This window comes from Phyllobates terribilis, unplaced genomic scaffold (assembly GCF_046119375.1).
Source record: "Phyllobates terribilis strain yellow unplaced genomic scaffold, ASM4611937v1 Scaffold_4__5_contigs__length_816908805, whole genome shotgun sequence".
NCBI lineage: Eukaryota > Metazoa > Chordata > Amphibia > Anura > Dendrobatidae > Phyllobates > Phyllobates terribilis.
Genome location: NW_027362764.1, coordinates 789836289 through 789980467, shown reverse-complemented (window position 1 = coordinate 789980467; position 144179 = coordinate 789836289).

Below are 144179 nucleotides of genomic sequence, written 5' to 3'. Positions count from 1 at the left end.
CTCATCATGGTTCCCCGCCGGTGCTGCGATCAGCACGGGCATGGGATAATGTTGACAGTTATATTTAGCCCCCGTTGTGTTCAGCAAGTGTAAAGGTAAGAATAAAATTTAAAAAATCCTTATACTCACCTATCTTAAATTGGAAAAATCCAGTGTCCAACGCTGTAATCCATCTGGCCGACAGGCGACCGCACACACCAAAGAGCAGAGCAGAATGACTTGCTGCAGCGAGCGGGACTCTGATCTGCCCTGAGCTCACTGAGTGACAGAGCAGGTTAGGGGTCCGCTCTCTGCAGCGAGTCATTCTGCTCTGCTCCTCTGTGTATACGGTTGCCTGTCGGTCAGATGGATTACAGCGTGATACCGGTGAGTATAAGGATTTTTTTATTTTATTCTTATTTTAACACTTGCTGGACGCAACGGTGGCACAATACAACTCTCAATATTGTCCTCTGCTGGTGCTGATTGCAGCGCAAGCAGAGGACAATGATGAGTGATGCCTCTAGCACCCCATGCTTGGGAACAGCACTAACTGTACCGCTAATTCCCAGGCGTTGGTACGTGTGATCCTGATGCGGCACACGGGCAGCACACGGTTTCCACACATATTCCACACAGGTACTCACTTACTCGGATATCTCTAGTACTGTTTTTTCCAATACTGGTAATATCCGGACATGTGAAAGAGCCTTAATGCTGAACAGCTGTCAATGTCGGGGCACAGTTACAGCCTGGATCTGTATCTCACAGTCGTGGGTGGAACTGAGCTACGCCAGCTGCTGTTAACTCCTTAAAGGGGTTTTCCACAACCCCATTTTAGGCCTCTGTCAGACGTCAGTGTGTCCGGTACGAATGGTGACAGTTTCCACACATACCATAGACACTGACACACAGACCCATTCACATGCTCCACACGCTGACATGTCTATTTTTGGCCAGCAACACGGATCACATGGACCCATTCAAGTCAATGGGTCCGTGTAAACACGTATCGCACATGGATGACATCCATGTGACACCTACCAGTGCTTGGGAAGTAGCGGTACAGTTAGCGCTGTTCCCAAGCGCCGGGTGCTGAACGCTACCCTCATCAAGATTCCCTGCTGGTGCTGCGATCAGCACCAGCAGGGACAATGATGAGAGTAGTAGTGTCTGCTCCTGCAGTGTCAATCTGTGAAAATAAGAATAAAATAAAAAATCCATATACTCACCTTTCCTAAGTGTCCCTCGCTGTAATCCATGTGACCACTCAGCAGAGGACCTGTAGCGAGTGCCCCCGGAGCTGCGCTCAGTCAGAGCAAGTGGTGTTCTGTCAGCTTTGTGGAGTTATTTGCACTGCTACATGACCGGCCATTTATGATCTGAAGGGTTTGACAAGGACTCATATATGTTTCTTCTTGGACTTTGTTAGGGTTTTTTTTTTCTGGTCAGATTGTTGAAAAATACTGATGATAGATATACATACAGTACAGACCAAAAGTTTGGTCTCATTTAAAGTTCTCATTTAAAGGTTTTTCTGGCTCACATGAGGACCGCCCCAGGAAAGGAAGACCAAGAGTCATCTCTGCTTCTGAGGATAAGTTTATCCGAGTCACCAGCCTCAGAAATCGCAAGTTAACAGCAGCTCAGATTAGAGACCAGGACAATGCCACACAGAGTTCTAGCAGCAGACACATCTCTTCAACAACTGTTAAGAGGAGACTTTGTGCAGCAGGCCTTCATGGTAAAATAGCTGCTAGGAAACCACTGCTAAGGACAGGCAACAAGCAGAAGAGACTTGTTTGGGCTAAAGAATACAAGGAATGGACATTAGACCAGTGGAAATCTGTGCTTTGGTCTGATGAGTACAAATTTGAGATCTTTGGTTCCAACCACCGTGTCTTTGTGCGACGCAGAAAAGGTGAACGGATGGACTCTACATGCCTGGTTCCCACCATCCTGTTTGCGTTTAGTTGGACCATCACTTATTTTTCAACAGGACAATGACCCCAAACACACCTCCAGGCTGTGTAAGAGCTATTTGACCAAGAAGGAGAGTGATGGGGTGCAACGCCAGATGCCCTGGCCTCCACAGTCACCAGACCTGAACCCAATCGAGATGGTTTGGGGTGAGCTGGACCGCAGAGTGAAGGCAAAAGGGCCAACAAGTGCTAAGCATCTCTGGGAACTCTTTCAAGATTGTTGGAAGACCATTTCCGGTGACTACCTCTTGAAGCTCACAAGACAATGCCAAGAGTGTGCAAAGCAGTCATCAAAGCAAAAGGTGGCTACTTTGAAGAACCTAGAATATAAGACATATTTTCAGTTGTTTCACACTTTTTTGTTAAGTATATAATTCCGCATGTGTTAATTCATAGTTTTGATGCCTTCAGTGTGAATGTACAATTTTCATAGTCATGAAAATACAGAAAAATCTTTAAATGAGAAGGTGTGTCCAAACTTTTGGTCTGTACTGTATATATATATATATATATATATATATATATATATATATATATATATACACACACACACACACATGCCCCTCAGTCCACTAGTATCTATATTGTGTGTGTGTATATATATATATATATATATATATATATATATGTTCATTACATTTTATCTGCTCACCTATAGAGGATGCCTGGTCAGGTACAGTAGTGGTCGGGCTTCATAGGGAAGGTCGACATGGAGCGGGGGCGCAACACCGAACCTAGGGTTCCAACCTCCCCTGTCAGGACGGGAATTGTGAAGGGCAAAACTCGTCCCCATCTCCCCTCATTTCTGCTCTTTTTTTAAATCACTGTTTTTCTGTGCAAATGTGTGTGCATTTCTGTCTTTATGTATTGGGGTGTTTAAATTAACTAATTAATGAAATATTTTTTTAAGGTCTTTTTTTGTTATGGTTTACAAGAATAAGAGCCCCCATAGGTTGATTGCTTTGGTTGTTGATTGAGGGGGCTATGTGGGGGCTCATACTGTCTATAGGGGGATGTCAGCATACTTAATTGTGCTCAATATTAAGTCATACAATTGATATAAAAAAAATCATTATAATTAATATTGAGCACAATTAATTTCAGCCTATTCGTTCGGCCTCCACAGCAGTCACGGTCTCTCATTTGGCCGTTTGGGATAATTAATCTCCCACCCCTGCCCTATTATGTATAGCGCTTTGTTATATACAGCACTGTACACTGCGCTATGTGCCATTATCTCTCTATCTCCGTCATTTTCCATCTACATATGTGCACCAGAGCACCTGTGTGTTACATGACCTATCACATGACCTATCAAAGGGGATCATGTGACATGTCACGTGACACATCGGGTACCTGGGGGGATCCACACCTTCTAAACTGCCCGGGGCCCTGGATGCTCTTCATCCACCCCTGACTATCACCATGGACCAAAGTCATTCATGGGATGATCCAGAAAGAACAAATGTGCCTTTCCTTCCTCCAGTGCTCACGTCTGACTTCTCCTTGGATTGCTTTCTAGACGGACTCGCGGCCCCCCGCCCCGACCGTGTTTATTGCTTTCTGTCAGGTTAATGTCTCCTGATCTGAGTCTCCATCTCCGGCTTCTGTCCACGTAACGCAAATATTTGAAATGACTGAACCGTAATGATGGACTACCTGCAGACGTCCTGAAATACTAAGCACGTCCAGCGCTCATCCATCTCCCCGACACTTTTATTGAATCAAATAAAGAGATACTGGATCTTATAATCCTGTTACCGTCCTGGTGTGAAGGCTGCCGCAGGTTCATTGACATCGCAGCACCTGGGTAATCACTCTTACCGGAGAGCCCGGGACAGGTCTCCATCCACAGAGGAAACTTTCCTACTGTCCAGGGAATTGGGACTTATCTGGGAAGGGATGTAAAACTGATAGAGAATCACAATTTCAATGCTGTTAGTATTGGGAGTCTTTTTTTCAACATCTGTGATGTATTGTAGATTTCAGCTCCGGAGGCATTGAAGCAGGTAATACAAGCAGTTTTTTTTAAATGTTTGCTCTACTCTAAACCTATTTGTAATTTTCTGGTCACATCTCCAGTCCCGTGCCCAAAGCCAAGAGATATAATGGATACCTTACATTATTCTTCCCAAATTGTTTCAGAGCTCATAAAATCCATGATAGGGTCACATAGTATCTGCAGTGCCGTCACTGGTGGTACTCAAAAAAGGCAGATCAGTAGAGATGAAGGGATCCGATCAAGGCAAATCAAATTTGCCTCCAAGCTAAAAAAAAAAATGCATTCAGCAATATCTCAATCTTTTGTGATTCACCTCTGGCAAATCCAGAAAAATGGCCATCAGCCATGATTGTGTTGAATAATAGAGAGCTGGGAAGGGGTTAAAATAATGTATTCTCACGTCTTCTGGACCCTCGTCATACCTGTTTTGCTATTGCTGGTTATGATTTGTCTAACTTCTTCCGTCTTTCTTCTGGCCGAGTCTTTCACTCACTGGGCTCTACACCACCGCATCATGCGTTAAGTGACCGCATGTCATGCAAAGCACATCAATGATGTTCATTGCTTCCCACGTGTAGGACCTAGTGGGGCCTAGTGAATGGAAGACACAAACAGAACGAAGGCCTGTGGTAATGGAACAAAATATTTATACTTCTTCCCGGCTGATTCAATTTCTAGCAAATTCCCCCACCTCTAAACTGAGCAATTCTGCCCAAATATTAGGATATTCGCTCAACTTTATTAGTTTCTGGAGGAGCATGGTAGAGTGTGGAAGGGCATTGTGGAGTGTGAAGGGGCATGATAGATTCAGGAGGTGCATGGTATATTCTGGAGGGGCATGGTAGAGTGTGGAAGGGCATTGTGGAATGTGGAGGGGCATAGTAGATTCTGGAGGGGCATGGTAGATTCTGGAGGAGCATGGTAGAGTTTGGAAGGGCATTGTGGAGTGTGAAGGTGCATAGTTGATTCTGGAGGAGCATGATAGATTCTGGAGGAGCATGGTAGAGTGTGGAAGGGCATTGTGGAGTGTGGAGGGGCATGATAGATTCAGGAGGCGCATGGTATATTCTGGAGGGGCATGGTAGAGTGTGGAAGGGCATGGTAGAGTGTGGAAGGGTATTGTGGAATGTGGAGGGGCATAGTAGATTCTGGAGGAGCATGGTAGAGTTTGGAAGGGCATTGTGGAGTGTGAAGGGGCATAGTTGATTCTGGAGGAGCATGATAGATTCTGGAGGAGCATGGTAGAGTGTGGAAGGGCATTGTGGAGTGTGGAGGGGCATGATAGATTCAGGAGGAGCATGGTAGAGTGTGGAAGGGCATTGTGGAGTGTGGAGAGGCATGGTAGATTCTGGAGTGGCATGGTAGAGAGTGGAAGGGCAATGTGACGTGTGAAGGGGCATAGTTGATTCTAGAGGGGCATGGTAGATTCTGGAAGAGCATGGTAGAGTGTGGAATGGCATTGTGGAGTGTGGAGGGGCATGATAGATTCAGGAGGTGCATGGTATATTCTGGAGGGGCATGGTAGAGTGTGGAAGGGCATTGTGGAGTGTGGAAGGGCATTGTGGAATGTGGAAGGGCATAGATTCTGGAGGGGCATGGTAGATTCTGGAGGAGCATGGTAGAGTGTGGAAGGGCATTGTGGAGTGTGAAGGGACATAGTTGATTCTGGAGGAGCATGATAGATTCTGGAGGAGCATGGTAGAGTGTGGAAGGGCATTGTGGAGTGTGGAGGGGCATGATAGATTCAGGAGGAGCATGGTAGAGTGTGGAAGGGCATTGTGGAGTGTGGAGAGGCATGGTAGATTCTGCGGTGGCATGGTAGAGTGTGGAAGGGCAATGTGGAGTGTGAATGGGCATAGTTGATTCTAGAGGGGCATGGTAGATTCTGGAAGAGCATGGTAGAGTGTGGAATGGCATTGTGGAGTGTGGAGGGGCATGATAGATTCAGGAGGCGCATGGTATATTCTGGAGCGGCATGTTAGAGTGTGGAAGGGCATTGTGGAATGTGGAGGGGCATAGTAGATTCTGGAGGGGCATGGTAGATTCTGGAGGGGCATGGTAGAGTGTGGAAGGGCATTGTGGAGTATGAAGGGGCATGGTAGATTCTGGAGGGGCATGGTAGAATCTGGAGTGGCATGGTAGAGTGTGGAAGGGCATTGTGGAGTATGAAGGGGCATGGTAGATTCTGGAGGGGCATGGTAGATTCTGGAGTGGCATGGTAGAGTGTGGAAGGGTATTATGGAGTGTGAAGAAGCATGGTAGATTCTGGAGGGGCATGATAGAGTGTGGAAGGGTATTGTGGAGTGTGGAGGGGCATGGTAGATTCTGGAGGGACATGATAGTGTATGGAATGGCATTGTGGAGTGTGAAGGGGCATGGTAAATTCTGGAGGGGCATGATAGAGTGTGGAAGGGTATTGTGGAGTGTGGAGGGGCATGGTAGATTCTGGAGGGACATGATAGTGTATGGAATGGCATTGTGGAGTGTGAAGGGGCATGGTAGATTCTGGAGGGGCATGATAGAGTGTGGAAGGGTATTGTGGAGTGTGGAGGGGCATGGTACAGTGTGTAGGGACATAGGGGTGTAGTAGAATGTATATAGGGGCAAGAGTGTAGAGGGGCATTGTAGATTGTCGAAGTGTATGGCTTTGCAAACTGGATACACTTTCTTACCAAAGGGACTTGTATACAATCTCCAAATAGCAGTTCTACGATGGTAATACCATGAACCCCCAGCAGAATGGCAATGCCTCCCAAAAATTGTTTCAATTACATTGCAGTGTATGTTTTGCTTGCTGTCCTCACATCCGTTTTGCACAGAAAGAGTAGAGGAAGCCGCTGACAAATACCTTGGAAGCATATTATATCCCAGTAGAACAATATATCTAAGCATTGAATTTTTGCTAAATACAGTCAGTCCTGTTAAGTCAGGAATTCTATTGCCTTCTACAGTTTGCACAATCGTTAACAATCCCGAAAAGTAGGAAGAATGGGAAGCATTTAAGGAAACCAGGATGGATGAACACAGAACTTAAACACATGCTAAAAAGAAAGAAAGAAATGTTTATTAAATGGAAAGAGGGAGGCATATCTAAAGAAGATTATAATGCAGTCTGCAGATCCTGTAGGGCACGTATCAGGTTAGCTAAAGCTGACAATGAATTAAGGCTTGCAAGAGATGTCAAAAGCAATAAAAAAGGATTTTGGGGGTATGTCAAAAGTAAAAGAAAAGTCAAAGATGCTATAGGATTTTTACAGGATGAAAATGGAGAAATGGTAAGAGAGGATGTTAAGAAGGCCGAACTTTTTAACTCCTATTTTGCATCTGTTTTCTCTCAGAAAGAAAATGTAACATCAACTAATCTTCACTGTCCTTTTAAAGGAATAGAGGAATCCAAGTTATCTGTAAACAGAAAGATTGTGAGGGAATATTTAGCTAACATACATGAGTTCAAGTCTCCAGGTCCAGATGAATTACACCCCAGAGTACTGAAGGAGATCGTAGAAGAAATTTTAGAACCACTCTCCATAATCTTTGAAAATTCTTGGAGAACAGGAGAAGTCCCAGAAGACTGGAGAAGAGCAAATGTTGTTCCTATCTTCAAAAAGGGGAAGAAGGTGGACCCAGGGAACTATAGGCCGGTGAGTCTGACTTCTATACCAGGAAAGATCTTTGAACAAATTATTAAACAACATGTATGTAAGTACCTGGATAAGAATGAAGTGATTAACCAGAGTCAGCATGGGTTTGTAACTAACAAGTCATGTCAGACTAACTTAATTTCCTTCTATGACAGAATCACTGACTGGGTGGATCAGGGAAATGCTGTAGATATAGTATATCTTGACTTCAGCAAAGCATTTGACAAAGTATCTCACACCATCCTTATTGAAAAAATGACCAAGTATGCAATGGACCAGGCAACTGTTAGGTGGATTCATAACTGGCTTAGTGATCGGACTCAAAGGGTGGTTGTAAATGGCTTCACATCCAGCTGGATGAATGTCTCAAGTGGGGAACCACAGGCCTCCGTCCTGGGACCTGTATTGTTCAACATCTTTATCAATGATTTAGATGAAGGAATTGAGGGTAAACTGATTAAATTTGCTGATGACACAAAGCTAGCAGGGATAGCTAATACTAGAGAAGAGAGAGGGAAGATTCAAAAAGACCTAAATAAACTGGAGCAGTGGGCAGCAACCAACAGAATGGTTTTTAACAGGGAAAAATGCAAAGTACTACATCTGGGCAATAAAAATGAAAAAAGCATATACAGAATGGGAGGAATAGAGCTAAGCAACAGTACATGTGAAAAAGACTTAGGTATACTAATAGATCATAGACTGAACATGAGTCAACAGTGTGATGCAGCAGCAAAAAAGGCAAATACAATTCTGGGATGTATTAACAGAAGCATACAGTCTAGATCACGTGAAGTCATTATCGGTCTTTACTCCTCTTTGGTCAGACCTCATCTGGAATACTGTGTACAGTTTTGGGCACCACATTTTAAAAAAGACATAGACAAACTGGAGCAAGTTCAGAGAAGAGCGACCAGAATGGTGACTGGTCTGCAAACCATGTCCTATGAGGAACGGTTGCAGGATTTGGGAATGTTTAGCTTGCAAAAAAGAAGACTGAGAGGAGACTTAATAGCTGTCTACAAATATGTCAAGGGCTGTCACATTGTAGAAGGATCATCTTTATTCTCATTTGCACAAGGAAAGACTAGAAGCAATGGGATGAAACTAAATGTGAGGAGACACAGATTAGATATTAGAAAAAACTTTTTGACAGTTAGGGTGATTAATGAGTGGAACAGGCTGCCACGAGAGGTGGTGAGTTCCCCTTCAATGGACGTCTTCAAACAGAGGCTGGACAGAAATCTGTCTGAGATGATTTAGTGAATCCTGCTTTGAGCAGGGGGTTGGACCAGATGACCCAGGAGGTCTCCTCCAACTCTACCATTCTATGATTCTATGATTCTATGACTATTAGTGGCTGCTATTGTTCACATTAATAATTGTGCTGCAGTTTCATTCCTTACCACTGGAGGCTGCTGTTGTGTTCTACAATTGCCCTTTTGCAAGATGGCAGATTCTGAATCTATGGAATCCATCTTGTTTCCTGTTTGAGCCTACTTAAAGCCGCATGGATCTCTCACTCATTGCTTGAGTATTGTGTCTAGCTGTTAGCTTAGCTTCCGGTTCCAGCTCCTGAACATTCTTACCCAGTCTGTTCTAATTTATCTACGGATTGCTTCCTACAACTCCTTGCTATCTCCAAGAACTTTTACTACAGCTTACTGTTCCTGCTTGTGCTCCTTCGGTTACTGGTTTCCAGCAGTATTACTCCAGTATTGTAACATGTTGAAATGGGCAGGTTCAGAAAACTTCATTCTAGTCTCAAACTGGAGTTCGGCATCCTGTTGGGGCGTTCACCATTTCCTCCAATCACAGGAAGTACTTCATGCTATACAAGGTGTTGCTTCTCCATCTCACCCAGGCTTGTTTTACATCTCTTCCACTATGTTGGGACATTCCACCACCCACTTTAGCTATTGGTGGTGGCCCTAGGTGTTAAATTGCCATCAGGCCAGGGGTAAATGTTTTGGCTGGAATGCCCCTTAAAAAAAGAGAAAAATGCAAGAGAAGTGAAAATAGATAGAGGAGCAGCAAATGTTTCTCATGAGAATGATGCTCAAGAAAGACATTGCTGCAGGTTTATCGAGCTAACTGCAACAGAAGTCAATGAAGTAATGGCTTTTACTGTGTTTCTGATGTGTTTTAGACACTTTTTTTTACAATTAGTGGCTGTGACCTCACTTGTCTTAACATGCGACACTGTGTTAAAAAATGCACCACAATTGTAGCGCACATTTATGGCACAAAGTAAATCAACTAATAGATGGAGTAAACTTTAGACTGGGCAATCTTATAGTTAATCAGATTTATCGCCAGCTTTGACAAATTTGTTGCATTTTAGGATTTTCCAGTTTACATTTGCGTTGTTTCAAAACTAGACCACATTGATAAATCTGCCCCGTCGAGCAGCAAACGTCGTTGGTTTCACCATGTTTAAGTGTTCTTTTTGCTGTTTTCAATGTACGTTTCCTCGTCTGTTACTTTTGCCCCCAAATAATCGTCTCTTCTCGTTCCCACTGACAGAATACGCCTCTCTGTTTTGCAACATCCGCAAATGACTCCTTTCGAGACTGAGCGGTCCAGGTCAGCGGCAGCCTCTTGACACGGTCCCGAGCCATCAATAGCTCTAATAAGTATGATCATGTCGTCGTTGTTGACTCCTTGTCTTATTTTAAACGTCTCAGCTGCTTTTCCACTGCATTAAACCGATCAACGTCAGCGTCCTCCTCATGCTGTGCCCTGACCGGCCTGTTATTATGTTGTCACCGGTGCCCGTCATCCCCTGCCGGACTCAGCTGGATAACAACATTTAGCACGTATTTTCATTACTTACTGTGTGATATTGTTTTCCTTTATTTTTTTTTCACCCTTATGACAGGCTCTTTGCACTGAAGCTTCAGATACCTCCGGCATAAGTAGTTGTCCATAATGAGATTTTTCACTGATGAGGTCTAATAGGGCTGAAACATTTGTACTTAATTGGTCATCTATAGAATAATGTTTGTAGTGTTTGACAGTGAATCTCGGTGCAGCATTGGCCATTGAGACGAAAGAGTAAAAAGGTGTCCATCAACCTTCAATAGCTGTCGTTTAAACATTCCTATGGCTGATAGATATTTTTCCTACCCACTCCCCATCAGATGAATGTTCGGTTCAGCAGAGCAGACATGTATCAATGGGAAGAGAAGAGACAAACCACAGCCAGACAACTATGGTGGCAGACGTAAAAGGATCAGGCAATTAAATTCAACATGCCTGTGAGGTATAGCTCTAGTGGGTGTGACGCGCCCCCTGGGCCGTGGGGTACACGGTGCCGGGCCGGTCGTTGCTAGGGGAGATGTCACAGTGGCGGTGACCCGGTCCGTGACCCAGGGCGGTCATTAAAAGGGGGGAATATTTACAGGGGATTTATAGTTTTATATACAGTTCGTGACGCCACCTGTGGTATGCGGCTATATGGAGCCGCCGCTGCTGTGCAGATCCTCTGGAGCTGATGTTAGTGCAGCAGAGTTGGTTTAGCTCTCCACAGGTAGAGCTGAGCTCCAGGGCAGTGTAGAGATGTTGTAGCTATTATAGGTAGTGCTGGGCGTTGTAGTGCAGGGGTGATGGCACAGCAGTAATTCACAGAGACAATGGGGTGCAGTCTTCAGAGTTTACTCACAGTTGTTGCAATCCAAGTTACAGGTACCGGTGTAACTTCCCACGTCGCGCTGCGTTCACCAGGCAGGGGTTCAGCAATCCCTCAGGTAGTTCAACAGTGCCTGACAGGTCCCCTTTCTATGTGCATTCCTCAGTCATCTTCCTGCGCTGGCTCTCACCCTCCTGCCCTGCGCCTCACAATCAGTGTCCCAATCCGGTAGCCTCGGGTCTTGTCGGGCGACCTGCAGTCCCCTGGACCCTCTGTGGCCACCTTTTCGGCGATGTAATTGTGGCTGTGGCCACTGCACCTTGCAAGTACAGCAGCCTCCGGTTTCTAGCTGAGCCTTGTAGTTCTCCACTAGTTTAGGGGCCGGTCCCCTCTGCGGCTTGACCCTTCCACACCAGGTAGATTCGGGTGTACGGGTGGCCTCCAGCACTGCCCGTACCCCTAGGATTCCCTCGTTCCTCTTGGAGCCTTCCTTCCTGCTCTTCTCTCTCTCCCTCTTCTGGGCCTCTCTAACTAGGCCCACTCTGGAGCAGAGCTCGTGCAGAGCCCCTGCTCCCCTCACTTTCCTCCACCAACTGACCACACTTTACAAGATGGCTTCCCATTTTATATACCTACTGAAGTGCTCCCCTGATCTTCGTCCTCCACCCACACCCACTACATGGTTCCCCCCACTTTGGTTCCCCTCCACTCCAGCCAGAGACCAGGGACTGTGCTCTCCCTTAGGAGTAATCTAGCCCTGTCCTACTGAAGTGGATGTGTTGGATGCAGGTGTTAGGGTCCCGGGCAGCACTCTATCCTTACTTGAGAGTGAGATACCACACCTCTGGGTGAGATGCAGTACCTCTGTGGCGACTGAACCCGCAGGGGCACCACAGGTGCAGGGGTTGCAGTCGCAGGGGCTCAAAGGGTCCTCCAGAAGACAAAAGGGTCATAACAGTAGACAAATACTATTAAAGTCCCATGATAGTTGGTGGCCTTGTTGGAAATTTTGCAATGAGTACCATGAGCTTCATGGGTGACCGTGCTTTGGAGAGAGGCAGAGGCATCTTACCTTTTTCCAGAGAAAACAACTTTACAGTGAATAAAGTCTGCGGTGAACAGGTTTGCAGGTGATGTTAATAATTTGTCCTGGCTCAAACTTTAAGCTCTTTGTCCTCCTATTGCCTCTGTTGGCTGTCTCTGCTCTTCTGCAAAGTTGAGTAAACTATGGCACCCAGATGCGCTCCTTTGAAGTTCCATTCACATGCCTAAGGCTATGTTCATAAGTTGAGTTTTTGCTGTGTTTTTTTTCTGCAGACAAAATCTGCTCTCTTAGCAGTAAAGAAGCTGCTTCAAAAAGCAGGTTTTGCTGCATTTTTTTTGCTGCATCTTTCAGGATCCCAAAGTTCAGCTTTGCTTCTGTGTCACCCTGGCCTGGATGCCACAAGTGTAATTAAAGCTGTGTCTGAGAGCAAGGGGGAGGTTCTCTAGTCAGGGGAACATTAGCATGCAATGCCTCCTGTCTCAGGCCAGTAGGGGGAGCAGGCTGCCCCTATAAAAGCTGGTGCTGGGGGCAGGGTTAGAGAGAACTTGAAGGCCTGTCTCAGGACTGAGACTTGTCCCAGAGCAGAGCAGGGACAGAAAGTTGTATTGCACCTAAGAGGAAGTGTGGCAGGAGGAGAGCCACAAGCCAGAGACAAGAGGCGAAGAGAGCCTGTCTTGGCAGATAAAAGACTTACTTTACCAGACTTTGGTGTCTGAGGCTGGGAGGATTCCACATCCTACAGCAGATAACCAGTCCGCAGGGAACTGTATATTCCTTGGCCTAAGAAGCCTGGAGGCCCTGCCACAACAGAAGGGTCCAGCACAGCCGTACCAGGCTGGGAGCAGAAAGGAACCCACGTTGCAGACCATACATGCGAGAATACACTGAGAGCTCGGACCGTGGGCTGTTAGCCTATCAGGAGGAGATAGCCAGAAGGAGCGCAGAAAGCACGGTAGGCTTACACCCTCACCCCGACCAGGGCCAATTTCCCCGTTGCTCTCAGACATCCAGGTCCCCTCCTAGCCGGGAATGTTTGTGGGTCAGTTTACCTGTTTTAGTAAAGACCCTGGACTGCAACCTGTTGTCTGTGTGCTCCTTGCTCCTCCAGCACTATCAGCACTGGGACTCCCACTACCATCACTCCCAACATCCATTATACTGCCCTGGGGCCGCACTCTTCCCGTGGGGAGTCACACTACCCTAGCTGCGCACCTCATCAGCCCCAGCGGTCTGCATGCAGCGGCGGTTCCTAATGACCGCAATCCACGGGTGGCGTAGTCGGACATAAACATCAGCACATAACGGACTACCACTGGCCTGACCACCCTGAGCCACGGAACCGGGTTGCCACTACTACTCCCATCGTTCCCCCTATTGCCCGGATCCGAGTGCCCCACGGCCCAGGGGGCGAGTCAGCCTTGGCGTAGTCAGCAGGATTGAAACCAACCCGCCACAAACGGGTATTGCGCGCCTGAAAAAGACTTTGCACTTACCTGAAAAGAGGTTTCCCGCCATCCGGAGCCGTTTCCCGCCATTTCCAGCCGTCTCCCGCCATCTTCCATCGGTTCCCGCCATCTTCAGCCGTTTTCCCGCCATCGGACGCCATCTTCAGGACGCCGCGCGGGAAGAAGAGGGGCGTGGACGTCCAAACCGCGCGAGATCCGAAGCTCCGCCCCACGCACCGACGCTGCGCAAGGTCCTGGAAGGGAGAGAGAGCGACGCTGACGTCATCAGGACGCGACGCAAGGTCCTCGTCCAGAGCAGCAGCAGCGGAGCCGCGGCCTACAGAAGAGGATCGTCGGAAGGTAGGCCACGCTTAACTAGGGGGGAGGAAGATGTCGGACACAGAGGCGCCCACTACCACCAACGCAGCTGCAGCAGCGGTGATGCCCTTTTCCCTGCCCTACATCCCTGGAGCGGCCTGGCTGCCAAAATACTCAGGGGAGCCCCATGCCCTAACTGACTTTAAGGAAAGGCTGTACAGTTTGTTCCAAGTCTACCCCCTGACAGAGGAACAGAAGGTCAGCATACTAACAGGGCAGTTAACTGGCGCAGCCCAAAGGGAGGTAAAATCATGGCCCACTGAGGAGAAAAGGACTGTGAAGGGTATTCTGGCCCGGCTGCGGGGTACCTTTGACACACGTACCTCCGCTGAGATTAAAATGAGGTTCTATGGATGTAAACAGCGGGCACAGGATAGCATCAGAGACTATGTCCTAAATCTGCAGGAAGCCTTGAGGGCTATTCAACAAACTGACCCTGGCAGTGTGCAGGAAACGGATAAGCTACTAACAGAACAATTCATAGAAGGTCTGCTGTCTAGCGCCCACAGGGCCCGACTGCGCCTCATGTTCTTTCAGAACCCCAACCTGACCTTTGCCCAATTTAAGGACAGGGCCATAAGGGTGCTCCGTGAATCTGCAACCAGTGGCGCTATAAACCCCCGGCGCCCTGCTCTCACCTACCACCAGGAGGTGGCGCCCTCCTCTATGGATCCCGTGGGGGCTGATGCACAGGCCCTGAACCAAGCCCCGTCGAAAGACCTGCACCACCAAGTCCAGGAGCTGACCAGGAGCGTCGCGGCGTTGACCAGGACCGTCCAGGCGTTGCAAGTGGACCCGTCAAGACCCATCGAGCTAGCTGGCTTCAAGTCCGTAGGATATCCCGTGGCGTCGACAGAGGAGGATCCCGTCGTTCCGAGGGAGGCCTACAGACCGCTACACAGAGGATGGACAGCCCATTTGCCGTCGTTGCAACCAGCCCGGACACATTTCCAGGTACTGTAATTTAAACGGGTCCAACCTGGGTCAGAGGGCCAACCTCCAGGCATAAGATCACCAGGCCCTTATAATTGGCGTGATAAGTACGTTGGGGGGCGCCCGGTTTTACCCGTGGTGCTGGACGGTATCCCCATGAGCGCCTTGCTGGATACTGGGTCGCAAGTAACCACTATCCCTTATGTACTTTTTAAGCAGTATTGGACTGATGCTGATATCACACGGTATCCAGACAGTAACTTGAGCATCATCGCCAGTAATGGCTTACCCGTGCCGCAGATGGGGTTCAAGGAGATGACCATTAAAATTGGTAAAGTTGAACTGCTGGCACAGGGAGTGATTATTGTGGACATTGACAGTCGTGAAAGTCACCCTAAAATAACTGTGGGTACTAACGTGATTGAAAATTGTCTTTCAGAGGTAATTGTAATCTTACAACAGGTGGCGGTGAATGCTAGTTCCAGCCAACAGAGAGTCCTCAACAAGGAGATAAAAGCCCTGATGAGACGGCAGCAGGTAGAACTGTCTGGTGGTGAGATCGGTAGCGTAAGACTGAGTGACCCATTCCCCATTTCCATGCCTCCCAAAAGTGAAATGATGATCTGGTGTCGGATTGCAATCGGGTTGAGAGGTAGAGACTACCAAGCCATGGTAGAACCCGTGTACTCAGACAGCAGGCCCACCATTTTGACAGCACGGGGGGTGGTTGATGTCCGTCATGGGAGGGTGCCCGTCCGCATCCTCAACATTGGGGAGAGGGAAGTACACTTACCCAGGTACGCTACACTCGCCAAACTGTTTGTTGTCGAACACCAAGCTATCAGGGCCGTGGAACCCTTGCCTCCATCTCCACAGGCGGAGGGTAATGGCTCCCAGAAACAAAAGGAGGACTGGTGCCAGAAACTCCATGTGGGTGCTGACTCCACTCCCCTGCACCAAAAACAAGGAGTCTACCGGGTGGTACAGGAGTACGAGAGAGTCTTTAGTAAGCACCCGCTAGACTTCGGCAGAGTAAAGGGGATAAAACACCACATCCCCACAGGGAGCCACCCACCAATAAAAGAGAGACACAGGCCTGTACCCCCTGCACATTATCAGAACGCCAAGGGCATGCTAAGAGAAATGAAAGAAGCTGGGGTCATTAGAGACAGCTGTAGCCCCTGGGCAGCCCCCTTGGTTCTGGTGAAAAAGAAAGACGACACCATGAGAATGTGCGTCGACTATAGACAAATCAACCGTATCACCCACAAAGACGCATATCCGCTGCCTAGAATAGAGGAGTCTTTAGCCGCACTAAAATCAGCTAACTTCTTTTCTACTTTGGACCTCACTAGCGGGTACTGGCAGGTTCCTGTGGCAGAGGCTGACAAGGAGAAGACCGCCTTCACCACCCCGATGGGACTGAGCGAGTTCAACTGTATCCCTTTCGGGCTCTGCAACGCACCAGGGACCTTCCAGCAGCTGATGGAATGCTGTCTAGGGCACCGAAACTTCGAGACGGTCCTCCTTTACCTGGATGACGTGATCGTCTATTCGAAGACCTACGAGGACCATCTCAAACACCTGGCTGAGGTGTTCGAAGCCCTGGCAGGCTATGGCCTGAAGGTGAAACCATCGAAGTGTCACCTGCTGAAACCAAAGGTCCAGTACCTAGGGCACGTGGTAAGCGCGGAAGGAGTGGCCCCCGACCCTGACAGGGTCACGGCAATCAAGAGCTGGCCAAGCCCCTCGAACATCAAAGAGGTGAGACAGTTTCTCGGGTTGGTAGGCTACTACCGAAGGTTCATCCCCGGGTTCACCAAGATGGCAACTCCTTTGCAGGACCTCCTGATCAGACAGTCTAAGTCCAGAAGTCAAAAGCCACCCTTCAAGTGGGATAAACCGGAAGAGGAGTCCTTCCGCCAGCTAAAGATGGCCCTCACGGGGGATGAGATCCTGGCCTGCCCTGATTATGGCCAGCCTTTCATTCTCCACACAGACGCCAGTAATGTGGGACTGGGAGCCGTGCTGTCCCAAAACCAACAGGGCAGAGAACGGGTGATCGCATACGCCAGCCGGAAGCTGAGGCCCACCGAGAGGAACCCGGAGAATTACAGCTCCTTCAAGCTAGAATTCTTGGCGGTGGTGTGGGCCATGACGGAACGCTTCAAGCATTACCTGGCCTCCGCAAAGTTCACCGTGTACACAGACAACAACCAGTCGACACACCTGGACAATGCAAGACTGGGTGCCCTGGAACAGCGGTGGATGGCCCGTCTCTCCAACTATGACTTCGTGATCAAGTACCGGGCCGGCAAAACCAATGCCAACGCTGACACCCTATCGAGGATGACTCACTTACCTGAAGGTGACGAAGACCCAGAAGAGCTGGAGGAGGTAGAACTCCCCGCATTTCACCGGTATGGGGCCGCTCAGTACTCCCACCACGTGAAGGAGGAAGATTTGACCACCGTTATGATAAATCCCCTACCTCACCACAGCTGGGCCGAGACCCAAGATAGTGACCCTGCAATCCGCCTGGTGAAAGATCTGCTGACCCGGGAAGACGCCCGCTTGGATCCAAATGCCCCAGAGGAAGCCAAGCAGCTATGGAAAGAGAAGAGCAAGCTGTTCCTCTACGAAGGCAAGTTGTGCAGAAGGATTGTCAACCACCGGACGCACGAGCTGACCTGGCAAGTCGTGGTCCCAAGGCGAGATGCAGCTATGGTCCTGGGGGCTTACCATGACAGAGCAGGACACTTCGGTTGGAAGAAACTGGAGTTCCTACTAAGAGGAAGGTTCTTTTGGGTCGGCATGAGAGGAGCTGTAGAAAAGTGGTGCAGAGACTGTGGCCCTTGTCACCTAAGGAGGAAGGACAGCACCAGCCAGAAGACACCCTTGAGGCCCATCGTCACCACGCAGCCTCTTGAGCTGGTAGCTCTAGACCACGTCAAGTTGGCTCCAAGCCGGTCAGGGTACATCTACGCCCTGACAATCGTGGACCACTATTCCCGTTTTCTCGTGGTGGTCCCGGTAAAATACTTGACAGCCCAAACAGTGGCCAGAGCCTTCCAGCAATACTTCTGTCATCCACACGGGTATCCGAAACAGGTCCTGACAGACCAGGGTCCAGCTTTCGAGGCTGAAATCTTCCAGGAGTTCTGCAACCTCTATGGCTGTAAGAAGATTCGTACAACACCTTACCACCCCCAAACCAACGGGATGTGTGAGAAGATGAACAATATAGTCATTGATCTCCTGAAGACGTTGCCCCTGGAGGAACGCAGCCTGTGGCCAGAAAAACTGCCGGACCTGATAGACCTATACAACAATATCCCGGTGAATGCTACAAACTGCACCCCGGCTTACCTGATGCGAGCCAGACCAGGTAAGCTGCCCGTAGACCTGGAGATGGGAGTCCTAATACCTGAGGACACATCCCCGGATGCGGACTGGGATACGGAAAGGCAACTGCAGTACAAGAAGGTACAGGAGAGTGTGGAGAAGAGCCTGGCCCAGGTGAGAGAAAGGCAAGAAAGACTCTTCAACCAACACGCCCCTGCTGGTCCCCTAGAACCTGGTGAGCAGGTCCTGAAGCGGAAGAGAAGGCTACATAAGTTGGACGACCAGTGGGAAGGGAAAGGGAACCCTACACTGTACTGTCGTCTGATCACGACAACCCGAAGGTGTGCGTGATCACCAAGGACGGAGGAGAAACCACTAGTACCGTCTCCAGAGACCACCTCAAAAGGTGCCCCGAGCAACTCCGTAGTGCAGAAGAGGATCAGAGTGACCTTGAACCCGCAGAGGACAAGGAAGAAATGATCAGCACCGTTCTCGGAGAGTTCCCTCAGTCCTGGACTCGCATAAATGATGCCATAGTGGTACCGGTCCTGCATTTCCTGCAACCGGCACAGCAACAACCAACACCAGAGCTGGAAGGTGAAGAGGAGCAAGCGGTTCCAGAGGCAGAAGAGCCTGTACCAGCAGCCCAGGAGAGTCAACCCTCTGCTGACAGTGAGCCTGCCATGCCTGCGGTAAGCCAAAGGACCCGCAGACAGCTGCCTGCCCTACCTGTACACCCAGCTGGTAGCTGTACCCCTAACGCTAGTGGGGAAAGCCAAGTCAGTCCACCACCAGACAGTGGGTTAAGGAGGTCAACCAGGAGCACAAAGGGACAGATTGTTATGTTCTGCTACCAGAGCTAAGGAAAGAGAGGAGATCTGTCCCTACGATAGAACTCAGCTTAATCCCTACGATGTAACAGGGGACCTGATCCTGCGATCAGACCTGCCAAAGTCCTAAGCCAGTCTGTACGGAGACCCATAGATGTGGGGAAGGAATCCCCACAAGCACTAAGGACTGGGAGGAAAATGGGACACCTCCTAACAGAAATAGTAGCAGACAGACGAACAAACAAAATATATAGAACATAGAGGTCCGTAGACCAAGCAAACTAACAGAGTTAGATACAGGGCACAGGCTAGCTAGAAAGTAGTTAAACAATGAAGTCCAGCAAAGCCAGAAGGGCGGGGCAGGATTAAATAGGCCAACAAGGTCATGTGACCAGCAAAGGAAAAAAAACTAAGAACAAGGTTCTAACAGTACCCCCCCTAGGACCAGGCTTATCAGGAAATCTCCTGTGAAATGCTCTGATAAGTCTGGACGCGGAAACATCATCCGACCTCACCCAAGAGTTATCCTCGGGACCGAAACCTTTCCAGGCCACAAGATACTGCAAACTACCTCTATACTGTCTAGAGTTAAGGATGCGAGAAATTTCATATTCCCCGTCCTCCACCACCGGAGGAACAGAGGCAGAGGCGTCACAATCCGATACAACAGCTTTTTTCAACAGAGAGACATGAAATACCGGATTAATTCTCCAGGAGGTAGGAACCTCCAACCTAACAGCAGATTGGTTGACAACCTGAAGCACCTTAAAGGGCCCTACAAACTTGGGACCCAATTTCTTAGAAGGAATCCTCAACCGCAGATTCCTAGAGGACAACCAAACCATGTCACCAACAGCGAACAAAACCTCCTGTCGTTTCCTATCCACCCGTATAGCTAATTGCATAGCCTGTTGCAAATCTTCAGGTGTAGGATAAGCAATTAGCAGGTCTTTAACCCTTTCACTGAGCCCAGCAAGAAATAGACTTTTCAGAGCAGAATCGTTCCACCCTGTTTGAGTAGACCATCGACGGAAATGAGTACAATATTTTTCCACATTACCTGATCCCTGTCTCAAACGTCTCAACTCAGTCTCAGCTGATGCGACACGGTCAGGATCATCATATAATAGTCCCAAAGCAGAAAAAAAACTATCCACTGATCTGAAGCATGTATCACTAGGTTGCAAAGAAAAGGCCCACTCCTGAGGCTCTTTGCGCAAAAGTGACATTATAAACCCTATGCGCTGGGAATCATCCCCAGAGGACTTGGGTCTCAAACGAAAATACAATAAGCAAGCATTTTTAAATGAAAAAAATTCTCGGTGTTCACCAAAAAATAAATCCGGCAAACGTACCTTAGGCTCCAAGAAATGTGCTCCAGGACAGTTACTCACGTGCTGACGGAGCTCAGTCACCTCCAAAGAGAGTCCCTGCAGGTGTTTAGCCAAATCCAGAACCGACACCATGATGGAACAGAAAAAAAAATCTTTCCTTAGAGCATTTGCTGGGCTGGACTTACTGTTATGTTCTGCTACCAGAGCTAAGGAAAGAGAGGAGATCTGTCCCTACGATAGAACTCAGCTTAATCCCTACAATGTAACAGGGGACCTGATCCTGCGATCAGACCTGCCAAAGTCCTAAGCCAGTCTGTACGGAGACCCATAGATGTGGGGAAGGAATCCCCACAAGCACTAAGGACTGGGAGGAAAATGGGACACCTCCTAACAGAAATAGTAGCAGACAGACGAACAAACAAAATATATAGAACATAGAGGTCCGTAGACCAAGCAAACTAACAGAGTTAGATACAGGGCACAGGCTAGCTAGAAAGTAGTTAAACAATGAAGTCCAGCAAAGCCAGAAGGGCGGGGCAGGATTAAATAGGCCAACAAGGTCATGTGACCAGCAAAGGAAAAAAAACTAAGAACAAGGTTCTAACACAGATACCCGCTCGCTGGAAAATATAGAGTGTACTAAAGATTGTAAATAACCCTGTTGCCAAATGTTGAATTGTTTGCCAAGTTATATGCATGTTTGGTAATTCTGTGTTTCAGTTTCTTGCAGCTACCGTAAGGACTCAAAGGTTATGGACTTTTTATAACCGGGACCTTGTATGGACTGCGTTCGGAGCCTGACCAAGGAATGAACTAAGACTGTGAAGGACTTGGGGTAGGACAGACCCCCACCTGGTTAAGGCTCCCCGTTGTGCTGGTGATATGGACACCCGGTCACAGACCACACTGTGACCTTAAGAACTCAATTTGTGCGTCACTTTCCTGATAATGTTTTATAATTATGCATATTGTCTTTGTTTACTGTTTAGTCCCGGAGTACTAAATTTCACTAGGGGGGAATGTGTCACCCTGGCCTGGATGCCACAAGTGTAATTAAAGCTGTGTCTGAGAGCAAGGGGGAGGTTCTCTAGTCAGGGGAACATTAGCATGCAATGCCTCCTGTCTCAGGCCAGTAGGGGGAGCAGGCTGCCCCTATAAAAGCTGGTGCTGGGGGCAGGGTTAGAGAGAACTTGAAGGCCTGTCTCAGGACTGAGACTTGTCCCAGAGCAGAGCAGGGACAGAAAGTTGTATTGCACCTAAGAGGAAGTGTGGCAGGAGGAGAGCCACAAGCCAGAGACAAGAGGCGAAGAGAGCCTGTCTTGGCAGATAACGGACTTAATTTACCAGACTTTGGTGTCTGAGGCTGGGAGGATTCCACATCCTACAGCAGATAACCAGTCCGCAGGGGACTGTATATTCCTTGGCCTAAGAAGCCTGGAGGCTCTGCCACAACAGAAGGGACCAGCACAGCCGTACCAGGCTGGGAGCAGAAAGGAACCCACGTTGCAGACCATACATGCGAGAATACACGGAGAGCTCGGACCGTGGGCTGTTAGCCTATCAGGAGGAGATAGCCAGAAGGAGCGCAGAAAGCACGGTAGGCTTACACCCTCACCCTGACCAGGGCCAATTTCCCCGTTGCTCTCAGACATCCAGGTCCCCTCCTAGCCGGGAATGTTTGTGGGTCAGTTTACCTGTTTTAGTAAAGACCCTGGACTGCAACCTGTTGTCTGTGTGCTCCTTGCTCCTCCAGCACTATCAGCACTGGGACTCCCACTACCATCACTCCCAACATCCATTATACTGCCCTGGGGCCGCACTCTTCCCGTGGGGAGTCACACTACCCTAGCTGCGCACCTCATCAGCCCCAGCGGTCTGCATGCAGCGGCGGTTCCTAATGACCGCAATCCACGGGTGGCGTAGTCGGACATAAACATCAGCACATAACGGACTACCACTGGCCTGACCACCCTGAGCCACGGAACCGGGTTGACACTACTACTCCCATCGTTCCCCCTATTGCCCGGATGCGAGTGTCCCACGGCCCAGGGGGCGAGTCACTTCCACCACAGAAGCATGAACACAGGTCACCAATGCAAGACATACAGTATGTGAAACCATACAAGCATATTGGAAAAAAGGGCGATTTGATCAAGTTATTTAGTGGAAAAAGATTTCTTCGTCGGAAAAAATAGTGACTATTCTGAGCAAAAAAGTCCATATGAGTTCATGAAAAAATACACAATTCTAAATGTAACAGTGGGGGAGTTGAATTAGTCAGGAATAACTTACCTAAGACATTGTCAGAGCATTGAGTTTTGTAGGACACTGTTTACTTTGGCTGGATGTCTTTAAGGACAAAAATGTCCAGGAAGGATGGGAAATTTTTAAAAATGAGATTCTCAAAGCACAATCGTTAACAATCCCGAAAAGTAGGAAGAATGGGAAGCATTTAAGGAAACCAGGATGGATGAACACAGAACTTAAACACATGCTAAAAAGAAAGAAAGAAATGTTTATTAAATGGAAAGAGGGAGGCATATCTAAAGAAGATTATAATGCAGTCTGCAGATCCTGCAGGGCACGTATCAGGTTAGCTAAATCTGACAATGAATTAAGGCTTGCAAGAGATGTCAAAAGCAATAAAAAAGGATTTTGGGGGTATGTCAAAAGTAAAAGAAAAGTCAAAGATGCTATAGGATTTTTACAGGATGAAAATGGAGAAATGGTAAGAGAGGATGTTGAGAAGGCCGAACTTTTTAATTCCTATTTTGCATCTGTTTTCTCTCAGAAAGAAAATGTAACATCAACTGATCTTCACTGTCCTTTTAAAGGAATAGAGGAATCCAAGTTATCTGTAAACAGAAAGATTGTGAGGGAATATTTAGCTAACATAAATGAGTTCAAGTCTCCAGGTCCAGATGAATTACACCCCAGAGTACTGAAGGAGATCGTAGAAGAAATTTTAGAACCACTCTCCATAATCTTTGAAAATTCTTGGAGAACAGGAGAAGTCCCAGAAGACTGGAGAAGAGCAAATGTTGTTCCTATCTTCAAAAAGGGGAAGAAGGTAGACCCAGGGAACTATAGGCCGGTGAGTCTGACTTCTATACCAGGAAAGATCTTTGAACAAATTATTAAACAACATGTATGTAAGTACCTGGATAAGAATGAAGTGATTAACCAGAGTCAGCATGGGTTTGTAACTAACAAGTCATGTCAGACTAACTTAATTTCCTTCTATGACAGAATCACTGACTGGGTGGATCAGGGAAATGCTGTAGATATAGTATATCTTGACTTCAGCAAAGCATTTGACAAAGTATCTCACACCATCCTTATTGAAAAAATGACCAAGTATGCAATGGACCAGGCAACTGTTAGGTGGATTCATAACTGGCTTAGTGATCGGACTCAAAGGGTGGTTGTAAATGGCTTCACATCCAGCTGGATGAATGTCTCAAGTGGGGTACCACAGGGCTCCGTCCTGGGACCTGTATTGTTCAACATCTTTATCAATGATTTAGATGAAGGAATTGAGGGTAAACTGATTAAATTTGCTGATGACACAAAGCTAGGAGGGATAGCTAATACTAGAGAAGAGAGAGAGAGGATTCAAAAAGACCTAAATAAACTGGAGCAGTGGGCAGCAACCAACAGAATGGTTTTTAACAGGGAAAAATGCAAAGTACTACATCTGGGCAATAAAAATGAAAAAGGCATATACAGAATGGGAGGAGTAGAGCTAAGCAACAGTACATGTGAAAAAGACTTAGGTATACTAATAGATCATAGACTGAACATGAGTCAACAGCGTGATGCAGCAGCAAAAAAGGCAAATACAATTCTGGGATGTATTAACAGAAGCATACAGTCTAGATCACGTGAAGTCATTATCGGTCTTTACTCCTCTTTGGTCAGACCTCATCTGGAATACTGTGTACAGTTTTGGGCACCACATTTTAAAAAAGACATAGACAAACTGGAGCAAGTTCAGAGAAGAGCGACCAGAATGGTGACTGGTCTGCAAACCATGTCCTATGAGGAACGGTTGCAGGATTTGGGAATGTTTAGCTTGCAAAAAAGAAGACTGAGAGGAGACTTAATAGCTGTCTACAAATATGTCAAGGGCTGTCACATTGTAGAAGGATCATCTTTATTCTCATTTGCACAAGGAAAGACTAGAAGCAATGGGATGAAACTAAATGGGAAGAGACACAGATTAGATATTAGAAAAAACTTTTTGACAGTTAGGGTGATTAATGAGTGGAACAGGCTGCCACGAGAGGTGGTGAGTTCCCCTTCAATGGACGTCTTCAAACAGAGGCTGGACAGACATCTGTCTGAGATGATCTAGTGAATCCTGGTTTGAGCAGGGGTTTGGACCAGATGACCCAGGAGGTCCCTTCCAACTCTACCATTCTATGATTCTACTTTCTCACTTTCGTTGGCCCTTGAGTTGATCAGGTATTGTTCCATTTCACACCTTGGTCGGCCAATGTTTACTTTACACACATCACTAATTTAATTAAACTGTATTAATCCTAACTGCCATTCTCAGCGGAGACCACCAAGAGATTATGGCTTAAACTTGGGTGTCAGTTATTCCACAGAGGACACCAGGGAGATCACACAATATCTCGCCATTGCCGTCAGTCTGTCAGGATTTCGTCAGGGAACCGCCAGCACATGGTCCCCACTACTCACTACGTAGGTATCGGCAAGAGACCAGTCGTCACACCCCGGATTTCCCAACGCATGGAATATGTGTATACGCCCCGTACAGTCACTGTCAGCTTCACGATAGCCCAATTATTATTATTCTCTGCCACCACTGGCCAGATTTGAAATATAATACAGGCCTGGTCGGACGTCTGAGTTCTGGTAGCGTATATGGCTTTGGGGGAGGGAACGATTACAGAACAAAAGAAACAGAACTATTAAATTTTATATTTAAGGCAGTGTTTAAGAAAAATATACAAGATTTTACAAATGGACATTTAAATACAGAATAGACAGTTACATAAAATAAACAGGATTACAGAAGAAACTTAGTATAGCGTTCGCAGGGACGAATCAGCATAGCTGGAGGAGGGGCTCCCCAATTTGATTTGAGCGTTATTGTACGCGATCAATTGCTTATAGTATTTATAACCCCCTGGCAAAGAATGATCATCTATCCTCCTTGGACTCTTTTATGCCTAAGGGGAGATCTGCCCACAGACCTGCTGTGCTGACATCACGTGGCTTGGGACTGGACTCAAGCCTGCACCTTTTATTTAAAATATCTGTTTTTTGGGATAACTTATCGCCGGTTGATCCCAGCAGCCCAAAAGTGATACAATATTTTCTATTATGATTTTACCTTCACTTAGAGACCACACATGGCGTAGCTGCAATCCTTCATTCTGGTGCTCTTGCGCTACAGCTCCCCATAGGGGCTTACGGCTACGAAAAAATAAGCATCTTGTTCCTTGGCTGACCCTGCCACTAAAAATATAGGTCCAGTTATTATCGGAATTATGGAACTTGAGCTATTTCATATTTTGTATCCGTGCCGGATGTCCTGGGAACTTGTGGCTGGGAATTGTTCTGATTATTTGAGTGCGTTTTCTCTTAACGAGCTGCGTCCTCCTCTCTGTGTCAGAGGAAAACACACTCTCCTGCTATATGGGTCTGTAGCACCTAATGTGCCAGCATTTGCTTCCAAGGCTCTTCTCAGGTGTGTGTTCATTTGCATAGAGACAGAGCTCCCAGCTCTCCTCTTGTGACAAAGGGTGGATAAGGGAGGGGTGAGAGAGGCTTCAGAGGGAGAAAAGATATTTTAAATATTTCTCAATATTTCCCTGACATTGGGAAAATCACAAAAATGAATAGGCTTCAGAGGGAGAACAGATATTTAAAATATTTCTCAATATTTCCCTGACATTGGGAAAATCACAAAAATGAATGTGTTTCACATACTGCTGTACCTGTTTTTTTTCACTAAAAATTCAGCAAAACCTGATACCTGTGTTTTTACTGCATTTTTGCACTTAGTCATTGCTTTCTATTAGTGAAAAAATGGCTGCAAAAACACTGAAAGAAGTGACATACTGCAGTTCTCTAAAACACAGCAGCTTTCCAATACAGTCAGGAAAAAAAACAATGTGTGTATGAGATTTCTGAAATCTCGTAGCTTTTGCTGATACTGTAAAACGCAGCTTAAAATTTGCAGCAAAAACACAGCGTGTTAACGTAGCCTTAAAGGCTGGCTCATGCTCCAGGATCCTGCCTGAGTATTCAGGTAGTTGGATTCATTACTGTAAAATGCTTTCCAGTTCTACCTGGACTCTGTGACAAACCCAGCTCTGCTGTCTGCTTCTCTGTTGCCTAATTCTGCCTAGACACATTGACAAACCCAGCTCTGCTATATTGCTGGATGACTTTGCTACAACACTGGACAGTATTGCCCAGACAATTTGTCAAACCCTTTCCTCAATATTGCTGGGTAACTCTACTTCTGCTTCCGTTGTCCCAATAGTTTTCCCTGTTTCACCAATGCCATCTGTTCACGCTGAGTACCAATAGGTGTGGTAGCAGAGGTACAATTCCTTCCTGCAAGACTTCCAGGGACAGGTACTGTGAGTGACCATTACAGGTGCAGATAGGAGTGCAGTGAAGGAAGACCACAGACTGAAGACCATGAGAGGCTGCAGGTTGATGCTACTGATTTTTAAAGCAAAGAAGCCACAGAGATCCATAGGATAGCTCCCTGCCACCAGGGTTACCTAGTGCATCAACCTCCACTGAGAAAGATACCACTATCTGGAGATAAAAGAGTCTTAAACGAGTTGTCCGGCCTTAGACTTCAAGTCTGCAGTCACTCTATGTGATTTCAGACATAAGAATCCCCATAGCACATAGTGTGCTCAATGTGAGGATTCTTCAGTGCCAGCTCCAAGAGCGACGGGCGCATTATATACATGCAGTCACTTGCTGACTAGACGTGGTCGGCCTCACTGAATGCAAGTGAGTTGAGTGAGACCGGACACGTCTAGTCGGAATTTGGCGGGAATAATGCAAATCGCATACTTGCAGTCACATGACAGCCCGCACCCAGCGCTGGCACCTCGGCCCATACAGAAGATTCACAAGGCTTGTAGCCTAAGGTCGGAAAACTCCTTTAAGAGAGACCCTTGAGATATTCCTGTGATGGTACAGAGACTGTACACGCAGTAGTCGTGATGACTGTTTGTCCCGTGTGCCCTTAGAACCAATATGACCTGTGTAAGTAGATTGCCTTCACCTTTTTAGCATTCATTTTTTAGACCGGAATAAAAAAAAGTTTTGCATTCTGAACTTTTTCTTACAATCTAAAAATAAATAACAAAAGGAGAACAGGTGGACTCCATGTAGATCAATGAGGTCCCTCTGCTTTACCATGAACAGGAATGCACAGGATAACCTGACATGTAGACAAGGAGCCTAACAATTCACAAAGCCCCATCTGCTGTCCCTCCACAGTATAAGCCTGCAGCTGTTGTATACTATAGCAAAACAAATTGCTAACTGAATGGACAACATGTGTTCCCCACTCCTCCAGTGGATAATTCACAGAGACACCTTACTGATTGGTTGTTCTTAATTCCCTACTCAATAGTCAAAATTTCCATTTCTCACGCTAATAAGGTTAAACAAGGCTGAAACAAATTGCCAGTAAAATTATCATGTACAGTCACTGAGTGGACACATTTTGTTATACTGCTGTTTTTCACACCAAAATTACAATGGGTCATTGTTTATCATTCCCTATTCTATAGAGAGCAATCTTCTACTCCTTACACTGATGAAGTCTAGCAAGGCTGAAACAAGTCAGTAATCAATTAGTAATGTCTACTTCACCATAATTCAGAGGGTACTTCTCATCTTGCATTCTTATTTTTATCACATCACACCAAAATCTTACTGGCTCGTTGTGTCCCTACTTCCTAGTTCACAGTCAGTGTCTCCGTTGCTTGCACTGATGAAGTCTAAAAAGGATGAAACAAATTGCTAAATGAATTGATAACATGTACGGTACTTCACAGTCATTAGAGAAGACCTGTCACTTGCCATAAATATGTAATTTTTGTATTGTTTGAATCTGGAGTTGTTTCTTTTTTTCATTCCCGGGATAATACCCTACAATTTGGTCTTGTCATCCAAGTGGGCATTGTCATCACCTCTTCTCTGTAGGCATTGTCTTGAGGACCACGCTCTCTTGCATAACATGACTAGATTGATAAGAGGGCCGATATCTCAGGAATGTGCTGGTATAAGAGGAAGCAGTGATACCCCTGAAGAGCCCTTGCGTGATGTGACATTAGTGAGAAAAGACTGCCATCTCCTGGCCGGGCTAAACCAGTTGGAACCAATTAGTACTAGAAGAATTGCAGGAGGAGCAAGTTCTTGTGCTGGATCTGGTCAGGTGACTCGCATGACAGAGTTCCTGGATATAAAAGTCCTGCACGTGAAACACAGAAGGATTTGGAGCCAAGAAGGATAGCGGACCAGACGCAGACAAGGGATGGCGCCAATGCCAGCATGACAGGCCTCAGCGAAAAGCTTACGCCACCAAGGTGCCAGTCATCACCTGAAAAGGTCCAGATGACGCCCGGTGAGACCCACCGTTCAGTCTGCACTGGTTAAGATCAGGACTTGTGCCCTATGCCGATCAAGTCCCAGAAAGCAGATGACACCCGTGAAGAGTCAAGACCCAATCCTTCCCGCCCCAGACCCATCAACGGTCAAGGATCGTCGACCCTCAAGGGGATGGTGACCGGAAGACCATACCTGCGGTTACAGAGGGACAGCGCGAGTGAGCAGGGACATCACTTCCAGCTATCGCATACGGTACCGGGGCTGGCCTGGTGTGGGGGAGGCTCAACGAGCCTTAATAGACTTTGTCAGAAAGACTTGCAGCCTAGTGGTAAAACCCAGTGACCCCCTCTAGGGCCAGAATTGCAGGAAGAACTTATGAGATAACTCCCGTGAACAGGTGTATCCTCCTTGTAAAGAGAACATTAGCATTACTGTCACGGGTGTATTAGGTTTGACAGACAATCGTTCTGGATCCGGCTGTAGAAGGTCACTGCGCTTTGCTTTGCAGACACCTTCCTGATCCTTTCATCTCTGTAGTGTAGTGTTATCCTTCTCTCCCTAGGACCCATCGGTGATCTCCACCTTCTGCTGCTAATTGACACACCATTGATATTTAAAAACCCTCAGTGTCCCCAGAGAGTCGCCGGTGATAGAACTATTTTCCCCTGCTCAGGCCTCGAGTACTAGCAGTCGGCTAGTTTCTTCTTGGAGCTTCATGGTAGATTGTTGTCATCTTCTCTCTGGTGTCTTCTCAAGCTAAGTGTATCCCCTTGTCTGTTTTCCTTGTTTGTCTTTAGTTACAGTGGGGGCTGACTAGTGCTCACCCATTCCCCTCCCTACCTAGGGCCTAGTTCTAGGGACAGTTAGGGATTAGGTATCCTGCTTGGCGATAGGTGAGGAACCTATTTATGGACGGTAGGGGAGTCAGGGTGTTGTAAGATATGTCTAGGGGTCTCCACTCTCCCTAGTTGTTGGGCTTCCCCCCTTTTCCCATCCTCATACACTTAGTCCTCCCCTTACCTTGCGTGACAATTACATACTGAAGAGCTTTCTTTGTTATTACAATTGTATCATTATAGGGTTCATTGTTTATTTGTATTGTTTAATAGCTTCAATTGTCTTATAACTATTGTAAATTACCGCTTCATTTGAACAGAATTGCACCATTCTCTGCCTGCTCTTGCCTTGTGTCCTCTGGGCCTTGCATCCGGTCATCTGCATTACATAGGAACAAAAGAAAAACAGCGCCGGATTCAGGAGAACAACGATATTTACACAAGTAAAAAAAAGTACATGTCCATGGCAAGTGGCAGGTACTCTTTAAGTGGATTTATTTGAGCATTCTATTTTTCAGCCTTACTGTTTCTTTGTTTCCAACTCCCTTATTTATACTTCTGTATCTTTAAGTGGATAACTTTTCTATTTCTCTTTTATTTCTCACCATATCCAAACATTTCTGATTCATTGTTCCCCATTACTATTTCTTGCACTGATGAGATCTAACAAGGTAGAAACAATTGTATCCTAGAGGAATAAATGGTGTCAGTGTATCAGCTGTATCCCCGCTCTACACCAACTGGCCATAGGATCGATAAGGAATGATTTACATGGGGATGGGGATCATTTTCCATCTCAACTGGCCATAGGATTGATAAGGAATGATTTACATGGGGATGGGGATCATTTTCCATCTCAACTGGCCATAGGATTGATAAGGAATGATTTACATGGGGATGGGGATCATATTCCATCTCACCACACTTTAACCTTACTCGATGATAGCGGCCATGAACAAAAAGCCCGACGTGGAGTGCCGCGCTCCCTCCGCAATGAGCTCTTTGCCGACTCCAATCCTATTGTGTACACAATCTGAAATCCTAATATTAGCTTAATAAAAGAGAATTGGATTATATATGTATCTGCGGATAAGGACAATATTGCCTGAGCCGCAGATATTATGTTACATTTTATTTCATTTCATTTCTTGCAGCTAATCGTAATGTTAAATATTTGTGACATATGTTCTTAGGCACCAATTAATTAACAAGGTCCCTGGGAGACTTCGGCGGAGGAAGAGATGATGATTGCGGCGCGGCCGTGAATTATAACATATTTTATTTTCTGCTTTTCAGTAGACGGCGGATTCAATTTTAATCGAGCGGTATCTGTGAGTCATAAATGTCTGCTCCTCTGTTTAATATCGCGTCACTTTCTAACATGTCTGGACCAATATCGTACATTTGTTTTCATTTATATATTAAGCTTTCCATCCATCTAGGGCAAAGATTTCTAAAGCACGGCAGTCATTTCAGCCTCAATCAGCCCTTGTAATAATTTATTGTTACAGTGTATAATAAATGCGTCCTGATATAACGGGCAAATATATTTAATATGTGTCAGAGTGTATAACAGTGATACGTGGACAGTTCACATTTACATACTGTACATTTTACATTGCTTTTTTCTTTACCTTTCACAGAATTATCTTGGGTTACAATGTGTGGTACACTATGTTTAACGTCAGAGCTGCATTCACAATTCTGCTGTTTTCCTCTTGGTAGAACTTTGATTGCAGCTCTTGCTGTGGTTTAAGATGACTACAGGATAATACTGGGACTTTCTGAGGTGGAGATCAACGGGGGTTTCTGCTCCCTCTGTTTTTACATTATCGAGTTGTAATACCACATTAAAGAGATACTGTCGTCCACTAGTGGAGAGTCACATGATGAAGTTGACATCACCGTGACTGGAATAAGCAGAAACTCCCAGGATCATCTGAGGGTGTGGCACTATTTAGGAACATCTAAGGATGAATATCGGGACATCTGAGAATGAGGCATTGTATAAGAAAGGACATCTGAGGATGAGGTACTGTATAAGGACATGTGAGGATGAGGCACGGTATAAGGGCATGTGAGGATGAGGCACGGTATAAGGACATGTGAGGATGAGGCACGGTATAAGGATATCTGAGGATGAGGCACGGTATAAGGACATGTGAGGATGAGGCACGGTATAAGGACATGTGAGGATGAGGCACGGTATAAGGACATGTGAGGATGAGGTACTGTATAAGGACATGTGAGGATGAGGCACGGTATAAGGACATGTGAGGATGAGGCACGGTATAAGGACATGTGAGGATGAGGCACGGTATAAGGATATCTGAGGATGAGGCACGGTATAAGGACATGTGAGGATGAGACACGGTATAAGGACATGTGAGGATGAGGCACGGTATAAGGACATGTGAGGATGAGGTACTGTATAAGGACATGTGAGGATGAGGCACGGTATAAGGACATGTGAGGATGAGGCACGGTATAAGGATATCTGAGGATGAGGCACGGTATAAGGACATGTGAGGATGAGGCACGGTATAAGGACATGTGAGGATGAGGTACTGTATAAGGACATGTGAGGATGAGGCACGGTATAAGGACATGTGAGGATGAGGCACGGTATAAGGACATGTGAGGATGAGGCACGGTATAAGGATATCTGAGGATGAGGCACGGTATAAGGACATGTGAGGATGAGACACGGTATAAGGACATGTGAGGATGAGGCACGGTATAAGGACATGTGAGGATGAGGTACTGTATAAGGACATGTGAGGATGAGGCACGGTATAAGGACATGTGAGGATGAGGCATGGTATAAGGACATGTGAGGATGAGGCACGGTATAAGGACATGTGAGGATGAGGCACGGTATAAGGATATCTGAGGATGAGGCACGGTATAAGGACATGTGAGGATGAGGCACGGTATAAGGACATGTGAGGATGAGGCATTATATAAGGACATGTGAGGATGAGGCACTGTATAAGGATATCTGAGGATGAGACACGGTATAAGGACATGTGAGGATGAGGCACGGCATAAGGACATGTGAGGATGAGGCACGGTATAAGGACATGTGAGGATGAGGTACTGTATAAGGACATGTGAGGATGAGGCACGGTATAAGGACATGTGAGGATGAGGCACGGTATAAGGACATGTGAGGATGAGGCACGGTATAAGGATATCTGAGGATGAGGCACGGTATAAGGACATGTGAGGATGAGACACGGTATAAGGACATGTGAGGATGAGGCACGGTATAAGGACATGTGAGGATGAGGTACTGTATAAGGACATGTGAGGATGAGGCACGGTATAAGGACATGTGAGGATGAGGCACGGTATAAGGACATGTGAGGATGAGGCACGGTATAAGGATATCTGAGGATGAGGCACGGTATAAGGACATGTGAGGATGAGGCACGGTATTAGGACATGTGAGGATGAGGCATTATATAAGGACATGTGAGGATGAGGCACTGTATAAGGATATCTGAGGATGAGACACGGTATAAGGACATGTGAGGATGAGGCACGGTATAAGGACATGTGAGGATGAGGCACGGTATAAGGACATGTGAGGATGAGGCACGGTATAAGGACATGTGAGGATGAGGCACGGTATAAGGACATGTGAGGATGAGGCACGGTATAAGGACATGTGAGGATGAGGCACGGTATAAGGACATGTGAGGATGAGGCACGGTATAAGGACATGTGAGGATGAGGCATTATATAAGGACATGTGAGGATGAGGCACTGTATAAGGATATCTGAGGATGAGACACGGTATAAGGACATGTGAGGATGAGGCACGGTATAAGGACATGTGAGGATGAGGCACGGTATAAGGACATGTGAGGATGAGGCACGGTATAAGGACATGTGAGGATGAGGCACGGTATAAGGACATGTGAGGATGAGGCATTATATAAGGACATGTGAGGATGAGGCACTGTATAAGGATATCTGAGGATGAGACAGGGTATAAGGACATGTGAGGATGAGGCATTATATAAGGACATGTGAGGATAAGGCACTGTATAAGGACATCTGATGATGAGGTACTGTATGGGGACATGTGAGGATGAATCACTGTATAAGGACATGTGAGGATGAGGCATTGTATAAGGATATCTGAGGATGAGGCACGGTATAAGGACATGTGAGTATGAGGCATTATATAAGGACATGTGAGGATGAGGCACTACATTAAAACATCTTTGGATGAGGAACTGTATGGAAACGTCTTTGGATGAGGCACTGTATGGAAACGTCTTTGGATGATGCACTGTATGGAAACGTCTTTGGATGAGGCACTGTATGGAAACGTCTTTGGATGATGCACTGTATGGAAACGTCTTTGGATGAGGCACTGTATGGAAACGTCTTTGGATGAGGCCCTGTATGGAAACGTCTTTGGATGAGACACTGTATGGAAACGTCTTTGGATGAGATACCGTATGGAAACATTTTTGGATGATGCACTGTATGGAAACGTCTTTGGATGAGGCACTGTATGGAAACGTCTTTGGATGATGCACTGTATGGAAACGTCTTTGGATGAGGCACTGTATGGAAACATCTTTGGATGAGACACTGTATGGAAAAGTCTTTGGATGAGGCACTGTATGGAAGCGTCTTTGGATGAGATACTGTACGGAAACATCTTTGGATGAGATACTGTATGGAAACGTCTTTGGATGAGGAACTGTATGGAAACGTCTTTGGATGATGCACTGTATGGAAACGTCTTTGGATGAGGCACTGTATGGAAACATCTTTGGATGAGACACTGTATGGAAACGTCTTTGGATGAGGCACTGTATGGAAACGTCTTTGGATGAGATACTGTATGGAAACATCTTTGGATGATGCACTGTATGGAAACGTCTTTGGATGAGGCACTGTATGGAAACATCTTTGGATGAGGCACTGTATGGAAACTTCTTTGGATGAGGCACTATATGGAAACGTCTTTGGATGAGGTACTATATGGAAACGTCTTTGGATGAGGTACTGTATGGAAACGTCTTTGGATGAGGTACTGTATGGAAACGTCTTGGGATGAGACACTGTAATGGAAACGTCTTTGGATGAGGCACTGTATGGAAACTTCTTTGGATGAGGCACTGTATGGAAACGTCTTTGGATGAGGCACTGTATGGAAACTTCTTTGGATGAGGCACTGTATGGAGACGTCCTTGGATGAGACACTGTATGGAAATGTCTTTGGATGAGGCACTGTATGGAAACATCTTTGGATGAGACACTGTATGGAAATGTCTTTGGATGAGGCACTGTATGGAAAAATCTTTGGATGAGACACTGTATGGAAACGTCTTTGGATGAGGCACTATATGGGGACATCTGAGGATGAATATGGGGGCATATGAAGATGAGGCACTGTGTGACAAAATGTGAAGATGAAGCAATGCATGAGGACAGGTGAAGATGAGACACTGTATTAGGATAGGTGAGGATGAGGCACGGTATAAGGACATGAGAGGATGTGGCATTGAATGGAGACTTGTGGGGATGAGGCAATACATTGATACATCTTTGGATGAGACACCAAATGGAAACATGTTTGGATGAGGCATTGTATGGGGACATCTGAGTATGAATATGGGGACATATGAGGATGAGACACTGTACGATGACAAGTGACGATGAGGCACTGTATGAGAACATGTGAGGATGAGGCACTGTATGGTGACATGTGAGGATGAGACACTATATGGAGACATCTGGGGATGAGGCAATGCATGAGGACATCTGAGGATGAGGCACTGTATGAGAACATGTGAGGATGAGGCACTGTATGGTGACATGTGAGGATGAGACACTATATGGAGACATCTGGGGATGAGGCAATGCATGAGGACATCTGAGGATGAGGCACTGTATGAGAACATGTGAGGATGAGGCACTGTATGATAACATGTGAGGATGAGGCACTGTATGATGACATGAGGATGAGGCACTGTATGATGACATGTGAGGATGAGGCAATGATGACATGTGAGGATGAGTCAATGATGACATGTGAGGATGAGGCACTGTATGATAACATGTGAGGATGAGGCACTGTATGATGACATGAGGATGAGGCACTGTATGATGACATGTGAGGATGAGACAATGATGACATGTGAGGATGAGGCAATGTATGAAGACATTTGGTGATGAGGCAATGTATGATGACGTGATGATGAGGCACTGTATGAGAACATGTGAGGATGAGGCACTGTGTGAGGACATATGAGGATAAACATGGGAGCATCTGAGGATGAAACAATGTATGGGGATATTTGAGGATAAGAGAATCGATGGGGACATCTGAGGATGAAAATGGGGACATCTTATGATGAGGCAGTGTATGAGGACATGTGAGGATAAGACACTGTATGAGGACAAGTGAGGATAAGACACTGTATGGAGACATGTGAGGATAAGACACTACATTGAAACATCTTTGGATGAGACACTGTATGGGGACAAGTGAGGATAAGACACTGTATGGAGACATGTGAGGATAAGACACTACATTGAAACATCTTTCGATGAGACACTGTATGGGGACATCTGAGGATGAGACACTGAATGGGAACATCTTTGGATGAGACACTGTATGGGGACATCTGAGGATGAGACACTGTATGGGAACATCTGAGGATGTGGTACTGTATTGGGACATGTGAGAATGAGGCATTGTATATTGATATCTGAGGATGAGGTACTGTATGGGGAGATGTGAGAATGAGACACTGTAGGAGACATCTGAGGATGAGGCACTGTATGGGGAGATCTGAGGATGAGGTACTGTATGGGGACATCTGAGGATGAGGTACTGTATGGTGACATCTGAGGATGAGGTACTGTATGGGGACATCTGAGGATGAGGTTCTGTATGGGGACATCTGAGGATGAGACACTTTATGGGGACATCTGAGGATGAGGTACTGTATGGGGACATCTGAGGTTGATGTACTGTATGGTGACATCTGAGGATGAGACACTTTATGGGGACATCTGAAGATGAGGTACTGTATGGTGACATCTGAGGATGAGGTACTGTATGGGGAGATGTGAGAATGAGACACTTTATGGGGACATCTGAGGATGAGGTACTGTAGGAGACATCTGAGGATGAATTACTGTATGGGGACATCTGAGGATGAGACACTTTATGGGGACATCTGAGGATGAGGTATTGTATGGGGACATCTGAAGATGAGGTACTGTATGGGGACATCTGAGGATGAGACACTTTATGGGGACATCTGAGGAGGAGGTACTGTATGGGGACATCTGAGGATGAGACACTTTATGGGGACATCTGAGGATGAGACGCTTTATGGGGACATCTGAGGATGAGGTATTGTATGGGGACATCTGAGGATGAGACACTTTATGGGGACATCTGAGGATGATGTACTGTATGGTGACATCTGAGAATGAGACACTTTATGGGGATATCTGAGGATGAGGTTCTGTATGGGGACATCTGAGGATGAGACACTTTATGGGGACTTCTGAGGATGAGGTACTGTATGGGGACATCTGAGGATGAGGTACTGTATGGGGACATCTGAGGATGAGGTACTGTATGGGGAGTTGTGAGAATGAGACACTGTAGGAGACATCTGAGGATGAGGCACTGTATGGAGACATCTGAGGATGAGGTACTGTATGGGGACATCTGAGGATGAGGTACTGAATGGGGACATCTGAGGATGAGACACTTTATGGGGACATCTGAGGATGAGGCACTGTATGGGGACATCTGAGGATGAGACACTTTATGGAGACATCTGAGGATGAAGTACTGTATGGGGACATCTGAGGATGAGACATTTTATGGGGACATCTGAGGATGAGGTACTGTATGGGGACATCTGAGGATGAGACACTTTAAGGGGACATCTGAGGATGAGGCACTGTATGGGGACATCTGAGGATGAGGTACTGTATGGGGACATCTGAGGATGAGGTACTGTATGGGGACATCTGAGGATGAGACACTTTATGGGGGCATCTGAGGATGAGGTTCTGTATGGTGACATCTGAGGATGAGACACTTTATGGGGAAATCTGAGGATGAGGTTCTGTATGGGGACATCTGAGGATGAGACACTTTATGGGGACATCTGAGGATGCGGTACTGTATGGGGACATCTGAGGATGATGTACTGTATGTTGACATCTGAGGATGAGACACCTTATGGGGACACCTGAGGATGATGTACTGTATGGTGACATCTGAGGATGAGGTACTGTATGGGGACATCTGAGGATGAGACACTTTATGGGGACATCTGAGGATGAGGTACTGTATGGGGACATCTGAGGATGAGACACTTTATGGGGACATCTGAGGATGAGGCACTGTTTGGGGACATCTGAGGATGAGGTACTGTAAGGGGACATCTGAGGATGAGGTACTGTATGGGGACATCTGAGGATGAGACACTCTATGGGGACATCTGAGGATGAGGTTCTGTATGGTGACATCTGAGGATGAGACACTTTATGGGGACATCTGAGGATGAGGTTCTGTATGGGGAAATCTGAGGATGAGACACTTTATGGGGACATCTGAGGATGAGGTACTGTATGGGGACATCTGAGGATGATGTACTGTATGGTGACATCTGAGGATGAGACACTTTATGGGGACATCTGAGGATGAGGTACTGTATGGTGACATCTGAGGATGAGGTACTGTATGGGGAGATGTGAGAATGAGACACTGTAGGAGACATCTGAGGATGAGTTACTGTATGGGGACATCTGAGGATGAGACACTTTATGGGGACATCTGAGGATGAGGTACTGTATGGGGACATCTGAGGGTGAGGTACTGTATGGGGACATCTGAGGATGAGGTACTGTATGGGGACATGTGAGAACGAGTCACTGTATGGGGACATCTGAGGATGAGGCACTGTATGGGGGACATCTGAGGATGAGGTACTGTATGGGGACATCTGAGGATGAGGTACTGTATGGGAACATCTGAGGATGAGACACTTTATGGGGACATCTGAGGATGAGGTACTGTATGGGGACATGTGAGAACGAGTCACTGTATGGGGACATCTGAGGATGAGGCACTGTATGGGGACATCTGAGGATGAGGCACTGTATGGGGACATGTGAGAACGAGTCACTGTATGGGGACATCTGAGGATGAGGCACTGTATGGGGGACATCTGAGGATGAGGTACTGTATGGGGACATCTGAGGATGAGGTACTGTATGGGAACATCTGAGGATGAGACACTTTATGGGGACATCTGAGGATGAGGTACTGTATGGGGACATCTGAGGATGAGGTACTGTATGGGGACATCTGAGGATGAGGTACTTTATGGGGACAACTGAGGATGGGACACTTTATGGGGACATCTGAGGATGAGGTACTGTATGGGGACATCTGAGGATGAGGTACTTTATGGGGACAACTGAGGATGGGACACTTTATGGGGACATCTGAGGATGAGGTTCTGTATGGGGGACATCTGAGGATGAGACACTTTATGGGGACATCTGAGGATGAGGTACTGTATGGTGACATCTGAGGATGAGACACTTTATGGGGACATCGGAGGATGAGGTACTGTATGGGGAGATGTGAGAATGAGACACTGTAGGAGATGTCTGAGGATGAAGCACTGTATGGGGACATCTGAGGATGAGGTACTGTATGGGGACATCTGAGGATGAGGTATTGTATGGTGACATCTGAGGATGAGACACTTTATGGGGACATCTGAGGATGAGGTACTGTATGGAGACATCTAAGGATGAGGTACTTTATGGGGACATCTGAGGATGGGACACTTTATGGGGATATCTGAAGATGAGGTTCTGTATGGGGACATCTGAGGATGAGACACTTTATGGGGACATCTGAGGATGAGGTACTGTATGGGGACATCTGAGGATGAGGTACTGTATGGGGACATCTGAGGATGAGGTACTTTATGGGGACAACTGAGGATGGGACACTTTATGGGGACATCTGAGGATGAGGTACTGTATGGGGACATCTGAGGATGAGGTACTTTATGGGGACAACTGAGGATGGGACACTTTATGGGGACATCTGAGGATGAGGTTCTGTATGGGGGACATCTGAGGATGAGACACTTTATGGGGACATCTGAGGATGAGGTACTGTATGGTGACATCTGAGGATGAGACACTTTATGGGGACATCTGAGGATGAGGTACTGTATGGGGAGATGTGAGAATGAGACACTGTAGGAGATGTCTGAGGATGAGACACTGTATGGGGACATCTGAGGATGAGGTACTGTATGGGGACATCTGAAGATGAGGTATTGTATGGTGACATCTGAGGATGAGACACTTTATGGGGACATCTGAGGATGAGGTAGTGTATGGAGACATCTAAGGATGAGGTACTTTATGGGGACATCTGAGGATGGGACACTTTATGGGGATATCTGAGGATGAGGTTCTGTATGGGGACATCTGAGGATGAGACACTTTATGGGGACATCTGAGGATGAGGTACTGTATGGTGACATCTGAGGATGAGGTACTGTATGGGGACATCTGAGGATGAGGTACTGTATGGGGAGTTGTGAGAATGAGACACTGTAGGAGACATCTGAGGATGAGGCACTGTATGGGGACATCTGAGGATGAGGTACTGTATAGGGACATCTGAGGATGAGGTACTGTATGGGGAGATCTGAGGATGAGGTACTGAATGGGGACATCTGAGGATGAGACACTTTATGGGGACATCTGAGGATGAGGCACTGTATGGGGACATCTGAGGATGAGACACTTTATGGAGACATCTGAGGATGAAGTACTGTATGGGGACATCTGAGGATGAGACATTTTATGGGGACATCTGAGGATGAGGCACTGTATGGGGACATCTGAGGATGAGGTACTGTATGGGGACATCTGAGGATGAGGTACTGTATGGGGACATCTGAGGATGAGACACTTTATGGGGAAATCTGAGGATGAGGTTCTGTGTGGGGACATCTGAGGATGAGACACTTTATGGGGACATCTGAGGATGCGGTACTGTATGGGGACATCTGAGGATGATGTACTGTATGTTGACATCTGAGGATGAGACACTGTATGGGGACACCTGAGGATGATGTACTGTATGGTGACATCTGAGGATGAGGTACTGTATGGGGACATCTGAGGATGAGACACTTTATGGGGACATCTGAGGATGAGGTACTGTATGGGGACATCTGAGGATGAGACACTTTATGGGGACATCTGAGGATGAGGCACTGTTTGGGGACATCTGAGGATGAGGTACTGTATGGGGACATCTGAGGATGAGGTACTGTATGGGGAGATGTGAGAATGAGACACTGTAGGAGACATCTGAGGATGAGTTACTGTATGGGGACATCTGAGGATGAGACACTTTATGGGGACATCTGAGGATGAGGTACTGTATGGGGACATCTGAGGGTGAGGTACTGTATGGGGACATCTGAGGATGAGGTACTGTATGGGGACATGTGAGAACGAGTCACTGTATGGGGACATCTGAGGATGAGGCACTGTATGGAGGACATCTGAGGATGAGGTACTGTATGGGGACATCTGAGGATGAGGTACTGTATGGGAACATCTGAGGATGAGACACTTTATGGGGACATCTGAGGATGAGGTACTGTATGGGGACATGTGAGAACGAGTCACTGTATGGGGACATCTGAGGATGAGGCACTGTATGGGGACATCTGAGGATGAGGCACTGTATGGGGACATGTGAGAACGAGTCACTGTATGGGGACATCTGAGGATGAGGCACTGTATGGGGGACATCTGAGGATGAGGTACTGTATGGGGACATCTGAGGATGAGGTACTGTATGGGAACATCTGAGGATGAGACACTTTATGGGGACATCTGAGGATGAGGTACTGTATGGGGACATCTGAGGATGAGGTACTGTATGGGGACATCTGAGGATGAGGTACTTTATGGGGACAACTGAGGATGGGACACTTTATGGGGACATCTGAGGATGAGGTACTGTATGGGGACATCTGAGGATGAGGTACTTTATGGGGACAACTGAGGATGGGACACTTTATGGGGACATCTGAGGATGAGGTTCTGTATGGGGGACATCTGAGGATGAGACACTTTATGGGGACATCTGAGGATGAGGTACTGTATGGTGACATCTGAGGATGAGACACTTTATGGGGACATCGGAGGATGAGGTACTGTATGGGGAGATGTGAGAATGAGACACTGTAGGAGATGTCTGAGGATGAAGCACTGTATGGGGACATCTGAGGATGAGGTACTGTATGGGGACATCTGAGGATGAGGTATTGTATGGTGACATCTGAGGATGAGACACTTTATGGGGACATCTGAGGATGAGGTACTGTATGGAGACATCTAAGGATGAGGTACTTTATGGGGACATCTGAGGATGGGACACTTTATGGGGATATCTGAAGATGAGGTTCTGTATGGGGACATCTGAGGATGAGACACTTTATGGGGACATCTGAGGATGAGGTACTGTATGGGGACATCTGAGGATGAGGTACTGTATGGGGACATCTGAGGATGAGGTACTTTATGGGGACAACTGAGGATGGGACACTTTATGGGGACATCTGAGGATGAGGTACTGTATGGGGACATCTGAGGATGAGGTACTTTATGGGGACAACTGAGGATGGGACACTTTATGGGGACATCTGAGGATGAGGTTCTGTATGGGGGACATCTGAGGATGAGACACTTTATGGGGACATCTGAGGATGAGGTACTGTATGGTGACATCTGAGGATGAGACACTTTATGGGGACATCTGAGGATGAGGTACTGTATGGGGAGATGTGAGAATGAGACACTGTAGGAGATGTCTGAGGATGAGACACTGTATGGGGACATCTGAGGATGAGGTACTGTATGGGGACATCTGAAGATGAGGTATTGTATGGTGACATCTGAGGATGAGACACTTTATGGGGACATCTGAGGATGAGGTAGTGTATGGAGACATCTAAGGATGAGGTACTTTATGGGGACATCTGAGGATGGGACACTTTATGGGGATATCTGAGGATGAGGTTCTGTATGGGGACATCTGAGGATGAGACACTTTATGGGGACATCTGAGGATGAGGTACTGTATGGTGACATCTGAGGATGAGGTACTGTATGGGGACATCTGAGGATGAGGTACTGTATGGGGAGTTGTGAGAATGAGACACTGTAGGAGACATCTGAGGATGAGGCACTGTATGGGGACATCTGAGGATGAGGTACTGTATAGGGACATCTGAGGATGAGGTACTGTATGGGGAGATCTGAGGATGAGGTACTGAATGGGGACATCTGAGGATGAGACACTTTATGGGGACATCTGAGGATGAGGCACTGTATGGGGACATCTGAGGATGAGACACTTTATGGAGACATCTGAGGATGAAGTACTGTATGGGGACATCTGAGGATGAGACATTTTATGGGGACATCTGAGGATGAGGCACTGTATGGGGACATCTGAGGATGAGGTACTGTATGGGGACATCTGAGGATGAGGTACTGTATGGGGACATCTGAGGATGAGACACTTTATGGGGAAATCTGAGGATGAGGTTCTGTGTGGGGACATCTGAGGATGAGACACTTTATGGGGACATCTGAGGATGCGGTACTGTATGGGGACATCTGAGGATGATGTACTGTATGTTGACATCTGAGGATGAGACACTGTATGGGGACACCTGAGGATGATGTACTGTATGGTGACATCTGAGGATGAGGTACTGTATGGGGACATCTGAGGATGAGACACTTTATGGGGACATCTGAGGATGAGGTACTGTATGGGGACATCTGAGGATGAGACACTTTATGGGGACATCTGAGGATGAGGCACTGTTTGGGGACATCTGAGGATGAGGTACTGTATGGGGACATCTGAGGATGAGACACTCTATGGGGACATCTGAGGATGAGGTTCTGTATGGTGACATCTGAGGATGAGACACTTTATGGGGACATCTGAGGATGAGGTTCTGTATGGGGACATCTGAGGATGAGACACTCTATGGGGACATCTGAGGATGAGGTTCTGTATGGAGACATCTGAGGATGAGACACTTTATGGGGACATCTGAGGATGAGGTACTGTATGGGGACATCTGAGGATGATGTACTGTATGGTGACATCTGAGGATGAGACACTTTATGGGGACATCTGAGGATGAGGTACTGTATGGTGGCATCTGAGGATGAGGTACTGTATGGGGAGATGTGAGAATGAGACACTGTAGGAGACATCTGAGGATGAGTTACTGTATGGGGACATCTGAGGATGAGACACTTTATGGGGACATCTGAGGATGAGGTACTGTATGGGGACATCTGAGGATGAGGTACTGTATGGGGACATCTGAGGATGAGGTACTGTATGGGGACATCTGAGGATGAGGTTCTGTATGGGGACATCTGAGGATGAGGCATCGGAGACTGCACCACTGTTTGGAGCCATCTGAGGTTGCAATATTCCATGAGGTATCTGTAACTGATACACAGTTTGGGGGCATCTGAAGTCACGGCACTGTTTGAAGGCATCTGGGACTAGGGCATTTATTAAGCTTCTAATAGGGCTGTCTGAGACTAAGTACAGAAGTTTATATGGCTGATGAGCTGTGTGGAGACACCTAAGGTTCCATTTTCACTGGCAAATTGTCAGAAATAAATGCTCTGAGGAATGCTAGTTTCCTATTAATCAGCTGCATAAACAAGAAGCCAGCAATCACCTGATGAAAGAGCAAAATACTTGTTCGTCGGGTGAAATGATTTGTAATCATTATTCTCAGTGGCACATCATCATCTTTAAACAGGACGCATGAATGGCAGCGTATGCACACAGAACGATGTATTGCTGATCGTCTCTGCGTGTATGGTAAGGGCGGTCATCCTGTTTACACGGGTCATTAAATGACTGCCGATCTGCAAACATGTAGCCAATTGACTACGATACCCCGTGGGCGAATCATCGGTGGGGTATTGGTGAATGTCCTAGATTATCTAGGCTGGGGCCATTGATGGGAATTTCTTCGATTAAGACAAAAATTTGGGGAATATAAAAAGTGATCCACTGGGCGGTCGTTTACTGGCGCTCACTGTTAGGAGAACGTTGCGACTATTCCCCCAGATTTCCTTATCTGGAATCAGTTGCCTACATGGAGCTTTTACCTTTACTTAAATTGAAGCTCTAATTTCCTTCATCGGGATCCATTTAGGATTTTACAGAATATGAATAGTGTTGAACGAGTACGTTCTGTTCCGAGTATGCTCGGGCCGAGCTCCGAGTATTTACAGCTGCTCGGTGATATGGTTGAATTGCTCCCGTGTGCATGATTTGCAACTGTTTAACAGCTTTATTACATGTGAGGAATGTGTAAGAAATAGACATTCCTTACATGTAATAAAGCTGTCAAACAGTCACAAATCATGCACACGGGAGCGATTCAACCATATCACCGAGCAGCTATAAATACTCGGAGCTCGGCCCGAGCATACTCGGACAGAACATACTCGCTCAACACTAAATATGAACTATTAGAAATAACACTCAGACTAAGTTCCCCGTCATGGGCAGCCTGGTCGTTCAGTTTACAGACACGTATATGGGTATCTGCAGCGCCCCAATTTGCTAAGCAGTACAATTTCTATGGCTACAACAGAAAGTAGACCAAACTGAAGAGAAAAGAAAACTTTAGCCTTTCTTTTCTTTTATCGCCTTCTCTTCAGTGACAATTGGCTGCTAATTGTTTAGAGTTTAGTGATTTGCGAGATGTAAACTTTGGTTGTCGACGCCTCATCCTGCACTGAATTAGTTTAATGTCCTCATTAGCACAGACTTAGGACGAGTTTCCTCCCTGTCTGATAATGTCCCGCAGGTCTGCTCTGATTTCCCTCTCGACACAACATTTGAGCGCTACGTGATTCCTCTGGAGTTATGGAAAATAATGATGCGGGCTAATGAGTGTCTGAGAATAATTCAGGTGTAAGGGCTGTGAGGAACAGAGCAGACAAGCCTCATTTACTGGAGATTATTGAACTTTCCCAACTTGTTCTTAAGATTTTTTTAGATATATTTTTTTTTCCAAAAATGGACAATGCTCAGTAAACCAAGATCCTAAGTTCTGAAGACCCAGTCAAGGTCACAAGGTAAGACTAGGACTGTTACGTTTCTCACCGGTGAATTGGATCCTCTGCAGTTGATTTGGGACTGGTCAGACTGGAATTCAGGAGTGGAAATCTTTTTGATTTCAATCCTTAACCTCAGCAAGCAACATTGGATTCCCAGTTGGATTCTGAGGTTGAAGTCTCAAGAACAGTCATCGGTTGGCAGTAAGAGGAAACTGTTGGGTCGTTAGAATTGGAGTAAAGGATTTCCACCAGGGAAAAGGGTCAGTATTATACAAATTGAAAGGAAGAGATTGAAAATTAGTCAGAGGATGAGATATGGATCAGAATCAGCTATAGGACAACAGGTTCAAGAATCAAAACCAGAGTCAAGAAAAATAATCAGGAGCTCAAATGAGCCAAGTAGTGGATGTTTCCTATTCTTAAGGCCAGCATTAAAGGCAGTTTCTCCTTTAAAATGGCTTCCAGGTATGGTGCCATCAATGGTTGCCAGTCGCTATCACACCCAAGAGGACAGGAGGCTGGAAATTGAGATCCATAGAAAGCCATAGACACAAAGGCATCGCTGCAGAAGGAAGAGGTGAGACAGATTAAGTAGCAACTGGGACCTTTCCATGCCTACAAATAATCTAATCTGGGACATCAAAACAAGGTAATGCCAGAAACCGCCCCAAAATGGTGGTGTATGCATAAGCTATGTCCGTTTTACAATCTGGTTCCAGGTACTTTCCTGTTAAAATTGCTACCAAGCCTTTCCTGCCTGGAAAGGTAAGTAGAAAGACAAAAGGTATCTAAGCCTGCTGTGGTAGATTAGCTCACTCGGCTGCACACGGAGGTAGACATGGAACGCTGTCTCTTTAAATTTCTTATTGGTTTATTAAAAAAAAACAGCATAAACCAATGTCGAGTTCATAAAAGTAAACATGGCCCTTCCGGCATAATGGCAAAACAAATGAAAATGTACAGCACAGTCCCTATATCGGCCGGGGTCCGGCCACTCGGGGTTAGCAAATGATCCGGTTCAGGTTAGCCCAAGCTCCTGTCTCTGGAGTTAGCCTCTCCAGACACCCTGAACAACATATGATTCAACAGGCTGGCTATTTAAACACCAGGCCACATCCTGGGGTGGAGATATGGAGAACAACCTGCCACTCGCTCTATGGCTGTTCTCAAAAACCCAGCCCTTAAAATGGCTGATTAATTCCTCTCAACACATAGTGTGCTGGAGCAAAACTTCTGGGCTTCAAATCGCTGAAGCTAATAGCCTCAGTGAAACATATCTTCCCTCCAGCACTTAGCCAGTGACTTTGTCCCACTGCATACAGTAGCCCTCCAGTCCAGGACAGTAGGGGTAAGGCTGTAAATGAAGGGAAGAGGGACCATGGAACCAACAGCTACAAGTTTGGCTGCAGATTGGGTTTTCTCTACATCATCTGTAAATTTGGCCAAACACATAAATTCTTGAGGGATTGGATGACTAGTCTTAGGGCTCACCTGGTGATATGCATCCACTACATTTGAGGTATGGGTGGGTGAACACACGGACCAGGGGCGATGGCACAGCACAGAGTACCTGGACAATGGGCTATGCAGCACGGCAAACATGCAAGCAAGATAATCAGTAAGTGTGAGGAGCAGTAGATGCAAGGGATCCGTTCTGTAATATGAACAGTCTCTAAATAATGTTGAACAGTCTCTATTAGTGATGAGCGAACGTGCTCGCCACTACTTGGTACTCGCCCGAGGATCATGGTGCTCGACAACCTCGGCGCTTGGTGAGTATTTCCGGGTTACTCGGGCGGGAGCTCGGGTCTCCTCCCTGCATGTTTGACGCTCTTTAGAGAGCCAATGAACATGCAGGGATTGCCAGCCAGTCATGTTGGTTGTGGGCATTACAGTGATTGGCTGGCCGCACAGCATCATCAGGTGTATATCAGACCTGGCGCCACCATGCTTGTCACAGTCACTCCGGATCAGACAGTGTAAGGAGAGCTGCTGCTGTGTCAGGGAGAGATTTGCTTGTGTATTAGGTAGTGTAGGGAGAAAAACAGTACATTACACATATCCATCTTAACAAACAGTCCTTCTGAGGAATAATCCATCTGCAGAGATATCAGGCAGGCAGTGTATATAGGCAGGCAGGCAGTGTATATAGCAGACTGCAGTGCATATAGCACAAGAGGCTCCGTTCCAATTCTGCTTCTGCTGCTGTTAGATATTTCTATACAAAGGCCCAGGTCTCAGGGGTCAGGAATACTTTTCTTTGGATCTTAATCCTCATTATTTGCTTAAAAAGCAATCCAGAGAACACCGTTTTTCTGCGCCATTTTCTTGTTGGCACTGCAGAATACAGCCAGGTCCTTTCCATATTACAGCGCTAAAAATCCATCTGTTCAAAACTGTGTTTTCTCCGTCACACAGATCACATATATGTTTTCAGAAAATACTGCCATTTCTGGCCTCCAATAAAAATTTCTTTCAGTGTGTCAGTGAAGCAATTCACCGCAGTTTGCTGTTCAAACTACTTACCTACAGGCCAGGTATTTAAAACTCTGTTTTCTCCGTCACACGGATCACATATAAATTCGCTCCAAACTCAGTCATTTGTATTGAGCGTGGAAGATACTGTCCTCCATTTAAAATGGGCAAGGCACGTGGCAAGGGACGGGGAACTGGACGTGATGGTAATGGTACATGCAGAGGCCGAGGACAAGGCCGTGGGCAAGCAGAAATTGTGCCACAACAAACACCCACATCTTCTCGCTCGACCTTCCTGTCCCATTTTCTAGGGGACCGCAGCACACCACTATTGAACCCAGAGCAGTGTCAAAAGGTTGTTGGTTGGATAGCGGATAATGCTTCCAGTCACTTAGCCACCACCACCCTGTCTTCCACATGGTCAAGTCTCAGTAGCCGTGAGTCTGGACCGCATATTCCTCACCCTGATCATTCTTCCTCCCCCCATGCCGAGTGCCCGGAGACAACTGATCCCACACTTGGACACTCTGAAGAGCTGTTCACTTTTCCATCCTCTCGCCCGGTCCACTTGATGCGGGGCAAGAAGAGATCGCGTGTAGCGATGCCCAAATATTTGAGCAGCCACGATCACATGAAGGCGACGGTGGGAAAGTGTCTCAAGAGGTGGATGATGATGAGACACAATTGCCAGAAAGTCAGGAGGAGGACGAGGGTGCAGAAGTGGAAGATGAGGTGGTGGATGATATAGTAACTGACCCAACGTGGCAGGAGGACATGCAGAGCGAGGACAGCAGCACACAGGGGGAGGGAGGCAGAGCACCCCAACAGGCAGGAAGAAGCAGTGTGGTGGCCGCAGACAGAAGGCAGGCTACCATTCCCCGTAACACCAACACAAAGGAAGTAGCCAGTACAACTGTTAGGTCTTCCCGAGTCTGGTTGTTTTTTAAAGACTCTGCCGATAACCCCAAAAAGGCCATTTGCAACACCTGCCAGGCCAGCATCAGCAGGTGTGGCAAAACGACCAGCCTGACCACCACCAGCATGATCAGGCACATGGCAACAAAGCACCCGACTTTGTGGGCCGAACCCCAGGGTCCAGGAACAGTGTCTGCGAGTGGCACCATTGCTTCTTCCGCTGTTGGCATGCAAGCCAATCCCCTGTCCATGGTGCATGCAAAGATGCCTCCTGCCCTGCTCCTGTTGTTGCACACTCACAAGTAGCAGCATCAGGAAGCACGTCCATGTCCTTGTCCCTGCGCAGCGTTCAGTTGTTCATACCCCAGTCCTTGGAACGCAAGTGCAAATATGCAGCCAATTCCTCACAGGCCACAATACTAAATTCTCACATTTCATGACAGCTTGTGCTCGAAGTGTTGCCTTTTAGGCTCATGGAGACGGAAGCATTCCGCAACCTGATGGTGGCGGCCGTCCCTCGGTACTCGGTCCCCAGCCGCCACTATTTCTCCTGGTGTGCCGTCCCCGCATTACACAAGCACGTGTCCCAAAACATTAGCCGTGCTCTCAACAACGCAGTTACAGGTAAAGTCCACCTAACCACGGACATGTGGACAAGTGCTTGTGGGCAGGGACGGTACATCTCGCTGATGGCACACTGGGTTAACATAGTGGAAGCCGGGACCCAGTTGGACCTTGGGATGGAACATGTCCTCCCGATGCCAAGAATTGTGGGCCCTAGGTCAATCAGGGTTGCCACCACGGTCTACAGCTCCTGCAGCTCATCCTCCTCAGCCTCCTCCTCCTCTTCAGCCTCCATCTCCGAAATGACCACATCAGACACAAGCTGGAAGCACTGCAACACTGCCTCGGCCAAGCGGCAACAGGCTGTGCTGAAGATAATATGCTTAGGTGAAAAACCACACAATGCTGAAGAGTTGTGGACAGCTCTGAAAAAGAAGGCAGATCTGTGGCTCACACCGCTGAACCTACAGCCAGGCATGGCCGTGTGTGACAATGGCCGGAACCAGGTGGCGGCTCTGAGGCGAGCTCACACACGTACCATGGCTTGCCCATGTGCTTAACCTCGTGGTTCAGCAGTTTATCAAATCCTACCCGGAGCTGCTTGTTAAAGTACGCCGCCTGTGTGCCCATTTTAGAAAGTCAGCTACAGCTTCCGCCGCCCTTGCAGTGTTTCAGCAGCGTTTGCAGCTTCCGGCTCACAGACTGCTGTGTGATATCCCCACGCGTTGGAACTCTACACTGCAGATGTTGGGAAGGATTTGTGAGCAGAAGAGGGCAGTTGTTGAGTACCAGCATTAACAAGGCCGTCAGTATTCAGTTCAGACTCCACACATAAGACCTCAGGAGTGGACATGGATGTCAGGCATATGTACCATCCTCCAAAACTTTGAGGACTCCACCAAGATAGTGAGCGGCGATGACACCATAATTAGCGTCACCATCCCTCCCGCTTCTCTGTCTTCTGAAACGCTCTCTGCTCACAATCAAAGAGGATGCATAGCAGGCGGAGCAGGATGAGATGGAGCAAGGAACCATACAAGGTGATTACACACAGCCAAGCCTCATCTCATCCCAACGTGGATTGGGTGACAATGAGGAAGAGGAGGAGGAGGAGGAAGAACAGGAGCTAGTTTCATGCACTATAGACGGTACTACCTGCACAGCTGTCATACCGTCTGTTCAGCGTGGATGGCCAAAGGACAGAGAGGAGGAGGAGAGCATGGTCAGTCATCCTCTTGGTGAGGACACGGAAGTCTTGCCTGTTAGTAGTCTGGCACGCATGGCCGAGTTTATGTTACGCTGCCTTTCCCATAACCCTCACGTTCTAAAAATTTTGGGTGACAGTGATTACTGGTTGGTGACACTTCTAGACCCATGCTACATGGAGAACTTTATATCTCTTATTCCTGAGGCGGACAGGTCTACAAAAATGGGGCTTTACCAGAAGGCCCTTGTTGCGGAACTATTAAAAAAATTCCCATCTGAAAATGCTGGCGGCAGAGGGCACACTTCGTTGGACAACCAAGGAGTACAGGCGAGAGAGACACAACTTTCATCCAACAAAGGCTGGGGAACACTGTCAAAGTTCTGGGAGAGTTTTCTCAGACCCTCCCATCGGACAGGCCCTGAGGCACGGGATACTCTCACAAGGAGTGCAAAGTTTGGGAAGATGCTGAGGGAGTACATTGCCGACCGTACCAGCGTCCTCCGTGATTCTGCTGTGCCTTAAAATTATTGGGTATCCAATCTGGATACGTGGAATGAACTGGCTCTCTATGCCTTGGAGGTCCAGGCCTGCCCTGCTGCCAGCGTTTTATCAGAGCGGGTTTTTAGTGCCGCTGGTGGAATTATAACTGATAAGCGCATCCGCCTGTCAACTGAAAATGCTGACAGGCAGACTCTTATAAAAATGAACAAGGGCTAGATTGGGCCAGACTTCTCAACACCACCGAATGATAGCAGCGTAACATAAACTCAAATCCAGTGTCTTTCCTTGGTGTATTCCCATGCACCTTTTCACACCCACACATGGGTATACACTTCCTGATTTTGGCAATTTGCTCTTGTCCTCCTCCCTCTCCTCATTCTCCATCACCATATCACCAGAGTGACCGTGGTCCGTGATGCAACACCCACCTAGTTTTTGTAAAGGGTGTTCATGATGCCCGTAAAAAAAAATTTTTATTCAGTATGTTCATGTATACCCCCCAGGGGTAAATGTTTGTCAGCCCATGCACTTAGTGCATGGGTATTGCAAGTATAGGAGGCCTGCTCCTTTCTAATGGGAACATTTTTTTTATGAGGCCCTCCTCCACGTCTCTTCCAAAGGGCATTGAAGTGCCTCCAAATTTTTGGCAGCCCTTGCATTCACTGCATAGGCCAACACTATGGAAAACTCTCTCCTTTCTAATGGGAATTTGTTGTTACTGTGGCCCTGATCTGTGTGTCTTTAAATTCTTAGTGGGGTTTTTCCCAAAATTGGTCAGCCGTTGGACTCACTGCATACCCTATAACTGTATAGCAGACCCTCTCCTTTCTAAAGGGAACATGTCGTACCTTGTTACTGTGGCCCTGCTCTATGTGTCTTTAAATTCTTAGTGGGGTTTTTCCAAAAATTGGTCAGCCGTTGGACTCACTGCATACCCTATAACTGTATAGCAGACCCTCTCCTTTCTAATGGGAACATGTCGTACCTTGTTACTGTGGCCCTGCTCTGTCTTTAATTTCTTAGTGGGGTTTTTCCCAAATTTTGGCAGCCCTTGCAGTCACAGCATGGGCATTACCACTATGGGAGACCCGCTCCTTTATAATGGGAACATTTTTTTTACTGAGACCCTTCTCTATGTCTCTTCAAAGGGGTATTGGGCTGCATCCAAATTTTTGGCTGCCCTTGCAGTCACTGGATGCGCAATAACAGTATAGGAGACGCACTTGTTAATAATGGGAACAACAAAGCATAGCCGGCTGATGGCTCTCTAACAATAGCTAGGGCCGACTGCTGGCCTTTTAAGAATATTAAGGGCCGTCTGATGTCTCTATAAAAATAGGCTTTATGACTTTCAGAGTCCCTTCATCATAAATAAAACAGGATGTGTCTGATGATGTGTCACACACCACATTGCCAGATAAGGTTGTAAAATGTTAAAATGACATTTCCCGGTGAATGCATTTGTCTTAAAAAAAACGTAAAAAAAACAAAACAATAGGATGTTTCTTTAGTATAAAAAACAGCGTCACCTATTTAACCTCAATGTAATCACATTGTTCAGTTCATGCACCTCCTCCTCCATCTCCGAAATGACCACATCAGTCACAAGCTGACAGCACTGCAGCACTGCCTTGGCCAAGCGGCAACAGGCTGTGCTAAAGATAACATGCTTAATGCTTAGGTGACAAACCGCCCAGCGCTGCAGAGTTGTTGAAAGCTGTAACACAGCAGCCTGATCTGTGGCTCTCACCGCTGAACATACAGCCAGGCATGGTAGTGTGTGACAATGGGCGGAACCTGGTGACGGAGAAATGACAGCCGGAGTAGATACGGTTTCCCTCTATGCCAGTACTTTCACCGAGCTAAAGAATATGGCTGTGGTGAAATACAACTCCCACTGAGAAGCTGTTTCAGATTGAAAAACATTGTGCCCAACAGAGGATTTGATTCTGAGGGCTAACCTTTCTCCCCCGCTCAAGAGCCCCATAGCAGCTGCAAAGTTAGTGCTATCATGAACTCTCCTGAGGTAGAAGCCAGTGCACACCAGAGGATTCTCTGGTGGGATCGTCCAACCCTGCCAAGAAGCAGTCCTGGCTAAGAAAAGTGTGTGGATAGGTTCCCGGACACTCTATGGCTGCTTTTTTACTGAGGAGGAAAGACACACAAACAGAGGGAGGACATACAAAGTCCTTGCAGATGTCCTTGCTGGGATTTGAACCCAGGATCCCAGCGCTGCAAGGCTTCAGTGCTAACCACTGATCCAATGTGCTGCCGTTCACCCTCTAATATCTAACAGGCTGGAGAAACTTGCACCTACTGCCACTCTATCTTCAGCTCCTTTGTGAGAAAATATATTTGGGCAGCCACTCAGTCTACCAAATAAAATTCCTGAGAAGGAAATTTGGGATGGCTTCGCTACTGGTATTGGGGGCAGTGCTAATACCATGGCGTCGTACCATAGTTTGCTGGAAATATTCCAGGCTGGTAGGAGGCAAGCAAATTCCCACAGAAAAGTACCAGCAGTAATGTTCAGGCCAAATTTCAAGTGCAAGCAGCTTTAGAGGACTTCCTGGGAGGAATGACACGCAGGGTAGATGCGGTTTCCCTCTATGCCAGTCCTTTCACCGAGCTAAATACAACTGTCAGCACAAAAAGTTGTAGACTGGCTCCGTACTGTCCCTGGCCACATTCTCCTGTCCACGTGTTTGTGGTTAGGCGGTCCTTCCCAGTAAGTGCACTGGGGAGGGCACGGGTAATGTTGTGGGACCCGTGCTTGTGGAAGGCGGAGGAGATAACTGGAAATATAGTGGCGGCTGGGGACCGAGTATGGACACCCGGCTGCCACCGGCATGAGGTTATGAAAAGCTTCCGCCTCCATGAGCCTAAAAGGCCACATTTCAAGTGCAAGGAGCTGTCAAAAATTTGGCAGTATAGTATTCAGCCTGTGGGTGGGTGGGTGGCTGGCTGCATACTTGCGCTTGCATTCCAAGGAATGGGGTAGGGACAACTGAACGCTGCAGTGGGACAAGGACGTGGACGGTGATTGTTTCAAGTCTGCAATGACAGGTTCATGGCGGGAGGCATCTTCGCATGCACCAAGGATCACTTATGATGGGCACACTTTTAGGCAGTCACCTGAGAGTCAGAGATGCTTCCAGAGGTCTTCCCCATGCTGTTCCCATAACTTTTCAGCACTGTATGCATGTGTCTGATGATGTTTCACACACTACATGGCCAGATAATGTTGCAAAATGTTAAAATGACATTTCCTAGTGAATGCATTTGTCTTGATTGAAAGCAATGCAAAAGTGCAAAAACGCATCAAAAACGCTACGTGTGAACATAGCCCAAGGTCTGGAGGAGTATTTTTGTTTTTGGCTATTTATTTTGCTTTATATACATTGTACATGTCATGGAAAGGATGTTCCTTAACATATTTCCCAGGAAAATCCATTTTGGTTTTGTTTTTGTATGTTTTATTGTTAGTCCATAAAAGTGGCGTAATACTCTGACAACGTTGCTGACAGCAGTGACCTGGGAGTCAGAGATGCTTCCAGGTGTCTTCCCCATGCTGTTCCCATGTCATTTGAGCACTGTTCCCATCGATTTGGGCAATTTTTAGGCCCTCTGCAGACCGCCGGGGGGAGCCGCCTGAAAAATGCTCGAGTTTCCCATAGACTTACATTGGGCTCGTTGCTCGGGTCGAGCACCCGAGTATTCCAATGTGCTCGACCTGAGCAACGAGCACCCGAGCATTTTAGTGCTCGCTCATCACTAGTCTCTATATAATGGAATTGTAATGTATAATGCAGACGATGAGTTATAGGTCTGCGGAGCAGTAGATGCATGTTGTTAAAAGGATAGAGCTCCTTGTCCTTCCCCTATGGCTGTTGTCCTTGGCTGTGCTCCACATCGGGTTTCATAAATTACTTGGCGTTCCTCACTGATATCATCGCCCATGGCTTTTTAAGGTCAACCTGTGATCTACAGGAGTTTGCAGGGAAGATTGCAGCTAAAACTCTAAGACAAACGGCTACCGCACACAACACTGACAAATTAGTAGACATCAAGTGTGACCAAGTCAACCTTAAAAAGCCTGTGATGATGATGTCAGTGAGGCACGCGAAGCAACCTGTGAAACCTGACGTGGAGCGCAACAAAGGACAATGGTCATAGGGGAAGGGAACAGAGCTCTATCCTGGAGTCGAGACAGATGCATAACAACTATTCATGGAGGACTCTCCTGTGATAGCAAGGATGTCAAGGGAAAGATGGATTGGACATATTTTAATGGATTTTAAAATCTCTGATCTTTGGTTTCACAAGATAAACGCTGCCGCTAGTGGTGTCTGACTTATTCCCCTTTCCAGTTACGAATGCTTAATTGAGCCCTGCATATATATGTAGGAGGTAGAGTTTCAGAGGAAAAGCTGTCAGAGGTGTATAGGCAGAAACTTTACTCCTATTCGCACTGTGTACTTTATTTTAGTCCTTCTCTACTCCTTCTGTCTCAATAAATAACTGATTTCCACCAAACATGGAACATGGAGTTGTCTTCAATCATAGAAGGTGCCTTATTGGTACCCAAATGTTTGATGATCCTGATGTTCTCATCGGATCACACTTACTAAGTATACCTCAAATCGGGATATTTGAAACCCCATTCCCTTTGTCTGACCTGAACTCATCCCCTAAAACAACAAATAACTTTTCATATGGTTGGCATGTGGTTTGGTTCAGAATGGGAACCTTACAGCCAGACGCCTTGAACATTGGCACAAACTTTTACGGTATGTCAAGCAGACAGACCACCATATTAGATGAAGACCACTTGAGAGGTTTCAAAAGGGAATATAAAAAAGACACCAGCATTTCAAATAACACATTAAATTGAATCCAGGTGGTTTAAAGAGAACATATTGCTTGCCACAAATATGTATTTTTTTTTTTAGCTGGTGTAAGCGCCGTTGTTCTCCTGAATCTACTGTTGCTTTCTTTTGTTTCTGCGCCTCTCGGTTCCTGAGATAGAGCCATATCTTCCCTGCATGCAAATCTAATCTTGTAATCAAAGTGGGCGTGTCTCTCAATTCTTCTTTGTGGTCATTTTCAGAGGACCACGCCCACTTGGGTACAAGACTAGATTTAAATACAGTGAAGATGAGGCAAAATCTCAGGAATGGAGAGGCGCAAGAACGAAAGACAAAACAGCGCTGGATTCAGGAGAACAGTGGCATTTACACCAGGTAGAAAAGTCATGTGATAGCTCCCCTTTAAGTTATCTACAAAATATCAGACATAATATTACAGGAAGGGCCAAGGACGACGTATATTATTCCAGGACAGAGCCAAATAAGGGAACATTATTACAGAAAGGGGCCCAGGACGACAGATATTATTACAGGACAGAGCCAAATCAGGGAACATTATTACAGAAAGGGGCCCAGGATGGAGGACATTATTACAGGAATGTGACAAGGATGAGGAATATTATTACTGGAAGGGGTCCAGAACAGGGAACGTTATTACTGGATGGGAGACATTATTACAGGTAGGCACCCAGGATGGGACATTATTTCAGGAAGGAGCTCAGGACAGGAGACATTATTACTCGTTGGGGGACTTTATTACAAATTAGGAGCCAAGATAGGGAGCATTATTACAAGATGGGGGCCAGAACATGGGATATTAATACAAGTTGGGAGCTAGGAAGGGGACCATTATTACAGGACGGGGGACATAATTATAAGAAAGGGCCCAGGATGCGGGACATTATTACACGATGGGGTACATTATTACAAAATGAGAACCAGGACAGGTGTAGCATCGGCGTCTCTGCCCCGTTCTAGGCAGAGACGCCGTCCCTCTCACCTCCCCGCTCCTGGCGCGGCGTCCTCCAGCGCTGCTCTCCCCGCTGCTTCCGGCGCGCGCTCCTTCCCCGGCAGTGTGCTTAGGGCGCGCGCGCGCGCGCTCCCCCTCTCTTAAAGGGACCGCGCGCGCCGTCCTAAGGAGTCCCCGGCCAATTGCCGGAGGACCTCCCATATAAAGGGCACCTCCTCCAAAATGGAGGTGCCCGAGCAATGTTGTTTGCCAGATACCTGCCAGATTCCTGCCAGCTTGCTGCCTTTGTCCTGCCTGATATCCAGTCACCTGCCTGCTAGCCTGAGGTCCGACGGTCTGCCTTCCAACTCCTGTCAGTCTGTCTATGGACCAGCTTGCCCGCTCACCTGGGAGCGCACACCTGTTACCTGCCTGCTAGCCTACCTGGAGGCTCCGCCGTCACGTGCTGTGACCATCTGCCTTTTCAGAGACTCCTGCCCGCTCACCTGGGAGCGCACACCTGTTACCTGCCTGCTAGCCTACCTGGAGGCTCCGCCGTCACGTGCTGTGACCATCTGCCTTTCCAGAGACTCCTGCCCGCTCACCTGGGAGCGCCCACCTGTTACCTGCCTGCTAGCCTACCTGGAGGCTTCGCCGTCACGTGCTGTGACCACCTACCATTCCAGAGACTCTCGCTTGCTCACCTGGGAGCACACATCTACCATCTGCCTGCTAGCCTACCCGGAGGCTCTGCCATCACAGGTCGTACCTACCCTTTACCCAGAGACTGCCCCGGTCACTTGCCGTAACTCCCTGCCCGTTCTTCCAGAGACTGCCCCGGTCACTTGCCGTGACCTCCTGCCCGTTCTTCCAGAGACTGCCCCGGTCACTTGCCGTGACCTCCAGCCCGTCCACTCAGAGACTGTCCCGGTCACCTGCTGTGACTGCCTGCCCGTCATCCCTGATTGCCACCCGCTCCCTTACAAGGACCGCCCCCTTGTATAGTAGCTCAGAGGTTCCGCCTCCCAGACCCGTTACAGTTTGCTCGGGCCATGGAACCCGGTGGCACCCAAGCTCCCTCGCTCTCGGACCTGTGTCATGAACTGTCCCGCCAGAGGTCCCAACAGGAGTCCATCCTGGGTCACCTGCGGAATGTCAATTCTCGCCTGGACACTCTGACTGCTCCGCCAGCAACCTCCGCCAGCGCCATGATTCGCAATCCGACAGCTCCGCTGTCCACCAACACTATGGTATCCTACCCCGGACCCCGGCTTTCTGCACCTCCTCGCTTCGGAGGCGACTCCGCTCAGGCTCGGGGCTTCATAAATCAGTGCACCCTGCACTTTGAACTCCTGTCCCACCAGTTTTACTCCGACCGGGCCAAAATTGCCTTCATCATGTCCCATCTCACCGGAGAGGCTCTGGCCTGGCTAAATCCTCTATGGGAGAGAGGAGACCCACTGGTGTCCAACTTGCCTGCCTTTCTCACGGCCTTCCGGAAAGTCTTCGACGAACCCGGACGGAAGACCTCATCCGCATCGTCACTGCTACGCCTCCGTCAGGGAAGCCTCACCGTGGGCCAATATGCCATACGGTTCCGTACCCTTGCCTCGGAGCTGGCCTGGGATAATGACGCTCTGGTTTCAGTCTTCTGGGAGGGTCTGTCCGGCCGTATTAAAGATGAACTTGCCGGTCGGGACATTCCTACCACCCTCGATGACCTGATAGCTCTTGCCACCCGTATTGACCTGCGGTTCCAGGAGCGTGCCAAAGAGGTCACCCGTGAGAGGAGGTTTCCACGCCTAGCTCCTACTTTTCAGCAACCCGTCACTCCCTCCGTCTCTCCTGAGCCTATGCAGGTCGACCAGACCAAGATGGTCGGTTCTCGCCAAGAATCTCGCCAGCCGAGGGAAGCTGTTTCTATTGTGGCAGTAAGAAGCACTTCATCCGTTCCTGCCCGGAAAAGCCGGGAAACGCCAGTGTCTAGGACCACTCGGAGAGGTCGTCCTAGACAAAAGTAAGTCCTCTCCGTCTCTGACCTTACCGGTCTCTATTGCTTGGGGAGAAAACCGTCTCTTCGAACTCGCCCATCTGGATTCTGGAGCTGCTGGAAACCTCATCGCCCAGTCTCTGGTAGAGAGATACCATATTCCCACCAAGTCCCTGGCGGAGCCATTGTCAGTTGCTTCCGTGGATGGAAGACTTCTCTCGGAGACCATCCTGCTCGTCACCGAACCTATAACCCTACAGGTGGGAATGCTGCACTCTGAGGAGATCTCATTCCATGTGCTGTCCGGACTTTCTCACTCCTTGTTGCTAGGTCTACCTTGGCTCCAGACACATGAACCCGTATTGAACTGGCGGTCCGGTGAAGTACTCCGATGGGGTCCTGACTGCCATAGGACCTGCCTGGTTCCGGTCCGTCCACTTCGCCCTCAGCCTACTCCAGCTAATTTACCTGGTCTCCCGGCTCCCTACTGGCCCTATGCGGACGTCTTCGGTAAGAAGGAAGCTGAGACGTTGCCGCCCCATAGGCCATACGATTGCCCGATCGACCTGGTACCTGGCACCACTCCTCCCCGTGGGCGTATCTACCCGTTATCTGCAGCCGAGACCCGAGCCATGTCTGAGTACATTGAAGAGAATCTGGCTAGGGGATTTATCCGAAAATCTACCTCCCCAGCTGGAGCCGGATTCTTCTTTGTCAAAAAGAAAGACGGCTCGCTACGTCCCTGTATTGACTACAGAGGACTCAATCTCATTACGGTAAAAAACAAATATCCCCTGCCACTCATCTCCGAATTGTTTGACCGGCTCAAGGGCGCCAGGATCTTCTCCAAGCTGGATCTTCGAGGAGCGTATAATCTGGTCCATATCCGTCAAGGAGACGAGTGGAAGACGGCATTCAATACCGGGGACGGTCACTACGAGTACCTTGTGATGCCCTTCGGTCTCTGTAATGCTCCCGCGGTCTTTCAGGAACTAGTCAATGACATCTTCCGTGACCTCCTGTACTCCTGCGTAGTGGTATACCTGGACGATATCTTGGTCTTCTCTCCGGATCTCCCCACACACCGGAGGGATGTTCGTCAGGTCCTGCTTAGGCTTCGGCAGAACCACCTTTACGCCAAATACGAGAAGTGCCTCTTCGATCAGACCTCCCTTCCGTTCTTGGGCTATGTCATCTCCCAAACAGGTCTGCAAATGGATCCCGAGAAGCTCTCTTCCGTTCTAAAATGGCCTCGTCCTGAAGGTTTGAAGGCGATACAGCGATTCCTGGGCTTCGCTAATTATTATCGTCTTTTCATCCCACACTTCTCGTCTCGGACTGCTCCCATATCTGCACTTACCCGTAAGGGGGCTAACCCCAGGATATGGTCGCCTGAAGCCGAGGAGGCCTTCCTTTCCCTAAAGAAAGCCTTCGCCTCTGCTCCCGTCCTGCACCGTCCGGACTGTAATAAACAATTCTACCTGGAGGTTGATGCTTCCTCCTCCGGGGCCGGAGCGGTGCTCACCCAGAAGTCTTCTACCGGGAGAATGGTAACGTGCGGCTTCTTCTCCAAAATCTTCTCCTCGTCGGAGCGCAACTACTCCATTGGAGACCGGGAATTGCTAGCCATCAAATTGGCACTAGGAGAGTGGCGCTATCTGCTTGAAGGGGCTCTCTACCCGGTAATTATCTACACGGATCACAAAAACCTGGCATATCTCCAAAATGCCCAGAGGCTCAATCCTCGCCAGGCCCGGTGGTCGTTGTTTTTTGCCCGCTTCGACTTCACTCTTCATTTCCGTCCGGCGGACAAGAACGTCAAAGCTGATGCCTTGTCTCGGTCTTTCCTGTCCTCCGATCAAGAGGAGGAACCTACGCACATCATCGACTCCTCCAAGGTGATGAATGTGGCTCCCTTGGATCTAACTCGTCTTCCACCCGGTAAGACGTTCATAGCTGTGCCAGATCGGGAGAGGGTTCTTCGCTGGGGACATTGTTCTAAACTAGCTGGCCATGCTGGCCAAAAAAAGACCTTTCAACTTATTGCCCGGCATTAATGGTGGCCTACCCTACGTAAGGACGTGGTAGACTTTGTCGCGGCCTCTTCATCCTGTGCTCGTAACAAAGTTCCCCGACATCTACCTGCCGGCCATCTCCTGCCCCTTCCCGTACCTGCTGCTCCTTGGCAACACATCGCTATGGACTTTATCACCGACCTTCCAGTTTCTGCCGGTTGTACCGTCATTTGGGTTGTCGCTGACCGTTTTTCTAAGATGGCCCACTTCATTCCCCTGCCTGGTCTTCCGTCTGCACCCGAGTTGGCTAAAGACTTTATCCGCCACATCTTCCGTCTCCATGGTCTGCCCCTCCACATCGTGTCGGATCGTGGGGTTCAGTTCACCTCTCGTTTCTGGAGAGCCACTTGTAAGCTGCTGGACATTACCCTGGATTTCTCCTCCGCTTACCACCCTCAGTCCAATGGTCAAGTGGAGCGGATCAATCAGATCTTGTCCAGCTACCTCCGGCACTTCGTGGATGCTCACCACTCGGACTGGGTGGATCTTCTACCGTGGGCCGAGTTCTCTTATAACAACCATGAGAGCGAGTCCTCTTCCAAATCCCCGTTCTTTATAGTTGGTGGCCAACATCCCCGGATTCCACTTCCTGTCTCCGTTTCTGTGGACAACCCTGCTGCGGAGTCTCTTGTCAGCGAATTTTCTACTATTTGGGAGAGCACCAGGTCCGGTCTTCTTCTCTCCTCTGAGCGGATGAAGAGATATGCTGATAAGAGACGTCTGGATCCGCCCCAATTCCGTCCGGGAGACAAGGTTTGGCTCTCATCCAAACATGTGCGGCTCAAAATACCCTCCTACAAGTTGGGTCCTCGATTCATCGGCCCCTTCGAAGTCCTCAGGCAAATTAACCCTGTGGCCTACAAATTAAAACTCCCGGCCACCCTACGGATCCCCAACTCCTTCCACGTATCTCTCCTCAAACCCGTTGTCTTTAACTCTTTTTCCAAAAATCCAGGTGCCCCTCCTGCTCCGGTTTCCGCTGATGACATCTTTGAGGTAGAGAGTATTCTGGCCTCCAAGAGGGTAAGAGGAAAAACTTTTTTTCTGGTAGATTGGAAGGGGTTTGGTCCTGAGGAGAGAACTTGGGAACCCAGGGAGAACATCAACGCCCCGCTTCTCCTTGAAAAATTTCTTTCTGGCCTAAAAAAGAGGGGGCATAAAGGGGGGGGTACTGTAGCATCGGCGTCTCTGCCCCGTTCTAGGCAGAGACGCCGTCCCTCTCACCTCCCCGCTCCTGGCGCGGCGTCCTCCAGCGCTGCTCTCCCCGCTGCTTCCGGCGCGCGCTCCTTCCCCGGCAGTGTGCTTAGGGCGCGCGCGCGCGCGCTCCCCCTCTCTTAAAGGGACCGCGCGCGCCGTCCTAAGGAGTCCCCGGCCAATTGCCGGAGGACCTCCCATATAAAGGGCACCTCCTCCAAAATGGAGGTGCCCGAGCAATGTTGTTTGCACCTGTGTCTCACCTGTGCTTCAGCCCTCAGGTCCCGTTGCCAGTTACCTGCCAGTTACCTGCCAGATTCCTGCCAGCTTGCTGCCTTTGTCCTGCCTGATATCCAGTCACCTGCCTGCTAGCCTGAGGTCCGACGGTCTGCCTTCCAACTCCTGTCAGTCTGTCTATGGCCCAGCTTGCCCGCTCACCTGGGAGCGCACACCTGTTACCTGCCTGCTAGCCTACCTGGAGGCTCCACCGTCACGTGCTGTGACCATCTGCCTTTTCAGAGACTCCTGCCCGCTCACCTGGGAGCGCACACCTGTTACCTGCCTGCTAGCCTACCTGGAGGCTCCGCCGTCACGTGCTGTGACCATCTGCCTTTCCAGAGACTCCTGCCCGCTCACCTGGGAGCGCCCACCTGTTACCTGCCTGCTAGCCTACCTGGAGGCTTCGCCGTCACGTGCTGTGACCACCTACCATTCCAGAGACTCTCGCTTGCTCACCTGGGAGCACACATCTACCATCTGCCTGCTAGCCTACCCGGAGGCTCTGCCATCACAGGTCGTACCTACCCTTTACCCAGAGACTGCCCCGGTCACTTGCCGTAACTCCCTGCCCGTTCATCCAGAGACTGCCCCGGTCACTTGCCGTAACTCCCTGCCCGTTCTTCCAGAGACTGCCCCGGTCACTTGCCGTGACCTCCTGCCCGTTCTTCCAGAGACTGCCCCGGTCACTTGCCGTGACCTCCAGCCCGTCCACTCAGAGACTGTCCCGGTCACCTGCTGTGACTGCCTGCCCGTCATCCCTGATTGCCACCCGCTCCCTTACAAGGACCGCCCCCTTGTATAGTAGCTCAGAGGTTCCGCCTCCCAGACCCGTTACAACAGGGGACATTATTACAGGATAGAGGTCAGCAGGTGGGATATTATTACAGGATGGGGGCCTTAATACAGGATGCAAAACATTATTACAGGATGGGGGACTTTATTACAAGATAGGGGACATTATTACGGGATTGAGAACATTATCACAACATGGGGGCCAGCACAGGGTACATTATTACAGGAAGGGGGCAAGGATGGGGGGCATTATAACAGGAAGGGGCCAGGGAAGTGGACATTATAACAGAAAGGGGCAATGATGGGGGACATTGTAACAGGGTGGGAAACATTATTACAGGATGGGGTCAGGATATTGACGCGCCCCTGGGCCTTCGTTGCGCGGCATCGCGCGCACGGGAGCTTACCCGGAGCCGGATCCGATGGGAGTAGTAGTCTCGTGGCGGTGACCCGGTCCGTGCCCAGGGAGTCAAACTGAGCGGCGATGTATTAGCGGTAGATGTTGTACAACTACGCCACCCGTTGAATGCAGTGAAGGAGCTGCCGCAGCAGGGCAGACCGCTGGGGCCGGTGGTATGATTGTGCAGCGTAGATGGTATAACCCCCAACGGGAGGGGTATGGCCTCAGGGCAGCAGATGTGGATGATGGAGGTAGTGATGGTGCAGCAAGGAGAGTCAGAAACGTATAATGCAGTTTCAGGGTTTTTACTCACAGGTGTTACTTCAGTCACTTCGGCCGGGAGTGACCACCCGAGCCGTGCTGCGTCCACCAGGTGCGGGACTCGGCTAACCCCCAGGCAATTCCGGAGCGTGGTCCTGAGCTCCCCTCTCTCTCTCTCTCTGGCCGTCCCCACCAGGGATCCACCTTTGTCCGGTTCCCTCGGGCCTCTCAATGGTAAAACCTTTTATGGCTTTCCTGACCCTACTCGTGGTGTACCTTCCTGGTGAATGTGGTGAGGGTCGTGGCAAAACTTGACCACGACCTCCGGTTCCTGACTAAGGATGTTTTGCCTCCGTCAGTTTGGGATCCGGTGCCCTCTTCTGCCAACCCTTCACCCTTTTGGTTCACTCGTGGGATCTCGGGGTTCCCTCTTGGTCTTATGTCTCCGGGCCTTTCTTCCTCCTTCTCTCTGCTTCAGGCCTGGCCCTGGAGCTGGGCCCAGCCGGAGCCACAGCTCCCTGTCAGCCCTCTTGGCTGAGCTCCTCTCTGAACTGACTGACTCACTGGCCCTATCTCTAGATGGTGCCCACCATATATACTCCCTCTATGTGTGAGCCCAGGTGACTAGCACCCAATGGGCTCCTACCTCTATGCCCAGAGCCCCTCCCCTATCTGCCCCTACACTACTGGGATGTTCCTCCCCCCTTCCCACTCCAGCCAGGGACAGACGCTGTCGTACCTGCACATCTAACTGGTGGGAGTACCGTAGTTCTGTCCCCCGGAAATGGGATGAGTGTAGTGCATGCAGCTAGCTGAGCTCAGTCCCACACTCCATCCTTACCCGGGAGTGGAATACCACACCTCTGGTTGAGGTGCAATACCCCTGTAGCAACCGAGTCCTCAGGGTGCTACATTCCCCCCTGGTAAACCACAGCACGTCCTCGGGCCGTAAAAGAGTAAAACAATATAAAACATACAAAAATATTAAAGTGCACTTACATATAAAACATTAACTATAACTCATCCCTTTATGGGAGGTACTTTTCTCTTTAAACGTTACAGGTATAAAACATTTTCCTTAGTCATAATAAAACGTCTGGCTAATGCCACCGGAACTCTTTTGGCACATAACACATAACTTCCTCATTATTACTCTAGCAGCATATAACTTTCAATATAATCTTGACTTCTGGCCACTGTGCAATTTGTGACCAGGTAAAAGGGCAACAGTCACAAAAACAGTTCCTTATAAAACCGGTAGGGGGCGCCTTAGGAAGCGCAACTATTTACAGGGTGGCCGCTCTCAGTCCTCGGCCAGTGGGGAAAAAGGGATGGCTGCTCACAGTCCTCAGCCTGGTTAGGGATAGGGACACACGGGAACAATTCACTAGTCCCAACGGGGACCATATTCTATTTAGCAGCAGTTCTTGTACCCTTACGGGTAACTATGTACAGTTCCACTTTACCGTACTTCAGTAACGGCGTCCTCCTACTCCTTCCCGCGGGTAGTCTTCAAACCCGTCCGGGTCCTCTTGTTCCTCCTCGCACTGTAGCTCTTCCTCGGTCAGTCGGTGCACATGAAGAGCATATGGTCCCTTAGCACACTGATGCCGGGTGAAGGTGACCTCGTCACCCGGGTAAAGGTCACGTCCTCTGTGTCCCTCCGGCAGATGACTCTCGACATCTCTGCGAGTGACAAAGACGTCGCCGGGGGTTCTGTGATCCCGGATAAAGCCCCAACCGTGCTCCAGTTGGAACTTGATTATGGTCCCGGTGGCGCGGGGACGGTGGGCTGCACGGGGGTTTCTCCGGGTCCGACGTTTCTGCTCCGCACTCTGGACTTGCAGCCGCTCCTCGCGGACCCGCCTCTCCCGCCGTTCCCGGTCAAAGACCTCCAGCTGTTGCCGGCAGCACTCCGCTCGCTGGGCTGCGGCCGCCCGGGTCTCGTGGGTAAACCCAATGAGGTTTTCTCCGGTGGGGTCCCATTCGAATTGGGCCTCCTCCAACGGGAGCGGGACGATCTTGACAGGCGCCGGAGCTGGGATTAGGGGTTCACACAAGGGCCGTTCCCTCCGGAGTCGTGGGTTGGTATACTCCAGTGGCCATTCGAACGGCAGCCCGTCCAGGCTAGTGTGCTGCGCGTACAGGTACTCGCCCAGTTGTGGCACTGTGGAGGTAGAGGGCGCTGTGGGGGCAGCGGCGCCCGGGGGCTCTTGGCAATGCGTCCAGGCCGGAGGCATCCTGAAAGTGAAGGGCGCTTTAGAGGCAGCGGCGCCCGGGTCCACCAGGTCTTGCGACCAGGCCGGTGGCATGATAGAGGTAGAGGGCACTTTGGAGACAGCGGCGCCCGGGGGTACTCGGCCCTGCGACCAGGCCGGGAGCGCTTTCTGCTTGGCCGCGCTCAGAGTTGAGGCGTGTGACGTCACAGGGGGCGTGGCCGCGGCTCCTGCTGCTTGAGGCCTAGTTTGGAGCGGTGGCGGTGCAGCAACGGGCACGGTAGGTGGGATTTCGGGCTCTGCGACGGGGAGCTGGGGCAGGCTCACGGCTACTTGGCTTGGGGTGGTGACGTCCCCTTTACCTGCTTCCATCTCTTCAGCTCCTTCCACGGCGTCGTCTCCGGCCTTCGTCCCTCCTGCACCATCCTCAGAGGCTGTCAGACTCCTCGTCTCGGGTGGCGTCCTTTGCTGGTGGGTTCCAGCCTGCAGGGCCATTTCTCTACTCCACTCGGCCAACACATCTCGCTGCACTCGGGCCATCCTCTGAGCCAAGCCCTCCAGCGCAGTCTGTGCATGCTCCCGATCTCGGGGGAGCTGTGCCAGAATCACGACCAGGCCTTCTGGGGTGGCGGCCTGCAACAGGCTCCTGACCACAGGGTCGGTGCTGCCTGACTCTCCCTCCATCTCCGGGTGCGATCTCTCTAGACTCCTCCAGGCTGCACCCATCCTCTCTCTTTTGTTCTTGATCCGCCCACACTGAGGGTGGTCCCGGGGCAACTTGGTGATTGTCAGTTCCAGGGGCAGACCTCTCACCCTGATGGACATCTCTATCTTTGCAGTCTCTGCTGGTGAGGGCAGTCTCCGCTTTTGGTGCTCTTCTGGGACCAGGCCCACGATGGGAGGTGGTCCCTTGCCACCCTCTGGCACGCCCATAATGGCGTCCGCTCTGCCAGGGCGGGAAATCGTCTCAGATGGCGGGAATCGTCTCCTAATGGCGGGAAACTCCGTGGATGGCGGGAAAAGGCTGCAAATGGTGGGCAACCGGCGGGAAATGATCCGAGATGGCGTCCGATGGCGGGGACCCTCCGGAACTGGCGGGAGACTTCTTCTTACGGTACATATAAACTTTTCTTCAGGCACGCAGTACCCGGTAGTTGTGGGCACGTAATCCTGCCGACTACGCCAAAGTTGACGCGCCCCTGGGCCTTCGTCGCGCGGCATCGCGCGCACGGGAGCTTACCCGGAGCCGGATCCGATGGGAGTAGTAGTCTCGTGGCGGTGACCCGGTCCGTGCCCAGGGAGTCAAACTGAGAGGCGATGTATTAGCGGTAGATGTTGTACGACTACGCCACCCGTTGAATGCAGCGAAGGAGCTGCCGCTGCAGGGCAGACCGCTGAGGCCGGTGGTATGATTGTGCAGCGTAGATGGTATAACCCCCAACGGGAGGGGTATGGCCTCAGGGCAGCAGATGTGGATGATGGAGGTAGTGATGGTGCAGCAAGGAGAGTCAGAAACGTATAATGCAGTTTCAGGGTTTTTACTCACAGGTGTTACTTCAGTCACTTCGGCCGGGAGTGACCACCCGAGCCGTGCTGCGTCCACCAGGTGCGGGACTCGGCTAACCCCCAGGCAATTCCGGAGCGTGGTCCTGAGCTCCCCTCTCTCTCTCTCTCTGGCCGTCCCCACCAGGGATCCACCTTTGTCCGGTTCCCTCGGGCCTCTCAATGGTAAAACCTTTTATGGCTTTCCTGACCCTACTCGTGGTGTACCTTCCTGGTGAATGTGGTGAGGGTCGTGGCAAAACTTGACCACGACCTCCGGTTCCTGACTAAGGATGTTTTGCCTCCGTCAGTTTGGGATCCGGTGCCCTCTTCTGCCAACCCTTCACCCTTTTGGTTCACTCGTGGGATCTCGGGGTTCCCTCTTGGTCTTATGTCTCCGGGCCTTTCTTCCTCCTTCTCTCTGCTTCAGGCCTGGCCCTGGAGCTGGGCCCAGCCGGAGCCACAGCTCCCTGTCAGCCCTCTTGGCTGAGCTCCTCTCTGAACTGACTGACTCACTGGCCCTATCTCTAGATGGTGCCCACCATATATACTCCCTCTATGTGTGAGCCCAGGTGACTAGCACCCAATGGGCTCCTACCTCTATGCCCAGAGCCCCTCCCCTATCTGCCCCTACACTACTGGGATGTTCCTCCCCCCTTCCCACTCCAGCCAGGGACAGACGCTGTCGTACCTGCACATCTAACTGGTGGGAGTACCGTAGTTCTGTCCCCCGGAAATGGGATGAGTGTAGTGCATGCAGCTAGCTGAGCTCAGTCCCACACTCCATCCTTACCCGGGAGTGGAATACCACACCTCTGGTTGAGGTGCAATACCCCTGTAGCAACCGAGTCCTCAGGGTGCTACAATATTATTTCAGGATAGGGGCCATGATAAAGGACATTATTCCTGGAAGTACACAGGATTGGGAAAATTATTACAGGAAGGGGCCAAGATTAGGGACATTGTTACAGGAAGGGGACGGGATTGGGGACATTATTTTAGGATAGTGGCCAGGATGGAGGACATTATTACAGGAAAGGTACAGAATTGGGGACTTCATTACAGGAAGGGCCCAGAATGGGAAACATTATTCCAGGAAGGAAACCAGGATGGTAGACATTATTACAGGGTAGGGGCCAGGATGGAGGACATTCTTACAAGGGTCCGTACAGCTGACTAACATGCTGGTGTGGGACCAAGTTAAAATTTTGCACCGGAGGCCCATAGCACTCTAATTAGGCCACGGCAACAAAAGCCGAATTCAATTCATGTCACAAAACTCAAGAACTTTCTGCTCGTTCAGGATGTAGTGTTTTCTCAGACTTCTAGTAGAATTAAAAATAAGTTTTTGCCAGTATGGTATTAAACTTCAATGTAACTACTTTTTCCTAAACTGCAGGAAAGTGCCAATGCCAATTATAAAGACATTTTTTACTTCACCCCCCAAGTGGAGACCGTGAAGGAAGCAAAATGGATGAGATTGATTTTTACCTGGGGTCCAGGACGCGGAAAGTAATTCAGTTTGTGAATGTCTTTAAAAAACCCTGGTGGGTGTGCGGTGTGTAATGGAGGTGGCGGAGACTCGCTCCCCGGCCGGGGGCTGAGCAGAGTGATAGATATGTAGATAGAAATATAACGTGCCCCTCGTCAAGGGAGCCTTAATTGCTTTAGATTATTAAACTTTGCTTTAACAGTTTGTGCTGAGCTGTGACGGAGCCGGGAGGGTCGAGCCATAAATATTGGGTTTGATTAATGGCAGCGGAGTCCTTCCCAACAAATAAGATAAACTACGTCCCTTCTACCAGGAAAGAAACTGCAGTACGAGGGCAGGGTGCCACCTTGTAGCAGGGCATAGCTGCTGCAGCACCACTAGTGGCAATGTTCTGCTCATTGGGAAAGCAACAGCAGCACAGAGTATTTAAGCAGACACGTTTTTCAAAGTCCTGTTGACGGTCACAGATTGGGAGTTACATAGCAGAAGAAACAAGGTTTCAGATTGAGAGTTATATTGAAGCAATGTCCCCAGCAGCACAGAGTTTTTCAGCAGATGAAGTTAAGACTAGTAGTTACAAATTATAAGAAACAGGTCCCCTCGCTGAACGATGATCTTGCGGAAAGTCACAGATCTATAGGGTTATGTAGTAGTTAAAGCAGTGACCCTTGGCAGTACAGAGTATTTCAGCAGATGAATGTGCTGATCTTGTGGGAGTAGTTATATAGTGGAATAAACAGGTTCCCAAGCAAAGTCATGTTCTTGTGAGTGGGCACAATCTGTATCAGGTCACCTACCAGAATTATTATTACACTACATGCCATAGACTTCACAATTAATAGTTCAAATTGTTGTGGAAGTGACGGCGCCATACGGTGCAAACCTATAGTGCTCACATAAATGATCATAGAGGGCTTTCATACTGCAAAAGACAAAGCCATACAAGATTTATGTACGGTAATGGTGCCATACATGACTGGTGTAATAGTGCCGTATACAGCGCACATACAGATATAGAACTCTCTTCTGATACTTCATTGTATGAATGGTGCGCATTGTTAACAGTGTAGTATGCCAAAATACATATATTTTTTGGTTATTTTTTTCACTTCCTTCATCTGTATCAGGGTCTTAGAAAGCAATGCAGGATTAAAGAAATAGTGCTACACAACATTCTTGGAATACATGTAATAGTACCATAAAGGACTCTCTCTGGCGATCTTGAACAAGGATTTAAGATAATCCCATCAAATCCAACCCTCTCATCTTGTGATTAGAGAGGTCTTCTGAGCAGTTTCTCAGTGAACATGAACAGAATTCTGAACCTGATTCTCTTCAGAGAACACTCACTGAACACTGAACCTGCAGCTCCACAACCAGGAAACACTCACTGAACTCTGAACATGCAGCTCCACAACCAGGGAACACTCACTGAACTCTGAACCTGCAGCTCCATAACCAGGAAACACTCACTGAACTCTGAACCTGCAGCTCCACAACCAGGGAACACTCACTGAACTCTGAACCTGCAGCTCCACAACCAGGAAACACTCACTGAACTCTGAACCTGCAGCTCCACAACCAGGAAACACTCACTGAACTCTGAACCTGCAGCTCCATAACCAGGGAACACTCACTGAACTCTGAACCTGCAGCTCCACAACCAGTAAACACTCACTGAACTCTGAACATGCAGCTCCACAGCCAGGGAACACTCACTGAACTCTGAACCTGCAGCTCCATAACCAGGAAACACTCACTGAACTCTGAACCTGCAGCTCCACAACCAGGGAACACTCACTGAACTCTGAACCTGCAGCTCCACAACCAGGAAACACTCACTGAACTCTGAACATGCAGCTCCACAGCCAGGGAACACTCACTGAACTCTGGCCATCCAACCTAAGACCGGAAGGTGCTGAGCTCTCATCAGGTACTCTCAGTTTCCATAATTGCTCAGCATTTTAACTGAGTTGGCAGTCCAAGATAGCTGTCATCTGTCAGGTTGGTTTACTCTGTGCCTTGTAATTTGCTCATTGATCCATCGCTGCCTGACTTTGGACCTCGTTCTGACCATCCATCTTTTTAACCCCCTTTACTCTGATCTGCTATCCTCTTCATATTTTGACCTCGGACCGCTACCTGACTATGCCCTGGTCTCTTCCCTCTGTTTATGAAGTACCCTTCTGAATATCGACCTTGAACTCCTCGATTATCCCGACTCATGGCTTGTCCGTGAGAAGTGACTCAGTGTCACACAGGGAACAACCATTTTGATTTGAACCTTGCAGTTCTACAATCAGAGAACACTCACTAAGCTCCGAACCTGCAGCTTCACAAGCCGCACATCCGAGAAAGCTGTTCTTTAAAATAAAAAAAAATAATATATGAATTAGCCAACAAGATTGAGAACGCTATACTTCTCTGGTCACACAGACTCGGATCTAAGACTATTTCCTCCATGATTCACAAACCATCTAATCCTAATTAATGGAACAGAATTAGTTGACTAATACTCAGTGAAGAGCAATTATTGTACTTCCTCGTTCAGAGAAAGGAACGCTCTGGCTTTGTTGACCCGTTGCATGATTAATGCATCAACTTCCAGCTGTTTAATATTCTACTGAGGGCTGGTGTGATGGAGGATCAAATGATTCATTAAGCAGAGAGGGGTGTACACCAGAGGCCGAGTTTACCTTAGTCCCTGCCACTCGGCTGAGTTTTCCCTCTCACTGTCCACTTCAGAGCCTGATTGATGCACAGATTGATCTCTCCACCGGCAGCCAGCGACTTCTCACTCTTTTCATCACTACAAGTTCCCTGGTCGCAGTCATTATTCAAATAAGCGGCGGAGACACATTGCAAATGACGAGTCAAGACATGATTGCCAAACAAAGTGAAAGAGGGAAAGTGCATCGAGTGGGCAACTAATGGAAATCATTGACTCGCCGGAGAAAAATGACCTTGATGAAAATCCCATTCCATCTAAGCGATGTTACGGGGGGACGGGGGGGACTATTTGTGGCCTTTTCATTTGTGTGATTTATCCCCTGACACATAAAAGATTTACCATCAGGATGGGTGTCACGAAAGACGCAGTCAGATCGTTGGGTAATTTGGGGTTGTAGCTGGTGACTCTACCTATAAGTCCCTTTAATGTCAGAGTCCCATCAGTTTCCTTCGATGACTGATCCTGACATGTGACACGGATACATTGCTGACAACATCTGAAATAAATCTCCCTTGTTTCCAGTCTTCCTTCTCCTGGAGGACTATACCTCTGAAAACTCCAATATGCCCCAAATTCTAACCTCCATAACTTGAACCTTTATTTTGTGACTACACTACTAGTTCCTCCAGTCTGCTGCATCCCAGACCTTCCTGACCTCAGTTACCTGACAGCTTATTTTACTATGCTCTCATTTACTCATGTAGAGCATCAGCTCTTATGGGCACGGTCCTCTCTCCTGTAGAGTGTCAGCTCTTATGGCCAGGGATCTCTTTCCTGTACATTGTCAGCTCTTATGGGCAGGGTCCTCTCTCCTGTAGAGAGTCAGCTCTTATGGGCAGGGTCCTCTCTCCTGTAGAGTGTCAGCTCTTATGGCCAGGGATCTCTTTCCTGTACATTGTCAGCTCTTATGGGCAGGGTCCTCTCTTCTGTAGAGAGTCAGCTTTAATGGGCAGGGTCCTCTCTCCTGTAGACTGTTGTGGCACCCCAGGGGGTCTAGTTGCCACAGTGGTAGTAATACCATGTCTGGGAGCAAAACAGGAGTTTACTGGTCAGGAACACACTACATGCAACACCTCCTGCTCCAGACCAGAAAAGGGGAGGATCCTGCCCTATATAATTGCATCTGGAGGCGGGGTTAGTGAGTCTAAGTTTAGTCTGAGTCAGTGTCAGGAGTCAGATAAGACACTGAGGAGTGTAGTGCCGGCGTCCCTGCCCTCTGCTAGGCAGGGACGCTGCTCCTCTCACCGCTCTGCTCCGTGCCCGGCATCCTCCCCCCGCTCTGCTGTCAGCGCGCGCTCCGTCCCGGCGTCCTCCTCCTGCTCTGCTCTCAGCGCGCGCTCCTTCCCGGCCCCTGTGCTTAGGGCGCGCGCGCGCGCGCTCCCCTCCTCTTAAAGGGGCCGCGCGCGCCGCCCTAAAGAGTCCCCGGCCAATGGCCGGAGGACTTCATCATATATAAGGCACCTCCTCCAAAATGGAGGTGCCCGAGCAATGTTGTTTGCACCTGTGTCTCACCTGTGCTTCAGCCCTCAGGTCCCGTTGCCAGTTACCTGCCAGTTACCTGCCAGTTTCCTGCCAGTTTCCTGCTAGTTTACCTGCCAGTTACCTGCCTGATTCCTGCCTGAATACTTGTTACCTGTCTGCCAGTCTGAGGTCCGACGGTCTGCCTTACTACTCCTGTCAGTCTGTCTAAAGGACCAGCCTGCCCGCTCACCTGGGAGCGCATATCAGCTACCTGCCTGCTTGCCAGCCCGGAGGTCCCGTTGTCACGTGCGGTGACCACCAGCTATTCCAGAGACTCTTGCCCGCTCACCTGGGAGCGCTTCTCCGTTACCTACCTGCCTGCCAGCCCGGAGGTTCCGCCGTCACGTGCCGTGACCACCTGCTATTCCAGAGACTCTCGCTTGCTCACCTGGGAGCACACATCTACCATCTGCCTGCTAGCCTACCCGGAGGCTCTGCCATCACAGGTCGTACCTACCCCTTACCCAGAGACTGCCCTGATCACTTGCCGTAACTCCCTGTCCGTTCACCCAGAGACTGCCACCCGCTCCCTTACAAGGGCCGCCCCCTTGTATAGTAGCTCAGAGGTTCCGCCTCCCGGACCCGTTACAGTTTGCTCGGGCCATGGAACCCGGTGGCACCCAAGCTCCCTCGCTCTCGGACCTCTGTCTTGAACTGTCCCGTCAGAGGTCCCAACAGGAGGCCATCCTGGGTCACCTGCGGAATGTTAATACTCGCCTGAACACTCTGTCTGATCCACCAACAACCTCCGCCAGTGCCATATCTTGCAATCCGGCAGCTCCGCTGCCCACTAATACTATGGTATCCTACCCCGGACCCCGGCTCTCTGCACCTCCTCGCTTCGGAGGCGACCCCGTCCAGGCTCGGGGCTTCATAAATCAGTGCACCCTGCACTTTGAACTTTTGTCCCATCAGTTTAATTCCGACCGGGCCAAAATTGCCTTTATCATGTCCCATCTCACCGGGGAGGCCCTGGCCTGGCTAAATCCTCTATGGGAGAGAGGAGACCCCCTGGTGTCCAACTTGCCTGCTTTTCTCTCGGCTTTCCGGAAAGTCTTCGACGAACCCGGACGGAAGACCTCATCCGCATCCTCTCTGCTACGCCTCCGTCAGGAGGGTCTCACCGTGGGCCAATATGCCATACGGTTCCGCACCCTTGCCTCGGAGCTGGCCTGGGATAACGACGCTCTGGTATCCGTCTTCTGGGAGGGTCTGTCCGGTCGTATTAAAGATGAACTTGCTGGTCGGGACATTCCTACCTCTCTCGATGATCTAATAACCCTTGCCACCCGGATTGACCTACGGTTCCAAGAGCGTGCCAAAGAGGTCACCCGTGAGAGAAGGATTCCACGTTTAGCTCCTACTTTCCAGAAACCCGTCATTCCCTCCGTCTCTCCCCAGGTACACTCTCCTGAGCCTATGCAGGTCGACCAGACCAAGATGGTCAAAACCCGTCAGGACTCACGCCGTGCCGAGGGGAGCTGCTTCTACTGTGGCAGTAAGGAGCACCGGATCCGTGCCTGCCCGGAGAGGTCGGGAAACGCCTGTGTCTAGGTTCGCTCAGAGAGGTCCACCTAGACAAGAATAAATCCTCTCCATCCCTGCTGTTGTCTGTTTCGATCATCTACGGGGAGAACCGTTATTTCGAACTAGCCCAACTTGACTCTGGAGCAGCCGGGAACCTTATTTCACAGTCCCTGGTTGAGAAATACCGCATCCCCACCAAACCTCTGGCTGTACCCTTGTCTGTCGCTGCCGTGGATGGGGGCCTCTTACCTCGCCCCATTCAACTCATCACCGAATCCATTACCCTGCAGGTGGGAATGCTGCATTCTGAAAGTATCTCCTTTCATGTTTTGCCTGGACTCTCTCACGCCCTCTTGCTAGGTCTGCCCTGGCTCCAGAGACATGCACCCGTGCTAGACTGGCAAACCGGAGAGGTCCTTCGCTGGGGACAAGACTGTCATAAAACCTGCCTGGTTCCCGTCCATCCCGTCCGTCCTTCTCCTACCCCAGCTAATCTACCTGGACTTCCGATTCCTTATTGGTCTTATGCAGATGTCTTTAATAAAAAGGAGGCAGAGACATTACCACCACATAGACCATACGACTGTCCCATCGATCTGCTACCCGGTACTACTCCTCCCCGTGGGCGTATCTATCCTTTATCCGCTGCTGAGACCCGGTCAATGTCCGAATATATTGAGGAGAATCTGGCCAGAGGATTCATCCGGAAATCTACCTCCCCGGCGGGAGCAGGCTTCTTTTTCGTCAAAAAGAAGGACGGCTCTCTCCGTCCCTGTATAGACTATAGAGGCCTAAACCTGATCACGGTGAAGAATAAGTACCCCCTTCCGCTCATTCCAGAATTATTTGATCGTCTGAGGGGGGCTAGGATCTTCACCAAACTGGACCTTCGTGGGGCGTACAACCTGGTTCGTATTCGTCAGGGGGATGAATGGAAGACGGCATTCAACACCCGGGACGGCCACTATGAATACCTGGTAATGCCCTTTGGTCTCTGTAACGCTCCTGCCGTCTTTCAAGAGTTGGTCAATGACATCTTCCGGGACCTTCTCTACTCCTGCGTAGTGGTGTACCTGGACGACATCTTGGTCTTCTCTCCGGATCTCCAGACTCACCGGAGGGACGTTCGTCAGGTCCTGCTCAGGCTAAGGCAGAACCATCTCTACGCTAAATTTGAGAAGTGCCTCTTTGAGCAGACCTCGCTTCCGTTTCTGGGCTACATTATCTCTCAGACCGGCCTACAAATGGATCCTGAGAAACTGTCTGCCATCGAGAAATGGCCCCGACCGGAGGGGTTGAAGGCCATTCAGCGATTCCTGGGCTTCGCCAACTACTACCGCCTCTTCATACCACACTTCTCTTCCCGGACGGCCCCAATTTCTGCGCTCACCCGTAAAGGTACTAATCCCAAAGAGTGGCCACCCGAAGCAGAGGAGGCCTTTCTTTCCCTTAAACAGGCCTTTTCTTCCGCCCCGGTGCTGCATCGCCCAGATGGCAACAAGCAGTTCTTCCTGGAAGTTGACGCCTCCTCCTCTGGAGCCGGAGCAGTACTTACTCAAAAATCATCTTCCGGGAGGATGGTAACTTGTGGCTTCTTCTCAAAACTCTTCTCCTCCTCAGAGCGCAATTATTCCATAGGAGACCGAGAGTTATTGGCCATCAAACTGGCATTGGAGGAGTGGCGTTACCTGCTCGAGGGGGCTCTTCACCCGGTAATAATTTACACTGACCACAAGAACTTGGCTTACCTCCAGCATGCCCAGAGACTTAACCCGCGCCAAGCCCGGTGGTCCTTGTTTTTTGCTCGTTTTGATTTTGTCCTTCATTTTCGCCCGGCTGACAAAAACGTCAAGGCGGACGCCTTGTCTCGATCCTTTCTGGTGTCTGATCTCGAGGAGGATCCGAAACACATCATCGATCCCGCCAGAGTAATGCAGGTGGCTCCCGTGAGTCTAAATCGTCTTCCTCCTGGTAAGACGTTCATACCAGTACCTGATCGGGAGAAGATCCTACACTGGGGTCATTCGTCTAAACTAGCTGGCCACGCCGGTCAGAAAAAGACCCTCCAGCTTATTACCCGGCACTACTGGTGGCCTAACCTGCACAAGGATGTAATTGACTTTGTTTCTGCCTGTGTGTCCTGCGCCCGCAACAAAGTTCCGAGACACCTGCCGGCCGGCCGCCTCCTACCTCTGCCAGTACCTGCTGCCCCCTGGCAGCATATAGCGATGGACTTCATAACTGATCTGCCCGTCTCTGCCGGTTGTACGGTCATTTGGGTGGTCGCTGACCGCTTTTCCAAGATGGCTCACTTCATTCCACTGCCAGGTCTTCCGTCTGCACCCGAGCTGGCTAAAGACTTTATCCGCCACATCTTCCGTCTTCATGGCCTGCCCCGTCACATCGTGTCGGATCGAGGAGTACAGTTCACTTCCCGTTTCTGGAGAGCCACTTGTAAATTGCTGGACGTCACCCTGGACTTCTCCTCCGCTTACCACCCACAGTCTAATGGTCAAGTGGAGCGGATCAATCAGAACCTGACCAGTTACCTTCGGCACTTCGTTAATGCCCACCATTCTGACTGGGTGGATCTCCTGCCATGGGCCGAATTCTCGTACAACAATCACGAGAGCGAGTCTTCCTCCAAATCCCCGTTTTTTGTAGTCTACGGTCAGCATCCTCGGATCCCGTTTCCCGTCTCCACCTCGGTGGACAATCCGGCTGCGGAATCTCTTGTTAACAAATTTTCCTCCATATGGGAGAGTACCCGGTCCGCACTCCTTCTGTCATCCGAGCGTATGAAAAGACACGCTGACAAAAAACGTCTGGACCCTCCTCAATTCCGCCCTGGGGATAAAGTCTGGCTCTCGTCCAAATATGTCCGGCTCAAGATCCCTTCCTATAAGTTAGGGCCTCGGTTCATCGGCCCACTGGAGGTCATCAGTCAGATCAATCCGGTGGCCTATAAATTGAAACTCCCGGCCAACTTACGGATCCCTAACTCCTTCCATGTGTCTCTCCTCAAACCTGTGGTGCTTAACTCTTTTTCCAAGTCTACAGGTACGCCTCCTGCTCCGGTTTCTGCTGAGGACGAGTTTGAGGTAGAGAACATTCTTGCCACCAAAAGGGTAAGAGGAAAGACCTTTTTTCTGGTAGATTGGAAGGGGTTTGGTCCTGAGGAGAGAACGTGGGAGCCCCGGGAGAACATCCATGCCCCTCTCATCCTAGCTAAATTTCTGTCTGGCCTAAAAAAGGGGGGGCCTAAAGGGGGGGGTACTGTAGTGCCGGCGTCCCTGCCCTCTGCTAGGCAGGGACGCTGCTCCTCTCACCGCTCTGCTCCGTGCCCGGCATCCTCCCCCCGCTCTGCTGTCAGCGCGCGCTCCGTCCCGGCGTCCTCCTCCTGCTCTGCTCTCAGCGCGCGCTCCTTCCCGGCCCCTGTGCTTAGGGCGCGCGCGCGCGCGCTCCCCTCCTCTTAAAGGGGCCGCGCGCGCCGCCCTAAAGAGTCCCCGGCCAATGGCCGGAGGACTTCATCATATATAAGGCACCTCCTCCAAAATGGAGGTGCCCGAGCAATGTTGTTTGCACCTGTGTCTCACCTGTGCTTCAGCCCTCAGGTCCCGTTGCCAGTTACCTGCCAGTTACCTGCCAGTTTCCTGCCAGTTTCCTGCTAGTTTACCTGCCAGTTACCTGCCTGATTCCTGCCTGAATACTTGTTACCTGTCTGCCAGTCTGAGGTCCGACGGTCTGCCTTACTACTCCTGTCAGTCTGTCTAAAGGACCAGCCTGCCCGCTCACCTGGGAGCGCATATCAGCTACCTGCCTGCTTGCCAGCCCGGAGGTCCCGTTGTCACGTGCGGTGACCACCAGCTATTCCAGAGACTCTTGCCCGCTCACCTGGGAGCGCTTCTCCGTTACCTACCTGCCTGCCAGCCCGGAGGTTCCGCCGTCACGTGCCGTGACCACCTGCTATTCCAGAGACTCTCGCTTGCTCACCTGGGAGCACACATCTACCATCTGCCTGCTAGCCTACCCGGAGGCTCTGCCATCACAGGTCGTACCTACCCCTTACCCAGAGACTGCCCTGATCACTTGCCGTAACTCCCTGTCCGTTCACCCAGAGACTGCCACCCGCTCCCTTACAAGGGCCGCCCCCTTGTATAGTAGCTCAGAGGTTCCGCCTCCCGGACCCGTTACAAGGAGCAAGAAGCCAGGGACTGGAGCTGTGCAGAGCTGGTCCTGGCAGAGTACATACAGAGAACCGGACACCGGAGTCCCAGGCTGTGGGGATTGTATATCCAGCAGCAGAAACCGCACGGCAGGAGATTGTAGGTCTCCTGGCCAAAAGAAGCCCGGAGGCTCAGCCACACGAAAGGACCAGTACCGCCACAGAGGAGCGAGGAATACACGGGATCCGAGTCGCCAGCCATACGGGTGAGCAGCACTTCACACTCAGGGCTGTGGGCTACAATACGACTATAAGCGGGATAGCCAAAGAGTTCAGTCAGAACGGCAGGCCTACAACTCCACCTGGCCAGGAGGATTCTAGGATTGCTCCCAGACTGACCAGGCCCTCATCTCTAGCAAGTACTCCCGTTGGGGCCTATATAATTACCACCAGTAAAGACCCCTGGACCGCGCTGCAAAGACTCTGTGTGTTATTACTGATCCAGGCACTATCACCACCATCATCCACTCATGCTGCCCTGAAGCTACACTCTTCCTGTGGGGAGTTACACTACCTTGCTGCGCATGTCACCAGCTTCAGTGGACTGCTCCGCAGCGGCGGTTACCAATGACCGCAATCCACAGGTGGCGTAGTCGGACTATTTAAATCAAATACACTTAGACTACCCTGGTTTGACTGCCCTGGGTCACGGACCGGGTCGTCGCCACGGTGGCTACAACCCCCAGCCTCTACAAGGCCCGACTCCGGGTATCCCCCATGGCCCAGGGGGCGCGTCAACTTTGGCGTAGTCGGCAGGATTACGTGCCCGCTACCACCGGGTACTGCACGCCTTCACAGACTATGTCGCATACCGTGGTGAAGTTTTCCCGCCATCTGCTGCCGTTTTCCCGCCATCGTTCGCCATTTTCGGGTTGCCGCGCGGGAAGAAGAGGGGCGGAACCACTGGAAACGCGCGAAGTCTAAAGTCCCGCCCCGCGCGCTGACGCAATGCCAGGTCCTGGAAGGAACCCCAGTGAGCGCTGACGTCAGACGCGTGCGACGCCAGGTCCTACAAGGAGACCATCGCCTGCGGAACTGCGGCCTACGGAGGAAAAGAGAAGGAAGGTAGGCCACGGTTCACTAGGGGGAAGGAAAACGCCGGATATGGAAATCCTGGGAAATGGGGTACTCGGAGCCAGGTCAGATGTTGGGGAGGCAGTCATGGCCTGGACCCGTTCCATGCCCAGGGCCGTCACATTAAAAGTAATGGGCTATCAGGGTTGAGTGGTATTTATCGACTACGCCACTTGTGGTGTCTGGTGATGCGCCACCAGCGCTGCTAGCAGTCCTCTGAGGCTGGATGTTGTGGCAGCAGGCGATGGTATAACTCCCCACAGGTGGAGCTGGGCCTCAGGGCAGAGGTGTGGATGGAGGAGGTAGTAGTAGTGAGGAAGTTCTGGTGCTGTGCGGTGCGGTGTAATAATAAGAGTCCGGAGGCCTTAGGGATAGTATTCCACATCTTTACTCACGGTTTTGGTAAGCAGCGGCAAGGCCTCTCCCTGCTCCTCACGGCGCTCTGCGGCCACCAGAGACGAGGGCTCAGCGCACCCAGGATATTCAGGCACTTCGATCAGGACCCTCTGAGTGTTCCTAAACTGTCCCTTTCGACCTCTCCTGTCCATGTACGTGAAAAGGCTGGGTCTCCTTCTGGACTATGCACAGATATAGGGTAAGGCGGCAATTCCATTCCGCCCGTCACCCGACGGGATCCACTGTAGTCTACCAGGCTTCTCTGACAGAGACTTGAAGTGGCAAAGTCAGATATCGGGGGCTGGTACCCCTCTTGCAGCAGGAGTCCCTCTGGCCTGGCCAGAATGGAGAGTACAGGTGGCGTACGCCGCTCCGTCCGTGCTTCCTGGGATCCTTTTGCTTGTGGAGCTGTACTATAGCTCCCGACCCTCTTAAGCAAGGGAACTTGACCGGGGTAGAGACACTGTTAACTCATACCTGCTCCTCGTGTCAAGGTCAGAGCATGAGGACCGTGCATCTTCAGCACACTGCAGGCTCCTACACAAGGCCGCTGCCAGCTGTGAAGATCACAACCAAAGAACTAACAATCAAGAACGGAACCAAGAACCTTGTGCTCAAGATGGCTGGCTATTATATATCAAATTATGTGTGTGAACTAAAACTGTGTTCTACCCTTCACCCACTACATGGTTCCCCTAACTTTTGGTTCCCTTACTCGTGATCCTGCTGAGGCAGCACTATGGTGCATACTTGCCTCCCATAGGTCAGGAGTGTGTAGTGTTGAATGTAGATTCAGGGTCCTGACCAGTGCACCTTCCTTACCTGGGTGAGGAGACACTACACCTGCTGACAGGCTGCAGTATCCCCCCTTGTGGCGACCGAACCCTCAGGGGCGCCACATTCCCCCCTGGTAAAACACAGCACGTCCGCGGGCTGCAACGAGAGCAAAGCATGGTACAGACTTTTTGTAGTTTTTGTAACGACCAAAACGATCTTCCCTTTATGGGAGGTTCTTTTCTTAAACGTTGCATAAATAATATAAAGTGCAAAAGTACAATAATATAAAAGTACAAAAGTTTAAAATTTAAGATAAGAGACATCTGGCAATGGCAGCAGACTGTTTAAAGTGCGGTAGAAGGAATCAGTTCAGTAGCAAGAGGGACCTGTCCCCAACCCTCAACGTAGGCCCTGGGGTGGCTGCAGGGCATGAAGATCCTGTGTTGGAACTCCAAGAGAGCCAGTCCTGACAGGTTTTGCTTCTGAGGTCTGAGGTAGAAGAAAAGACACGGCTTTGCATAAAACCAATAGGAAGCACCTAAATAGATGCAAATTATGTACAAAGAAAGTCTGCCGCCTGCCATAGTCTACAGGGACCAATGTCTCTAGAAAACAGTAGAAAACGAACACAAGATGTAAAACAAACCAACTTTAACTATAACAGCAGCAGGGGGCTGCCTAGTCCATATATTCCCGCCGGGGAAAGGGCTCATTCCTCCCGACAGAGGCTGACCGGCCCTCCACAGGTGGGTGCGCGGGGGCATCACTCCTGAAGACTTTGTGGACATCCAAGGCGTACCACCCCCGCACCCCACTGTGGCTGGTGAAGGACACTAGATCACCCGGGGTGAGGTTCCGGCCAGGGTGTCCCTTTTTGAGCTGGGGCTCGACGTTGCGACGATTGAAGAAGATGTCCTGCTTCAGCCCAGGACTCCTGATGAAGCCCCATCCCGCCTCCTGGTGGAAGCGGACCACCTGCCCTTCTTCACGGGGGCTCGGGTGGGATGCCTCCCTTTGGCGGGCTTTGGACTTAGCAGCTTTGGCCCGCACTCGGTGCTGCTCACACCGAACCTCCCTTTCTTGCTGCTCCCGGTTTTGTTGGAGGATCTGTTGGAGGCACTGCTCCCTTCTCCTCTCTTTGGCCCGGGACTCCCGGGGGGAGCCTTCTAGGTTGCCCCCCTGGTTGTCCCAGGCCCTCTCTTCTGCCGCCAGGCAGGTAACTGACGCGCCCCTGGGCCTGTGTCGCGCTGCGTTGCGCACGCGGGAGCTTACCCGGAGCCGGATCTCTTGAGGGTTGTAGTCTCGTGGCGGTGACCCGGTCCGTGCCCAGGAAGTCAAACTGAGCGGCGACGTATCAGCGGTAGATGTTGTACGACTACGCCACCCGTTGAATGCAGCTATGGAGCTGCCGCTGCAGGACAGTCCGCTGAGGCCGGTGGATGGATGGTGCAGCGTAGATGGTATAACCCCCAACGGGAGGGGTATGGCCTCAGGGCAGCAGATGTGGATGATGGGGGTAGCAGGAACCACTCAGAGACGGTGCGGTGTAATTCAGGGTCTTTACTGGTAACAACGATAGACCCTCCCGGAGTACTTGCTAGTGAACGGGGCCTGGTCAGTCCTTGAGCAGATGGGATCTCCCCTGGCCAGGCGGAGTTGTAGGCCTCCCAAACTGACTGTACTCTTCTGGCTACCTTGCTAGAAGCGGATATAAGTAGCCCACGTCCCTGAGTGTACCGTGTGGTGCTCACCCGTATGGCCGGTGACTCGGGGCCTTCTAATGGCTTCCGCTCCACGATGGCGGTGCTGGTCCCACGCGTGTGACCGTGCCTTCGGGTTTCTGGGCCTGAGGACCTGAAATCCCCTGCCGGTCGGCTTCTGCTGCTGGGTAAGAGTTAGTCCCCACAGCCTCGGACGCCGGGTCCGGTAAGAAAGCTTCTCAGTCAGGGCGAGCTCTGCAGCTGCCAGCCCCTGACTCGTAGTAGTATTGCTTCTGCTGTTTCTTGTCTCTACTCTCCTTGACTGCTAACCCTGCTTCAGCCCCGGGTTTATATAGGGGAAGTTCTTCCCCTCCCAAGACTGGGCAGGAGGTGTGGCATGCACAGGATCCCTGACCAAAGGCCCTCCCACCTGCTCTCAGACATAATATCTCTATCACTGTGGCAACCAGACCCCTGGGGTGTCACATTCCCCCCTAGTGAAATTTAGTACTCCGGGACTAAACATATTTTAGAAAAACATAACAAGATATAACAATAACAATACAATAAAGAAACACATAAAGGTGGTCACGGCATGTCCGTAACCGGGTGCAGTCTTTGAAGAAAGCAAGGTGTCCATTTCACCAAAACAGGGAGACGTAACCAGGTAGGGGTCTGTCCTACCCCGAGTCCTTAACAGTCTCTAGTCCATCCTGGGTTACGCTCCAACTATGTACAAGGATTCCCGGTAAATCCACCAAGGATTCCTAAAAATAACTGGAAACACAAAATTATACACAAGCAACAATACACAGATAAACATAAATAAAACAATTTATACACTTCAAATCCTCCAGCGTGCGGGTAACTGGCCTCTAGTGGCCCTAGTGGACCTACGGAGCTGACTGTCTGGCCCTGAACTACAGGGTGTAGGAGCTGTCAAGGGTAAACTGGGCAGCTGTCTACCGGCTCTTTGTCTCACTAGGGGTACGGCAGGCTCACTATAAGCAGAGGGTTGATCCTCCTGTTCTGCTTGTGTGGAGTCTTCTGCCTCCTGGACCGGCTGTTCTTCCAGCTCTACCTGTTGCTCCGTAGGTGCTTGGGATGCTGGTTGGAGGAAGGTGAGTACGGGTACCACAACTGCACCATTGACTTGAGTCCAAGACCGAGGGAAGTCCCCGAGCACAGTACTAACCATATCTTCCCTTTCCTCTACGGGTCGATGGTCTTCTTGTTCCTCTTCAGGGTTCCTCAGTTGTTCGGGACACTTCTTCAGGTGGTCCCGGGATACAATGGCTGTGGTTTCCCCTCCGTCTTTACTGATGGTACAAACCTTCGGGTTCTCGTGGCTTGAGGGCAGTACGGTGTACGGGTCCTTCTCCCACTGGTCATCCAACTTGTGGAGCCGTCTCTTCCTCTTCAAGACCTGCTCTCCGGGTACCAGGGGAACAGCGGGAGCATACTGGTTGTAAGTTTTCTCTTGTCTTTCCCTAGCCTGACAGAGACTTCGCTCCACGCTCTCCTGTACTCTCCGGTACTGCTGCTGCCTCTCTGTGTCCCAGTCTGTTTCTGGTGAAGGGTCCTCGGGTGTCAGGACTCCCATTTCCAGGTCAACAGGTAACTTACCAGGTCTTGCCCTCATTAGGTAAGCCGGGGTACAGTTGGTGGAACCTACCGGGATGTGGTTGTATAGGTCCACCAGATCGGGCAACTTCTCAGGCCACAGACTGCGTTCTTCCAGGGGCAACGTTTTTAGAAGATCCATTACCACCTGGTTCATTTTCTCACAAAGTCCATTAGTTTGCGGATGGTAGGGTGTCGTCCTTATCTTCCGGCAGCCATACAGATTGCAGAATTCCTGGAAGACCTCCGCTTCAAAGGCAGGTCCCTGGTCCGTCAGCACTTGGTCCGGGTACCCGTGTGGACGGCAAAAGTGCTGCTGGAAGGCTCTAGCTGCTGTTTGAGCCGTTAAGTCCTTGACGGGGACGACAACCAGAAACCGGGAGTAATGATCCACGATGGTTAACGCGTAGACGTAGCCACTTCTGCTTGGGGTCAGTTTTACATGATCCAAGGCTACCAGTTCCAACGGTTGCCGGGTGACGATGGACTGCAGGGGAGTCTTCTGGCTGGCACGGTCCTTCCTTCTCAGGTTGCACGGGCCACAGTCTCTGCACCACTTCTCGATGGTTCCCCTCATGCCTACCCAGTGGAACCGCTCGCGCAGCAGGAACTCCAGCTTCTTCCACCCGAAGTGTCCAGCTCCGTCGTGGTATGCCTCCATCACCATGGCTGCGTCTCTTCGTGGCACCACTACTTGCCAGAGTAATTCATGCGTCCGGGAGTTAACCATTCTGCGGCACAACTTCCCTTTGTAAAGGAACAGTCGACTCTTCTCTGCCCATAGTTGTTTGGCTTCCTCCGGAGCGTCTGGTTCAAGGCGAGCCTCCGGCCGAGTCAGCATCTCCTTCACCAGTCGGACGGCAGGGTCGCTGTCTTGCGTTTCCGCCCAGTTGTAGTGGGGTAAGGGGTTCAACGTAGCAGCCTGCTTACTCCTTACCCGGTGGGAATACTGGATAGTCCCATGACGGTGGAACGCAGGGAGTTCAACTTCTTCCAGTCCCTCCGGATCTTCTCCTCCGTCCGGCAGGTTGGGCATCCTGGACAGGGCGTCCGCGTTGGTATTGGAGCGTCCTGCCCGGTATTTGATTGTGAACTCGTAGTTGGACAGACGGGCCATCCACCTCTGCTCCAGGGCACCGAGTCTTGCCGTGTCCAGGTGTGTCAACGGGTTGTTATCCGTGTACACGGTGAACCGGGAAGAAGCGAGGTAATGCTTAAAGCGCTCGGTGACTGCCCATACTACGGCCAGGAACTCTAACTTAAATGAGCTGTAATTCTCGGGGTTCCTTTCGGTGGGTCGCAGTTTTCGGCTGGCGTAGGCGATTACTCGTTCCTTCCCCTGCTGGATCTGGGACAGTACGGCTCCTAGCCCGATGTTACTGGCGTCGGTGTAGAGGATAAAGGGCTGGCTATAATCCGGGTACGCCAGGATTTCGTCCCCCGTGAGGGCCATCTTCAGCTGGCGGAAGGACTCTTCTTCCAGCTCCTCCCATTTGAAGGGCGGCTTCTGGTTCTTGGCCTTCCGGGACTGGCCTATCAGGAGGTCCTGCATAGGTGCTGCCTTTTTGGTGAAACCGGGAATAAACCTTCGGTAGTAGCCTACCAACCCGAGGAACTGCCGCACTTCTTTTACGCTGGAGGGGCTTGGCCATTCCTTAATTGCGGTGATCTTATCAGGGTCGGGAGCCACTCCGTCAGCGCTCACCACGTGTCCCAGGTACTGCACCTTTGGTTTCAGGAGGTGACACTTGGAGGGTTTCACCTTTAGGCCGTAACTTGCCAGAGCTTCGAACACTTCCGCCAGGTGTTTCAGGTGGTCCTCATACGTCTTGGAATATACGATGACATCGTCCAGGTACAACAGGACCGTCTCGAAGTTTCTGTGGCCCAGACAACACTCCATTAGTCGTTGGAAGGTTCCCGGTGCGTTGCAGAGTCCGAACGGCATGCAGGTGAACTCGCTAAGTCCCATCGGGGTGGTGAATGCGGTCTTCTCCCGGTCCGCCTCTGCTACAGGAACCTGCCAGTACCCGCTAGTGAGATCCAAGGTAGAGAAGAAGTTAGCAGATCTTAAAGCAGCCAATGACTCCTCTATCCTTGGTAAGGGGTACGCATCCTTGTGTGTGATACGATTGATTTTCCGGTAATCTACACACATCCTCATGGTGTTGTCTTTCTTTCGGACTAAGACTAGTGGAGCTGCCCAGGGGCTACAGCTATCCCTAATCACCCCAGCCTCCTTCATGTCTCTAAGCATCCCCTTGGCGTGTTGGTAGTGGGCAGGGGGTACGGGTCGATACCTCTCTTTTATAGGAGGATGGTCTCCCGTGGGGATGTGGTGTTCTACCCCCTTGACTCGCCCGAAGTCTAACGGGTGTTTACTGAACACTCTCTCGTACTCCTGAACCACCCGATAGACTCCTTGTTTCTGGTGTGCGGGAGTGGAGTCAGTACCCAGATGTAGTTGCTGACACCAATCCTCCATGTTTTTCTTAGAGCCGTTACCTTCCTCCGGGTGAGATGGAGGCAAGGGTTCCACAGATTGTATAGAATTTTGGTTAATGGTATATAATTTGGCTAGCGTGGCATACCGGGGCAGGTACACTTCCCTCTCCCCGATATTTATTATGCGAACGGGCACCCTCCCATGGCATACATCAACCACCCCCCGTGCTGTCAAAATGGTGGGCCTACTGTCCGAGTAAACTGGTTCTACCATTGCCTGGTAATCTCTACCTCTCAGACCAATAGCTGCCCGGCACCAAATCATCATTTCACTTTTTGGGGGCATGGCAATAGGAAAAGGGTCACACATTCTTACGCTACCAATCTCACCGCCGGAGAGTTCCACCTGTTGCCGTCGCATAAGTGCCCGGATCTCTTTCTGGAGCACCCGCTGCTCGCCGGAGCTGGCGTTCTTGGCAACCTGCTGTAAAAGGAAAATCACCTCTGCAAGACAATTTTCAATTACATTAGTTCCTAGAGTTATTTTTGGGTGACTCTCATGTTTGTCAATATCTACAATGATCAGTCCCTGTGCTGCCAGTTCGACTCTACCGATTTTGATGGTCACCTCTTTAAATCCGATCTGTGGCACGGGCTGGCCATTGCTGGCGATGATACTCAAGTCGTCGTCAGGGTAGCGGGTAATATCCGAGTCATTCCAGTACTGCTTAAAGAGCACGTACGGGATGGTGGTGACCTGTGACTCGGTGTCCAGTAGGGCACTCATGGGAATGCCATCCAGTACCACAGGCAAGACTGGACGTCCTCCCACATATCTGTCGCGCCAGTTCGATGGGCCTGGTGATCTTTTTCCTGGGGGTTGGCCCTCTACCCCAGGTTGTGCCCGTTTAAAGAACAGTACCTTGCCATATGTCCAGGTTGATTGCAGCGGCGGCAGAGGGGTCGTCCGTCCTCGCTGTATCGGTCACTGGGTCTTCCTCTGGCCGGTGGGGTCCTCCTTGGTCGACGCCACGGGATGTCCTCCGGTCCGGATGCCAGCTGGATCTTCCCTGGGGTGGAAGCCTGTAAAGACTGCACAGTTCGGGTTAGCGCAGCAACGCTCTTAACTAGCTCTTGGACCTGATGGTGTAGGTCTGGAGCCGGGTCATTGTCCAAAGCCTGCGCATCAGCTCCCACAGGCCCTGCCGACAAGGGCGCCACCTCCTGGTGGTAAGTGATAGCAGGGCGCTTGTGGGTCACAACGCCACCCGGTGCCGGTTCTCGGAGCACCCGGATGGCTCTGTCCTTGAACTGTGCAAAGCCCAGATGGGGATCCTGTAAGGCCATTGCCCGCAACTGGGTTCGGTGGGTATTACAATACAGTCCCTCTATAAACTGTTCGGTCAACAGCCTGTCCTCGTTTCCCACTCCATCAGGGTCGGTCTGCTTAATGGCCCTAAGGGCCTCTTGTAGGTTTAGTGCATAGTCCCTTATACTCTCATGCGCTCGCTGCTTGCACCCGTAGAATCTAAGCTTAATCTCGGCTGAGGTGCGGGTATCAAAGGTGTCCTTCAGCCGGGTTAGTATCCCTGCGACAGTCTTCCTCCCAGGTGGCCAGGATTTTACTTCCCTTTTGGCTGCCCCGGTTAGTTGGGCCACCAGGATGCTCACTTTTTGCTCTTCTGTGAGGGGGTACACCTGGAAGAGGCTATCCAGCTTTTCTCTAAAGTCATGCAGGGTATGTGACTCCCCTGAGTACTGGGGTAGCCAAGCTGCTCCCGGGATATAGGGCATGGTGAAGGGCATAACTGCAGCAGCGGTAGCGCTGGCGGGGGTTGAGGCAGTGAAGCTCTCCTCCGTATCCGACATCTTCCTCCCCCCTAGTGGACCGTGGCCTACCTTGCGATGATCCTGTTCCGTAGGCTGCGGCTCCGCAGTGGATCGTCAGGGTTGAGGACCTTCCGTCGCGCTCCTGTGACGTCGGCGTCTGCTGGGCTCCTTCCAGGACCTTACGCAACGTCCGGACGTGAGGCGGGGCTTCAGTTCTCGCGCGCTTTCGGAGTCCACGCCCCTCTTCTTCCCGCGCGGCGTCCTCAAGATGGCGTCCAATGGCGGGAAAACTCCACGGATGGCGGGAAGAAGGCAGAAGATGGCGCCGGATGGCGGGAATCTTCACCACAGGTAAGTTTGAAAAGTCTCTTTTTCAGGCACGCAGTACCCGGTGGTTGCGGGCACGAAATCCTGCCGACTACGCCAAAGTTGACGCGCCCCTGGGCCTGTGTCGCGCTGCGTTGCGCACGCGGGAGCTTACCCGGAGCCGGATCTCTTGAGGGTTGTAGTCTCGTGGCGGTGACCCGGTCCGTGCCCAGGGAGTCAAACTGAGCAGCGACGTATCAGCGGTAGATGTTGTACGACTACGCCACCCGTTGAATGCAGCTATGGAGCTGCCGCTGCAGGACAGTCCGCTGAGGCCGGTGGATGGATGGTGCAGCGTAGATGGTATAACCCCCAACGGGAGGGGTATGGCCTCAGGGCAGCAGATGTGGATGATGGGGGTAGCAGGAACCACTCAGAGACGGTGCGGTGTAATTCAGGGTCTTTACTGGTAACAACGATAGACCCTCCCGGAGTACTTGCTAGTGAACGGGGCCTGGTCAGTCCTTGAGCAGATGGGATCTCCCCTGGCCAGGCGGAGTTGTAGGCCTCCCAAACTGACTGTACTCTTCTGGCTACCTTGCTAGAAGCGGATATAAGTAGCCCACGTCCCTGAGTGTACCGTGTGGTGCTCACCCGTATGGCCGGTGACTCGGGGCCTTCTAATGGCTTCCGCTCCACGATGGCGGTGCTGGTCCCACGCGTGTGACCGTGCCTTCGGGTTTCTGGGCCTGAGGACCTGAAATCCCCTGCCGGTCGGCTTCTGCTGCTGGGTAAGAGTTAGTCCCCACAGCCTCGGACGCCGGGTCCGGTAAGAAAGCTTCTCAGTCAGGGCGAGCTCTGCAGCTGCCAGCCCCTGACTCGTAGTAGTATTGCTTCTGCTGTTTCTTGTCTCTACTCTCCTTGACTGCTAACCCTGCTTCAGCCCCGGGTTTATATAGGGGAAGTTCTTCCCCTCCCAAGACTGGGCAGGAGGTGTGGCATGCACAGGATCCCTGACCAAAGGCCCTCCCACCTGCTCTCAGACATAATATCTCTATCACTGTGGCAACCAGACCCCTGGGGTGTCACATAACTGTGGGGCCCGGAAGCAGCGTTAGGGGGCGCTGCAGCAGGCCCGAGTCCGCGGGCCTTTCCAGGTTGGGGCCCGTGGATTCCCATGCAGGCCCGGGGTCTTCCGGTAACGGAGGTGGGAGACCACGGAGGTCTCCGGAAATGGCGGCAGCTTGGAGTTCCGGGGCCAGAGCTTGCTCCCAGGTCACTGCGCTGGGCAGCAGGTACTCGGACCACAAGTCCAGGAGGGGCGAGCTTTGCTCAGTGGCCGGGGTAAGGGTTTCTGGCTCACCTGTCTCTGGGCCGCAGGCGCCCTCCGAAGCCTCCTCTTCCTGGTCTGCTGCTCCTTGGCGGAGGGTTTCACTCTCCCGCCGTTGCTCCTCCTGCCACCGCGCAGCTGCCTCCATGCACCTCCGGGCCAGATTGCTCGGTCCATAGCTGGGAATTAGGGGAACTCCCAAGTGTGGGTGTAAACTGGCTCTGTCTCCACCGGTGCTGGCAGACAGGCCAGCCGCAGAAGGCTCTTGCTGAGTTCCCTCCACGGCGTCCATGACTACTCCCAATGGTGGCGATGATAGGACTATATTGGCTGCGCCTTGTTGTTTTTCTTTTCTCCACCTCTTTTTGGGGCGGCTCCAGGGCGGCTGGCTGACGGACCCTCCCAAGGACATCCCATCTGTTTTGACAGACATCCCTGCGCGGACTGTCTCGGCTGGAGGGGGCGGTCTGCACTTTTGGCGCCATTGTGGAGCCAGGCCCAAAATAGGAGGTGCTAAGACGCTGTCCTTTCTGCACATTATGGCGTCCGTTCTTCTTGGGCGGGCGCCATCTTAAGTGAAAAACGACAGTCTACTGAAAAAGGCGCGCAGTACCCGGTAGCAATGGGCAATCTTCCTCCGTTGCTGCGGGCATACAATCCTGCCGACTACGCCAGTGATGTGACGCTCACAGCCCTCCCTGGGAAATGGGGTACTCGGAGCCGGGTCAGATGTTGGGGAGGCAGTAGTGGCCTGGACCCGGTCCGTGCCCAGGGCCGTCACCTTAAAAGTAATGGGCTATCAAGGTTGAGTGGTATTTATCGACTACGCCACCTGTGGTGTCTGGTGATGCGCCACCAGCGCTGCTAGCAGTCCTCTGAGGCTGGATGTTGTGGCAGCAGGCGATGGTATAACTCCCCACAGGCGGAGCTGGGCCTCAAGGCAGAGGTGCGGATGGAGGAGGTAGTAGTAGTGAGGAAGCTCTGGTGCTGTGCGGTGCGGTGTAATAATAAGAGTCCGGAGGCCTTAGGGATAGTCGTCCACATCTTTACTCACGGTTTTGGTAAGAAGCGGCAAGGCTTCTCCCTGCTCCTCACGGCGCTCTGCGGCCACCAGAGACGAGGGCTCAGCGCACCCAGGATATTCAGGCACTTCGATCAGGACCCTCTGAGTGTTCCTAAACTGTCCCTTTCGACCTCTCCTGTCCGTGTACGTGAAAAGGCTGGGTCTCCTTCTGGACTATGCACAGATATAGGGTAAGGCGGCAATTCCGTTCCGCCCGTCACCCGACGGGATCCACTGTAGCCTACCGGGCTTCTCTGACAGAGACTTGAAGTGGCAAAGTCAGATATCGGGGGCTGGTACCCCTCTTGCAGCAGGAGTCCCTCTGGCCTGGCCAGAATGGAGAGTACAGGTGGCGTACGCCGCTCCGTCCGTGCTTCCTGGGATCCTTTTGCTTGTGGAGCTGTACTATAGCTCCCGACCTTCTTAAGCAAGGGAACTTGACCGGGGTAGAGACACTGTTAACTCATACCTGCTCCTCGTGTCAAGGTCAGAGCACGAGGACCGTGCATCTTCAGCACACTGCAGGCTCCTACACAAGGCCGCTGCCAGCTGTGAAGATCACAATCAAAGAACTAAGAATCAAGAACGGAACCAAGAACCTTGTGCTCAAGATGGCTGGCTATTATATATCAAATTATGTGTGTAAACTAAAACTGTGTTCTACCCTTCACCAACTACATGGCTCCCCTAACTTTTGGTTCCCCTCACTTGTGATCCTGCTGAAGCAGCACTATGGTGCATACTTGCCTCCCATAGGTCAGGAGTGTGTAGTGTTGAATGTAGATTCAGGGTCCTGACCAGTGCACCTTCCTTACCTGGGTGAGGAGACACTACACCTGCTGACAGGCTGCAGTATCCCCCCTTGTGGCGACCGAACCCTCAGGGGAGCCACAGAGGGAACTTCCACCGCCAGCGCGGCCGCTGCAGCGGTAATGCCATTCACAATGCCCTATATCCCGGGAGCGGCGTGGCTACCCCAGTACTCAGGAGAGTCGCACACCCTGAGTGACTTCAAAGAGAGACTAAGCAGCCTGTTTAAGGTATATCCCCTGTCTGAGGAGCAGAAAGTGAGCATCCTTATAGGCCAGTTGATTGGTGCAGCACAGAGAGAGGTAAAATCCTGGTCAGCCAGAGAAAAAGGGACTGTAAAGGAGATACTGGCCCGCCTAAAGGACACTTTTGACACCCGTACTACAGCAGAGATAAAGATGAAGTTTTATGGGTGCAAACAACGGGCACAGGACAGTGTACGGGACTATGCTTTAAACCTGCATGAGGCATTGAGGGCCATCAAACAGGTAGACCCTGACAGTGTGCGTGAAGAAAACAGACTGTTAACTGAACAATTTATTGAGGGTTTACTGTCCAGCGCCCATCAAACCCAGCTGCGCATAATGGCTCTGCAAAACCCTGACTTGGACTTTGCTCAATTTAAGGACAGGGCCATCCGGGTGCTACGGGAACCAGCACCAGGTGGCGATACAGCTCACCGGTGCCCAGCTATCACCTACCACCAGGAGGTGGCACCCTTTTCCCCGGAGCCTGTAGGAGCTGATGCACAGACTCTGGACAATGCCCCGTCTACAGACCTGCACCATCAGGTCCAAGAGTTAACTAAAAGTGTAGCTGCGCTAACCAACACTGTGCAGTCTTTGCAGGTGTCTCCCAAAGGAAAGATCCAGCTGGCTTCCAGTCCGGAGGACGTCCCGTGGCGCTGACAGAAGAGGATTCCACCATCCAGAGGGAGGAACAGCGACCGCTACGACCAGGACGGACAACCCATCTGCCGCCGCTGCAACCAGCCAGGACATTATGCAAGGTACTGTCATTTAAACGAGCAAAACCTGGGGCAGAGGGCCAACCCCCAGGCATAAGACCACCAGGCCCATCAAGCTGGCGGGACAAATATGTGGGAGGACGACCGGTCCTACCTGTCGTGCTGGACGGCTTTCCAATGAGCGCATTGCTGGACACTGGATCCCCGGTGACCACCATCCCCTACATTCTTTTCAAACGGTACTGGACTGACTCTGATATCACCCGCCATCCAGACGAACATTTGAGCATTTATGCCAGCAATGGTCAACCCGTGCCTCAGGTGGCGTTCCAAGAAGTGACCATAAAGGTTGGCAAAGTTGAACTGCCAGCACAAGGACTGATTATTGTCGACATTGATCGCCGAGAGAGTCATCCTATGATAACTTTAGCCACTAATGTCATTGAAAATTGTCTTGCAGAGATAATTGTCTTATTGCAGCAGGTTGCGGAAACCGCCAGTTCCAGCCAGCAGCGGTTTCTACAGAGGGAGATCCGAGCCCTGATGAAAAGATAGCAGGTAGAACTGTCTGGTGGTGAAATTGGTAGTGTTAGGATGAGTGACCCATTCCCAATTGCCATGCCCCCAAAAAGTGAATATGATATGGTGCCGGGCAGCTATTGGTCTAAGGGGTAGAGATTACCAGGCCTTGGTAGAGCCCGTCTACTCTGACAGTGGGCCCACCATTCTGACAGCCCGGGGGGTGATTGATGTCCGCCATGGGAGGGTACCCGTCCGCATCCTCAACATTGGGGAGAGAGAAGTCCATTTGCCCCGGTATGCCACCCTAGCCAAACTGTTCACTGTCAACCAGAATTCTATAAAGATAGTGGAACCCTTGCCTCCATCCCAACAGGCGGAGGATAACGGCTCCAAGGGACAAATGGAGGACTGGTGTCAGTAGCTGCATGTGGGCACTGACTCCACCCCTCCACACCAAAAACAAGGAGTGTACCGGGAGGTGCAGGAATACGAAAGGGTCTTCAGTAAACATCCACTTGACTTCGGGCAGGTAAAAGGGGTTCAACACCATATCCCCACGGGAGACCATCCACCCATTAAAGAAAGGTATCGGCCTGTACCCCCAGCACATTACCAAAATGCCAAAGGGATGTTGCGAGAAATGAAGGAGGCTGGGGTAATAACAGACAGTTGTAGCCCCTGGGCAGCTCCATTAGTTCTTGTAAAGAAAAAAGATGGCACAATGAGAATGTGTGTAGACTACAGGAAAATCAACCGCATAACACATAAAGATGCATACCCGCTACCCAGGATAGAGGAGTCACTAGCTGCGTTAAAATCTGCTAACTATTTCTCTACTTTGGATCTTACTAGTGGGTATTGGCAGGTTCCTGTAGCAGAGGCGGATAAGGAGACGACCGCATTCACCACCCCGATGGGCCTCAGCGAGTTCAACTGCTTGCCATTCGGGCTCTGCAACGCCCCAGGAACTTTCCAGCGGTTGATGGAGTGCAGTCTGGGACATAAGAATTTTGAGACGGTCCTGCTGTACCTGGATGACGTCATTGTATACTCCCAGACGTATGAGGACCATCTGAAGCACCTGGCAGAAGTGTTTGACGCCCTGGCTGGCTTTGGTCTAAAGGTGAAGCCCTCAAAATGTCATCTGCTGAAGCCCAAAGTACAGTACCTGGGGCACGTGGTGAGCGCTGACGGTGTAGCTCCAGACCCCGATAAAATCACAGTAATCAAGGACTGGCCAAGACCCTCCACCGTAAAGGAAGTACGGCAGTTCCTCAGGTTGGTAGGCTGCTATCAAAGATTTATTCCAGGCTTCACCAAGATGGCGGCACCCATGCAGGACCTCCTGATAGACCAGTCCAGGAAGGCCAAAAAACAGAAGCCGCCATTTAGATGGGACAAGCTGGAAGATGAGTCCTTCCACCACCTGAAAATGGCCCTCACGAGGGACGAGATCCTGGCTTACCCTGATTATGGCCAGCCCTTCATCCTCCACACGGACGCGAACAACATGGGACTGGGAGCGGTGCTGTCCCAGATCCAGCAAGGCAGAGAGCGGGTAATCGCTTATGCCAGCCGGAAGCTCCGGCCCACACAAAGGAACCCTGAAAATTACAGCTCCTTCAAACTAGAGTTCCTCGCAGTGGTATGGGCAGTGACAGAACGCTTTAAGCATTACCTCGCCTCTTCCAAGTTCACCGTATTCACAGACAACAACCCGCTGACACACCTGGACACTGCAAAACTTGGTGCCCTGGATCAGAGATGGATGGCCCAACTTTCCAATTATGAATTCACCATCAAGTACCAGGCTGGGCGCAAGAATGCCAACTCAGATGCACTATCCAGGATGCCTAACTTGCCAGATGGGGGAGAAGACCCAGAAGAACTGGAAGAGATAGAAATCCCCACTTTTCACCGTCATGGGATAACTCAGTGCTCCCACTGTGTCAAAAACAGGTACTCTGCCACCAAAGAGGTCACGTTCAATCCCTTGCCCCACCACGGATGGGCAGAAACACAAGACAGTGACCCGGCCGTCCACCTAGTCAAAGAGTTGCTGACACGAGCGGACTCATACCCTGACCTAGATGCTCCAGAGGAGACCAAACAGCTGTGGAAAGAGAAGAGTAAGCTGTTCATCTATGAAGGGAAGCTGTGTCGAAGAACTGTCAACTCCCGGACGCACAAGCTGGTCTGTCAGGTGGTAGTCCCGAGGCGGAACGCGTCTATGGTCTTGGAAGCGTACTACGACGGAGTAGGACACTTCGGATGGAAAAAGCTAGAAGTCCTGCAGTGGGAACGGTTCTATTGGGTTGGTATGAGAGGAGCAATCGAGAGGTGGTGCCGAGACTGCGGACCGTGCAACCTGAGAAGAAAAGACCGTGACAGCCAGAGGGCTCCCCTGCAGCCTATCATCACCAAGCAGCCACTCGAACTGGTAGCCCTGGACCATGTGAAGCTGTCCCCAAGCAGGTCAGGCTATGTCTATGCTCTCACCATCGTAGACCACTACTCCCGGTTCTTGGTAGTAGTGCCAGTCAAGGACCAAACGGCTCAGACAGCGGCCAGAGCTTTCCAGCAGCACTTCTGCCGCTCGCATGGTTACCCAGAATGTGTGCTAACTGACTAAGGTCCGTCCTTTGAAGCGGAGGTATTCCAGGAGTTCTGCAACCTGTATGGCTGCAAGAAGGTCAGGACAATGCCTTATCACCTCCAGACCAACGGGATGTGTGAAAAGATGAACCAGGTGGTGATAGACCTACTGAAGACATTGCCCCTGGAGGAACGCAGTCTGTGGTCAGAAAAGTTGCCAGACCTGGTGGACCTCTACAATCATATCCCAGTGAATTCCACCAACTGCACACCAGCGTACCTGATGCGAGCGAGACCTGGTAAGCTGCGCATCGACCTGGATATGGGAGTTCTGACGCCAGAGGATGCCTCCCTAGATGCAGATTGGGATACTGAGCGGCAACAGCAGTACCGCAAGGTACAGGCAAGTGTTGAAAGAAGTCTGTCCCAAGCAAGAGAAAGGCAGGAGGAGACTTAGAATCAACATGCACCTGCTGTTCCCCTGTCACCTGGAGAGCAAGTTCTAAGGAGGAAGAGGCGACTCCACAAGTTGGATGACCAGTGGGAAAAAGAGCTGTACACCATTTTACCATCAAACCATGATAACACCAAGGTGTACCTCATAAGTAAGGACGAAGGTGAGACAACAGCAACAGTTTCCAGAGACCACCTGAAGAAATGTCCCGAGCAGCTACAGCATGCTGAAGAAGGCCAAGATATCCCTCAATCCGCAGAGGAAGTGGAAGAAATGGTCAGCACAGTACTCGGAGAATTTCCACGGTCGTGGACACAAGTAAATAATGCAATAGTTGTGCCAGTCCTTACATTTCTCCAACCAGCCCCTCAAGAAGCTGTAGAAGTCCCAGTAGAGTTGGAAGAATCATTGGCCCAGGAGACAGAAGATTCCTCATCAGCAGCCCAGAAGAATCTACCCTCTGCTAGTAGCGAGCCTGTCATACCCACGGTAAGCCAAAGGATCCGTAGGAAGCTGCCCAACCTACCAGTGACACCTCAAAATACCAGTAGTGCAGATCACACAGTGCCCACTGCACCAGGGGTAGAGAAAGGGGACCAGAGCGGAACACAGACAGACAGCGTGTTACGCAGGTCTACCAGAAGCACCAGAGGTCAAATTCCTGCTCATTGGAGAATTTGAAATGTAACTATAACAGTAATGTTGAAATGTTTCATGTGTGCATTTAATATGTTTTCCCAGTTACCCTACAGGTTTCAGAGAGTTTTTAGGTTATGGACAATGAATAACCAAAAACTTTGCCTGTAAATAGTTGCACCTGGGAAGTGCCCCTTTTGTGCCAGACCACAGAACAAAAACCCGTGGAGGTGGCTGAAGACGTAGTCCAACATCCGGATCATCAATGCCCTGTAGCCACCCCAGGGCCTCCGTGGAGGGTTTGGGACGGGTCCCTCAAACTACATCTTCGGTGAAATGCACACCTGGTTGCGGATGATACTGTGACCTATAGAGACTCTAATGATTGTAAATATGTTAATGTATTGTTATCTGTTATATTTTTGCAAAATATGCTCAGTCCCGGAGTACTGAAATTTACTAGAGGGGAATGTGGCACCCCAGAGGGTCTGGTTTCCACAGTGGTAGTAATACCATGTCTGGGAGCAAAACAGGAGTTTCCTGGTCAGGAACACACTACATGCAACACCTCCTGCTCCAGACCAGAAAGGGGGAGGATCCTGCCCTATATAACTGGATCTGGAGGCGGGGTTAGTGAGTCTAAGTTTAGTCTGAGTCAGTGTCAGGAGTCTGATATGACACTGAGGAGCAAGAAGCCAGGGACTGGAGCTGTGCAGAGCTCGTCCTGGCAGAGTACATACAGAGAACCGGACACCGGAGTCCCAGGCTGTGGGGATTGTATATCCAGCAGCAGAAACTGCACGGGAGGAGATTGTAGGTCTCCTGGTCAACAGAAGCCCGGAGGCTCAACCACACAAAAGGACCAGTACCGCCACAGAGGAGCGAGGAATACACGGGATCCGAGTCGCCAGCCATACGGGTGAGCAGCACGTCACACTCAGGGACGTGGGCTACAATACGACTATAAGCGGGATAGCCAAAGAGTGCAGTCAGAACGGCAGGCCTACAACTCCACCTGACCAGGGGAATTCTAGGATTGCTCCCAGACTGACCAGGCCCTCATCTCTAGCAAGTACTCCTGTTGGGGCCTATATAATTACCACCAGTAAAGACCCCAGGACTGCGCTGCAAAGACTCTGTGTGTTATTACTGATCCAGGCACTATCACCACCATCATCCACTCACGCTGCCCTGAAGTTACACTCTTCCTGTGGGGAGTTACACTACCTTGCTGCGCATGTCACCAGCTTCAGTGGACTGCTCCGCAGCGGCGGTTACCAATGACCGCAATCCACAGGTGGCGTAGTCGGACTATTTAAATCAAATACACTTAGACTACCCTGGTTTGACCGCCCTGGGTCACGGACCAGGTCGCCGCCACGGTGACTACAACCCCCAGCCTCTACAAGGCCCGGTTCCGGGTATCCCCCACGGCCCAGGGGGCGCGTCACTTTCAGCTCCTGTGCACAGGGGCCTCTCTCATGTAGAGCATCAGCTCTTATGGACAGGGTCCTCTCTCCTGTAGACTGTCAGCTCCTGTGCACAGGGTCCTCTCTCCTGTAGAGTGTCAGCTCTTATGGCCAGGGATCTCTTTCCTGTACATTGTCAGCTCTAATGGGCAGGGTCCTCTTTCCTGTAGAGTGTCAGCTTTTATGGTAAGGGATCTCTTTTCTGTAGACTGTCAGCTCTTATAGGCAGGGTCCTCTCTCCTGTAAAGTGTCAGCTGTTATGGCCAGGGATCTCTCTCCTGTAGAGTGGCAGCTCTTATGGGCAAGGTCCTCTCTCCTGTAGAGAGTCAGCTCTTATGGTCAGGGTCGTCTCTTCTGTAGATTGTCAGCTCTTATGGACATGGTCCTCAGTTCTGGAGAATGTCAGCTCTTATGGACAGGGTCCTCTTGTGGCGCCCCTGAGGGTTCGGTCACCACAGAGGTATTGCATCTCATCCAGAGGTGTGGTATCTCAATCTCAGGTAAGGAAGGAGTATGGCTCGGGACCCTAACACCTGCATTCACTACACCACATTTCCGGGGGACAGGGCGAGATTGCTCCTATGGGAGAGCACAGTCCCTGATCCCTGGCTGGAGTGGGGAGGAACCACTTAGAGAGGGGGAACTATGTAGTGGATGGGGTGGAGGACATAGATCCTGGGAGCACATGTGTAGGAGCTATAAAAACAAGGAACCATCTTATTTCGGGGGATCAGAGAGTGCAGTCAGAAGTGACAGGAGCAGAGGCGCTGCACGAGCTCTGCTCCAGAGGCGGGCCTGGACAGTGAGGCCCAAGTCTGAGAGAAGAAGAGAAGAGAGGAGAGGGAGCAGGACGGCTCCAGGAATAAGGAGAGAAGGGACCCTAGGGGTACGGGCCGTGCAGCAAGCCACCCGTACGCCCGCCGCTACAAGGAGGTAGAGGGTCAGGCCAGAACAGGGAACCGGGTCCCTCAACTAGCGGAGAAACAGCAAATGCTTAACTAGAAACCGGAGGCTGCAGTGTTTCAAGTACTGCAGGCCACAAGTCCACACCAGCCGCACTAAGAAGGTAGCCACATAGGACCCAGGGGACGGAACATACGTCGCCCGCCAAGGCCTGAGGGTACCGGATAGAAGTAGCGCTGGGTATGAGGTGCAGGAAGAGGCCAGAGGAAGGTACACAGAACGGGGTCCTGATAAGTGCTCGAGATACCTGAGGGTGGACTGAACCCCTCACTGAGTACGCACAGCATGACGGGGGAGATTGCTCTGGTACCTGTAATCTGAACTACAACAACAGTGAGTAAAGACCCTGGGACTGCACTATCCTGTCTCTGTGTTCTTTGCGGCGCCAGCACTCACAGCACTAGAACACCCTGCACAATCACCACCATCATCCAGTCACTCTGCCCTGAAGCTACACTCCTCCTGTGGGGAGTCACATCACCTTGCTGCACATACCACCAGCTTCAGCGGATTGCCCCGCAGCGGCGGTTACCAATAACCGCATTCCACAGGTGGCGAAGTCGGACATTAACATTTGTACACATAGACTACCCTGGTTTGACCGCCCTGGGTCACGGACCGTGTCGCCTCCACGGTGACTACAACCCCCAGCATCTACAGGCCCGTCTCCGGGTATCCAGGGGGCGCGTCACTCTCTTCTGTAGATTGTCAGCTCTTATGGACAGGGTCCTCTCTTCTGTAGAGTGTCAGCTCTTATGGACACGGTCCTCTCTTCTGTAGAGTGTCAGCTCTTATGGACAGGGTCCTCTCTTCTGTAGATTGTCAGCTCTTATGGCCAGGGTCCTCTCTTCTGTAGATTGTTATCTCTTATGTGCAGGGTCCTCTTTCCTGTAGAGTGTCAGCTCTTATGGGCAGGGTCCTCTCTTCTGTAGATTATTATCTCTTATGTGCAGGGTTCTCTCTCCTGTAGAGTGTCAGCTCTTATGGACAGGGTCCTCTCTTCTGTAGAGTGTCAGCTCTTATGGGCAGGGTCCTCTCTTCTGTAGATTATTATCTCTTATGTGCAGGGTTCTCTCTCCTGTAGAGTGTCAGCTCTTATGGACAGGGTCATCTCTTCTGTAGAGTGTCAGCTCTTATGGACAGGGTCCTCTATTCTGTAGAGCGTCAGCTCTTATGGACAGGGTCCTCTCTTCTGTAGAGCGTCAGCTCTTATGGACAGGGTCCTCTCTTCTGTAGAGTGTCAGCTCTTATGGACAGGGTCCTCTCTTCTGTAGATTGTTATCTCTTATGTGCAGGGTTCTCTCTCCTGTAGATTGTCAGCTCTTATGGACAGGGTCCTCTCTCCTGTAGAGTGTCAGCTCTTATGGACAGGGTCCTCTCTTCTGTAGATTGTCAGCTCTTATGGACAGGGTCCTCTTTCCTGTAGAGTGTCAGCTCTTATGGGCAGGGTCCTCTCTTCTGTCGATTGTTATCTCTTATGTGCAGGGTTCTCTCTCCTGTAGAGTGTCAGCTCTTATGGACATGGTCCTCTCTTCTGTACAGCGTCAGCTCTTATAGACAGGGTCCTCTCTTCTGTAGAGTGTCAGCTCTTATGGACAGGGTCCTCTTTCCTCTAGAGTGTCAGCTCTTATGGGCAGGGTCCTCTCTCCTGTAGAGTGTCAGCTCTTATGGACAGGGTCCTCTCTCCTGTAGAGTGTCAGCTCTTATGGACAGGGTCCTCTCTGCTGTAGAGTGTCAGCTCTTATGGCCAGGGTCCTCTCTTCTGTAGATTGTTATCTCTTATGTGCAGGGTTCTCTCTCCTGTAGAGTGTCAGCTCTTATGGACATGGTCCTCTCTTCTGTAGATTGTCAGCTCTTATGGACAGGGTCCTCTTTCCTGTAGAGTGTCAGCTCTTATGGGCAGGGTCCTCTCTTCTGTAGATTGTTATCTCTTATGTGCAGGGTTCTCTCTCCTGTAGAGTGTCAGCTCTTATGGACATGGTCCTCTCTTCTGTACAGCGTCAGCTCTTATAGACAGGGTCCTCTCTTCTGTAGAGTGTCAGCTCTTATGGGCAGGGTCCTCTCTTCTGTACAGCGTCAGCTCTTATAGACAGGGTCCTCTTTCCTGTAGAGTGTCAGCTCTTATGGGCAGGGTCCTCTCTTCTGTCGATTGTTATCTCTTATGTGCAGGGTTCTCTCTCCTGTAGAGTGTCAGCTCTTATGGGCAGGGTCCTCTCTTCTGCCGATTGTTATCTCTTATGTGCAGGGTTCTCTCTCCTGTAGAGTGTCAGCTCTTATGGGCAGTGTCAAAGATCACAGCCAGGATGGGGGGGTTGCGCAGATTCACCCACTGTTACCTTTTTGTCATGAACAGCTCTCTGCTGCCCCCTATCATCAGGACAATTACGCAATTAACCGACGATTAATGGAGAAGGCCGCAGCTGTTTCCACTACTAGGCCAGTTATTGGGGAACTCACGGTGAGCTTATTGTATATATACATCCGATTCCAACACATGGAATATATATATATACCTTGGTACGGTCGCTGCCAACTCCATAATAACCCGAGAAAGATCATTAGCTGCCACCACCAGAGCGTATGGCTTTGGAGAGCAGAAATTTTACATTTAATGAAGAAAGATAGGCAGTGTTTATAAAAATATGCAAAAGATTTTACAAAGGGGACAAAATATTACAGCACATACAATTACATAAAATAAAAGGAGAAACAAAAGAGAATTACTAAACCTGACGTCACTGCAATGGCTTCAGATTTATGGAAGGAGGCACTCCAGAAAGAAAACGGACAGTACCTACAACTAGCTGCACCTCTAAGGACTGAGAATTGTTCCAAGCCCAGATTTAGCTTTTTATTAGCTCCTACGTTACGGCTGCACACCTCCCGTTGATGACCTCATGTCGGTTGGATTGTGGGATGTTCTCAGCCCTTCAGAATTTTATGAAATCCCCAACTTATGAGATATATTCACCTCTGAAGGTCCCTGGTGTTAGACATTCCTGTCATATTTTTATCATGATTTTACCATTACAGAGACCCCAAATATGACAGGTAAAGCCCCATCTATCACACCGTTATTCAGTTGGAGGCATTCTAGTGGCCCTACATTGATGTAAGTTAATGCGTCACATCCATACCTTAGCTACGACACCAAAATTCTTTATGTCATAAATATCGGATGGATACAAACCCCAATATTCCTATCTGGACCCTGGAGTCAGGCTACCAAAGATGCTTTGATGAAAGGAAGCTCATCCTGGAGACCACAATAGATATCCTGTTTTAATCACCTGTGCACGGCAGGGACTCTATGGCTTCAAAAGGAACTTGAATGGTTAGCTCTTTGTTACACGCATGCCGCTAGGTTCAGATAGGGCGAGACAGGTTTCATGAATTCTTTGGAATCCTGGGGGAACCGTTACTCAGGGTGACCATCTTTTTCAACAGTTTAACAGTGGAATTTAATCTGAAGCACGGCCAGTGCAATTCAGGGATATTACAACAACAATCTTCATTACAGTACAGTCTGAGTTTCTTGAGCAATCGGCTCCAGTAACAATACAGTAGTTTCTTCACAAGGCACAGTATTACAGTCTCTTCAGTAGCATAATTCAGCACTAGAGATGAGCGTTGTTCGACTCGAACTGTTCGCCAATCTCAAATTCGAGCTGTTTTGGGCGGTGTTCGAGCCGGTCGGCGAACACGAACAATTTGAGAAAAATTCGGCTGTTCGAGGTTATGTTCGATAACTGTTCGTGCACCAAAATCATAACTGGATTTTTTCTCAGTAATGATGAAAATTAATGTTAATACGCAGTTTGAGTGTACAGCGGGGCGGGGGGAGGGGCAGGGGATGGATCTCTGCAGGAACAATGAAGATCTCCATTTTTTTTTCTCTTTCCCGCATTTGCAGTGGGGAGGTGCAATCTGTCAGCCTATCAGCAGCGCACACACGGAGCGAAGTGCTTTTTTTCACACAAGCAAGGGCATGTGTGATTGGCAGTGTATGTCACATGTCCTTGCCCTATAAGACCAAGCCATTTTCCCCGTCGCCACCATTTTCTCACTGCTGCAGCTGCGTGTTAGACGGCACCGCTGTTGCTGTGTGCGCTATACCTTGTTAATTTCAAGCCAATTTTCGCACAAATCTACAGATAGCTTGGGAGTAGGGAATAGTTGTGATTGCAGTCCTTTTAAGGACTAGGTTACAGCATTTCCTACGACTTTTATCAGGCAGGTCTGTGCTCTTAAATAGATAGATTGTGGGAGTAAAGACTAATTGTAATTGGAGTCCTTTTCAGGACTAGGTTACATCAGTTCCTATCAGTTTTTGCCAGGCAGGTCTGTGCCAGTGCTGTGCAAGTTTTTTTCACAGCATTTGGCTGAATCTAGCAAAGCTAATCCTTTTTGGCCTATTGCAGAGTGTGTTAGTCAGTGGAGTAGCCTATCTGTGTTGCAAGATATACCACCTGTGTATAGAATACCAATTTTTTTACTGCACCTAGTGAAGTAAAATCTTTTGGGCATAGCATCATTCTATTAGTCCATCTATACTGACCTCCATCAGGTTGCAAACTGAATCTAATTTTTTTCTGCATCTAGCTCTGAAAAAATATTTGGCCTTCTAGCTGTGTGTGGGACTTGTTCTATTAGTCCACCTATACTGACCTCCATCAGGTTGCAAACTGAATATATTTTTTTCTGCATCTACCTCTGAAAAAACATTGGGCTTCTAGCTGTGTGTGGGACTTGTTCTATTAGTCCTTCTATACTGACGTCCAGCAGGTTGCAAATTGAATATAATTTTTTTCTCCATCTAGCTCTGAAAAAATATTTGGGCTTCTAGCAGTGTGTGGGACTTGGTCTATTAGTCCATCTATACTGACCTCCATCAGGTTGCAAATTAAAAATCATTTTTTTCAACATCTACCTCTGAAAAAATATTTGGCCTTCTAGCTGTGTGTGGGACTTTCTCTATTAGTCCATCTATACTGACCTCCAGCAGGTTGCAAACTGAATATAATTTTTTTCTGCATCTAACCCAGCCAATAGTTTTGGCCTAATACCACAGTTTGGCCACTCAGCTCTGCTCGGTTCCCATCCATTGTTTTTTTGTGCAAACAACTCCAGAGTTGTGAATTAGTTAACCACCAAAATGAGTGGAAAAAGGCCTGCTGCTGGTGGAAAGGGGAATAGGCGTGTTGGGAAGGGGAAAAAAGGTTGTGTCCGTAGGGTAGGTGTTAAAGCAACAGTAACATCTGCAGAAGAAAGACCATCTTCCAGCCAAACTAAAATGTCTACTTCTTTTAGCGGACAATGTGATAAGATCCCTTTCTTACGGCCACGCCAATCGCTACAAATTCCAGATGAGGCACAAAAACAGCAGGTGCTTCAATGGATATCAAGTGCTCCTTTAAGTGGGCTCTCCTCCACATCAACTTCAACATCACAAATACTCCAGTCCTCAAAGGTGTCACCCCAATCGCACTTGCTTCCTCACAGCTCCCAAATCTCCAGCTGCCCGTCTGAGTATGAGGTAGAACAGATGGTTGAGTCTGCAGAGCTGTTTACTCATACTATAGCCTGGGAATCAGAGGTCGACTCCAGCGCTTCTGTGAATCCAGACGAGGAAATGATCTGCACTGATGCCCAGAATCTTTATGAGTCGGATCCAGGACCAGACGCAGAAGGATCTGACCATAATGTAGACCCTCATTCCCAAACTGTAACTCCTGTTGGTGGAGACAATGAGGAAGACGATGATAAGACTCAAATACCTGATTGGAGCGACAACTTTAGTTTTTTGTCAGGGCAGGAACAGGTTGGCTCTGAGGACGACGGGTGTGATAACACACAGGGTCATGATGATGAGGTTGGAGATCCCACTTACTGTCAACCCACAGTCAGCCAAGAGATGAGGTCAGCAGAGGAGGTGGAGGAAGATGCTAGTGACGACGAGGTCAGGTTGCGCCTTCCTGGACAGAGACGTAGTACTGGAAGCACGTCAACAACTGCATCCTCAAACACAACTCTGCCTCTCACCACAAGTCGTGGTGGCTCTTCAGGTCGCATGGGTGCTAAGCCTTGCATAGCCTGGGCATTTTTTCAGATCGATAAAGATGACCCAACTCGTGTTATCTGTAACATTTGTCAGCAAAAGCTAAGTAGAGGCCAAAAAATACATAGTTTGAGTACTTCATGCATGAACCGGCACATGGACATGAAGCATAAGTTGCAGTGGGAAGCTCAGTGTGCTATAATGCGGCCTAGCCGGCCGGGCCAACCACCGTCTGCCATATCTTGTGCATCCGCGGCCTCTTCATCCTCTGTGACTGGGGGGACAGCAGTCACACCTGTTTTGGGGCGCAGACCTGCCACCTCTTTACCCGCAACAGCCAGCGTGATTGGCAGGTCATCATTTTCTTTGGAGGTGGTAACACCAGCTGGTGTTGAGCGCTGTCCGACATCGATAGCACCACCTTTGGATCAAGGCAACCTAACATGTCCGCCTGCATCTTCCTCACAGACCGGCAGTTTGCCGGGGACACCCTTATCAACCCCGTCTAAGCACAATAGCCAGCCCTCGGTCCCTCAGATGTGGACAAGTAAAAGACCATTTCCTCCTAGCCATGAGAAAGCTAAGAGGTTGAATTTCACCATCTGCAAGCTCTTGGCTACAGAAATGCTGCCTTTCCGCCTGGTGGACACAGAGGATTTTCGAGACCTTATGTCCGTCGCAGTGCCCCAGTACCAGATGCCCAGTCGGCACTACTTCTCAAAGAAAGGTGTGCCTGCGCTCCACCAGCATGTCGCACACAACATCACCGCTTCTTTGAGAAACTCTGTGTGTGACAGGGTGCATTTCACCACAGACACTTGGACGAGTAGGCATGGACAGGGGCGTTACATGTCGCTGACTGGGCACTGGGTAACTATGGTGACAGCAGGACAAGGGGCTGCTGTCCAAGTCTTGCCGTCCCCACGAGTTGTGCGTCAATCCTCTTTATGTCAAAGTTCCTCCACTGCTTCTGCCTCCTCAACCTCCTCTCGGTCTTCCACCTGCACCCAAAGCCTGTCTGGTCATGCCACAAGCTTTCTAACTGCGCAGAAGGGATCCTGCACACCTCCTTACTATGCTGGCAGTAGGGCTCAACGTCATCAGGCGGTTTTTACTTTGAAATGTCTGGGAAATGTGAGTCACACAGCTGAGGAGTTGTGGTCAGCTCTGGTGAACCAATTTCATGAATGGCTGTCTCCACTGGACCTGAAACCAGGGAAGGCCGTGTGCGACAATGCTGCAAACCTGGGTGCGGCCCTTCGCCGGGGCAATGTCACACACGTGCCTTGTATGGCTCACGTGTTGAACCTGGTTGTCCAGCAATTTTTAGCCCACTATCCCAGACTAGATGGCCTTCTGCAGAGGGCACGGTCGCTGTGTGCTCACTTTCGCCGTTCGCATCCCGCAGCTCAGCGACTTACATCTCTACAGAAGTTGTTGGGCCTGCCACTTCACCGGCTAAAATGCGATGTGCCTACCCGGTGGAATTCAACTCTGCACATGTTGCAGCGACTGTGGCAGCACCGACAAGCCCTGGTGCAATACGTTCTGACGTATAGCCTGGGCCAACGAGATCCAGAGGTGGGGCAAATCACGCTGGAGGAGTGGTCTCAGATCAGGGACCTATGCACCCTTCTGCACAGTTTTGAAATGGCGACGAAGATGTTTAGTGCTGATGATGCCATTATCAGCATGACTATTCCGGTGATTTACATGCTGGAGCACATGTTAAACAGAATTCGGAGTCAGGTGGTGGCACAAGAGGAGGTGGAGGAAGTAGAGGAGGAGGAGTTGTATGCGGAAGGGCTAACATCTGCAAGGTCCAGACGGTCGGCAGCACCAAGGCGGCAGGCATGTGAGGGTGGGGGAGATGGTTTTACCAGGGCGCATGGTAGCAGCCAAACTAGTGAGGAAGGTGCAGGAGCCCAGGAAGAAGTGGAGGACGAACTGATGGAAGACTCATCAGATGAGGGAGACCTTGATCACATTTCTGTTGTGCGAGGTTGGGGGGAGAGGACAGAGGAAGGAAGCATGATTGTTACCTCGCCACCAACATAACAGGGACTTGGTGCTCCTGGATGGGCAACACACATGAGTGCCTTCTTGCTGCACTACCTGCAACATGACCCTCGAATTGTGAGAATTAGAAATAATCCTGACTACTGGGTTGCCACACTGTTAGATCCCCGGTACAAAAGTAAATTTGCCGAAATTATTCCTGCCATAGAAAGGGATGCACGCATGCAGGAGTATCAGCAGAGACTGTTGCAGAATCTTACATGTGCTTTTCCACAAAACACCAGTGGTGCACGTAGTGAATGTCACAGTTCCAACTTGCCAACCGTGGGACCGTCAAGTGTTCAGCACTCAAACCGTAACAGAACCACAGTATCTGCTGGTAACATCAATTTTTCGGAATCATTTCACCACTTTTTTAGCCCATCCTTTGCAAGGCCACAGGAGACAAGAAGTCTGACACATAGTCAACGCCTAGAGACGATGGTACAGGAGTATCTCCAAGTAAACATTGAAGCCACGACTGTGTCACTGGACCCTTGCTCTTTTTGGGCTTCCAATCTGGATAAATGGCCAGAGCTAGCCACTTACACCTTGGAGATCTTGTCATGCCCCGCAGCCAGCGTTCTGTCTGAACGTGTGTTCAGCGCTGCTGGTGGTGTGCTGACAGATAAGCGCACGCGGCTCTCCACTGATAATGTAGACAGACTCACGTTCATAAAGATGAACAAATCATGGATCCGAAACGACTTTTCTACCCCTGTGTCATCCTGGGGAGAGTAAAAGCTTGATGATTGGTTAAAATCACCCTACCAACCGTTTTAAGCTTTCAAATTACTAATCATGTTTATCTGTATCTTGACTGGAAAATAATTTGGGCTTTGTAGCAGTGTGCAGCACTGATCCTATTAGGCCATCTATAATAAGCTTCACCAGATTTAAAATTAAAAATAATTTTTAGCTGCATCTAGCCCGGAAAATAATTTTGGGGCTCCGAGATGCGCAAGACACATAAGTGCCTTCTTGCTGCACTACCTGCAGCATGACCCTCATAAGAATTCGAAGTAATCATGACTACTGGGTTGCCACACTCTTAGATCCCCCAAACTTTTCGATCAACCTTTTCATTTTAATAAAGACCAAAAAAATGGTCATTTTTGAAATTATAAGCATTAGCAGGTTATTAGAAACTGAAATCAAACAGTTTTCAACTCAAAACTTTATTCTAGGTGATGTTACATTTTCACATAGGACCCCTTGTTCGAAAGGAGCTTCTGAACTCTCTTGTACATTGAATTTGTCCGGTTTTGGATGGTTTCTGCTTCAATTGTTTTGCATGAGGACAGAATACCCTCCCAGAGCTGTTGCTTAGATGTGAACTGCCTCCCGCCATCATAGACACTCCTTTTAATGATGCTCCAAAGGTTCTGAATGGGGTAGAGGTCAGGGGAGCATGGGGGTCACACCATAAGTTTGTCCCCTTTTATGCCCATATCAGCCAGAGATGCAGATGTTTTATGTGCAGCATGAGATGGTGCATTATCATGCAGAAAAATGATCTTGCTGTGAAATACACGGTTCTTCTTCTTGAACCATGGCAGGAAGTGCTGTTTGAGAAAATCCACATACATTATGGAGTTCATCTTTAGCGCCTTCAGGGATCCTAAAGAGGCCGACAATCTCTCTCCCCATGATTCCAGCCCAAAACATTACTCCACCTCCTCCTTGTTGGCGCTGTAGCCGTGTTTGCGTGGGGTGTCCATCAACCAGCCATCCTCCACTCCATCCATCTGGACCATCGAGCGCTGCATGGCACTCATCCGTGAACAAAACAGTTTTGAAATCAGTCTTCATGTAATGTTTGGCCCACTGGAGCCGTTTCTGCTTGTGTGAAGTGGATAGAGGAGGTCGACAGGATGGCGCATGCACAGCTGCAAACCTCTGAAGGACCCTGCATCTTGTTGTTCGGGGGACGTTGGAGGCACAAGCAGCTTCAAAAACTTGTCTGCTGCTATGACAAGGCTTTTTTGCCGCTGCTCTTTCAACCTGACGTAATTGCCTGTAGGAAAGAGTCCTCAATTTGCCCTTATCAGCACGCACACGTGTGTACTGTGAATCAGCTACATACTTCTTGATTGCCAAGACACTTCATCCTGATCATCGCACAATGTTGATTGTAGTCATGCCTTGACCTAAACACTCCACAATTTGTTGCTTCTCAGCAGCCGACACATCCTTTTTCTTTCCCATTTTGGCAGAAAATGTAGGCTGCTTAATAATGTGAGAGAGCCTTCTTAAGTAGTCTTGCCTTTCATTGGACACACCTGCCAAACTAATTAGCACAGGTGTCTGCAATTGCTTACAGTGATATAAAGAGCCCTGACACACATCACCATCAATGAGTTTAACTGACAAACAAACAAATTCTTCCCTTATCACTCCTAAACACTTTTTGCATAATAATTTGGAACGCGGTGTACATGTGCTTTTCCACAAAACACCAGTGGTTCACGTAGTGAATCTTACAGTTCTAACTTGCCAACCGTGGTCTGTATGGAATTGTTCAATAAAGGGCCCAAAATTAAGATAACATAGATGGGAGAGGTCTCTATGAATAGGAATTCCTAAGTATTTGATACCCTGTGAGGGCCAGGCAAAGGGAAAGTTGGACTGGATGGAATCCTATATGGATTTAGGGAGGGAGACATCGAGGGCCTCAGACTTCCCTGCATTGATTTTAAAATTTGACCATGTAACAAAGTGATCTATTTCAGCCATAACAGCAGGGATGGATATATGTGATTGAGTGATATATACTAGGACATCATCAGCAAATAGAGAGCACTTGTACTCGGTGCCTCCCACCTCAATCCACCTAATATTGGGGTTATGGCGAATTGATGAGAGCAGGTGCTCCGTCACTAGGATGTATAAGAGAGGGGACAGAGGACATCCCTGCCTTGTCCCATTGGTGATTGTGAAAGGTGATGAAAATGTTCTGACGCACCCCCTGGGCCTTGGGACACCCGGAGCCGGACCCTTTTTGGTGGATGCTGGTGGTTGTAGTCTTCGTGGCGGCGACCCGGTTCCGTGGCTCAGGGCGGTCAAACCAGTGGCGGAACTATTTATGTGGTTTTGATGTTTAAATGTCCGACTACGCCACCCGTGGATTGCGGTCAGAGTGAACCGCCGCTGCAGGGCAGACCGCTGAGGCTGGTGTTGTGGGTGCAGCAGAGCGTAGCATAACTCCCCACTTTAGGAGTATAGCCTCAGGGCAGTGTATGCGGAGGATGGGGGTGATGGTGCAGGGCAGCAGCAGTAACGACACGGAGTCAGTGATGCAGTCCAGGGCCTTTACTCACAGTTCTTATTATCCAGACCACGTCTGCAGGTAACGGCTGCCCACGTCGTACTGTGCTCACCAGGTGAGGGGCTCAGACAACTCCCAGATAACTTTGGAGCACTTCACAGGACCCCCTTTGTGTGTCCTTTGTCTGGCCTTTCTTACCAACACTTCTGTCCGGCTGCCTCGGGCCTCCTCTTGGTAAACTTGGCGCCAGTTTCCCTGACCCTATGTGGTGCCTTCCTAGCGGGTGTAGCGAGGGGCTGCGCCACATAAAATGTCAGAGCCTCCGGTTTCTAGCTGAGGGTCGTTTCCTGCCTCCACTAGTTCGGGGACCGGTCTCCCCCTTTGGCCTGACCCCTCCACGCAGGTGGATTCGGGCGTGCGGTGGCGACTCGCCCGTCCGCACCCCTGGGATCCCTTCATTCCTCGTTCCTGGAGCCTTCTCCGCTCCTCTTCCTTCCTTCTCCCTCTTCCAGGCCTGGGCCTCTGTTACTAGGCCCGCCTCCGGAGCAGAGCTCATGCAGAGCCCCTGCTCCCTGCCACTTCTGCTCAGACTTCTCTGCACTGAACTAAGATGGTGCCCACCTTTTATACTCCCTTCTCAATGCACCCAGGAACTGCTTCCTCCCTGCTCCTGCACTACAGGGTTCCCCTTCCTCCGTGTTCCCTCCCCCCACTCCAGCCAGGGACAGGGACTGTCGTGCCCATCTCAGGGGCATATTGGTCGCCCTGCCCCACGGCAATGTGGTGTAATGCATGCAGGTGTCGGGTCCTGATCCACACTCCATCCTTACCTGAGAGTGAGATATCACACCTCTGGGTGAGGTGCAATACGTCTGTAGCAACCGAGCCCTCAGGGTGCTACAGTTCCATTTATCTTCAGCCTAGGTGACGTATTGCGATACAGGGCCGTGATTTTGGCTATAAAAGGGTCCCCTAGACCCCTACCCCAAGCTTTTTAAGAGAATCATATATGGCGTGCCAGGAGACTCTATGGAATGCTTTCTCAGCATCCAACGAGAGTATCTAATTACAAATTTTTAACTGCATCTAGCCCAGGAAATACTTTGTGCCTAGTAGCAGTGTCTGCTAGTCAGCGGATTATCCCGGCTGTTAAGCAAGCTACACCACCTGTAGTTTAGACACTTAATTTTTTCAAAGGAAATGCTTCGGGACCATGGGATACTTAGTGAAGAGCATCAGGAGGCACCCCAAGGCATAGGGGCTGGGACTGGCAGTAGGATGCCTTGCGGTGGACAGCCGAGCTCGATCCTTATAAAAGCTTTTTAACTGCAGCAGCTTTAGTGGACGCTACTGGAGCTGGAATTACCGCGGCTGCTGGCATGAGACTTGCCCTCCAATAGATCCTTGTAAATGGATTTAAAGTGTATTCATTCAAATTAGAGAGACAATTTAAATTAAAAAGCTTAGAGCTGCCTCCACCACAGGGGGGCTCGCTCGACCCACCAGCGGACAGGCACCAGTATTGGGAGAGGGGGGCTGGCCGTCAGGGTTCACCGCGGCTCTGGCACAAACCCGGCGACACGGAGGTGGCACGGGCAGGAGCGGACTGGCCGTGTCGGCTTCTCACTTTTTGATTTTAGAAGGGCATGACCCCTCCACCCCTCTGTGTCTCCCCCTCCTTTTACTCCTCCACCTCTTTTATTTTCGCATGACTATATGTACTTGTCACTTTTCCATGTGTTAGTTATGTCTTCTGAGCAGTTTGTCAGCTTTTGGACACCTTTGAAGGTGTTTTCTATGTGTTTCTATGTGTTTTTGTTTGCCTGCCATTGGTTTTAACGGTGTTCGAAGGTGTTCGACGAACAGTTCGACGAACAGTTCGGCGAACACACGGGTGTTCGACGAACCGAACCAAACTCGAACATTACGGGGGTGGCTCAACACTATTCAGCACAGATTAGATCTCGTTGCAGCACACTTCTATGCATACACAACCAAAGGCTTTTCTTTCACAAGGACACAATAGTACACAGCATTCTTTATCCTGCATGGAGATGGAGGGGTAGGGTTTGATGAGGGAGATGATCCCTGTGACACAATTCCTTCCAGTGCTTATCTTCCTGCCCAATAATACTCTGCACTGTTAGTTCAGGGAGTTTTTCTGACCTGTGCTTAGTATCTCTCCTGATCTGAATCCTGTTCAGTTGCCTTCTGTCAGATCCAGATAACACACCACCTTTCTCTTCGGCTTCAGCCAGACTACAATAACAGGTTCCCCTCAATCCCCCTGGGGCTCTGCTAAAACACTCCCTGTCTCCTGTGACTGTGTCAACCCCTCTAGTTGCTGGATGCTTCTGAAGCACAACACTTCCTGTCTCCTGTGCTTGTGTTATTTGTAACAGTTGCTGGATGCTTTGGAAGCAGCAGCACTACTTCTGCATGTCACATCTTCTTATCTTAATTATCTCTCGCACTTCCTAACTATACATAATTCTCCCTCTTACCATATGTACAAAGTGTCAGCTCTTTGTCCTGGATGTTCTGTGTGAGGGGTTGAATGCCCCCTCCCTGGAGATGTCTTATGGATTTTAATTTTCCTCTCTGACAGGCAGGGTCAACCCTCCTGTAGATTGTCAGCTTTCATGGGCAGGGCCCTCTCTCCTGTAGAATGTCAGCTCTAATGGGCAGGGTCCTCTCTCCTGTAGAGTGTCAGCTCTTATAGGCATGAACCTTTCTCCTGTAAAGTGTCAGCTCTTATGGGCAGGGTCTTCTCCACTTTATTGGCTCTTCTATAGAGTGTCAGCGCTTATGTGCATTGTCTTTTTTCTTGTGGAGTGTCACCTCTTATGGGCAGGATCCTCTCTTCCTGTAAAGTGTCAGCTGTTATGTGCCCTGTTCTTTCTCCTGTAGAGTGTCAGCTCTTATGTGCAGTGTCCTCTGTGCTGTAGAGTGTCATCTTTTATGGGCAGAGTGCTCTTTCTTGGAGCGTGTCAGCTCTTATGGGTGGGACCTCTCTCTGTAGAGCGACAGATCTTATGGGCAGGGTCCTCTCTCCTGTAGAGTGGCAGATCTATTGGGCTGGGTCCTCTCTCCAGCTCTTATGTGCAGGGTTCTCTCTCCCTCTCTCCTGTAGAGTGTCAGCTCTTATGGGCAGGGTCCTCTCCCCTGTAGAGTGTCACCTCTTATGGGCAGGGTCCTCTCTCCTGTAGAGTGTCACCTCTTATGGACACGGTCCTCTCTTCTGTAGAGTGTCAGCTCTTATGGGCAGGGTCCTCTCTCCTGTAGAGTGTCAGCTCTTATGGTCAGGGTTCTCTCTCTTGTAGAGTGTCAGCTCTTATGGTCAGGGTTCTCTCTCTTGTAGAGTGTCAGCTCTTATGTGCAGGGTCCTCTCTCCTGTAGCGTGTCAGCTCTTATGGTTAGGGTCCTCTCTCCTGTAGAGTGTCAGCTCTTATGGACAGGGTTCTCTCTCTTGTAGAGTGTCAGCTCTTATGTGCAGGGTTCTCTCTCCTGTAGAGTGTCAGCTCTTATGGACAGGGTTCTCTCTCTTGTAGAGTGTCAGCTCTTATGGACAGGGCCCTCTCTCTTGTAGAGTGTCAGCACTTATGTGCAGGAACTCGTACCTAACTAATACTTTTTGTATGGGGCAAACTTTGGACAGCTGGCCCCATTCCTCCACTTTGCCGTCCATAGTAGCTGTACAGACCTACCTGTGGGATACAGACGTCCTGTCTATCATATACTTTCATAATCTCTTGCCAAGTTTCCATCACGTTTTTCTCCACATTCTGTTTTTCCGTATTAATTATTAATTATCTTGGTCAAATGCCAGACACAAATTGCTTGGAGACTCGGTAGCAAAGGTGAACTTCACAAATCCCGCAGCCGCCAGGACAGTCCACAATCACAGCAATGTCATCCGCGTAATTTAATTAATAGTTTTTACAAGTTCTGCCACCAGAATGCGTTAGGAGAGGTCAGAGCGTGTCAGCCACCGATTCAGCTCCAGCGACGCGGCTCAGGGAAAATGACAATGTTTTTCTCCATCTGTATAAATCTCACTAAAACATGATTTTATCTAGGATTTGGGTATAATAATCTGGCCTGCTTCCCCTTACACTTTCCCTGTGGATTTAAACAAGACATGACAGCAATCTTTAGGAAATGCCGAAGTATGAAAACTGCTTTTAGCAGATGCTAGAAAAATAAAAATAGAGGAAAAAAACATTCTTAGATCGGATTTTAACATTTAGGAAAATGTTCCAGGCTGTAATGCACATCACAACCACTAGGTGGCCACATAAAAACTGCAACAGCATAAACATCCCATAACAGAGCATCACAAAATCCTGTTTTTCTCTTCTACGCCAGTCATCATACGCCACTCACATCAGGTAAGAAAGGATCTACTAAAGCTATGTAGAAGTAGCAGAAGGAACATGGTAATAAAAAATCTATGACTCACATAAAGCAATAACATGGAAGTAGATGGCACTATAAACATCAGAACGGCATAGTGTAAGGGTATGTGCACACGATGCAGAAATGCTCAGGATTTTTTCCTGAGCATTTCTGCATCTCCCTGCAGGAAAAAACGCATGCGGATTGTACATGCGGATTGTACATGCGTTTTCCTGCCAGGGACATGCGGATGTGAAGCGTTCTTCACATGCATTTCCGCATGCGGGTTGACAAGTGCTTTCCAAGCAATTTTAGCATCACTTGGAAAGTGCTTAATAACTTGGTCACACTATATAAATCCATGCAGCCGGCATGGATTTATATAGTGTGTGATGTCAAAAAATAAAAAATAAATATATACTTTACCCTCTGATGGCCCCCGGTGTCCTGCTTCGCTCGGTCCCGGCTATCGGCAGTGAAGACTGAAGGACCTGCCGACGTCAGCGTCACGTGACCCGTCACATGACTCTGACGTCAGCGAAGGTCCTTCTTCATTCAACCGTGAAGTGCGCAGGAAGCCGGCAGGACGCAGCGCGGGCCGTCAGAAGGTGAGAATATATATATTTTTTATTTTATTCTTTTTTTTTAATGGTACCTGGGTCTGGATGAGAGTCCTCTCATCCACACCCGGGTACCATCCGCACATTAGACCGCATGAAAAGCGCATCAACATATACAGTGATGCGGATTCCATGCGGTCTAATGCAAGTCAATGGCGCCAAAAAAGCAGCGTTTCTGCAAAATTAATTGACATGCTGCAGATTTTTGAGCGCAGCGTTTACGCTGCGGAAAAATCCACATCATGGGCTCAGCACATGCGGATTTCAATTGGGGAACATTGCTGCCCTTTTCCCATGTGTTTTTCATGCGTTTCCGCGGCGTTTAAGCAACTGCAAAAACGCCGCGGAAACGCATTAAAAACGCATCGTGTGAACTCAGCCTTAAAAGTAAAAAATCACTTTAACCCCTTCATGGTGATTTTCCATTTTTGTGCTTTTCTTCATTTTACCATATTATCTTTTTAAAAATGTGAGAAAAAAATTCCAAGTGTGATGAAAAAAGCAAATTTCCATCTTTGTTTTTCAGCTTTAGTTTTTTTTTGTAACAGCTTTCGTTTTACAGGAAAAATGACCTGATATCCTGATTCTTCAGCTCAGTATGACTTTGACAATACCAAGCCCATTGTAGTATCGGCGTCTCTGCCCCCTGACAGGCAGAGACGCCGTCCCCCTTACCGCCGTGCTCCCGGCCTGACGTCTTCCGGCTCTCCTGCTGCTGCTGCTTCCGGCGCGCGCAGCTTCCCGGGCACTGTGCTTAGGACGTGCGTGCTCGCTCCCTCCCTCTTAAAGGGGTCACGGGCGCTGTCCTAAAGAGTCCCCGGCCAATGGCCGGAGGACTTCCCACATAAAAGGCACCTCCTCCAAACTGGAGGTGCCCGTGCAAGGTTGTAGCTTTGTGTCCTAAACTCTGCTTCAGCCCTCCAGTCCAGTCCGCCAGCCTGACTACCAGTCCAGTCCGCCTGCCTGACTACCAGTCCAGACCACCAGCCTGACTACCAGCCCAGTCCGCCAGCCTGACTACCAGTCCAGACCAGCAGCCTGACTACCAGTCCAGTCCGCCAGCCTGACTACCAGTCCAGTCCGCCAGCCTGACTACCAGTCCAGTCCACCAGCCAGACTACCTGTCTCCGACAGCCTGACTACCAGTCCAGTCCGCCAGCCTGACTACCAGTCCGGTCCGAAAGCCTGACTACCAGTCCAGTCCGCCAGCCAGGCTACCTGTCTCCGCCAGCCTAGTGTACTCTCCAGCCTGACGGTCTGCCTGCGTTCCAAACCCACCAGTCTATCTATGGGCCTGGCTTGCCTGCCTACCCGGAGAACGTACCAGTTACCTGCCGGGCCTATCAGCCAGCCTACCTGGAGGCTCCTACCAGTTACCTGCCGTGCCTATCAGTCAGCCTACCTGAAGGCTCCTACCAGTTACCTGCCGTGCCTACCCGGAGGCTCCTGCCAGTTACCTGCTCTCATACAAGGACAGGCCCAGAGTAGCACCTGGTCCCTCTGCTCGGTCCTTCCCTGGTTCATTGAGCTGCCGTGCGACCTTGGTCAGTCCGAGTTGATACCTAGTTACGCCCCTTTGGTCCCTCCTTGCTCCGCAGCACAGAGGTTCCACCACCCGGATCCGTAACACCCATATACATATATATATACAGCGGTTGAACTAAGTATTGAACACGTCACCAATTTTCTAAGTAAATATGTTTCTAAAGGTGTAGGGTAAAGAATGTTTCCTTTTTCGACGCTTCCGGAGGATAAGGATAGTTACGGTGAATTATTTTTCTCAATATCAGATTTATTCGAACATTTTTCTAACAACAAACAACGCGTTTCTGCCAGCAACGGCCTTCATCAGGTATCCTTATACTCCGGAAGCGCCGAAAAAGGAAAACCTTCTTTCCACTACACTATCCAACATGCAAGCCTGATACCAGGGCTGACATAGTTTCTGCATTTGTGCTGCAGACTGGAGGATTGCAAAGAACTGATCCACTATACGGATCATTTGAGCAAAAACACAAGACATCTAAAGGGTGAGTGCAAAAAAACAAATTTTGTTGTGGCAAATGCACATATTCATCTACACTTAGACTCTGAGCCCCTTGTCTCCCCTTTTATCCCTCTTTTTATTGCCATGTTTCTAAAGGTGCTATTGACATGCAATTCTCACCAATCCAGTCCACACAGGCAAAGAAATCAAATATAGGTGTCCATAAATTAATAAATTAGTGTGTAATTATGAGAAATGACTAGTGATGAGCGAGCATGTTCGCTACTGCTCGGTACTCGCCCGAGCATTTCACTGCTCGACATGCTCGGTGCTCGGCAAGTATTTCTGGAGTTGCTCGGCGGGAGCTCGGGTCTTTGCCCTGCATGTTTGGCGCTCTTTAGAGACCCTATGAACATGCAGGGACTGCCTGCAACACACTGTAATGCCGTAGCCATGTTGGTTGTGGGCATTACAGTGATTGGCTGGCCGCACAGCGTCATCAGGTCTATATCAGACCTGGCGCCGCTATGCTCGTCATAGTCACTCCGAAAACAGCCAGAGTAGGGAGAGGTGCTGCTGTGTGAGGGACAGAATTGGTGGTATAATAGTTAGATATAGGTACTCCAGGAGTATATATATATATATATCCATCTGAACTAACAGTCCTTCTGAGGACTAATCCAGCAGAATATATTCAGTGGTGATAGCAGGAGTTAGGCAGGCAGAGACTGTGAACACTATACAGCACCAAAGGGTCCATTCCACGTTCTGTCTGCTACTGCTGTTACAGATATCCAAAGACATAGCCCCAGATATCAGGGGCCAGGGCTAATTTTTTTTTTATCTTAATCCTGATTATTTTTAAAAAAATTAATAGAGTCCAACATTTTACTGCTCCATTTGCTTGTTAGCACTGCAGAATACAGCCAGATCTTTTCCATCATAAGACATGATCCCATATTACTGCAGTACAAATCCAGAAATTTGTAGTGAACATGGAAAATATTATCCTTCATTAATAGTTTGTAGCAGTGTGTCAGTGAAGCTTTACTGTGGCCGCTGTGAATAATAGGAAACTACATGCCCGCTATTTAAAACCGTGGGCGTCCGTCAGACGTATCACATATAACTGCTTTACAAATCCAGCCATTTGTAGGAGACATTCAAGATATTATACTCCATTTACAGTTTGTCAGCAGTGTGGTATTGAAGCTATTCACACGTGGTTGCTGAGCAATACTAAACTAGAAGGGCAGTGCTTAAAACTGTGGGCGTCCTGTCACACGTATTAGATATTACTGCGGTACAAATCCAGCAATTTATAGGACACGTTCAAGATATTATACTCAATTTAAAATGTGCAAGGCGCGTGACAAGGGACGGGGAAGTGGACGTGATGGTGATTGTGCATGCAGAGGATGAGGCCATGGGCAAGATTACATTGTGCCACAACAAGCACCCATATCATGTCGCCCTACCTTCCTGTCCCAATTACTAGGGGACCGCAGCACACCACTATTGAACCCAGAGCAGTGTCAAAAGGTTGTTGGTTGGATAGCGGATAATGCTTCCAGTCACTTTCCACCACCACCACCCTGTCATCCACACTGTCAAGTCTCAGTAGCCGTGAGTCTGGACCACATATTCCTCACCCTGATCCTACTTCCTCACACCATGTCGAGTGCCCGGAGACAACGGTTCCCACACTTGGACACTCTGAAGAGCTGTTCACTGTTCCATTTATAGATTCAGGCCTCTCGCCCGGTCAGCTTCAAGCGAGTCAAGAGGAGAATGCATGTAGCGATGCCCAAATATTGGAGCAGCCACGGTCACACGAAGGCGACAGTGGGAAAGTGCAATTACTGTCGCAAGAGGTGGATGATGATGATGATACACAATTCCCAGAAAGTCAGGAGGAGGACCAGGGTGCGGAAGTGGAAGACGAGGTGGTAGACAATGAAGTCAGTGACCCAACCAGGCAAGGTGACATGCAGAACAAGGACAGCAGCACACAGGGGGAGGGAGGCGTAGCACCACAACAGGCAAGAAGAAGCAAAAAAGCAGTGTGGTGGCCACAGACACAAGAAGGGCAACCGTTCCCTGGAACACTAAGGAAGTTGCCAGTACAACTGTTAGGTCTTCCTGAGTCTGGTTGTTTTTTAAAGACTTTGCAGATAACCCCAAAAAGGCCATTTGCACTATGTGCCAGGCCAGCATCAGCAGGGGTAGCAAAACTACTAGCCTGACCACCACCAGCATGATCAGGCACATGACAGCAAAGAAATCATCTAGGTGGGCCGAACGCCAGGGTCCAGAAAACAGTGCCTGCGGGTGACACCTCTGCTTGTTCCGCTGTTGTACGTACATGCCAATCCCTTGTCCATGGCGCATGCGAAGATGCCTCCCGCCCTGCATCTGTCATTGCACACTCTCAACTACCACCATCAGCAACCACATCCACGTCCCTGTCCTCCAAAATTTAAGCAGCCGTTGCAGTCACTGCATACGCAATAATTGCACTGTATAGCAGAACCGCTCCTTTATAAATGGGAACATTTTGTTAATGAGGCCCTTCTCTATGTGTCTTTAAATTAGTATTGGGATTTTTCCTAAATTTAGGCAGCCGATGCAGTCACTGCATACACAATAACTGTGTAGCAGAGCCGCTCCTTTCTAATTGGATAATGTTGTTACTGAGGCCCACCTATATGTGTCTGCAAACGGGTGTTAGGGTATGTCCAAATTTTTGGCAGCCCTTGAAGTCACTGCATATGCAATAACAGTATAGGAGACCCACTCTTTAATAATGGGAACTACAAAGCATAGCCTGCTGATGGCCCTCTAACAATAGTGAGGGCCAACGGCTGGCCCTTTTAGAATAGAAAGGGCTGCCTGATGGCCCTATAAAAATAGTCTTTGTGACTTTCAGAGTCCCTCCTTCATAAATGAAACAGGATGTGTCTGATCATGTCTCACACACCACATGGGCAGATAAGGTAGTACAATGTTAAAATGACATTTACTGGTAAATGTATTTTTCACCATTGAAAGCAGTGCAAAAACACATTAAAAACGCTACATGTGAACATAGCCCAAGGTGTGGTGGAGCATTCATTACCCTGGAAAAGATGTTCCTTAACATTTTTCTCATTGTTCACAGCAGTGACCTGGGAGTCAGAGATGCTTCCAGGGATCTTCCCCATACTGTTCCCATGTCATTTGAGCACTGTTCCCATCAATTTGGGCAATTTTTAGGCCCCCTGCAGACCTCCGGTGGGGTCCGCCGGAAAAATACTCGAGTTTCCAATAGACTTACATTGGGCTCGTTGCTTAGGTCAAGCACCCAAGTATTCCAATTTGCTCGACTCAAGCAACGAGTACCCGAGCATTTTAGTGCTCGCTCATCACTAGAAATGACACAAGGAAAAAATATTGAACACGCTTACTGAAATTTAACAAATACTTTGTACAAAAGCCTTTGTTGGTGATGAAGCTTCAAGATGCATCCTGTATAGAGAAAATAGTTGCATTAGTGGTGAGTGAGCATGCTCGTCACTGCTCGGTACTCGCCCGGCATCTCACTGCTTGACATGCTTGGTGCTCCTTGAGTATTTCCCGGATGCTCGGGCAAGAGCTCGGGTTCCCCTCTCCACATGTTTGGTGCTCTTTAGACAGCCAATTAACATGCAGGGATTGCCTGCCACTAACTGTAATGACGCAGCCATGTTGGTTGTGGGCATTACAGTGATTGGCTAGCCGCATAGCGTCATCCGGTCTATATAAGACCTGGTGACCCTATGCTCGCCACAGTCTACCGGAAACAAGTGACGCGCCCCCTGGGCCTGTGCTGTGCAGGGGGATACCCGGAGCCGGATCGCTGGGGGTTGTAGTCCTCCGTGGCGGTGACCCGGTCCGTGCCCAGGGCGGTCAAACCAGAGGCCGTCTTAGGTAATAACAATGTCCGACTACGCCACCCGTGGATTGCGGTCAGTGGGGACCGCCGCTGCGCTGCAGACCGCTGAGGCTGATGTAATTTGCACAGCCGAGCATGGAATAACTCCCCACGGGAGAAGTATTGCCTCAGGGCAGCTAATGTGAGATGATGGGAGTGATGGTGTGAGCGTCCCAGTACTGATGGTGCTGGTGCGCGATGAAACACAGAGACGTGTGGTGCAGTTCAGGGTCTTTACTGATGGAATAACGCAGACCCTCCCGGGAGTACTGGTTAGCAGTAGGGGCCTGGTCAGTCTGTAAGCAAGTAGGATCTCCCCTGGCCAGGTGGAGTTGTAGGCCTCCCCGACTATCTGCACTCTTTCCTGGCTACCTTGCTCTATGCGGGTAGAAGTAGCCCAAGTCCCTGAGTATACCGTGTGGTGCTCACCCGTATGGCCGGTGACTTGGGGCCTTCCGTTAGCCTCCGCTTCACGATGGCGGTGCTGGTCCCTTGCTTGTGACTGTGCCTCCGGGCTTCTATGGCCAGAGGACATGGAATCCCCTGCCGGTTGGATTCTGCTGCTGGACCTGGATGTCCCCACAGCCTCGGATTCCGTGTCCGGGTTTAGTGTCTTCAGCCAAGGCGAGCTTTCTAGCTTCCAGCATCTGGCACTTGCTCCTGCTCCTACAGAGCTCCTAGTTCTTGCTTTCCCTGTGTCTGCTGTCCTCCAGACCTGACTTCGTCTCTGTCTGGGACTTCACTCTGACTCTCCTAATCCCGCCCCAGACCCAGTTTATAAGGACAGATTCCTCCCCTCCCAGGTCTGGGTGGGTCGTGTTGCATGCTTAGGGCTCCTGACCAGAGAAACCTCCCACTTGCTCTCAGACATAATATTTCTATTACTGTGGCAACCAGACCCCTGGGGTGCCACACAAGCAGAGTAGAGAGAGCTGCTGCTGAGCGAGGGACAGAATTGGTGGTTTAATAGTTAGATATAGGATTCCACAAGCAAGATATATACCCATCTGAACTAACAGTCCTTCTAAGAACTAATCCAGCTGCATATATTACTGGTGATAGCAGGAGTTAGTCAGGGTCTGTGGACAGTGTATACAGCACAATAGGGTCCATTGCACGTTCTGTGCACAGATATCCACAGCCCTACATATCTGAGATATTTTGTTTTGCTCTTAATCCTGATTATTTGCTTAAAAAACAATACAGTACACCATTTTACTGCTCCATTTGCTTGTTAGCAGAATACAGCCAGATTTTTTTGATTTTATTCACATTGCTGTATTGTGTTAGCAGAGAAACTTTTCCATCACATCACACTTGATCCCATATTACTGCGGTAATAATCGTGACATTTTTTGGAGCGTGCCAAATATTACACTCCATTTAAATTCATCCATCTGTGTTTTGTTGAACCTATTGACAATTGGTCACTGACCAATATTATACTTCAAGACCACAGCCTAAAACCATGGTCTTCACACATGATCGCATATTACTGCGATAATAATACAGACATTTTGTGGAGCATGCCAAATATTACACTCCATTTAAAGTCAGACATCTGTGTTTTGTTGAACCTATTAACACTTGATCGCTGACCAATACTATACTGCAAGGCCACAGTCTAAAACCGTGGTCGTCACACGTCATCGCATATTACTGCGGTAATAATACCGACATTTTTTGGAGCGTGCCAAATATTCCACTCCATTTAAAGTCAGACATCTGTGTTTTGTTGAACCTATTAACACTTGATCGCTGACCAATACTATACTACAAGGCCACAGCCTAAAACCATGGTCTTCACACATGATCGCATATTACTGCGATAATAATACAGACATTTTGTGGAGCATGCCAAATATTACACTCCATTTAAAATGGTAAAGGCGTGTGGCAAGGGACAGAGAAAGTGGACGTGATGGTGATGGTGTCTGCTGAGGGAGCACAACAAACACATCATGTCGCCCTACTTTCCTGTCCCAATTACTAGGGGGTTAAAAGGTTGTTGTTGTTTGGAAAGCAGATAATCCTTCCAGTCACTTAGCCACCACCACCACCACCCTGTCTTCCACACGGTCAAGTCTCAGTAGCTGTGAGTCTGAACCATATATTCCTCACCCTGATCCACCTTCCTTCCACCATGCCGAGTGCCCGGGGACAACTGATCCCACACTTAGACACTCCGAAGAGCTGTTCACTTTTCCGTTTATAGATTCGAGTCTCTCACCCGGCCAGCTTCAAGCAGGGCAAGAGGAGATCACATGTAGCCATGCCTAAATATTTGAGCAGCCACGGTCATACAAAGGCAACAGTGGGTAAGTGCAATTACTGTCACAAGAGGTGGATGATGATGAGACACAATTGCCAGAAAGTCAGGAGGACGACCAGGGTGCGGAAGTGGAAGACGAGGTGGTGGACGATGAAGTTACTGACCCAACATGGCAAGGTGACATGCAGAGCGAGGACAGCAGCACACAGGGGGAGGGAGGCGTAGCAGGCACAATAGGCAGGAACAAGCAGTGTGGTGGCCACAGACGTTGCCAGTCCAACTGTTAGGTCTTCCCGAGTCTGGTTGTTTTTTAAAGACTGTCCAGATAACCCCAAAAAGGCCATTTGCACCATGTGCCAGGCCAGCATCAGCAAGGGCAGCAAAACTACCAGCCGACCACCACCAGCATGCTCAGGCACATGACCGCAAAGCACCCGACTAAGTTTGCCGAACCCCAGGGTCCAGAAACAGTGTCTGCGGGTGACACCACTGCTTCTTCCACTGTTGTGCATGCATGTCAATCCCCTGTCCATGGCACAGGCAGAGATGCCTCCCGCCCTGCACCTGTCATTGCACACTTGCAACCATCACCGTCCATGTCCTTGTCACAGCGCAGAGTTCAGTTGTCCCTACCCCAGTCCTTGGAACGCAAACGCAAATACGCAGCCAGAGGCCAAATTACTAAACTCACACATTTCTCTAATGCTTGCGCTTGAAATTTTGCCTTTTAGGCTCATGGAGACGGAATCTTTCTGCAACCTGATGGTGGCCGGCATTCCTCAGTACTCGGTCCCCAGCCACCAGTCACCACTATTTCTCCCAGTATGCCATCCTCGCATTACACAAGCACGTGTCCCAGAACATTAGCCGTGCCCTCCACAACGCAGTTTCTGGGAAGGTCCACCTAACCACGGACACGTGGACAAGTGCTTGTGGGCAGGGACGGTACATCTTGCTGACAGCACACTGAGTTAATATAGTGAAAGTTGGGACCCAGTCGGACCTTGGTACAGAGCATGTCCGCCCAACGCCGAGGATTGAGGGCCCTGGGTCAATCAGGGTTGGCCCCACATTCTACAGCTCCTGCACCTCCTCCTCCTCATCTTCAGCCTCCATCTCTGAAATGACCACATCAGTCGGAAGCTGGAAGAACTGCAGCACTGCCTCGGCCAAGCAGCAACAGGCACTGCTGAAGCTAGTATGCTTAAGGGACAAACCGCACACCTCTGAACAGTTGTTGACAGCTGTAAAAGAGCAGGCAGATCATTGGCTGTCACCGCTGAACCTACAGCCAGGCATCGTTGTGTGTGACAATGGCCGGAACCTGGTGGCAGCTCTGAAGCTAGGCAACCTCACACACGTACCATGCCTGGCCCATGTGCTCAACCTAGTGGTTCAGAGGTTTCTCAAAACCTACCCAGATCTGCCTGAGCTGCTTGTCAAAGTACACCGTGTGTGTGCCCATTTCTCGAATGTCACCTACAGCTTCCGCAGCCCTCGCAGTGCTTCAGCAGCATTTGCATCTTCCAGCTCACCGACTGATCTGCGATATCACCACGCATTGGATCTCAACCTTGCAGATGTTGGGAAGGATTTGTGAGCAGCAGAGGGCAGTTGTTGAGTACCAGCTTCAACACGCCCGTCGGCATTCAGGTCAGCCTCTGCACATAAGAACTGAGGAGTGGGCATAAATGTCAGACATCTATGTCGTCCTCCAAAACTTTGAGGACTCCACTAAGATGGTGAGCGGCGATGACGCCATAATTAGCCTCAAAAATCCCGCTTATCTGTCTTCTGAAATGCTCACTGCTCATGACGCGCCCCCTGAGCCGTGGGGATACCCGGGCCCTTGTAGTAGATGCTGGGTGTTGTAGTCACCATGGCGGCGATCCGGTCCGTGGCCCAGGGTGGTCAAACCAGTGGCAGTCTATTTGTGTGAGGTTATAAATGTTGTTAATGTCCGACTATGCCACCTGTGGATTGCGGTTATTAGGAACTGCCGCTGCTAAACAGACCGCTGAAGCTGATGGTGTGCGCAGCTAGGTAATGTGACTCCCCACAGGAGGAATGTAGCTTCAGGGCAGCGTGCGTGAATGATGGTGGTGGTTGTGCGTGGGACCGGTAGTAACGACTCAGAGTCTTGGCAGTGCAGTTCAGGGTCTTTACTGATGGCAATTATTAAGGCCCCGCCGGGAGTACTGACTAGCAATGAAGGCCTGGCCGGTCTGAGAGCAATCTAAGCGTTCTGCTGGCCAGGTGGAGTTGTAGGCCTGCCGTTCTGACTGCACTCTTTCTAGCTCTTTCTGGCTATCCCGCTGTAGTCGTGTGGTAGCCCACATCCCTGAGTGTACCGTGTGGTGCTCACCCATATGGCTGGCGACTTGGGCCCTTGGTATTCCTCGTTCCTCTGTGGCGGTACCGGTCCCCTTCGTGTGGCTGAGCCTCTGGGCTTCCTATGGCCAGAGGACCTGAAATCCCCTGCCGTGTGGTTTCTGCTGCTGAGTGTATAATCCCCACAGCCTCGGACTCCGGTGTCCGGTCTCCTGTGTCTCCTGCCAGGACGAGCTTTTACCAGCTCCAGTCCCTGGCTCTCTGCTCTGTCTTGCCTACAGGGCTCCTTGCTTGCTGCTCTGTCCCTGTCTCTGGAACTACTCCTCTAACCCCGCCCCATATCCAGTTTATAAAGGGCAGGATCCTCCCCTTCCTGGCCTGGGGCAGGAGGTGATGCACGTAAAGCACTCCTGACCAGGAAACTCCTGCTTGCTCTCAGACATGGTATTGCTACCACTGTGGCAACCAGACCCCCTGGGGTGCCACACTCACAATTAAAGAAGGAGGCATTGCAGGCACAGCACAATGAGATGGAGCAAGGAACCATACAAGGTGCTGCCACACAGCCCAGCCTCATCTCATCCCAATGTGGATTGGATGCTAATGAGGAGGAGGAACAGGAGTTGGTTTCCTGTGCTAAAGACGGTACTTCCCACACCACATTCATACAGTCTGTTCAGTGTGGATGGCCTGAGGAAAGAGAGAATGAGGAGGATGATGAGGAGAGCATAGACAGTCATTCTCTTGGGTCAGGACAGGGTAGACTTGGCTGGTAGCAGTCCGGCACACATGGCTGACTTTATGTACGTCTGCCTTTTCTGTGACACTCGCATTGTACGCATTTTGGTAGACAGTAATTACTGGTTGGTCACACTTCTAGACCCATGCTACAAGGAGAACTCTCTATCTCTCCTTCCCGCAGCGGAGACATCTAGCAAAATGTTGCAGTACCAGAAGGCCCTTGTTACGGAATTATTAAAAAAACACCCATCTGAAAACGCTGGCGACAGAGGTCACAGTTCCTTGGCAACCAAGGATTACAGGTGAGGGAGACACAAATACGATGCAGCAGAGGCATGGGAACACTGTCAAAGGTGTGGGACAGTTTTCTTAGACCCTCCCAGTGCCCAGGCCCTGATGCGCGGAGTACTCCCACAAGGAGGGAAATGTTTTGGAAGATGCTGAAGGACTACCTTGCCGACCGTACCAATGTCCTCCGTGATTCCTCTGTGCCTTATAATGGCTCTCTATGCCTTGGAGGTCCTGGCCTGCCCTGCCTCTAGTGTTTTGTCAGAGCGGGTTTTTACTGCCCCCGGGGGCATAGGCGGATTATAATGAGGGCAATCAGGGCTACTGCCCGGGGCCCAAGACTCCGAGGGGGAGCCCATGAATATTCCCCATTATAATGCGCAATCACATGTTTTTTTGGTCATGGCAGCTCGGCAGCTGGGGCCGCATGTATAAAATTTTCACCGCCGCGGCCGCGGGTTGTTTAAATGATGCTGCGCCCACCCTGCTGTATGCCGTCAGCCAGAGCAGGATCCAGCATACACAGCGCAGGCGCGTATCTTCAGGCATTCTTCAAATGACTCACATCACCGCCGCTGCCGCATGTTTCAAATTGTCACCGCTGCAGGCCCGCGCCCGAGTGTTGCTGGGCCCGTCCTGCCACGTGACCTCAGGTAGAGCAGAGTCCAGCATAAACAGCGCCGGCGCCTCTATTTAAAGAAAGGAAATGACTCACACGCCTATCTAACGATCTGCCGAAGAGGAGCCGGCTCCCGCACCCAGATCTAAGCCTGAGCTAAGATTGAGGAGGATAAACAAGCCTGCATGGTCTGAGTCGAGTCCTGACTGCCTCGGTCCTCCTGTTGAGTCCAGCTCTCTATGGTCTGCCTAAAAAGTATGTGTTAATTATGTAGATCATCATGTTTGTCTGTGGCAGTGGAACTAGTAGGCAGCCCACATCACTTTATATGAAAGGGCAGGGGGCCATTATTGTAATTTTTTAAATTTGTATATAATGTGGGGGATGGGAGTGGACTGAAAACTACATGGCGCAAATGCCCAGGCACACTGTGCCCCTCCATCTTACAAATTTTGTTTGCATCATGTATTTATATAAATACATAATGCAAGCAATATTTCCACAGTGTACCGGGGAATTTGCACCATGTAGTTTTCAGTCCACTCCCATCCTTGCCCTTAGATACAGAGCAGCACTGCAAATTCTGCTTGTACATGCCCACGATCAGGAATAATAGCGTTTTGGACTCAGCGTATTTTCGCTGCATCCAAAACGCTGCGTTCAAATTACCGCACTGGTGTTTAGGTACATGCAGATTTACCACATCTAATGACATTCAATTGATCAAAATACAGCGGAGATGCTAGTCCCCACTACAGAAATTGACACGCTGCGGTTGGTAAACCTGCACCAAGGGTGAGATTACGCAGCATCATATAGAAGCACAGTGGGCATCGGATTTCGATAAGTCCTATCCATGTGTTTGTATCATAGAACGCAGCGTTTTGCATGCAGCGCAGGTGAGCTGTGTCCAAAATGCTGCTATTCCTGATCGTGGGCACATACCTTTATACTACTGTCACTATTTCTCGGTCTTAAGCCACAGAATGACTGCTGACTAATGTCCTTTAAAGGGAATCTGTCTAGTAAAATAAACACTATTAACCTGCAGATATGGGGTTAATCTGCAGATTAATAGCGTTCTGAAGCCGTGTGGTCACCGCACTTAAGAGTCCGGCTGCCAGGAGGAAAAACTTTATTCCTCCCTGTAGCCTCCGGCTTTCAGTCATAGAGGTGCTGCTGGGCGGCTTCAGTAACGGCTCAGAGCATAGTGAGCGGCAGATCTAACTGCACCCCTGCACTGACTGACAGCCGGCTCTAATGCTGAGCAGCTGTCAGTGCCGGGGGAGCAATTACAGCCAGGATCTGTCTCTCGCAGCCATGGGTGGAACTGAGCTCCGCCGGCTGCTGTTAACTCCTTAAAGGGGTTTTCCACTACTCGGACAACTCCATCTCAATCCATATGTTTCCCCCTTATAAAATACCAACACTTCTACTCACCGCTGGTGCCATACCAACGCTGCAGCTAGTATGGCACCAGCAGTGAGTATAAGGCTGTGTGCCCACGATGCGTTTTTTAAGCGTTTCCGCAGTGGAAATTCCGCTGCGGAAACCCATAAAAAACGCTTGGTAGAAGGTCTGCCATGTTCCCCAATGATAATCCGCATGTGCTGTTCACATGCTGCGGAAATTTCCGCTGCGGATTATCATTGCGGAAAAATCCGCAGCATTACCAATTATTTTGCGGAATCGCAGCGTTTTCGCCGCCATTGACTTGCATTGGACCTAATGTAATCCGCATCACTGGATCTGTACATGCGGATAACATGCGTTTCAATGTGCGGATGGTACCCGGGTTTGGAGAAAAGGAGACTCTCCTCCAGACCCGGGTACCATAGAACCTGTAGAAAAAAGAATAAAATAAAAAATAAATATTATACTTACCTTCTGATGGCCCCCGCTGTCCTTAGCGATGCATCCTGGCTTGCCGGCAGCTCGCGATGGTAAAAGGACGTCATTTAGTCATGTGACGGGTCACGCGACCACTGACGGTAGCGGTCGCGTGACCCGTCACATGACTAAATGATGTCATGGCAGGTCATTTTAGACCATCGCGAGCTGCCGGCAAGCCAGGACGCATCGCTAAGGACAGCGGGGGCCATCAGAAGGTAATTATAATGTTTATTTTTTACTTTTTACCATTCTTTCGGTCACACTATATATGCCGTTTGCATGGATTTATATAGTGTGACCAAGTTGTCACAAGCACTTTTCCAAGTGATGCTAAAATCGCTTGGAAAGCGCTTGTCAACCCACATGCGGAAATGCATGTGAAGAACTCTTCACATCCGCATGTCCCTGGCAGGAAAAACGCACGTGCAATCCGCATGTACAATCCGCATGAGTTTTTTCTGCCAGGGAGATGCAGAAACGCTCAGGAAAAATCCGGAGCATTTCTGCATCGTGGGCATGTGGCGCCCCTGAGGGTTCAGTCACCACAGAGGTACTGCACCCCAGAGGTGTGGTATCTCCTTCTCTAAGGTAAGGAGGGAGTGCTGCCCGGAACCCCAACACCTGCATCCAACACTACACTGCTCCAGGCCGGCTGGAAGGGCAACATGCATGTGCATAGCTGCTGAGCCCTGTCCCTGGCTGGAGCGGGGGGAACCCAGAGGTAGGGGGAACCAGTAGTGGGTGTGGGTGGAGGAAGCAGTTTAGGGGAGCACTATAGAGTGATGTATAAAAAGGGAAGACATCTTAGGGTGGCAGGAGAGTGGAGTTAGTGGAGTGAGAGAAGTCAGTCTGGGAGCAGAGGCTCTTTAGGAGCTCTGCTCCATAAGTAGGGCCCAGTCCTAGAGGTCCAGGAGGGGAGCAGAGGAATAGGCTCCGATCTACAGAAGGGCTCCTAGGGGGTACGGCGAGTGCGGGACAGCACCCGTACGCCCCGAATCTGTCAGAAGACAGAGGGATCGTAGGCCGCAAGAAGGGGACCGGCCCCTGGACCAGTCGTGCAACTCCAAGTCTCGGCTGGAAAAACTGGAGGCTTCTGGCTTTCATAGACCAGTTGCCACAGCCTTATTCTAATCTCCGTGAGGGTCAAGCAGGTCCGGGAACTCCAACAAGACAGGAGGGACCTCAGAGCACCCGAGCGGGACTGAGAGTGGGGAAGCGCAGGGCAGGAGGGAGAAAGACCCAACGTGAAGTCGGTCTAGCTAGGAACACAAGAAAGTGGGGTTCTGTCAGGTGCTCCTAATCTGCCTGAAGAAGAGCTGAACCCCTGCCTGGTGAACGCAGCACGACGTGGGAGACTGGCACCCGTACAGTGCACCAGTGGAACTGTCATAAGAACTGTGAGTAAAAACTCGGATGACTGCACCGTACTGCCTCCGTCCATTCTTTCATCTGCGCCCTCTTGCCTCCCGGCACTACAACGCCCAGCGCAACTTATACATCCTACACTGCCCTGGAGCTAGCTCTACCTGTGGAGAGCCACACCATCCCTGCTGCCGTAACACCAGCTCCAGAGGACTGCTCCGCAGCGGCGGCTCCCCTTAGCCGCATTCCACAGGTGGCGTCACGAACACTTTACAAATCCCCTATAAATAATTCCCCTTTTTGGGTGACCGCCCTGGGCCACGGACCGGGCCAGCCACCGTGATATCCCCCACGGGCATCCATAGAGGCCCGGCTGCCGAGTACCCCACAGCCCTGGAGGCGAGTCAGGCACATAGCCTAAGTGTTATTTTACAAGGGCGAAACATATGGATTGAGATGGGTTTGTCAGAGCAATGGAAAACCCTTTTAAATGGAAACTGTGATGTTGGATAACGCTACTAACCTGCCGATGTAGGGTCAATCTGCAGGTTAATAGTGTAGATAGATGCACGACAGCTGTACTGAAAGTGCAGCTCTGGGGGGAATAAATTTCCTTTATTCATCCCTGTATCCATATTGCCCTGGGTCTGTGAACTGTTATCCTCACTGCAGTATGGCTTATAGTCTCCTTTTCTTGTCCTGATTGAAGGAATTCCCTGATGAAACCGCGAATGACCAAAAGAGGGAAAACACGTCGGAAGAAGATGCCATTAAGCGAAGTACACAAGTGTTCAGGCCATATAGGGTCTAATATACAGTATATGGGTTTAATTGCACTGCCATATAGGGGGGGTGTCAAAACTTAATTCTGCTCAGTGTTAAGCCATAAAATTAATATAAAAAAATAATTAATTTATATGTTAATATTGAGCAGAATTGATTTCAGTATATTGGTTCGGCCTCCGCAACAGTCATAGTCTCTCATATGGGCCATTGGGAACATTAATCTTCCTCCCCTGCTCTAGTATGTATAGTGCTGTACATAAGGGAGAAATTTGCGATATGCGTGCCACTATCTGTAGTTTTCCATCTACAGATGAGCACCTTAACAATGGTAACGATTTTTTTTAAGGAGGACCTCCTCTACGTCTCTTCAAAGGGGTATTGAAGTGCATCCAATTTTTGGTCAGCCCTTGCAGTTACTGCATGGGCATTGCCAGTATAGGAGACCCAATCCTTAACAATGGTAACAATTTTTTTTAATGAGGACCTCCTATACATCTCTTCCCAGGGGTATTGGATTGCGTCCAAATTTTTGGCCGACCTTCCAGTCACTGCATGGGCATTACCAGTATAGGAGATACACTCCTTTATAATGGGAACATTTTTTTTACTGAGGCCCTTCTCTAGGTCTCTTAAAAGGGGTATTGGAGTGCTTCCTAATTTTTGGCAGCCCTTGCAGTTACTGCATACGCTATAACAGTATAGTAGACCCGCTCCTTAATAATGGGAAATTATTTTTTTAAATCAGGCCCGCTATGTGCCTTTAAATTGGTATTGGAGTTGTTCCAAAATTTAGGCAGCCCTTTCAGTCACTGCATACACAATAACTGTATAGCAGAACCAATCCTTTATAATGGGAATATTTTTTTTAACTGAGGCCCTCCTCTATGGGTCTTCAAATTGGTATTGGGTTTTTTCCAAAATTTAGGCAGCCGTTGCAGTCACTGCATATGCAATAACTGTATAGCAGAACCGCTCCTTTATAATGGGAACATTTTTTTAACTGAGGCCCTTCTCTATGTGTCTTTAAATTGGGATTGGGGTTTTTCCAAAATTTGGGCAGCCCTTTCACTCACTGCATACACAATAACAGTATAGGAGACCCGTTCATTAATAATGGGATATTATTTTTTAAAATCAGGCCTTCTATGTGTCTTCAAAGGTGTATTGGGGTTTTTCAAAATTTTGGACAGACCTTAAGAGTTACTGCATATGCTATAACACTATAAGAGACCCACTCCTTAATAATGGGATTTTTGTTTAAATCAGACCCTCTATATCTCTTCAAAGGGGCATTGGAGTTTTTCCAAATTTTGGGCAGGCCTTGAAGTCACTGCATACGCTATAACAGTATAGGAGACCCACTCCTTAATAATGGGAACAACAAAGCATAGTCGGCTGATGGCCCTTTAACAATAGGCTTTGTGACTTTCACAGTCCCTCCTTCACAAATGAAACAGGATGTGTCTGATCATGTCTCACACACCATATGGGCAAATAAGGTTGTAAAATGTTAAAATGACATTTACCGGTGAATGTATTTTTCACCGTTGAAAGCAATGCAAAAGTGCAAAAACACATCAAAAACACTACGTGTGAACACAGCCCAAGGTGTGGAGGAGCATTTTTTTGGGGGGTTATTTATTTTGCCTTATATATAAGTCATTACCCTGGAAAGGATGTTCCTTGATATTTTTTCCAGGAAAATCCATTTTGGTTTAGTTTTTGTATGTTTTATTGTTAGTCTGTAAAAGTGGTGTAATACTCTGACAACATTGTTGACAGCAGTGACCCGGGAGTCAGAAATGCTTCCAGGGGTCTTCCCCATGCTGTTCCCATGTCATTTGAGGACTGTTCCCATTGATTTTGGCAATCTTTAGACCCTCTGCAGACTGCCGGGGGGAGCCGCCTGAAAAATGCTTGAGTTTCCCATAGAATTACATTGGGCTCGTTACTCGGACCGAGCACTCGAGTACCCGAGCATTTTAGTGCTCGCTCATCACTAAGTTGCATACGTTGCTTAGGTGTGATTTTAGCCCATTCTTCCTCACAAACACACTTCATGTCCTGAAGGTCCTGTGGGCTCCTTCTATGAACTCTAAGCTTTAGTTCCTTCCATACATTTTCTATAGGATTCAGGACCGGTGATTGGCTCGGCCATTCTAGCAGCTTTATTTTCTTTCTCTGTAACCAATTGAGAGTTTCCTTGGCTGTGTGTTTGGGATCATTGTCTTGCTGAAATGTCCACCCTTGTTTCATCTTCATCATCCTGGTAGATGACAGCAGATTTTTATCAGGAACGTCTGGGAACATTTGTCCATTCATCCTTCTTTCAATTACATGAAGTTTTCCAGTGCCATATGCTGAAAAACACCGTGATGTTACTGTAGCGCCCCGAGGACTTGATCAAGGCTCAGTAGGCTGCATACAGCACACACACCCCATTTCCGAGGGACAGCTCAACGGTGCTCCCACTAGACAGAAGTGCAGGCATGACAGCATCTGTCCCTGGCTGGAGTGGGGAGGGGGGTGGAATACCCAGTGCTGTAGGGGCAGATAGGGGTTGGGTCCTGAGCATAGGAAGGAGCCCATTGGTTGCTAGTCACCTGGGCTCATACACAGAGAGGGAGGTATATAAGGTGGGCACCATCTTAGAACAGTGTTCAGTCTGAGAGAGGAAGTGACAGAGCAGGGCCTCTGTGGAGCTCTGCTCCGGAGGCGGGCCTAGCCTGTGAGGCCCAGCCAGCACAGAGAAAGAAGAAGTAGTTCAGTCTGTGAGGAGAAGTGGAGAAGGCAGGGAGCAGGGCTGCTGCATGGGCTCTGCTCCCTGGGCAGGCCTAGCACAGAGGCCGGGGCCAGAGAGAGAGAGAGAGAGAGAGAGGAGAAGGAACAGTGGAAAGGAAAAGGGAACAAGACCAGAACAGAAGTAACAAGTGAAACAGAAAGGCTCAGGAACGAGAAGGAAGAGAGAACCCTAAGGACCCAGGAGACTGCGGGTGACGGGTTGGCAGAACAGGGTACCGGATCCCAAATTGGTGGAAGCGAATCATCTTCGGCCAAGAACCGGAGGTTGTGACCAGTCCTTGGTGCGACCCCTCGCTACACCTTGCTAGGAAGGCATACCATATAGGGTCAGGGACGTGGGCACGTAGCCCTCCCAAGAGAAGGCCCGCGGGAGCTGGACATAAGCTTGGTCACTGGTGGGGCACGAGCCAGAGAAAGGACGGAAGGGAGCTTTGAGACATACTCCAGAAAAACCTGGGAGTTGACCAAGTCCCTTGCCTGGTGGACGCAGCACGACTTGGGTGGTCACTGCTTCACGAGAGTGACCTGGAGAATACAAACTGTGAGTAAAGGACATTGGATTGCAACACGTTGTCTGTGACTTCTTGCTCTTCCGGCACTATTGGTATTGGGACTATCTCCACCATCACTCCCATCATCCACGCTAACTGCCCTGAGGCTGTACTCCTCCCGTGGAGAGTCATCCCATTCTTAGCTGCACACATAACACTGGCCTCAGCGGTCTGCCTTGCAGCGGCGGTCCCCATTGACCGCAATCCACGGGTGGCGTAGTCGGACCTTATCACACTAAAAAGACTGCCACTGATTTGACCACCCTGGGCACGGACTGGGTCACCGCTACGGAGACTACAACTCCCAGCGATCCGGCTCCGGGTATTCCCTGCACAACACAGGCCCAGGGGGCGCGTCAACTTTGGCGTAGTCGGCAGGATTTCGTGCCCGCAACCACCGGGTACTGCGTGCCTGAAAAAGACTTTTATACTTACCTGTGGTGAAGTTTCCCGCCGTCCAGAGTCGTTTCCCGCCATCGGACGCCATCTTGGACCGTTTCCCGCCGTCTTCTGCCGTCTTCCCGCCATCCGCAGCTGCTTCCCGCCATCGGACGCCATCTTCAGGATGCCGCGCGGGAAGAAGAGGGGTGTGGACGCCGAAAGCGTGCGAGATCCGAAGCTCCGCCCCACGCACCGACGCTGCGCAAGGTCCTGGAAGGGAGAAAGAGCGACGCTGACGTCATCGGAGCGCGACGCCAGGTCCTCTACCCCGACGATTGACTGCGGAGCCGCGGCCTACGGAAGAAGAGCATCGCAAGGTAGGCCACGGTCCACTAGGGGGGAAGGAGGATGTCAGACACCGAGGGGAGCTCAAGGAGGACATAGCTATTAAAAGAAAGTAGCATGAGTAAGGAACTGTACAAAGTTACCCGTCAGGGTACAAGGACTGTTTTTCTTTTGAACTGTTAATAAGTGTGGTCCCCGTTGGGACAGCTAAAAGACTGTTACCCGTTTCCAAGATACCCCCTTCCTTACCTGGCTGAGGACTGAGAGCAGCCATCCCCTTTCCAACCGGCCGAGGACTGGGAACGGCCAACCCCTTGTAAATAGTTGCGCTTCTTAAAGCGCCCCCTACTAGTTTTATAAAAGAACTGCAACGTCTACCTCAGGACGAATTAAATGGACTGTTGCACCTTGAGAGAGAAAGTGAACACCTGGTCGCAAGTTGTCCAGCGGCCAGAAGTCAAGAATGTGTTTTTGAAGAATGTTTTACTTGCAAAAGTTTTATAATGTGTCTTATGGTAAAAGAGTTCTGGAAGTAATAACCAAAAGTGTTTCATCAGAGTGTTTCCCATGAAGGGAATTGTACAAGTGTGTCTGTTTCCTGATGTAAGCAGTTATTGAAAAAGTTTTTGCATACCCTGTGAATTGTTTTTGCTCTGTTCCAGCCCGAGGGCGTGCTGTGCTTTACCAGGGGGGAATGTAGCGCCCCGAGGACTTGGTCGCTACAGAGGTATTGCACCTCATCCAGAGGTGTGATATCCCACTCCCGGGTAAGGATGGAGTATGGATCAAGGCTCAGTAGGCTGCATACAGCACACACACCCCATTTCCGAGGGACAGCTCAACGGTGCTCCCACTAGACAGAAGTGCAGGCATGACAGCATCTGTCCCTGGCTGGAGTGGGGAGGGGGGTGGAATACCCAGTGCTGTAGGGGCAGATAGGGGTTGGGTCCTGAGCATAGGAAGGAGCCCATTGGTTGCTAGTCACCTGGGCTCATACACAGAGAGGGAGGTATATAAGGTGGGCACCATCTTAGAACAGTGTTCAGTCTGAGAGAGGAAGTGACAGAGCAGGGCCTCTGTGGAGCTCTGCTCCGGAGGCGGGCCTAGCCTGTGAGGCCCAGCCAGCACAGAGAAAGAAGAAGAAGTTCAGTCTGTGAGGTGAAGTGGAGAAGGCAGGGAGCAGGGCTGCTGCATGGGCTCTGCTCCCTGGGCAGGCCTAGCACAGAGGCCGGGGCCAGAGAGAGAGAGAGAGAGAGAGAGAGAGAGAGAGAGAGAGAGGAGAAGGAACAGTGGAAAGGAAAAGGGAAGAAGACCAGAACAGAAGTAACAAGTGAAGCAGAAAGGCTCAGGAACGAGAAGGAAGAGAGAACCCTAAGGACCCAGGAGACTGCGGGTGACGGGTTGGCAGAACAGGGTACCGGATCCCAAATTGGTGAAAGCGAATCATCTTCATCCAAGAACCGGAGGTTGTGACCAGTCCTTGGTGCGACCCCTCGCTACACCTTGCTAGGAAGGCATACCATATAGGGTCAGGGACGTGGGCACGTAGCCCTCCAAAGAGAAGGCCCGCGGGAGCTGGACATAAGCTTGGTCACTGGTGGGTCACGAGCCAGAGAAAGGACGGAAGGGAACTTTGAGACATACTCCAGGAAGACCTGGGAGTTGACCGAGTCCCTTGCCTGGTGGACGCAGCACGGCTTGGGTGGTCACTGCTTCGCGAGAGTGACCTGGAGAATACAAACTGTGAGTAAAGGACATTGGATTGCAACACGTTGTCTGTGACTTCTTGCTCTTCCGGCACTATTGGTATTGGGACTATCTCCACCATCACTCCCATCATCCACGCTAACTGCCCTGAGGCTGTACTCCTCCGGTGGGGAGTCATCCCATTCTTAGCTGCACACATAACACCGGCCTCAGCGGTCTGCCTTGCAGCGGCGGTCCCCATTGACCGCAATTCACGGGTGGCGTAGTCGGACCTTATCACACTAAAAAGACTGCCACTGATTTGACCACCCTGGGCACGGACCGGGTCACCGCTACGGAGACTACAACCCCCAGCGATCCGGCTCCGGGTATTCCCTGCACAACACAGGCCCAGGGGGGCGCGTCGTTACCACCATCAAACTTCACTGTTGGTATGGTGTTTTTGAGGTGATATGCTGTGCCTTTTGTCCTCCAAACATGGCATAAATTACGACATCCAGAGTTCCATTTTAGTCTCATCTGACCAGACTATATTCTCCCAGTATTTCACAGGCTTCTCTAAATGTTGTTGAGCAAACTGTAAACGCGCTTGAACAGGCTTTTTGTTCAGTATCTGAGTTTTGCATGGTGAGCATGCATACAGGCCGTAGAGGTTGAGTGCATTACTTTAAGTTTTCTTTGAAACATTTGTACCTGTTGATTCCAGGTCTTTCTGTAGCTCTCCACAGGTGGTGTTTGACTCTTGAATAACTCTTCTGATAATTCTTTTCACTCCCATGTCTGAAATTATGTGGAGAGCACTTGGTCGTGGCCGGTTTATTGTGAAATCTTGCAGGGAGCACCTGGCCGGTTTATGGTGAAATGATGTTCTTTCTGCTTCCGGATTATGGCCCCAATAGTGCTCACTTCTGTAACCAATGCCATTAGTATGTTTTGCAACAATAAGCTTGCAAGGGTCTTGGGACAGCTTACTGGTTTCACCCATCAAGAGATGTTTCTTGTATGGCACCTTGGTAATGAGATTCCTTTTTATAACCTATCAGTTTAACCAGCTGATATTATTTGTCACTAAATGACAGGATTGCTTTCAAATTACTGATTGATTTCAGCTGGTGTCAGGCTCAGGACTTTCCAGGGCTTTTTTTCCCTGTCTTTCTTCATGTGTTTAATGCTTTTTCCCTGTGTAATTTCTCAATATTGCACATAGCTTAAGTTATGGACATCTATGGATGATTTCTTTGCCTGTCTGGATTGGATGGTTGCTACAGACATCTGGTGAGAATTTCATGTCAATAGCACCTTTAGAAATATATTTACTTAGCAAATTGGTGACGTGTTCAATACTTATCTCACCTGCTGTGTGTGTGTATATATATACATATAGATCTGTAATGTTTCAATATTTCCATTGATGGAGGTAAGGCCTTGTGTTTTGCAAGGGAAGCTGTCATTTTTAATGATACAATTTTTTGATAGTGTCTGATTCAGGCATTATTTTTTTCTCTTTGCAGTGTTTACTATAAGGGTAAAATAAAAAGGGAGCTCCCTAGATACAGAGATATATGAGAAGATTCTGGCTGCAGCCACCCAGCCACCACTAGGGGGAGCTCCCTGTATAAAGAGATACATAATAAGATTCTGTCTGCAGCCACCAATAGGGGGAGCTCCCTGTATATAGAGATACATGATAAGATCCTGTCTGCAGCCACCACTAGGGGGAGCTCCGTGTACATGATAAGGTTCTGTCTTCAGCCACCATTAGGGGGAGATACATGTATGCAGAGATACATGATAAAATTCTGTCTTCAGCCACCATTAGGGGGAGATCCCTGTATACAGAGATACATGATAAGATTCTGTCTGCAGCCACCACTAGGGGGAGCTCCCTGTATACAGAGATACATGATGAGATTCTGTCAGCAGCCACCACTAGGGGGAGATCCCTGCATACAGAGATACATGATAAGATTCTGTCTGAAGCCACCAATAGGGGGAAATCCCTGTATACAGAGATACATGATAAGATTCTGTCTGCAGTCACCACTACCGGGAACTTCCTGTATACAGAGATAAATGATACAATTCTGTCTGCAGCCACCACTAGGGGGAGCTCCCTGTATACAGAGATATATGATAATATCCTGTCTGCAGCCACCACTAGGGGGAGCTCCCTGTATACAGAGATACATGATAAGATTCTGTCTGCAGCCACCACTAGGGGAGCTCCCTGTATACAGAGATACATGATAAGATTCTGTGTGCAGCCACCACTAGGGGAGCTTACTGTATGCAAAGGTACATAATAAAATTCTGTGTGCAGCCACCACTAGGGGAGTTCCCTGTATAAAGAGATACATGATAAGATCCTTGCTGCAATCACCACTAGGGAGAGCTCCCTGTTTACAGAGATACATGATAAGATTATATCTGCAGCCACCACTAGGGGGAGCTCCCTGTATACAGAGATACATGATAAGATTTTATCTGCAGCCACCACTAGGGGGAGCTCCCTGTATACAGAGATACATGATAAGATTATATCTGCAGCCACCACTATGGGGAGCTCCCTGTATACTGAGATATATGATAAGATTATGTGAGTAGCCACCATTAGGGGGAGCTACCTGTATAAAAATAAACAATAAGTAGTGCAATGGTGGACATTCACGTTAAGCCTCCGACTGATGCTATCAAAATCCTTAGATGGTGTAATGTCGGTGTCCCTACACAATTCCCATCCTCCTCTTCCCCGGCAGGGACGCTGACTCACTCACCGCTCCAGCCCTCGCTTCCTCCTGCTGCTGTGGTCTCTTGGGGTCTTCGCACGTCTCGCAGATCCTTGGGCACTGCACTTAGGGTGCGCGCGCTTGCTCCCTGTCTCATAAAGAGAAAGTGTGCACCGTCCTAAAGTGTCCCCAGCCATGGCTGGGAAACACTTATTACTTAAGGCTCCTCCACCTCTTGGGAGGTGCCTGAGAAACGTGTTCTGTCAGTTTGTCTGCCCGCTTGCTAGTTGTCAGTTCCCCTGTTCTTATACCTGCCTACTCCTGCATATCCCTGTCTGTACCTTCCAGTACCTGCCAGTGCCCACCAGCACCTGCCATGCTTTCCTGTACACCAGTTGTACCTGTCAGCATAGGTGGATTATAATGAGGGCAATCCGGGCTACTGCCCGGGGCCCCGAGCCTGCAGGGGACCCGCGGCTCCGGGCGGGGTGTCTAATGCCGGATTACCCTCATTATATGTGCGGGCCGCCGCGGCACATACCGGTAGCAGTGGCGGGAGGGGGGGCCCCGGACCGCTCCCCCAGCAGCGGCCGCCGCTACTTCATCGGCCGGGCCAGCACTGCAGCAGTTAACTTCCCTGTGCTGGCCCGGCTGCGTCACTGCTAGGAGACACGGCCCTGTGCGCAGCCATGTCTCCTAGCTGTGACGTCATGCAGTGCGCGCCCGGCCTGCACTGCTGCAACGGAGAAGTCAGAGCAGGCAGGAGGAATGGAGCCGGGGGATGGTGAGTCTGTGTCTGTGTGTGTGTGTATGTGTGTATGTGTGTATGTATTAGTGTATGTGTGTTTGCAGGCAGATATCATTGTGTGATGTCTGTTTATATGTATTTTTATGTTTCAAATGTGTTTATGCGTGTATGTATATGTCTGTATATGTTTGTGTGTGTGCGTGACTGCATGCGTGACTGCGTGCGGCCTCCTGCTGAGTATAGTTGGCGCCGTGCGGCCTCCTGCTGTCTCTGGGGGGGGCGCCGTGCGGCCTCCCACTATGTATAGATGGCGCTGTGGGGCCTACCACTGTATATAGATGGCGCCGTGCGGCCCCCTGCTGTGTATAGATGGCACCGTGCGGCGCTCTGCTGTGTATAGATGGCATCGTGCGGCCCCCTGCTGTGTATAGATGGCGCCGTGCGGCCCCCTGCTGTGTATAGATGGCGCCGTGCGGCCCCCTGCTGTGTATAGATGGCGCCGTGCGGCCCCCTGCTGTGTATAGATGGTGCCGTGCGGCCCCCTGCTGTGTATAGATGGCGCTGTGCGACCTCCTGCTGTGTATAGATGGCGCCGTGCGGCCCCCTGCTGTGTATAGATGGCACCGTGCAGCCCCCTGCTGTGTATAGTTGGCGCCGTGTGGCCCCCTGCTGTGTATAGATGGCGCCACGCGGCCTCCTGCTGTGTATAGATGGCGCCACGCGGCCTCCTGCTGTGTATAGATGGCGCCGTGCGGCCTCCTGCTGTGTATAGATGGCTACGAAGCGTTCTTCACTTGCATTTCCGCATGCGGGTTGACAAGCGCTTTCCAAGTGATTTTAGCATCACTTGGAAAGTGCTTGACAACTTGGTTAGGCTGTGTGCACACGATGCATTTTTAATGCGTTTCAGCAGCATTTTTGCAGCTGCGGAAACGCATTAAAAACGCATTAAAAATGCATGGTAGAAGGCCTGCCATGTTCCCCAATGATAATCCGCATGTGCTGTGGAAATTTCCGCTGCGGATTATCATTGCGGAAAAAAACACGCACTAACAATTATTTTGCGGAAGTGCTGCATCTTTGCCGCCATTGACTTGCATTAGAACGCATGGATTACGCATCACTGTATATGTAGATGCGTAATCCAAGCGTTCTAATGTGCGGATGGTACCCGGCTGTAGATGAGAGGAGACTCTCCTCCGGAACCAGGTACCATTAAAAAATCTGTAAAAAAAAGAATAAAATAAAAAATAAATGTATACTTACCTTCTATCGGCCCGCGCAGCGCTCCTGCTTGGTTCCCGGCACTTTGACGTCAGCAGAGGTCCTTCAACTCACTGCAGAGTCATGTGACGGGTCACATGCC